This window comes from Trachurus japonicus, chromosome 10 (genome assembly GCF_045865225.1).
Source record: "Trachurus japonicus isolate A0001 chromosome 10, Traja_1.0".
Taxonomy (NCBI): Eukaryota; Metazoa; Chordata; class Actinopteri; order Carangiformes; family Carangidae; genus Trachurus; species Trachurus japonicus.
The window spans coordinates 9,894,234-10,038,412 of record NC_140916.1 but is presented as its reverse complement, the minus strand read 5'-3'; the positions used below and the strand labels follow the sequence as shown (position 1 = coordinate 10,038,412).

At 43.9% G+C, this 144,179-nt stretch overlaps 1 protein-coding gene across 1 annotated transcript; it reads right to left on the bottom strand.

Moving 5' to 3' along the window:
* Positions 1-29,605: 29,605 nt before the first annotated feature.
* Positions 29,606-141,829, bottom strand: fat4 (FAT atypical cadherin 4). Its single transcript, XM_085789225.1, has 17 exons — positions 136,260-141,829; positions 84,095-84,226; positions 76,942-77,203; positions 75,892-76,242; positions 72,016-72,938; positions 70,064-70,238; positions 56,838-57,018; positions 53,884-54,134; positions 48,545-52,894; positions 46,840-46,944; positions 46,172-46,479; positions 41,615-41,700; positions 39,386-39,565; positions 38,722-38,846; positions 36,996-37,213; positions 33,570-33,831; positions 29,606-31,814 (listed from the first exon to the last, which is right to left on the bottom strand). The coding sequence occupies exons 1-17, from the start codon at positions 141,360-141,362 to the stop codon at positions 29,905-29,907; spliced, it is 14,922 nt and encodes a 4,973-aa protein (XP_085645351.1). The 5' UTR covers positions 141,363-141,829; the 3' UTR covers positions 29,606-29,904.
* Between the last annotated feature and the right edge of the window lie 2,350 nt (positions 141,830-144,179).

Here is a 144,179-nt window from a genome sequence, read left to right as displayed (position 1 = left end):
ATGTAATGTGCTTTCCAGAAGTGATGAACTCTAAACTCTAAAACAGAGACACTGACGTGCGTTCGACGGCGCAGCAGCAAGGTAAATAGATTACAGTAAACCTTTGTTTTCACAGCGTTAAAGCATTAAAGTGACATCGTACCTGCACCGTGTTTGATCTTTAAAATGCTGCATATGAGATTTTCTTACTAATATTATATTCCTGACTCCTGCACATTCACCCTCATCCGTTCACTTGATGTTTACATGTTCAATGCGCCTGCGACTGAGGATCTTAAGAGTATTTTTTGCAGCTCCTGGAGCTCTGGTGCGCAGAAGAATTTGACTTCTGCAACAGCGATTTGTCCTTCAATCCACCAGCGCCCATATGGAAGAAATTGTTCAGCCGTCTGAGAGATTGAACACACAACGCTTTTTATTGTTAAGTCCCCTAATAGACCTCAGTGGAATCAAACCACGGCCGAGGCAGCATGTTTAGTATTATGCCATTCTCACACAACCGGCAGACCGGTCGCTGTTGTGTGGTTTATGTACACGCATGCGATTATATTTTATTTTAAAAAAGCAAGTCAGCTAAGTCGACTCAGATGGATTTCATTATTATGTGAATGTAGGATATGTACAAAGTTTGACATTTGACCTGCAGGTTCCCTGTTTGTGTCACAACGTTCAGCAGGAAGCGGGTCAGACGGTGGTCATGAAGGTGGATGTGGAGCTGACCACTGATGGATGAAGTGCACCAGCATGATCACACATGTATTTATGATATATTTGGTTCACCGGCTGTCTGTCCATAAGCATCTATTGGTTTAAAGGGATAGTTCAACATTTTGGCATATAGCCTATAGCCTTAGGAGTAGGTTCATTCCCTTTAATTGTCGGTGCAAGCTATTTTAAAATCATCAAATACACAATCCAACAACAACTTTGATGAGGGAAAACAAGAAATCCCATTAGCCTCTGAAGCGTAGCTCTGAGCAGCTTGTGGTTCTGCTCCGCCATTCTAAAAATAGCTTGCACCGACAATTAAAGGTAACAAACCTAGTCATAAAACTATAGGCAATGGGGCAATTTGCCAAAATGTTGAATTATCCCTTTAGGTTTGAACATCAACGTCAACAACGACTTCAGAAAAGATGGGTTTGCTCATTAGACTTTGATGATAAAAGGTCAGCTAAGACTTAACACAGCAATAATAAGCATTTTTTACACAAAGGGTCAAGGTTTTATATGATTCTTGATTAACAGAGATGTAACCTGGAACCAGTTTGAGTCCAGAGTTGTACAATTGTGAGATTCAAGCTGTTTCAGTAAATTAAGTGCATGACTGAACCACTGGCCACTGATAGAAACATTAAATTTCCTTTCCTGAAGGTTATAGTGTTCACTTTTAAAGTGTTTGGCATCACAGAGAATATCATGTTTCGGTCCTTTAACCAAACTTCATTGGTGTAAATTTTAATAAAAACACCTGTTGGTATAACACAGTACAACTCAACAGCTCCACAAACTACAATTGATCCTATATTTGAAGGAGCATCTTCATTAAAAGAGGATTTATTGGAGACTATTGTATTACATTCGAAGGTAGGTGTTCCTAATAAAGTGCCAACTGACTGTAGGGCTTCTGGTTTCCACTGCCAAAGTCTAAGTACAGGGCTCTTTAGTGGTTTCCTATAGGCAATAAATAGGAGCTCCGTCCTTTGTTTTTTGTTCTGGGCCGACTTGGTGAACTGGACGTTAATGCAACAGGATCACGGTAGCAACTGTACAAGAGCGTTGGTGGTGTGCGACATATTACTCAGGATTAGACTGGTGTGCCAACGCTGTCAAAAGTAGATGTCAGCAAATACAACCACCAATATTATGGGAGGTGCAGATGAGATTTTACTTTATGGGATTTTGCTTTATAGTTTTTTTTTTTTTGTTGTTGCCAGTTTATAAAGCCAAGAGTGAAGCTCTGCCTTGAGAAGCTGTTAGGCCAAATAAAAAAAATCATTAGTTTAGCTTTAATAACTTTTCCACCCTGCAAAGAATACAACTCTGGAGGAAAAACAATGGATCCCTACAACTTTTTTTTTTTGTGAAAGTTTATGGCAGAACATGGTCAGATTTATATAGGATTCTGGCACCAATTATCAGCTTCTGGCAGCTTCAATCTAAAACCATCACTGTCAGTATCAACTTTCAAAAAATAACCTACTGGTTGAATAATTACTGAGCCTGGCGTGAGTGTATAACTTTCCTGGTTGTCTTCTCTACTGAGTTCCATTATCAGAGTATTGGAAGTTGGAAAAAGAGCAGGGAGGCACTGCACATAAATCCCATTGGCTGGTGGCAGCAAGGCCTCGCTGACTGTGTTTTGCCACTATTTCAGCTTCCATTTATAGTGTGGCAGCACTTCCTGCTATTGTGTGCCAGGAAAACCCAGGTCCTCTTGGCTGCTCTCTCTAATGTCCTGCCTGCCTGCCTCTCTTATCCAGCCTGAAACTCCAACACAGACATAGAAAGAAGAAAAAAAAATCACACATGCACACATCGAGCTCTCTCTGGTGGAGTGCCTCTCAGCACCAGACAGATTTGTGAAGAGGGCTCTTGCATGGGCACAGCTAACAAAGTGCCTTCTCAAGTTGATAAAACCTGATGCTGAACTACTCAAAGTCAAACCAGCGGCCAAAGGTCCGTGACCAGGAAAAGTTCTGGATCCCCCAAAGTCACTTGAGACTATAATTGAGATTGGAAACTTTTTTTTTTTCCCCTGATTTGGCAATAACTCCGGGGTCTGGATATCACAAACAGGCAGCCCCTGTCAGACACAGTATAGAGGAAGCATTTCATTGCTGCACCTCATCAATGTGCTGCACGGAGCGCGGATTACAGATTTAGACTCCAGGCTTCGCTCCTTTTCAGCTTCGTTCATGTCTCATCCATCTGAGCGAATGGCAGCACAGGCTCCCATTGTCTCCGACGCCAAGGTCCCAGAGTAGGGAAAACCATCAGGACACTGTAAATCATCTCTGGGGCTGAGTGTCAGCCAAAGTATTCTCAATTACTGGACCGCATCTCTGTGGATCACAGTTGTGGTCGACTCCTAACTGTACATGTCTTTTAACATCTCTCTTGTCTTTAAGTGGAAGGTCTGGCCTCTCAGCTAGAAAATGTGTTTTTGGAGATGATCTAATTACCGACTGAGACAGCTGATACTGACTGCAGAGTGATGAGGTGCAGCGGGCGACATGAGGAGGAGAGTCTCGGCTTGTGTTGCTTCACAGTTAAAAGGTGGGGAAAGTACAGCTGAGATTCCAAATCACTGCTTATTTGTTTGCCATAAAAATAAAAACACAAGTGTACAAAGGGACAAATGTCTTTGTTCTGTCTGAATCGGTTATGTGTATTTAAAATAGCTTACTATAAGAAAGTACACAAACTGTCTGTGGAGGAAGTAAATATCCACACATTAACATTGACAAAATGATGAGTGTATATGCCACTTTTTCCAAAAGTAAAATCAAGTTTCACTGAAGCTGCTTGATCTGATTCCATGCACATCTCCATACGCAACGCAACTCAACACAACACAACAATATCTCAAACTGGGGTCCATCACAAGTTTCCAAAACAACACCCGTTTTATCAGTGATGGCATTTTTATGAGCTTCTTTCAAGGGGTCGGTGGTAAATAACAGGCAGTCGTCAAGTTGCACACTTGATGTGACTCATTTATGGCATCTGCAGAGCTTTACTTGGGTGACGGCTGCTTTGTATTTAAAACCAACAAAGACTTTGGCCATCTACAAAAATCAGACTCAAAACACTTCTAAGCTGCTGTTCAGATGTTTTGGATGTCTGAGCTCGCTAATGTCTCTTCTCCTGTCAGAGCAAACAACGTAATATTACCGAGTTATTGGGCATTTCACAGTTTTGAAAGCGCCACCTACTGGATCAGAGCCTATTGCACTTACTATAGACTGTAAAAATTGAGTTTGAGTCATTATGTAATTTATAACACACGTAGGCTGCATGCCACTATTAGGCAACAACAATTACAGAATGAAAGAAGGACAAAAATTACAATGTTGGAAACATAAAAATGAGCGACCATGATGAGTAAGACAAGGTCACAGGACAAAGGAATTGCAGCAAATCATATTTAAAGATTGATAAACAGGCTGCAGAGTGATATCTGCTGCATGATACAGACAACCTGCTGTAAAAAAGACAACAAACTTTTTTCCCACTGCTTTACAGAAAGTGAATGTTACATGCCGCCAAGTATAAGATAATGCTCTTCAGGGATTCTCTATGGTCTTATCTTTTTCTTTTCAGATACCATCAGGGACACCCTGCAAAAGCAGCAACATCTCCACTCTCACAAAGCCTATAGCCAGCATTTTTTTTTCCAATTCAAAACAATAAGCCACAAAATGTATAAAAGTCATGCCTCTGTCACTGACCATTTATGTTTTCTTTTCATTTCCCTAATGGACAGGAATGTCTCAGTACAGCTAAACTATGTTATACTTAAGGGGTTAAACATAGAAAAGCACAAGAGCCTTTGTAGCAGCATTGCAATTTTTCATATCAGTTATTCGAGCCAGCCAACTCAAATAAAATGTAATAATTGTGCAAATAAAAATGTACAAAAAGTTCATATTATGTGTCTTAGGCTCTGACATTGTCATTTCCCACAAGTATGTATCAAGCTGCAGCTCGGCGGAGAACGGAGAAAATAAATTTCTCACCCCAAAACCCCATCACATACCAAGCCAGGCACCAGCCATTATGTACAATATACTACTGTACATGTTGGCCGGCAGCGCTGACCACACCACAATATGACCATTCCCCTGGTAGCCATCCGAGACCACAACGCAGCACTATAATGTGAGCGGTTCCCATGTGAGAGTCAAGCCACCATGTGGTCATTTCCCCAGCAACTGCAAGATGTGCACTACAGTATGTTATCCACCTAACTGAGATGGACAGATAAATATCATTTTTGGGGCAAGAAAGAGAGAAGACAATCAAGGATATTGATGTAGCCTACAGTTAGCTTATTTGCTTAGAAGCAGCAATAAATACAGCTCAACAGCAATGGCTTGAAATGTACAACAGCAGTTTAGATGTGGTGATAACATCACAGTAACACAAAGTGACAATAAAAACAGCAAGCGTCTTCACAACCATGTTTTCAATTAGGCTACTCCAGTGATCTGTAACCAAGGCAATGGTCAACGTTGCTAACAGTTAGCTAGCACAGATGGTACCAGCACAACAGCTTAAAATGTAAAACAGCAGTTTAGATGTGAAGATAAAATGACATTAACACAGTGACAAATATAAAACAGGACATGTCTTTATAACCATGTTTTCAATGATCTGTATCCAAGGCCAACAGTCACTTCTAGAAACTTTGCTAACAGTTAACCAGCATAGATGCTACCACTACAACAGCTTAAAATGTACAACAGCAGTTTAAATGTGAGGATAACATGACAATAAAACTTGAAAAAAAGAAAAAGAGCTAGTTTTTTCATAACCATGTTTTCAATAACACCAGTTATGCGTTTCCGAGGCAACAGCCACTTCTAGAAACCTTCCTAGCAGTTAGCTAACACAGATACTAACAGTACAACAACAGCTTTAAATGTAGGCTACAACAGCAGTTTAAATGTGATGAAAACATCACAGTAACACAAACTTACAAATACTGTATATAAAACTTGAAAAAACAGCAAGTGTCTTCACAACCACGTTTTGCACAAAGCTATCCAAGGCAACAGTCACTTCTAGAAACCTTGCTAACACAGATGCCACCAGCACAACAGTTTCAAATGTACAACAGCAGTTTACATCACAGTAACACAAAGTTACAAATATATAAAAGTTTGGGGGGAAGTGTGTAACCATGTTTTCCTCAAAGCTTGTGATCTGTACCCAAGGAAACCTGGCTAACAGCTAGCAGCACAGATGCTACCATCAACAACAACAACAAAAACATATGCTCCACAACCGAGTTAGCCACAAAACACAGCAATACAACATGGCACACACAATAACATCACAGCAGCATGAAGTCATAAATCGGCAGCAGCTAGCTTACCTTGGTGGAGTAAAGCTGTAGCATCATCTCTGTAAATACTGGTAACTTCTTCAGGAAGACCAGCGACTCCAAACTTTTCCAACATGTCCGACAGGAGGATACGTCCCAATGTGTGGCAGCCAGGTGAATCTGAGGTCGACAGACAGGTGTTTATTCCTCCATGAAAAAGACATCCTGCAGCTTGTTTTTGACATGCAGGTTAATTAGCAATGGTGGCTAACGTTAGCAGGCAATGAGCAGCACAGGTGTAACTGAGGAGGCAGGCTAAAGAGCCCGCCCTGCCCCAAGGGTGCGTTTGATTTATTCAGCAGCAGCAAGTAGAGTCTGTCATGTGTGGCCCACCTGTCAGGTAGTCTTCAATTCATCACTTTGAAGGAAAATAGCAACTGCACGTCTCAGTTTTTGTTGACGTTTTAGTCAAATAAAAAAATATATATTCAAATTCACTTAATAACACCTTCATGGACCAAAGAAACAATGGTAGCAGAAGGCTCCTCTCTCTTTGTTGCATGACAGAGAGATACAGAAAGTCTTCTAGCCTACCCACACAGCCATCGGACCTTCTTTTTACAGTCTATGCATCGGACTTAATAATAATTCTTTGTTAAATAGATGAGCTTACGGACTTCTTTGAATTCCCCTTAAGATATTCTTATTCTTCTTAAATTAACCAACAGATTCAGATTACCTCACACCTACATAACCAAGCAAATCACATAAATAATGTAAATAAATATGCATACAATATATTAGACATGTCCAGCAGTATAAAAGAAGAACACTTTTTTCACTTTTTTCTTTTATTTATTTATTTTTTACTTTTTCTCTTAACACCCATGCTATTAATTTTGAAGACTGTACAGTGTGACAGTTGAACAAGTATTGACAGTCAATGATAATGATTTAGTAGCAATAATAATTCAGTGTGTCTTTTAACGAGCCATTTCCTTTGGCTGTGAAATATAGTTTGATGGCAGTGATGTGATTTTTGATTAACAGAGGTCAACAATAAACTTTCATGATTTTCAGCTCTTTATTTTTTATGTAATTTTGCATACTAATGTCATATCATGATGTATATTGGTTTTGGACATGTAGACACATGAATTATACGGAGAACAAACTGGGAAGAGCAGTTGATGATATCTGTAATAATTCAGACAGTGAAGTCTGGTTTATTGTTGAGTGGAGGATTCATGTTTGGAAGGCAATCACCGATAAAATGTAGACTGACAACAAACTGATCCGAGGAGACCTATACTGATTGTTCCCAGGTTTAATGGCTTTGTGTCTGATTGAGAATGTGCATGTTTGCCATTTTCCTGATGATCTTCTTTGATTTTTCCACTAAAATTATTCCTTATCCATCGTTGTTCCTGCCTCGTAAAGACAGTAAAATTTACCAAGGCCCTGTTTGATGGAAAGTGGAAGTGCATGAAGTCACATTTCTTGGTTAATAAAGGTTATTGCATGTTAAGCAAAACCCTTTTTTGGATCAATGTAGATTATGGCACAAAAACACTTCATTCAGCTTTTTTCTAAATGTTCTGTAAAACTCGAAGCGGTGATGCTGACATCAGCATCTACTGTCTCCAACTTTGATTACTTGAGTATCTGCTTGTCTCTGATGAATTATTTTGTTTTTGCCAGCAAAAGTAGCTTTCCATACTTATAGCCAGGGAGGACTTTGGAGGACCAGTAAACCTATCACAGCCCATTATATGTGCCCTTACTCAAGATAATGGCATGAAGCACAGGAATTTACTGCTATCTGTTAACCTCAGAGCCACCTCCATTTGCTATGTTGTAAAAACCTAAATGTAGACCATCCTGACTGTGGTACAGATGAACATTCAGGCCTGTGTGGGTTTCAGCATCTACACGGCGTCCATCTGATCAGATGATGTGTTTGCTGACACTGTTCAGCTAAAGACAGGATCCATGTGAAGAAAATTTGGTGCCACGAGTCCTTTGAACCATCTCATAAAAATACCTGAACTGAATCCAAGTTCGACTTGTTCAAGTGGTGGGTACAAAAAAAAGCATTAATAGATCCCATAATTGTTGCTATAGACTCTATGGCTTTCTGTCTCATTCAGAACTCCTTTGACAGTCCACACCCTGCTGCCAAATCTCAATAAATCTTTTTTCCAAATGGCTCGGAGCGCCCCGTTTCTCCACCTCGTCTCACCATCCCCAAAGACAGTTTTTAAGTATCAGCGTGTATTTTATATCTCAAAGAGCTGAAATCAAATAAGGAGGAAGATGCGGTATCCAAAGAAAGCAGATTGTGAGGATGGAATACGAACCAGGTGCAGAGTTTGGAGGGTCTTCACAAGACTCTCACCACTGGATTTAATTGCCTGGAAATATTCAGGCAAAGCCTCCTTAGCCGACCTGCTGAACCCTCAGATGCTGCCTCTATTCTCAGAGCACTTATGAGTCTATTTGACATACATTTTTGTACAGTAGGATATAATGATGCCATTACTACAGCTGCATACTTGCGCAGATAATTTAAAATCAATCACAGAGCCCATATGTTCAGCTGCTGTGAAGGAAACAATGTTCAGTGTCTTGTTTTGAGATGTTAATAACTGCCTATCATAGAAGCTGCAGCTGGAAAGTACTTTTAGCCATGCACACATGCACAGTGCATTTGCACTGTTACGCCAGTATGTAATTTTCTCTCCAAGAATTCCTCGTGTTTTGATTTATTACCATTGTTGCAGCACACCTGCCTCTGTTGGGATTGTCCGTCTTGTAAGCTAACTTAACCTTATTTCCAACTCGGAAGTTTCTGAATGGCTCACAAGGTCGGGTTAGCTTGCTACCATTTAGGAACATTTTTTTCTTTGGTGCTATACTTGCCAGCAAAGAAGCCAAAGTTCCACTAACAAAAGTGAGGAACTGTCAAATATTTATGTTACCAGGGAAAATACAAGCAGCATGAGAGCGACGTAGTTCTCAGAGGGTAGTCATCATGACATTGCGTTGACCCTATAGGACATTCTGGATATCTTCTGCGGAAAAACAAGATAAATCATACTTGCTTTATTAGATGGATGAAATCCAGTTTGATGTATTTATTGTCATTGCGCCATTCAAGTAAAACATGCAGACATAACAGTATTAAACTTGGTAGGAAAAGTGGGGTTGCATTAGTTGGGAGCATTTCACAGTCCGGTTTAATCGTGTGGAACTATATTAAAGGTCTCATATAGTATAAAAGGTAGATGTCCATTTGTAGTGTGATTATAAAGCAGGTCTGGGTTCTATATTAATACTGTGAAAGTATCAAAACCTCTAGCAAGTAACATGCACAGGCTGTACAGTATTGAGAAACTGAGCCAGTTGTCAGGACTTCCTGTTACTTTATGATGTCACAAAGAGGCAGTCACTAAGTGTGTTTTACCTAAAACCTGCTCGAATTTTTCATTAGGTTTCACAACCAATCTTAAAAAAAAGGGCCAGATCCTCCTCCCTTCTGATTGGCTGACACTGACCTGTTGATACTTGAGCTCCACAGAGAAGCTGAGAGAGGAGATGAAAACTGAGATGTTTTTTTCTTAAAACCATAAATATATCTCCTTATTGATGAAAACCACACAAAAAACTCAGGAGTAAAGTACAAGATATTTAATACTGCATATGTTTTTCTCTCAGATAAACAAAACAATTTAGATTTATAAGATAATGATGGTGGACTACCACATGTAACATCTAGAACAACAAAAGCACATGTATAATTCTGTATACAACACAGACAAAAAATAAAATAGATAAATATAAGAAGGAAGTCACCATTAAAAAGAATAAAACTACTCAATAAAAAGACAAAAAGCCCAAATTGGGTTTTAAAATCATAAAGCACAACCTTGACTAATAAAAATGTAATTTTATTCAGTCTAGCTAAAATAAAATAGTCTAAAACCATGACCCACAGTCCCCAAGTTACAACATTGTTTGAAAAGCATTTAAAGAGATTCCCTAACTTTTATGTCTGACAAATTAAATAAACGGCCTGACATAACATGCAGCATCTAATTCAATATAATAAGCGGTAAATGGACTTCATTTATAGTGCTTTTATCCAAGTACAAAGCAAGATAGAGTGAAGGCTGTGGGTTTCTCTTTTTATTCCTGCAGCACCTGTGTTCTTGCCACACATGCATCAAATTAAGTTTATTCTGTTGTGGATCAAACAAGATAATATGTTCAAATTACCAGACTGAACATAAACCTGTTTGTTTCCCACCTGCTCAGAGCTCCAGCCACAAGATGCTGACAATTTTCCAAGAATTCATCTCAGAGCCTGTCAAAAAATTTCATACATTAAACTCTGATTCACTCTCATTGTGCCGTATCACATATCCAGATTTTGTTTATGCCTCATATGAACGACTGTGATGATTCTCAAACTATGGACGTATCCTTTGATTACCTTGAAGTACAACTTTTGATTTACGGTTTGCTGAACTTCAGCGGATGAAAGCTATCCAGTTGCGGGGAATCTTTCAGGAGACTGATACCGCCATTCAAACTGTAAAACCCTGCATTATGGAACCACAGAGGGAGGGTGAGGGAGGGAGGTTTTTATTCTGGATGTCATTTTATAGATCTTTCCAAAAGCTTCCCCACTCTTGGATTTTTAGCGGAGTGAGCTTTCCCAGCTGGAGATATAAAAGGGCTCCCACCAGCACGACCTGCAGTAATTGAGCTAAAGCTGTTGTGGCAAACTGTGTGGGCTCTGAGTCGACGCTCAGCAGAGGTGAGTGTATCAGCAGAAAACCTGGGTGGTACACTGAGAGGGAAGAGGAGTGCTTGTTTAGCATGAATTCCATTAGTTATTGACTCTTCCCTCTCTTAAGTATCACATGCAGGATAGCATTATCATCCCATGCATAAATAAGAGACTAAAAGCGAACCCTGAAGAGGCATCTGCTTACATTGGCAGTGACTTCGAGACAGAGCGGAGAGGTTCAGTGGCGGGTCAGCCATGATAGGAGCTTTGAAAAAGCAGGCTGAACTTCAGCATCTGCAGAGAAGCAAGGGATTTTTTTGGGGTTCTTCTTTATGCATGATTTCATGGTGGCTGATGAGAAGGGGAGAACAATGTTTGGTTTGCTTTGATTGATCAACACGGAGAGGTGGTCTGGATTCAGTGTCCTAGACGAACACACAGTTGACCTCCACACAAACCCACTTGTGCTGGCCTCAGTCTCAGGAGGCAGACAAAGACAACTCACTGCCATCTATTTTCACCACACACTATAAAGAGGAAGGGCTCCCAAAAGGGTTCTCCAATAATGGGATGGGTTTTTTGGTTTTAATAGCTGCTAAAACACTTCAGAGTAAAGACTCAAGGCGTTCCCTGGAAATCTTATCTGACTGATGTTTTTCTAAAATTATAGTGATATATTTCTCCTGTTCTCATGCAATTGAAGTGCAACACACTGATTGCGGCAAGTAGCACTGTGTTAATGCACATAGCAGACACTGAACACACAAAATAGCCTTCAGTATACAGAGGAGGTAGCCATTACGTCATAAAAGCAGTCTGTCATTGTTGGCAAAATACACATAGCGATTGTATCTCAATAGTATAGACATGATGCAATGCGGTACGTTTGAACTTGATGGATTAACCCTCCTGTGTTTATGCTAAGCTAACTGCTAACAATAACAAACTAATTGTGACAGTTGACGGTCCTGTCACAGCCTCCAATTGATCATGTGCCCTGGCTACTTGGCCACAGGGATGTCCCTTTGGTCGAATGGCAAGCGTACATGAGCCTTACCTGGGAGACTGGGGTTCAAACCCCGGCGCCTGGGCCCTCCTTCATCCTGCCACATAATAAGCTAACATGAAACTAGACCAATTTCTACTCTATCTAAACCTCTATCTAAACTAACCTCTAGCTAGCTTCTAACTAAACTAACAACATCTTGCTCATATTTAATGGAAAAATATGGCCGTGGTATTGGGTAGATTTTCCCAAACTGTCCCACTATTCCTACAGTTTTCTGGCTGCACGCGTGCTGAACTCATTTTCTTGGCCTGTGCTGGTCCACAATAAGTTCACCACCTCCAGGCTAACTTTGCTTTTAGCTGCACCGGACATGCAGGTTAGCCTATTTATCAGAATCTTCGACTGGGGATAATGATGACATTTATCTAGAGCATACATTTCATGCCATAAAATCAAACTGAACATTTTTGGGCCATAAAAAACTGAAAAGCTAAAGGAAGCAGTAAGTTGCAAGCTACTAATTCTCTGTGGGTATTACTTGTGACACCTTTGACATTGTATATGGTCATTTTAAACCCAGTATTAACTTTTTATATCCACATCATTATAACAGTCTGATTTCTAATGTATTTTTTGGGTGATAGAGTTATTTTATTTTCGTTGAAACAATACCTCAAGTCCAACAGTGAAAGTTTTACAGCCAAACAAAACAGTAGAGCTAGAATCAAATGAAAGGACCTTTGCTTTTACTTTTGTGTAACCACACAACCTGCACCGCCCAAAACAACCCTGTGCACTAATCTATAAGGACACTTATTGGAAATCAGTGTGCTTTCCCCTCCACAACTTGGATGGAAATTACAATTAAGTCACTTCTTGGCATTTTAATGGCGGAATGACATCAACAGTGACCAAGGAAAATATTCAAACTGGAGAGGAGTTGTGGCTTATTATTGTAACCTTCCACGCCTGAGACTGGCAATTATAAATTGGAATTAGATGAATCGGAGCATGTAATAAAAGCTAAACTAGAAACCACAAGAGAACAAAAGATGTCTCAAAGTCAAATGGCAGGCCGAACCTCTGGCCAGACGTGTTGAAAGTGTGTGGGAAAAGACAGTGGAGAGTCACTGGATGTTGAGGTTTTAACCCTGAGGCGGCAAATAAGGAGAGCTAGTCCTCACGTAGCGTGGGAATGCCATCTTTAAACCTCATTATAATCATATTGTACTGGACAGGGAGATGAGACTGTAACCAACTGGTGCAGGTTTTGATCCTTGCCAGGTGACACACTGAAGCCTCAGATATGCAGTCTAAAATGTTCATTAAGGGTTAATAAAGGAGAGCAGCCGTGAGATATTGTTTCCATTTCTGGAGATTCCTGGTTTGTCTGATCAAAAACAATGTTTGAGAAGATGCTGGGAAAGAACCCTGATCCAACCTGATCCTCGCCTGCTTGTCTGTGTGTGACTTCATAACCCAAACCAGACAGAGTAGACTGTCTGCCCTTTATGAGCACCGCCACGCAGGACGGCTGGAAAACAAAACCTTTCAACCCGACGTGTGAAACTAACTCTGGCCACAGCGCTGCAGTACTTTCCCTCTCTGCCTCTGTTCCTAAATATAGACAAGTAGAGTAAAAAAAAAAAAATCAATCCAGCTTTAATTTAATTGGCAACAGCAAGTCTAAAGAAACATTTTGTGGTGAAATAACTGCTGACGTTGATGATCGTGACCGGAGAGGTAAACTGGAGTCATTAGTTTGACGTGTCGCAGACGGCGTGCTGACAGTTTTGTGATACGGATCAAAATGATGCTGTGATGATATCACGATCAACTGGTTTCTGAGAGAACAGAAAATGCTGGTTTGTGTTTCCAAAATAAAAACACATGCGGATCATGCGTGCAAAAGAAAAAAAGAAGCAAATATTTATGAACCAGTTTTAATTAGCAAAGCAATTTCACTATGAAATTAAGCATCTCCATCATAACTGGAGCTCATACGGCCTGTACAACACACCACACTGAAAAAAAAAATCCACAAAACGGGAACAAGAAATGATGTAGAAATAGCAACAATGTGGAAGCAATTTATGCTAATTAGACTTTTATTTATGGCCCAATAATTGGGTGCATTTGAATTGTTGATGATTCTTTTTCCTCCTTATTTTTCTCCCCGTGTTCCCCCATCGCTCTCCCTCTCGGAGAAGATCAAAGCCCGGTGCACTTGAATAGATGTTAATGGTGCATGGCTGTCGTCTTTTAGTCCTGAGTGGTTGCGATCTCTCCCAGTGAAAGAAAAACAGCCAATTCGGGGTCTACGAGGACACAATTAGCACAATTTATGTGCACCTTTTTTTCGTGATGGCACTCACCGTTTAACCCAGGAGAGCGAGGGAGATGTCGTAACTTTGGTTTTCATAACCTTCGCCTCCTTTTTTTTTGTTTTTGGCCTTTTTCACTGCGTCTGAGATCTATAGATCAAACTTTGCTGGCAGCAGCTGTGAGACACACTCGGACCCAGAGTGAAGTTAATTCAAAAATAACATGTACGATTCGGTAGCACCGCGGCGCGGCGTGACATGATGGACTGCGTGATGGATGTTGGCATGGAGAGAGTTGCAGCTGAGAAATGAACACAACAGCAATCACATGCAACTCATCCTTCAAAAACGTCCCACCGGTCAGCCCACCCACAGAAGTTTTCCTCCAAAAATAGGGAAGCAAATCTTCTTTTTTTTCTTCCTCCTCCTCTTCTTATTTTTTCTTTTTGATTGTAGCTTTGCTTTGCATGGCCTTGCCCAGAGGCATTGCTTTTACAGTCCCTCTCTCTCCTGAATTTGAATGAGCCAAAAAATGGTGCAGCCCAGACTGAGCTGAGGAAACAAGGTGCATTATGTAGGTGGGAGGTAACCGTGCCATTGAGAGACAATTAGCATGAAGCCCAGACCTTTGGAAATGGCGCAGAGGCTGCCGAGAGCCGGCCTGACAGAATGAAAAGATTAAGACTTGAGAAAAGATAGCAGGGCATGGGAAAATCCAAAGGGAATCGGGCGACTGAAGTGGCCAATGAACAAAAGAGGGACAATGAGGCAATGAACGTTTTTTTTTTTTTTTTCCCTTTCTTTCTTGGTGAAAATTAATGTGCTCCTATCAGCTGCCAAGTGTGTACGCATTCCTCCATACCTAAAAAGTGCCATTTGTTTGTACGTGACTTTTGTTTCCCGCTGCGTATACATGCGAGGCTGTCAGGAGGGTGAATGACGGTGAAGTGGAGGCTATTGCAAACTATTCAACTACGAAATTCCTCCAGGTGTTTAGCAGAACCCGGGGGAATCCGTCATTGGATCCTGGTTTAAATGGCTGTCATGTGTCAATGAGAAGCCCATAGTGTGTTAATGGTTTTAATGAGCCGTCCTTTCACGTGTTGCTGCGTTTTCTTGCCCTGGATTTACCCAGTTTTGGTGGAGGTGGTGGAGGTGGTGGTGGTGGTGGTGGGGCAGATAAATTCAATCTGTATAGCTGTGTAGCATAATAACGGGCGCAGCTCCATCGAAACTCTGCCAACTCCCAAGCCACCCGGCGCAGCCAATTTGAAATTTAGGAAACAGATTATCCACGCTCGTGTTGTGGATTGTGACATTTAGACTTTGCCATTTCCTACAGGCATCACAACTAATAACCATCCACAGGGTTTCAGGCTGGAAACGAGCACCCGAGAAGCAACTGAGAGGTCAGGAGGAGAAGAGCAGCTACAGCTGTTTTTTTTGTGTGTGTGTGTGTATACAGTGTGCAAGCTGCTCACTGTGCTCATGCACCTCGATGTGTGAAGAGTTTACGTCCGGGCTTCACACCCTCAAAGCAGCAGATGAGGCACGAAACACTCGGGCTCCATAAACATCACAACAGCAGGCTGCAGGGAAATATGCAGTAATTACACATAGTGTACAGCAGCTGTTCCTGTGTTTCCTCATACACTGAGAGGAGACTGAAAAAGTAACAATGAGTAAAAATCTCTCTGTGTGTTTGGACTGTTTAGTAGTTTCAACTAGAAAATCAATCATAACAGTTGACCCTAACCCTAACCCTTACTTGGACCTCTCAGGTCTTCTCTAAAGTTCACAAGTTAAATTTTGTCCATTATCTGTCAGGTTTGGGAAGAACTGGACTCAAAATGCAGGATAAATACATGGAGAACATGCAGGGAACAACACAGGAATCACATGAAGAATGCAGCGCATAGACAACAAACAAACTTTACAAAGGAAAAATACTGCGGTCTACAAAAGCTTAAGCGAGTTTAAGGTTTTGTTCTACGACATAAAACATGACAGTAAATACCCTACCTGTGAATTTTTAAGCTTTTATGTGTCGTAAAAAAGGCGGTTGCTAACAAGTTGCAATACAACTACAAACCCTGTCTCCGCGATAGCAACAGGTCACCATTGAATTCACCATTCAGTGAGTAAGGAGTAGGGATTGAGTGAGTGATTTCAGACACACCATCACTGTGGTAGGCTATTTAAATGTGTTTGCATGTGACATTTTGGTATTTAAATAAAATCTTCATGTTACCTTATAAAAGATAACAGACAGAAAGCTGTCAATGTGCATTTCTGGGCTTCTACTGTTTTATCCGTCTTTGTTTTCTGCTTTTTGAACTTTATGACTTCCTGCTCTTGAAAAGGTTGCTTTATAAATAAAGTTTTTCAATCATTTGTTTGAGGTCACTTCCTGATTTCACGTGTTTATCGTCTAAGTAAACAGATTTCAAAAGACTTCTCAGGTTTGAGCTAAATGATAATTTCAGTATGCTAATTATACTGATGACATCAAAGGTGAAGGTAAACTTTAGCAGGTGTAAAGTTTAGATCACATTCACCATGTTAATGTAAGAATGGATATAACAACCATAACAATATTGTTGAGTGCAGCCAGTCCAAGTGACCTAAACATCTCAGAGCTCATCACCATGGTAACCAACAACATGGACGTGTGTCTATCTCAGTTTGAGTGTTGTCCCTTTATCACGGCAGCGTTAACGTCAAGCAATTTTTTGATAAAAATCAGAGCAGGGATGCTCGTCTATCGAACAGCAGCGGTGGTGGTGATATGTTGTCAGGAGATTGTTGTCATGGAAATAAAACCCAACTTCATGAAGCTCTGAGATGAAACTGTGTCCTACCAGCTGTTTTCTCTCAGAGAAACACCATACAACCACTGGTACTTCAGCATGTTAGCATACTACAGTAACTAACCCTTGTCAGTTAAAGCAGCCCCAGTAAGTTTATTGATCAGCAGTTTGACCATTGATAGGTTTGGATCTGATTATCTGAAGTTAAAGGGGACATATGATGGAAACGCCACTTTTTGAAGGCTCTTTAAGATATATTTGGGTGTTTGCCTTGCCTTCCGGCCCCCAAAATGTGAGAATTGACAAAACAAAAAAAAACAAAAAAATCTGTAATGTGCAGGCTCCCTAGGTTGAAATCCATGTGGTTTTACGAGCTGTTCCCTCAGTTGTCTTCCAATGATGTAACTAGGTTTTAAATTTGCATAATACCACTCCTACCTGGGACCAGTTAGGGGTGGGGCGGGGCAAGCAGTGGTTAATTTGCATTTAAAGGGACAGGCACTGAATCCAGCCGTTCTGAACAGGGCTGTCTTGAGAGTAGAACTGTGATGTTTGATCCTTGGGGTATTTTGACCAAAGCATGTCACCTGGAAACTGTTTTAATTTGTGGAGAAGGGGAATAATATGTCTCCTTTAAGCTTGCAGTATTTGTTACCATGACACTAGCTCTTTTGTCTCATATTAAAAACTTCCAGCTTTGCATACTGTGTAGCTAAATGACTGATTAATAACAGATGAACAACAATTTCCAATGTTGTTTCAATGTTATTTCAATTGTATACAGCATTTGTTACCATGGCGATATACCCCGCTAAGAGGGGAACCACCGTCGTATAACCATAAAAAAAAAATAAAAAAAACAGGCCGAGTTAAACCTCATGTTCCTGCAGGTAGGAAACACATCCAACATGTTTGCTGAACCTGACAGATGCTCACACAGCGTTTTGGTGGGAAACTCTCAAAGTGGTTTGTTTACAGTAAAAACTCCACTGGGCGCCTTTTTAACAAACAGCCTGAACCCCTGTTCACCATTCACTGATCACTGATCCTTTGTCTTTATCATCATCAACATCATCATCATCCCCGCAGGCAAAAGGCTCTCCTTGTATCCAGATGCAAACACACACACACACACACACACACACACACACACACACACACACACACACACACACACACACACACACACACACACACACACACAAGCTGCAACAGAAAGACTCATAAACTGTCTTCATCATCCGTCGTAAAGCTGCATCACAATAGGAAAGTATAAACACTGAAAACAAACTCCCTGTTTACAGAGTGAGTAACATGTCAGTGCTGGGCTGTTTGAGGTGAACTATCCCTGTGCTGCAGTGCTACACAAAAAAAATAAACTCTCTTCACCCCTCCTGCACCCCCCCCCCCCCCTCCATCTTTTTTTTCTGCTGATGGGATCTGATTGTGGTTTGGACTGAACGACAACAACAGCCCTCCCTCGGCTCGTCGTGGATGTTTGTTTTGCTGAAGTAAGATTTTGGCAGCAGGAGCAGTATTGTTTTCAGTCTTCGGTATAATCTTCTCCCCAACTCAGCACAATAAAAGAAACGCTACTGTCCTGACCAAACCTGTGGCACACACACACACATACACCCACACACAAACACACACCCACACATCGCTACAGTATAAGCCTCCAAAATCCACAGGAAATGTGCCAAAATACAAGACTGAACACACTTCCCCTTCAAGGTAGAGGAGGACAGGTAAAAGCCGAGGATCTTACGGCACTTATTTATTTGTCAATAAAAAACAAGTTACGAAATCGCAATATTGAAGCGTTCAGTTTCATTTCCTGTCGAAAATAACATAAGCAATGAGGATTCAGGCTGCACAAGAGCAATTAAATAATCCACTTCCTCAAGTTTAAGACAAATCCAGGCCAATAGTGATTAAGATTTGTGGTGCTGGGATCAGACGTAAAGCTTTTTTTATTTTTTATGCTTTCCATTAAATTGCAGCCGAGGCCTTCAAAAGTGGGTGTGAGGACGACGCAGTGGCTGGAGGAACTGTAAACATTTAGATAGCCGGTCCACCCACACCAGGCATATTTGGCCACACGGAGAGACTTATGTGTGTGTGTGTGTGTGTGTTATATTCTGGTCTTGAGGTTTGGACTCTGCTCTTGTTGACCATCATCGAGGCCGTGTATTTTTTATCTGCAAGCCACACACATCATGAGTGATTCTTAGCAGACTCCTCACATGCTGTGGTCCGCCCGAACCTCGGCCGTGATTAAAGAGCATGAATTCAAAACCCCCCTGATGAAGGCACAAAGTTTGAAAAATGTCCACCCTCACCCTCATGGACGAGGCCATAACAATATGTAACGTGTGGAAACAGTGACGCATCGGTCGTATCCAAGGATGTAAAAAATAATGCAGATCTTTATTTTTCAAAATAAAATGACGCCACATGCTAAAGCGATTAAATGACAGAAACGACTGGTTCGATTTGACAAATGCTAAAATCTCGATCCTCTAATGTATCTCAGAATATTTTTATGAACAGTGAAAGTAATACGGCACAAATGTTTCTAACGTAAGCAGCCGGGGTCCTGCAGGGAGTTCATTGCGGACAGGATGCATTGTGGGATTTGGACGAACCCCAGAGCTCACGGGTGCAGGGGACACGAGGACGAAGGCGGAGGTTCAGCTGAGTGTCACAGATTCATGTGGTCAAATGTGCAGGAGAACAAAGAGCACAAAGAGACATTGAGGACACGCTGGTGTCTAGGTGAGAGAAAGCTGTGATGTGTTTGTGTCACTAGTGTGTGATGGATGTAAAAAGATGTGATGACATAATGACAGGGGAGATCGTTTCAAAATACGATTAGAGTCGATTACTTGCTACAGCTGGTGGAGTTTAATATGATGAAACCAGATATAAATTTAATCTCATTTCATTTCATAATAAAAAATTGAGTTAGATTAAGTAAATATTGGCTGAATATTAGAAAAACCAACAGATGAATGAGTTCAGTGCAGGTCTGAATGACTGAGGTCCAGACTGATCCTGGATCTGCTCAGTCTCATGATCAGATGTGGTGTTGCTCCAGTTTATTGTCATGTTGCAAACTGACATGTTTGCGTTAATGTGATTATTAAAGAGCTGCAGCACTTTAAAGGGGACATATTATGGAAATATCACTCTTTGAAGGCTCTTTAACATATATTTGACAGTTTATTTTGCCTTTCAGCCCCCAAAACGTGAGAAAAATCTGTAATTTTCAGGCTCCTGAGGTTGAAATTCATGTGGTTCCCTCAGTTGTCATACAATGATGTCATTAGTTTTCAAATTTGCATAATACCACTCCTAATTGTGAGTACCTGTACTGGTAGAAGGGACGGGGCGGGGCAAGCAGTGGCTCAAAGTTTACATTTAAAGGGACAGGCACTGAAACCAGCCGGTCTGAACAGGGCTGTTTTGAGCAGATGAAAACGGCTGTGATGTTTGATTGTTGGGGTATTTTGATAAAAGCATGCCACAGACATCTCTCTAACTATCTAAATTTGTGGAAAAGGGGCATAATATGTCTCCTTTAAGGTTAATGTAAGTGTGTGAGGTTGTTGGTCTCCACATGTTGCCCCTGTGATGGACTGGACTCTGAACCAGACCTCGCCCTCCCCCTGTGCCCCCACAACCCTGCCTGAGATAAGCGGTCCAGACAATGGTTGGATGAAGTTTCCTCACTTTCTGCAACATCTACATGTTCTCATCAACTGAACAAACCTAACATCCTGATGAAGACCTTCTTGATGAGGTCAAAGACTCCTGAACATACCGATGAGAGGACTCTGAGTTCAGATGTTTCCACGGCTAAGTATTGAACTGAAAATATGAACTGATTTAATTTCTTTATACATTTCATTTCCTTATTTTTTCCTGAAATAACAACATAATTAATTAGAGATGTGCCTAAAACCTCTGTCACACAGTAGGTGGCATCGCCTGGTATCCATGGAGACGCCCAGAGCCTCAAATCTGGTCATCTATGTAGTGAACAAGACATCAAGCTCATTAAAGCTGTGATGAAGCCTCCCTAACCTCTGCTTAGATGATGACGAGCACTTTAAAGTCAATAGATATAAAACTGTTGCTAAAGTGAATGATGTTTCCTTTAATGAACAGACTTGGACGTCGTCTTCTTATGTAAAGTTAATTACATCGTTATCTCAAGTCCAGATCTCATGATCAAATGTATGAATCTACTGTTTGTCCACTCAGGGCTTCCGTACTTCTGCACACGCCGGTGCGTCAAGATGAAACATGACTTCATCCAGAGTCAATGTGAATCCTGCCTGGTTCAGTCTTCTGCAGGGTGGACTCGTGCAAACAGTGACTATGTGTGTGTGTGTTAGTCACTGACCCCCTCCGCACCCCGACTCTGACCCCCCCTGCTGTGTTCACTTTAACCACCGTCAGTGTAAACAATATCAACATCTGCTTTGTCAAAGCAGCAGAAAGCTGACGGGACCAGCTGGGACACTCTGCTCCTTCTTTTTCTCTTTCCTCCAGAAGGAGTGACAGCTCCGGCTGCTGCCAAACACACAGTGAGTGAGTTAACCGGCACTTAAGTCAGCAGCATCTCCCCGAATTAGAAAACAAAACAAAAACCCCCCGAAATCGCTGAGGCAGCAGAATGTCACCGGGGGGATCAGAACCAGATGTGCTGCCTCTCTCTCTCTCTCTCTCTCTCTCTCTCGGTGGAGGCTCTGCCTGCCTGACAGTCAGCACAGTGACACCCGAGCCAGCAGGGCCCCGTCGCTGATGACGATGCTCTCTGTTTAGCATCCATCACACACTTCTATAAATGTTCTCAAGCTGGTGGCAACCAGAGCCGCGGTTAATCCAAGGCCCTCGACGCTGGAGCGAAACCACAGAGTTTTACAGCGATAGAGGAAGAAGGCACTTTTCCAAAGATGGGACAGTCATCGTCTTCCTCTCACACACACACATATAAAAACACATACAAACACCCTCTCTCTCTCTCTCTCACACACACACATATACACACATCTTTCCCTTTCATTTCCCAACAGCTCCGGCTCCTCATTGAAGCTTTCATGTGTGTTGAAAGGCACCGGCTGGCTGCAGTACACACAGCATTAAAGAACACTTATCGGAGACGAGCCTCGCAGCTTTGATGCAGATGTGGGACGGAGGAGAGCCCCCAAGGACCGGACGATAATGAAGTGGAGCGTTGATGTTGTTTCAAGCATTTGCAGAGGATGAGTCGGGCCATTTGTCCGTCAAGCCGCTCGCACGTTTAAAGACTCTGCTAATGAAGAGGAGGGGGAGCAACTGTAAAAAACCCTCGCATCTGTAAGGAGTGACAAAGGCTGTGTGATGGTCACATCTGGCTCTTAATGAAGGGCGTGTTCATGTTTTTATGTCTGGTGGTAAAGTTCATGTAGTGTCTTTGACCTCGGTGATTAAAGCTTTGTTGAAAAGCTGAAGCTCATGATGACAGCGTTAAAGTGTGACATCACCAACTTTACACATCGATTTCTGTCAGATTCAGGTGTAACACAACACCAACATGTGGACATGCAGATGGGAACAGGTAGGGTGAAAACAAAAGATTTACTTTAAACTCACGGATTTAACCACAGGAACACGGAGAGGGACAAACAGGAACATGACATGGACACATTACTGATGAACTGACTCAGGTGGTGCAATCAGACACAGGTGAGACACAGCATAGATATATATAAGAACTAGATGACTCACCCACAGCTGTTTCCCAATGACAAAGCGTAGCCAGTACGGCGGCCATCTTGGGACGGGCAACTCTCTCCCTCAGAGCATTAAGCCTCTGCTGCATGTTCTGCTATAATGACCATAACTTGCTCAGTTTTTGTCCGATTTCAAAACGGTTTGATTTTTATGAACGTTTATGCAGTTATGATGCAGCATATTTAGAATCACGGATAATTTTAATAATGTATTTTTTTTTTGTAAAAGTAACATTATAGTGACATTATGCAAATAGTTAAAGTAATAGCTACATACTGATTTATTTTTCACAGAGTTATAAATCGTTTTTTTAGTGCAGATGAGTGGATCACCATCTACTGCACTGTAACTGCAGCCAGAGTCAGAGTAAGTTGCCCGTCCTCATATGGCCGACTGTGAGCTACGCCTGCGTGTAGTCCGATCCACCCCCTTGAGACACAGCAGGTAATCACAAGAGGAAGACAAGACATGGAACTTCAAAATAAAACAGGAAGATCAGAGACGAACCATGACAGATTTCAGTTAATTGAAGGTTTCTTAAGTCTGAGGAATAAACTCTGGTGTTATTTTATGGTGCATTCACAGAAGTAGGATTTTAAAACTTCCTACGTGGATGAGTCATGAGAAACACAACCAACTCAGAAACTGAATGAGCTCATGATCCAAGATGGCTGCTCTGTGAATCACCAGTGAATAAAACCTGAACATCTAATGTGTCATACTGACGTCATTGTGCAACTTTTAACTCTTGACAAGTGCAAACTATCAGAACCATGGTCATTTTAAACTCAGAATTATAACATCTGAGGTAAATTAAACACAGCATGGATAAAACCTGATCAATAAACTAGGTGAATGGAGGTTGGAGGAGTTTGTCACCCATTGGCATTGTGGGAAATAGAGGACCCAACCCGAAACACTTACAGCTAACGCTATAGCATTAACAGAAAACAAGTGAACAATTGACTGTAATTTGAATATTTTGAATATGAATTCATTTATTTTTGTTGTCATGTGTGTTAGGCATATATAATTTGTAATATGTGGATCTCAGGAGTTGCCACTAATAGAGATCTGAATAAAAGAAGAAAAAAAAGTAACATGGTAAAATCAATCCACACATTCTTGTTGATTGTAGGATGCAGCTTCCACATCTGGACCAATTCAAGCACACACACACACACACATAGAAAAGTCAATATGGGAGGATAACAGCTGGAACTTGCCCAGATGTGGGAGTGTGTGGGGCCAACTCAGGCCGAGGACCCAGTGCTCATGTTGAGCCAAAAGTTTAATGTTGTTATCTGAGAGTAGGGAGTGGATGTCAGAACCAATCTTTATCAAATCTGCTTCTTATAAAACCATTTAACTTCTAATACTAATACGACTAATGGATGAAGTTGAAGATGTATCAGGTGAAATCAAACTGCAGGGAGGTAAACTGTGATGTTTGGTTTTAGCTCGAGCTGAACACAACAATGACAGAGACTGAGCCACGTCAACCAAAGCTCTGCACCTCTTTGTGTATTTATTATGTGTGTAAGTCACCAACATGGGTGGGAAGATGTGCCAGATGTGCTCTGAATCATGGGAAATTTAAACATCTCCAGTCCTGTGACAACACGGCAACAGCTACACTCAATCTGCTCTAATAAAACCCATGTAATGCAGTCAAAAGCTCCAGAACAAGTGGACAAGTGGACCTACAGTTGAGACTTGTTTTGTCAGCTGCTTCCAGAAGATTTAAGAAAAATGAACCGTTAAGCTCAATCAATAAATAATTTAAGTCATTTATCAAGCAAAAGAAAGAAAAAAGCCAAACATTTCACTGGCTCCAGCTTCTGTAATGTAGGAGATTTGCTGCTTTTTATCCGTTCTATGTGAGTTTACTTTGGGTTTTTTTGTTTTTTTTGTGCCATTAAAACAGTTTGAGGGAGTTTATCTCAAATATTAAAGATTAACAACAATAGAGATGATTGATAATGAATGAATGAATGAACGGCCTGCAGTGAGCACATGAGCTGTGGTCCTTAAAGTGGATGCATGTGGTTCTTGAGGAGGTTTCTTTGGGGTCCCCAGAATGAGAAGGAGAAAAAAAAGAGTGTGTGTGTGTGTGTGTGTTGGGGGGGGGGGGTCATTTATTATTTATGAGAAACATAACGACAGGATGTGGCCGAGTGGGGTTTCAGACATGATCTGGAATAAAACATCTCAGAGCACAAATCTTATCGGAACAAAAAAAGAAAAGAAAAGGAGGGGTCTGTGGTCTAATTTGTGTCAGTTTCAGGGTCCTTGATGTTGTGAAGACATTTGAAAGAACGACGGGTTCTGGAGGAGTCAGCTCCTCCACTGGTTTTTCATTGATGAACATCTCTGCTGCGGTTAGCGAGCTGCCATGAAGATTTTCTGGAGCTCTTCTGTCTTGATTTTGATGGAAACAGTGGGAAATGAGAGGAGAGGAGGAGGATGACGAGGAGGATGGATGAGGGATGTTGTGATTATATACGACTCAGGATTTACTACCGCTTTTTTTTCTTTGTCACATATCTGACTGCTGGAATCATTTTTGAACTTCTCTTTTGTCTCGTCCACATTCGGATCCAACATCTATCAATACCAGCCAACGAGAGGAGGAGGAGTGAAGCGAAGTGAAATGAAATGTGTCTTCTGTTCCAGCGACAAATGTGCTTTTAATCACGAGCTGTGTGATTACGGCGAGGCTCGGGATAATCAATCTCTATAAACACGCTTTTCAAGGGGGAGGAGGAGGAGGATTTTTCTTTTTGGGGAGAAGAACTTTTCTGTTGCAAGGAAGTCGAACTCAGCTCGCTGCCACATCCTTTCATAAATACTGAGGAAACTCTTGAGTCAACATGGAAATCATCTTAATGGGAATTATGTTTTGATGACATTTGTGGATTCGGTTGGTGGGGAAAAAAAAAAAAAAAGAAGCTCATGACTCTTGTTGTGTGTCTGTGGTGGTGGGAGCTCCTTGGGAAATCGTCCGGCGCCTCTTTTGCACCTTCGTTCAAGATTAATATGTGCAGATCTGCAGAACACATTATGGCTGAAACCAGTTTGTTCCAAATTTGAGCTGATTTTTACAACTCACACACACACATAGCCTACTATCACTCTTCTGCAGAATGAGTGTGTGTTCCTATTATGTCCTTTTTTAACTCAACCCAGAGACAACAGCCATCTCGACTCGACTGGGAGTTTTACATATGTTGTTTTTGTTTCCCTATAATGTAGCATGCAATGTTCACACTTTGGATAAATATCGCAATTAATCCTTAAACACATCATAAGCTCCTCTGTCTGTTCTGTGAAGTCCAGCAGCAGCAGCAGCATCTGGATATCGTCCAAAAACAGCAGTACCCCCCCCCCCCCCTCCACCACCACCACCTCCAAAACCATCTACCACACACCATACGCCCCCCTGCTGCCCCTAAGAAAATCAGGAAGACAGATTCATGTCAGTCCTCATGAGTGTTTTACATCCTATAGTGCTGTGGAACAATGTGCCCTTTGTGTATACAAGCTTGTCCTGCTCACCTATAGGGAGGAGGAGGAGGAGGAGGAGGAGGAGGCTGCTCCTGAAGTCGCCTGAAATCCTGTCATGTGACACCAGAAGAGACGCTGTGATGGTTTATTTGAATTTACCTCCTATTTACTTGGTCCACCACCACCCGCCTACACACACACACACACACACACACACACACACACACACACACACACACACACACACACACACACACACACACACACACACACACACTCATTACCATTGTGAATGTTGTTTCTACCCCAGCATCACTGCTCTCTCTCTCTCTCGTACCCAGATTCAAGCTGTCACTCTTCGCCCGGTTCACGGCTCCCTGCGTTTTCTCTCGTGGCCTCTCTCCCCACGATGACGGAGGAGATAAGCATGTTACACACCAAGTCACTGAGCTATGACAAAAAAAAAAAGGTTCTGCTCAATAAACCAGATGTAAATAATTGCTAAAAGCAATATAGGCCTCAGCATCGAGGACTCTGCTTGATGTTTGGCTTGGCTCGGAGAGAGGTGGCTCGGTTTCGTTTCAGGTCCTAAAATGCCCTTTCGAAATGTTTTGTTTTGACTCGGTTTGGTTCAAAGGCGGCGCAGAGTGAGTCCTGAATATAGAACAACACCTTACCACGCAAATGATGAGTGGAGAGGAGGTCATCTGTCTATTTTTAAAAGAAACACCCAACGCTTACATGCAGAGATTTGGGTGAGCTGCTTTACTCCTGCAGGACAGAAACAAGACTGGATCAAAACCCACTTTAAGTCTGGGCCGCGCTGATGGGTTCATCAAACACATTTAAAGACAATGTCAACTTCAGAAAGTGAGAGTAACCAGCAGGTGTTTAATTCTAACTCCCTCTGTTTGATAAGTAGAGTTGGTCCCAGTGGTAGGCTATTTCAGTTTTCAGTCACTTCTATTTGGCACTTCCTGTAGTCGTTTCAAAGTAAAAGCCCTCTAAAAAGCATCTCAGTGGGCAGGAACAATTTTTTTTTTCTGGAAGTTCCAGGTGGGATTCGAACCCAAGGCCACTGCAGTTTTAGAACAAAGCCTACATGGTGCATGTTCCACCAGGTCCCCACCAACCATTTTGATCTAAGTTACTGCTGTGCTACAGTTGGCGTATTGTGTCATTTCCTGTTGCTTGTGTTTTAGCCTCATACAATTCAGATCTGTTAGCTTCTTTAGCTTAGCAATTAGCTATAACTTATCTATCTGCAAGCAATGTCTTATTTTTAGTTTTTCCTCTACCTTCTTTAGTTATAATGATACATGTAACTAAAGTAGCCTAGTTAATTTGAGGCTCAGTGTACTGGAAGTGCTCCTCTGCTTCCCTGCATTTCACAAGCAGCGAGGAAACTTCAGCAGCTCAGTAAACCAGTGTTGATCTGCTAGCTTATTTAGCTTAGCAGTTTGCTTTGACTTCTCTGCTGTCTGTCTTAGTTTGAGGTTTTCCTTTGCTTTTTTATTTAGTTATGATTCACTATACTGTAAAGGTTTGTTATGCGGAATACTTTGTTTTAGACAAAAAAAGGTTGACTAGTTTTGGTGTTAGTCGCCTTCCTCCTGATAGCAGGTGACAGTTCTGAGGAAGGTGGAAAACTAAAGCCGAATCTATAAGGTAAAGAAACACTTTTGTCTAAAAAAATAACCTAAAACAAAATATGATTCACTTCCTAAAGTAGTTTTTTAAGGCTCAGTGTACTGGAAGTGCTCCTCTGCTTCCCTGCATTTTGCAAGCAGTTGGGAAACCTGTGGGGCTGAGTAGACCAGAGCGTTGAACTGCTAGCTTCTTTAGACTTCTCTTATTTGCTCTCTGTCTTATTTTTTTTTTTAGTTTTTCCTCTACCTTATTTAGTAATTGCTATCTCAGTGTACTGGAAGTGCTTCTCTGCTTCCCTGCATTTCACAAGCAGCCGAGAAACATGAGTGATTCAACAGACTCGCCCTGAGACCAGTTTTGTTTGGAAAAAAGTCTCTAAATCTAGTGACAATGCACTAAGTTGGCAACAGTGTAGCTCTGAACACCAACTAATAAAAGCTGAACGTACCAAGAAGCGAAGTCAAACATTCAGGTTACCAGTGTTTGAAACATGATCACTCAGTCATTCAGATTTCAGATCGTAGATCTGGCCCCGCTAAAAAAAAAAAAAAAGGTTCCTAAGCAGCTTTTAAATAAATACTTTTTTTATTCTGTTATTGGCTTTTTACAGGTACAAAGCATACAGCATGTTATAGTTTTATCAAAAGTGGAAAATACTGATGTTACATATGTAACAAATGTAAAAAATAAGTCTTCAATCTTACTTTCCCCGAAAGTAAGAAACATACATTTCAGCATATGAAAATATCCATAAAAACACAGCTTAAGTAATTTAAGTTAATAAACAGTACAAAAATGTAGAAACCATACATGTCAAAATAATGGACAAGGACACCAACGACAAATGACTCCATGATTTCTCATGAATTAAAAAAATGTACACAAGTTCATAGTGTTTTTAGTTGGGGTCATGTTTTTATAGGATCATCATCATCATCATCATACATCATCAACATTTATCATCATCATTGTTGCCTGAAACACACTTGGCTGGTCAGAAAATGCAAATCTGTGACAGACAACACTACCCCGCCCCCCTCCCGCCCTCCCTCCCCCAAAAAAACCCTCCTACTGAACTTAGGCCAGAAAAACAGGAGGAGGAAAAGTTCTTCCTCCCCCCCACACCTTGTACTGAAATCCTCAAATGTCTGTAAGGCAGGAGACTCGATTAATCCTCACTCTTGGAGCATTTAGCCAGTCTTCTGTGAGAAAACACACCGGGCGGGCCCAGAGACAGAGTGAAAAAAGGGGGGTGGTGGGGTGGTGGATTACAGCGTTTGGTGGGGCCTGCGATACGAGCGTGCAAGCTCTACGGTGTACTTAACTTTCACACCGACGGCTGCATCCTGTCGCTACAGGTGCAGTCGGATCAAACACACATGCTTCCTTTCAAGCAAATTAAAAAAATTGAAAAGAGACGAAGACTGGGAGTTTTTCATTTGCTTTTTTACGACCCGTTGGAATTCACTTCCTATGAGCGTTAATATTATCGAGCGACTTATCTCTCAGCTGTGAATGTGACAGAAGTTTCTGGAAAAGGAGAGAGGCAATATCGGTAATATAAAACAGAAATGTTTGATCAAGATAATGCGAGTGGAGCTTTGCAGTCACTAAATTGAATTCAGACGTGGATTTCTCTTTTTTTTCTGTCCTTTTTTTTGTTTTTGAAACCATTCGGTGTGAATGGATTCGTTGTGATGAGGCCTCGGAGAAAGATGAATGCACAATTGTACAGTTTGAGTTTGGACCTAGAAAAAAAAAAGACTGGTCAACTGTTCCAAGGTGATGAAGTCTGTCATGTTGCAGGTGCCATTTTTCTGCCTTACTGCATTAAAAGTCGTCTTATTATTTTTGAATAATGTAAAAAAAACAAACAAACATGGAGTCCAATGCTTTCTCCAAATATACAGTCTTTCTTTTTTTTTTTTAAATGGAGAACATCACCATATTCTACAACATCATAATAAATAGTCTCATACATATTGCTCAGCTTCTCCTTCGTTAAGAATGGTCACCGAACCATCTCCACTGTTCATTTCAATGTCTTTTGCCGCCGCGTTCTCGGGAAGCAAGGCTAAGTCCTTGAACACGTCTACATAATGTCCGAAGCCGGGGCCCCAGTTCAACAGATTGTCCCAGTTGAAGCCCCCGGCTTGTTGGCCCAGCTTGTGGGGCAGGGTGTAGTGCTGGTCGGTGGGGGGCATCTGGGCGACGCCAGGCCCTCCCTCTGCTCTCCGACTGGAGTAACGCCTCTGCTTGAGCCGCCCGCCGTACTCCTCGTCGTCAGCGTCTGACTCGTTGACTTGCGAGAGCTTGGGGACGCGGGAGCTGTAAGAGACCGGTTTGTCCCGGTCGTACTCCATCTCCGAGCAGGTGAAGGAGTCGTGAGAGTCACTTTCTGAGGAGGACTCCGGGGCCGGGATGCCGTCGGCCGGGTTGCGGACCCTCGACAGCGGCCTGCGGCAGTCCTCCTCCGAGCTGGAGCGCCCGTGGTCGGCGCTGCAGATGCTGGGGTTGCGAGGGCGAGGGGTGTTCAGCCGCTCCACCTCCTCGATGGACAGCCCCACCGGAGGCCCCGTCTCCAGGGGGATCTGCTCGATGGGCTGCTTCAGCCGGCTGCTGGGCCGCGAGGCGTGGCCGTGGCTCGCCATGGTCTGCGGACTCTTGCTGCGCCTCCCCAGCCGGGTGGCGTAGTTGAACATGGGCGGCGGCTGGCACATGTCGTTGTGCAGGTCCAGCGGGCTGCCGTCCCTCCGGGCCAGGTTGAGCTCCCTGGTGGGGGTGTTCCTGTAGAAGGAGGAGGGCTTGGTGAACGGGGCGGGGGAGTGTCTGGACAGCGGGTTGGGGGTGGGGCAGGCGGAGTGGGAGTGGCTCAGCGGCGTGGACCTCAGCGCCTGCGTGTACTGAGGCTGGTAGGTGTAGCTGGTCGCCCCCAGGGGCAGCGGCGACTGTCTGGCGAAGCCCAGCGGGCTGTGTCTCTGGATGGAGAACTTGGGCGTGTGGCTGCGGAACTGTTTGTAGTGCTGGATGATGTCGGCGTCCGACGGGGCGATGCTGCTGGCGTTGTCGATGTCGTAGTGTTCGATGTCGGCCTCGGGGCCGGTGCAGGGGGCGCAGGGAGCGCTGGGGACGGTCTCGTTGTTGTGGGGGATGTCGGTCTCGTCGTAGATCAGGTAGGGGTTCTCCCTCTCGATGATGTCCGGCTTGGGGTTTCCCTCCGGCTGCTTCCGTACCGTCATGTCGTCTCCGTACGGCGGGATGTTGTCCGGGTCGTCGAACGCTACGTTCTCGCTGCCCTTCTTCTTTTTCTTCTTCTTCTTCTCCTTGGGTTTCTTCTCCTTCGGTTCCTTTGGCACTTTGGTCTTGTTGCGGTCCTTGCAGTGGTTGCACAGGATCAGGCTGAGGACCACCAAGGCCAGGACGGTGGCACAGCTGCCGACGATGGCGGGCACGGCCCAGATGGGGAGGACCATGGTCTCTGCCGTGGGACTGGGGCTGCAGACGAAGCCGCCGTTGTTGGCCGTTTTGCAGACGGTACCCTGAGGACACTGGACTCCCAGACAGGCCACCAAGGTCTCGCACGTCTTTCCCGTGTACGACTCGGAGCAGACGCAGGTGAAGCCCGAGTGGGGGTCCGGCACACAGCTGCCCTGGTTCTGACAGGGGTTGGAGGTGCAGTCGCCGGGCGGGACGCACTGGTACGTGTACCACTGGTTGACGCACATGAGGCCGTCCCAGCACGGACTGCTCTCGCACAGGTTGGGACCTCTGCAGCCGATCTTGACGGACGAGCTGGTCTTGGTCAAGGTGACAAGGCTGTGGTCTCCGGAGAACGGCAGGTTCTCCCCGTTGTACTTCACGTAGGCCAGACAGCCGTCGAAACCTGCAGATGAGTTAGAGAGAGAGAGAGAGAGAAACAACTGGATCAGATGAAGGAGAAACAGCCAACAGCAGCTAACAAGGACATAACAGCGGCCTGGAGGGAGATCGTTTCCGATGGACGGGTTTCCAAAGATGTCTGCCGACTCTGGATCGACTGCTTGTAAATAACAGAAACTGGGAGCTGTAATCAGAGCTCAAGGAATTTTGAGATGGATAATTGGTTCAAGCTTAAGACCAAAAAAAACAAACAAAAAAAAAAAAAACAAGAGAAATTTCCTCGTGGAAAGCACCTCCTTAAAATATCCATATTTTAAAAAACGGGCCAAATCAATCATCAGCCAATTTGAGAGGAGAAATATGATTTTTTTTTTTCTAAAGCAGAGAATCCATCGTCGGAGCCATTATAGCTTCAAGACATACATCTGGGTTGGATGAATGTCTCTGTGCCTAATTCAATCTTTTGCATTGTGTATTGCCTAACAGCACGGCCTCGCTAATGTAAATAGATTTTTATTGAATTTATCCCAGTGCAGATTAAATCCATTTGTGTAGTTTCATTAGCTCTTGAAAAGTGAGCACACGGGAGAGCTCGACTGCTCCGACACACACACACACACACACACACTGAGGTATGAGCCGGTTTAACAGGCAGCCTGCCACAGATCTGCGTGCTCAGCATATGTTTGTTTTGAAATATGCCCCGGTCCTTGTGTAAAAGAGGTCGACAAATCATCCAAATTGCTCATTTTTACCATATTAGTCCATAGTATTGGGTTGGTTTTTCCCTCCCCTGAAATTCTTAAATTAACTGTGTTGCATTACCTCCCCGTGGAAACCCTCTCCTTCACCTTTTCCAAAATCTGCTCTCAACTCATGTTTCAGGACGTCTCATCGGTGATTTAAGCCCCAAACTCTGATGAGAGTCCATGGAAATAAGAACAAAAAACACTAAACGTTCCTTAAAAACTCAAGTCAAATTGAATTAATATTTGTTATTTTGCCCATATACGATGCTGTGATGCTATGAAGAAACGGTTATTCAACTACTGTAAATTTCATAGCAGGTAAATCTCTGTAGTGTCAAATAGAAACAGATTTCAGGCCAGTTCCATAGAGTCCTGTTGGACGGCCACCAAATATGGTCAGCAGTTTGAGCAGCGCACTATTAATTCATTTGGGGGAGAAAAGATGAAGTTTGTGCAGGATTTATGACAGCCCACGAGCTCATGAGTGCTGGGTCACACATGCTGCATGTGCGCACACACACACACACGCACACAATGGAGGAGGTTTCCATAACACGTGAAAACGCTGCTGCATCAGTGATAATTTACAGTGGGTAAAGAGTGGGTGAGTTTCTTGGTGTTTGAGAGCTTCAGCATGTGTGTATTTCACAACATGCACAGTCAGTCAACTATAGTGCAAATAAAACAAGAGTTTGACCTAAACTACTTTTTTTTACCCTTTAAATACGAAGATTTTTTATCAAAAAAGTACAAAAATCCATTAAAATGTTGTCTTGAAAATGCAAAAAAGAGCATCTGGATGATTATTAGACACTAAAACTGTATAAAACTCACAATAATGATAATAATATGACATTCTTCTGCTTCTTTGGACAATGCAAAAACCTCTCATGTCAAATCTTTGTGTCTGTATCAAACCAGCGACCTTCCAATCAGAAGATAAATAAAAACTACTAATAAATATAGATAATATTAAACCCTCTTTAGACAGAAGCAGCGTCCGGTCTCACCTGCTGCTGTTTTCTGCTGAGCGGGTCCAGGTGGGATTCCTCCCAGAGAGAAGGTTAAAACGCCCAGACCTCCGAAGTCCTGCGTGGCATGCTGGATCACCCGGTGGTGGCCGCCGTCCACCTGCATCACGGTGGCCGAGCCGTTCTTGACCAGCTGCAGCGTGTGCCACTGACCGTCCGACAGCACGGCCTCCCCCACGGTGCGCTCCACCTTCCCCCCGAGGCCTGCGTCCGAGATGTAGTGGATGTTGCCGTTCCTCAGCTGAGAGAAGAGGAGAAAGGAAGAGGAGGAGATATGATGAAGATGAAGAGTAGATGAGTCAGTTTTTTGGTGCTTTGATTTTCTTGGCTGCAGTAAAAACGCGTTTTGCTGGGTGGAAGACAAACAGGAGCAGCTTTGAATCAGAACTGAAGTGCATGACAAATGATTTAATCCTATTTATTGGTCTTTTTTAATGAGATATATCACATTATGAAACTATTTAAATCACATGGTAAAAAGTTAAACTGGTGCGTTTTACTGCGGCAAAGTTTATTTTACAACGGTTTAAGATCACACACTGTGATGGACTTTGGTAAAACATCAGGAAATCTTCATGATAGTTGTTCAAACAAGAATGAACAACCATGCTAACGGATATATGGAGCTGTATTTAGGCTGATGTCATCATGCCTTTATGCTCATTATGATCAATCAATCAATCAAGTTTATTTATAGAGCACATTTAAAAACAACCCAAGTTGACCCGAGTGCTGTACAGTTAAAATAAAGGCATAATACGAATAATTTAAGTGATAGACGGAACAAAAGCAGCAACCAACAAAAAGATCAACAGTAAAACAAAGATTGAGAGGACTTAAAAGCTAAGGTGACAAGGTGAGTTTTTAGCCTGGATTTAAAAGATTCGGTGGAGGAGGGCAAGTCGGATGCTGTTCCAGAGTCTGAGGGCAAAGGCGGAGGCGGTCGCTACGAACTGTAAAGCTAACAAGTAGAGTGTTTATAATCTGCAGAGTTGTTGCCAATCTGCACCGAAGAAGAAGTTCTGCCATCATTTTTTTAATGTAAAAAAAACAAACCAATTACATTTTGAACTTGAATGTCTGAATGTTAAACTTTGAAGGTAATCAATCAGTTAGCTTGACAGGATGGTAATACGCTGATACATGGATTCAAATGTGTAATCTACTCATTTACTCTCAGTTAAGTAACAGTGGTAATAAGTTCCTGTGTTAACAGACATGTATCACAGATCATAAATTGATAAAAACATAAACTAATAAATCACGCGCTGTATTAAATCTTTGCTCTGATACGACTCTTAGTTTCATGCAATCGATAAATAACGTTCTCTGAGGAGACTTTACATAAACCAGAGTTGATCATACTGGTTTCAAAAAGTTTTTTTTCCCCCTGATCATTATAATGACGGCTCATGTCGGCGTCAATCAAACTGAAGCGATAAGAGGAAGTGCCTTGATTCAGCCTCCACCACCACGCTGCCTCTCCAATCTGCTGCTGCCGCTGAGGTCAGAGATTGAAAACAAAAATGCAGCTTGACGCTCGTAAATCTTTTCCCCCAGCGGGACACACCACAGTTAATCATGTTCTCACGACTTGTGCGTGTGTGTCTATGTGTGTGTGTGTGTGTGTGAAGCTCAGTTATTCAGCCAGATGACGAACAACAAATTCAGGCTCATTCAGGAGGAGGAGGCCCTCGTCAGGACAGAGTGTGTCTTTTAAAGGAAACTAATCAAGCTCACTCTGGCATGGGCAGCAAATTTGCGGCTTACAACGCGTATGATAATCTCATATGTGCACTCCCCCCACTTCGATGGGAAAGTAATCCCACTCTCCTCCCTTTTCAAAAGACCCCAGAAATCAGCAATGATAAGTAGCTTCCGGAAGAATTGATTTAAAATGGGAAAAGCAGAAATTCCCCCAAGCCAAAGAATACTGAGTGCTCCAAACCTGGAAAACTAATCACCAAGTTTATCTATTAAACATCTTGTTTTTATATATCTCAGTATATATAGTTCTCCCTCTAAACATATGTACATATAGTGGATGTATTCCCCCGATGCCTCTGCCCTTTTTTGTCTCAGCACTTATAATACTTTTCTTCACCGTTTCAGAGGCTGTGATGGTGATTCGATGAGCACCGGGAGCCGGAAAACAAAATCATAAGAGAGAAAGTCTGATACTTAAAGGTGGGGAGGAGGGGTTTGGTGGTGGTGGTGGTGGTGGTGAGGTCTAAACAGGAAAACTCTCTGGGCAGCTGCCCAGGATCAGTCAGTCGGAGGAGGAGGAGGAGGTGTGGGAGGGGGAGGGGGGTGCTGAACAGGATGAGAGGAGTAGAAAGAGGAATGGGACTAAAGGGAGGCGGCTGAGATGGACTCGTGTAGTTTTAGCTTATAGTTTGGACTGGGAGAGTGTGTGTGTGGTGATGATTTGTGGCGGAAGAGTTAAAACATAGTGAGCAGACGGACGGTGTGTGTGCGTGTGTGCGGATGTGTCGACACGTTTGTACTCTCATCTTACACACTGTACACACACACATGATATCAAACGTTATTATGTCGGGATCCTGGGGTCCAGATATTCAAGGGGACCACTCTCTCTCTCTCTCTTTCTCTGCAAACACAGACACACACATACACACACACATGCTCCGTGAAGTGCAGATGCTTTTTGGTGACGCAACTTATCATCTGGCAGCCACATTGTTTCGACTTCAGTTCTGTCATCTCTAATAAATGGATGAGTCAAAGTTTGATTTGTGTCCTGGCACCGGCCGGGAACTGATCGTGATCACGAACGCCCTTTCAAAGTCCCCGCTGCGCGTCTGGCAGCTGCTGATGATGCTAACGCTCTAACGCTGGCTGGTTTACTAAACAACTATAAGCACGTCACGTAGGTGCGAGAGGTTATTTAAAAAGCAGCATCAGTGAAAAACAGAGTCGACTGTGAACCGACTCCAAAACCACAAAAGTTTATTCAGAAAAACAATCTGATCCAAGTTGGATCCTCATCAGGGCTTCGTCAGTGCTGATCCTGATGGATCTGATGTGGATCGATGGCTTTGGCATCAGCGTGCACGGAGCTAGTTCACCGAGCTTTAATGGTGCATGTGGCTTAAAGGAGATTTGTAATGCAAATGCAAAAAGCTGCACATAAGAGAGACTGTGCTTTGGTTTAATTTCAGTTCTTTATAAAAATCAGAGCCAAGATGTTTGTGAGAGGTCGAGCTGCAACCAGTTCAAAGGTATTAAGATGAGGCTTTTATTGTGAAAGTGCAGATTCATTATTCATGTTGCTGTGCTGCTGGATGAAATACAATGAAATGTACGTTATGTTGAATAAATTGTGGGCACAGAAACTTCATTTGACCTTGGTTTTTTAAGAAATACAGATCTCTCGTACTGTACCTTCACAGTTGTGTAGTTGCTGCTCTCCTGCACGTGCAGCAGGGTGCCGGTCTTGCTGCGCGTCCTGAACTTGACCTCCAGGCTGCTGGGCCCGGCGGGGCTGGAGGGTCCGCCCTGGAGCGACTGCCTGAGCAGGACGTCGCGTTTAGGGCCCGGCTTCAGGGAGTAATCCAGACGGCCGGTGCCATCCAGAGACAGGGCAGTGTCAGCCGTCATGTCTGTGGGAACAACGTTTAAAAAAAAAAATCCTCAATCCTCTCTGACTTCACTCAAGCTTCAGAGGGAACTCTGAAATATTAAAATATCAAATATATTTCCACTCTGCTGCTGCTGGCGAATGGACGGGTCCAAATGATTTTCCTAATCCCACTGCCATAACCACAAATTGGTCTTCACATTCTCACCGGAGGTTACAAATATCTTCCTATGTCTGCAAGATGGAGGCTAATGCCCGGCGCAGACAACGTGCCATTGAGCAAGACACTAGATGTAAACCTATACTGTCCAGAGGTGGGAGATTTAATAGCATTTAAATCCCTGGGATGCAAATAAAATGCTTTAAGGATTTAACTTTAAGGTGTGGATTTCAGCTGTGTAAAGCCCTTAGCTTAAAATTACATATAATATCTTTCTCTACACATGCCATTCAGTAATTTGGTACAAACCAAACTTTATTGAGAAGCAAAGTGACTTCTCTTTCTAAACTGATGTCACTGTTATTATATATATTTAAAAAAAAACATGTTTACGAAAGGCTGAGAGTCCAAAATAGACAAAGCTATTGTTGCTAATTAGCTGCTGGCTACTGCTACACTAAAATAAAAGTGTTTGTAAACAGTTATCTGGCAGGTGTTGATGTATAAATATGACTTTTGAATAATTATAGAGGTTTTATTAGCAAACAGACTTGCTAAGCGTGTTCATGGCTTGTTAGCATTGCAGTGGTTATCTCGCTGGCTAGCCCTTTAATTATTCACTTAGCTTCAAACACCACTTATGTTGAGACCAACAGGATATTTTTAAAACTTGGGTCTCTTATAACAAAACTAGGATAACAAATAACGGTGACGCTTCGTTAAATGTACTCCAGCTAACCAAGAAGATAACGGACAGCCTGTTCTTGTTCTTATCGCAGTTGTTGTAATAATAGCACAGACTTTTTTTGGGACCTGGACTTTTCTGAACTCTGTATATTTTTTAGTATTTTTGCAGCTACAGCACACGACGCTCCATTTGTGTCAGAGGAACATGGTGCTCAGTCTGATCCTGTGTTTTTCTGTGCTGCAAATCAAACCAGCAGATCTCCCACAAAATCAAACCTGATGGTGGACAGAGTAAAAATCCAGAGTGGATTTGTTGTGGAAATTCCCATTTTACTCAGTAATGATCTTGTTTGTTTCCAGTAATAATATGAATAACATTGCTCATACTTTTTTTTTGCAACTTCCACAGAAGCTAGGGTACAACTTCACTGGCAGGTTTTATGAGCCTTGAAGGTTTCTCCGGTCTGTTTTAGTCCTCTGGTGTCGAGTCGTTATATATTTAAATACACAATTGCTTTGAAATAAAGCTCTGAATGCAGCAGTGTGGCCTATATTAAGCTACATGGTGCAGTTTGATGACTCATGAGGGGAGGATCATAAATAATCATGATAGAAATATATACTCCTTAGTAAGTGCAACCTCAGCAATTAAAAAGACACTTCAAAGGCACATATATACTTACATTTCTCACAGTATTTGCCAGTGAAGCCGTCCACGCACTGGCACTGCTGCCAAGACCAGTGGTCCAAACAGGTGCCCCCGTGTCTGCAGGGGCTGGTGGTGCAGGCTCCTTCCAGTCTTGGACATCTACAGACACAAAACATACACAATCAAGACAGTCAGCTTGACAAGTCAGCAGCCGAAGGGAGGGGAGGGGGGTCCGCCACAGAAAAAAAGAAAAAAGAAACCCCCATAAAAAAAAGAGGGGCAGATGAGCTGTGATTTCTCTCAATACAAAAAAAAACCTCATAATGGACCCAAGGGAATTAGCATATTAAAAGATCCATCCTCGCCTCACTATTCACGGGTAAGACAGAAAAGTAAAAAAAAAAAAAAAAATCTCTGGAATTCTGCTGTTGGTTTCGCTCTCGTCAAAAATCTGTCGTTTGTATGAAAAAAAAAGAAAAAACATCTTTTTAAAAACCGTTTGAGAGTGTGAACAGATGTCCCACAGCGAGAGTCGGGGAGGTTAGAGGAGACGGACAGATGATGAGGACGAGGAGGGAGAAAGCAGGAATAGACGGGGTGGGGTTGGAGAGAGGAGGAGGAGAGGTGGGGGTGTTGGTGGTTATATATGTGTGTGTGTGTGTGTGTGTGTGTGTGAGAGAGGGGGGGTGGGTACGGACCTGTCAAGGATGCCACGCGATGCCAGCGCCTGACTGGGCTCCAGTGGGCGGCCATTGACGGCAAACTCCATGATGCAGCCGACAAAGTCGTGGGTGGCGACCTGACCGCGCCGATGAAGGACAGGTTCTATTGACCTGACGCCTCCCACAGAGAGTCTGTTGGGCTGCACGTCCAGGATCCTGCACACACACATACACACACACACAGACACACACACAGAGACACACACATGCACACAAAGACTTTAATGCACAGAAATCCAAAAGCTCACAAATGCATTCAAGTTGTCAGAGGTATGCACGCACACACATACACACTCACACGCACACACTTACGACAGAAAGACACTGTGGGTCAGTGAGTTTCACAACAACATGCTCCCAAGACCCTTACAAAATAAACCTTGTGCAGACCTTTCTGGCCACTTCCTTGTCTGGCAAATCGATCTCTCTCTCTTTCACTCTCAAATTCACACAAACACACACATTAACACACACACACACACGGTCCAATACACACAAAAACACATGCACAGTGTCAAGTTTTCCCCCCACAGGGCCTGGCTCGGAGCGGTCCGTGTGTTCAGGCTGTGATCATCCAGTAATTTAATGAAGGTTTACATCATATATTGTATATTTACAACAGATGACTTCATTTTTTTTTAACTTTGAGTCTCTGCCTCTTTTTTTTTTTGTAATGTCATTGTAAAAATATGTCGGGCAGCTCCATATAATATTTTAAGAAATTTGCTTTCATCCCGATCCTCCCACAATGAGGCAGTAATTAAAAAAAAAACAAAAGGAGAAATGCTTTGATTTTTTATTTTTTAAACATCTGCACCGGATTCTCAGAAACTCTCATTCATAATCACAAATTAACACAAACTTATGACTGAACCACCAGAGGAGGTTCAGGGATGATCAGAGCAAATCTAAATCTCATTGGAGAAGCCATACGCACCGAATCCCACCCTGGATCTTAAGATGAATGGGTGCATGTGAATTAATAAGCTCTTTTAATAATTAAGTAAATTCATTCAGACGTTTGCTTTTCTCCTTTAAATTACATGTTTGTTTGTGGCTTGTTTTTACCTCTTAAAGAGATGAACCCTAGATTTTTCTGAAGTTAAAGGGGTAGTTCAACATTTTGGCAAATTGGCCCATTGCCATAATCCTTGTAGTCATAGCAGTAGGTTTGTTACCTTCAAATGTCGGTGCAAGATATTTTTAGAATGGCAGAGCAGAGCCGTGAGCTGCTCAGAGCTATGCTATGGAGGCTAATGGGATTTCTTGGTTTCCCCTCATCAAACTCATCAAATACACAATCCAACAACTCCAAAACGCTCTGGTGGACAAGTTGTGACCTGCACATTCACCACGCTATGAGATAATAACAGAACGTTACGAAACAAGAGTTTTTTTTAGAGGCAAATGCAGAGACTGCTTGCTGAAAAACTGCCCCCGACGGGAACGTGCATCAGCGGTTTTGCATGAATTTACCTAGAAAACAACTCTGTCTGGTAATGTTCTGTTATTATCTCATAGCGTGGTGAATGTGCAGGTCACAACTTGTCCACCAGAGCGTTTTGGAGTTGTTGGATTGTGTATTTGATGAGTTTGATGAGGGAAACCAAGAAATCCCATTAGCCTCTGTAGCGTAGCTCTGAGCAGCTCACGGCTCTGCTCCGCCGTTCTAAAAATAGCTTGCACCGACAATTAAAGGTAACGAACCTACTGCTAAGACTATAGGGATTATGGCAATGGGCCAATTTGCCAAAATGTTGAACTACCCCTTTAACTTCAGAAAAATCTAAATTAAACTGTCAAAATATGTAGATATGAAACCAGCGATGACAGCTCAGAAGTAGAGCTGCTTTATTTTGCATTTTTTTTAAGTTAAAATGTCCATCAGCTGATGAGAAACACTGTTGGTCTGTGTTGAATAAAACCTCCACACAGCCGACTGCAGACTGAGGGAGAGATTGTTGTCAGTTCAGACTGTGCCGAGGCAACAGCTGCAAGAAATTAGGCAAATATGTCCAGACCAGGTACATAAAAACTCATCAGTCCTGTTATTATTATTATTTTCCATTATTTTTTGTGCAAGACATGGAAAATGTCATTATTCATTGTAGTTTTTCCAGACGCTGGAGTGAAGTGAAACATCAACAGTGTTTTAACATGTACGGCCGGCCGGTCGGTCGGTTGCATGATGGATGATTATCTTACCAGTCGGTGTGCACTGCCACGTTGCTCACAGCACAGTAGCCTGGTTCCTGGTCCTCGCCACACAGGTCCACAGTCAGGGAGGCCGCCTGCATGACGACACACAGAAACACACATTAATACTTCAGCTGCAGAATCACAACGCTTCAAATTATTATGAAATTGACAAGTTTTTGGACAACACTTCTGTCAGAGTGCGGTCGACACGGCTGCTTGCAGATGATGAGCGCTAACAGTCTGTGTCGGTCACTGCTGCTCTGTGGCATCTGGTGACCCATCAAACACTCAGTCAATATCAGTCACTCTGTTGCTGCCTCTTTATAATCAGGCTCATATGGGAGTGTGTTTTCAACTTGTGGTGGTTCAGTGTTAAAAAAAAAACAAAACACACAGCCGCTTAGCAAACTTCACAAAACATTTTTTGTTAAGAAATATTTATAACAATGACGATATCACATTGGTTTGTGTGGATCTGCATTCATTCAGCCCCCAAAAGGCAGACTAATGTTAGATGTTACGATTTACTGATGTTCCATGAATGCAACATCAGTTGCAGCGGCAGTGGAGGTTTAGTCACTGCAAAAAGGTGCCAATATGAGGGCCCCTATTCTCCTCTGAGGCCTCCTAACGGGGCCCCTCTGAGTCAGTCTGTGGTCTTTATGATAATAATTAAAACAAATCACAGTAATTTTATTTCGGGTGTGTTTAGATAGTTGAGTTGTGGTGGAGAAAACTCTTTAAAACACTTAAACATGGCGGCTGCAGAACAACTCTTTTATTTCATCTGAATAAATATAATGTGTGTTTTTTCTTTCTTTTCTTTGTTCGTTTATTGGATTTTTGCTCATATCAGAGCTGTAAATACGTCTGAACATACATCCAAGCTGGTAATTGACTAACTTGAGTCATGCACTGGGGGAAAAAAAGTTAAACTCTTTTCCTTTAAAACCTCGTTATAGATCTAATAATACGTGCATGTGACCAGATTCAAACGCGCTTAAAGACGCCTCTTGTTCAGACGACGACGCCAACGCCGTGTCTCGACTTGACTTTTATTGCGTGCACATCCTCAAAAACCCACGAGAGCCTCCTCGGCCTCAGACCGAGAGTCTTCTCAGGGATCGACTGTGGGCACGGACGTTCGCTCCGGGGTTCTGGTTCCACCCATTCATTTCTCACCAAGTATTTGTGTAACTAAGTCATGTTCGACGGTTAGCGCGAAGCCTTTTGTCCACCGCAAGGCACGCAGGCCAATTATTTTTCATCATTCCATTACAGTGGCTGATGGGAGAGTGGCACAGAAAAATGCCATACATTACAGCAAACATTTCCTATTTCCCGTTAATGGCACTAAATCTTTTGCCCAGATGTTGCTTATTCTCTCTCTCTCTCTCTCTCTCTCTCTCTCTCTCTGTGCCCTGTGAGTCGGACGACCTTATGAGGAAGAAAAGAAATGGGGCTGGTGAGGAAACTGTCCGGAAAAGTGTGTGAAAGTGTTGAAAAACCGGGGCAATCACGCTCCACCTCTCCTGGATCTTAAGTAAACACGGACCACACCGGCCCCGGATCTCTGACACAAATCATGTGGGAGTGCACGACCCCACCAAGAGCACACACACACACACACACATACAGTATACACACACTTTCCCTGCAGCAAACTTGACACATATGCAGAACAAAACAAGAATAAAACACACACACACACACACAGTGACAGCAGTGAGGAACAATGGGAGGTTCGTGACTCTCTGATGCTCCATAAAGAGCCACATGAACATTTTATTAATGTCTTTCGCTGTGATCAAAGACAGCACAGAGAGGCCGTACACACACTGTACTTACTGTCAAGTGTCTTACACTGTGGTGGAGGAAATATTTAAAAACATTTTTCTCAAGGAGTCCAACCCCCCCCCCCACCCCCCCGTCCCGGCATCCTGCCCCCTCCCCATCCCCCTCCTCCTCCTCCTCCTCCTCCTCCCTCTCTTGTTTGGAAATTAATGCCGAATGTAACACGAGAGTAACAAAGGGTGAGCCGTGTTTTTGTGTTTGGCTGACACTGAGGAAAGTGAAGAAAACACCAGTGGAGATGTTGTTTTAACTGTGACTAATACAACAGAGGGACCTCAGCATCGCTGTCTGTTATGGTGCAGGCGCTGAGTAACCGATGTTATGCTTTTTTTTTTCTCTTTTCTTTAAATATAGTTTTGTGCTTGTTTCTAAGGACAAATAATTCCAGCTAATCAAACGCTCGTTGACTCGCTCGCTGGTGCTCATCAGGTACGGCCAGTCCTGATCTGTCAAACCAGATTTGCGAACAGACGACTCGGTTGTTTGATCTGACTTGAAGCTCTTGATTTAAAACAAACTACCCCGAGCTCCGGCTCACATGTTCTCAGCTGGGACCTTTTATCCAAACAGTCGAGGCTGCTGTCACACGGTCACGCCAACGTGTCATTTCTGCAATGTTTTTATTTCTCCTTAACAGTTATCAGGACATGCAGGCCTGCTTTTATTTTCTATTATCCAGGTTTTAAGACTCCTGCCTTTGTCCTGTGACACAGTGGAGGTGCATGTGATTTACATTTGTGGAGCTGACAGCGTTGACAAATAGCATTTGAAAAACGTCATTTCTGAAAAATTGGGTCTGAAACCACTCAGATTTGTTCTTTTAGTAGAACAAACAAGTGAGATAAGAGAATTTTATAACTGAGTGTTTTTGCCATCTAACGTCAAGTCAAATCCTCGTCTGTTCATATTTGACAACAGGATTTCAAGCTCAGTTGTGTGAAGACGTCTCTTTATTCTTCTGTGACACTTAGCGGAGACTGTAGCAGAAGGCCGGCGTCAGATCTGCTCATGGCTCATCTATGCAATTGGAACAAGGCATTTAGGACAAGTTGGTATAGATGGGCCTCAGTGCACAATAAAGCCTTAAATCCTTGGTCCTCACTGGGGCAGGTTCGAGTCTGACCCGTGGCCATGTCTCTCCCTGACTTTAGTGTCTCTCTTTCACTGTGACTTTCAAAGTAAAGGCAAAAAAAACCTTTTAAAACTCAAACCTAACACGGAAAAGCAGGAGGCTGGGACCCAGTGACTCTGATTAAAGCACCAAATGTGGAAAACAGTGAGAAAAAAAACACTTAAATTGACTCTTTTAAAGAGAAAATATCAATATACTTTTCTTCAGAGATTAGATTTCCTCATCATTTCACTTGTATTTGAAAACTCCTCAAAAAACCAAAGGGACACTGGTCACATGTTGAGTTTTGGAAGTTAAGATTTTGACTGATATTTTGTATGATTTGAAGCTGCCAGCAGTTTCATGCCAACATCCTGCATATTTAAAAAAGAAGAAGCAGAAAAAAACATCTCTAAAACTTTCCGTTGAAACATTTTCCTTGTGCGCAATCAAGTCAAAGCTGCAACTCCACTTCTCTCCCGTCTGTATTTAAGACGTTTCTTCCTTATGTATTGGCAAACAGGGGAACTGGTGTGACTCAAACTCCGACACGAGGTCCTGTTGTTGGACAGTTTGTGTTACATTTATTGTAGCGGACAATTAAAGTGCCTCAGACTGTGATTGTTACAGTGTCTGTGAACTCTCCGTTCCCTCTGATTACCCGGTTGGATGTCTCACGGCGAAGCGGTGCACGACCCGTGTCTGTGGTTTCTCTCTTGTTTTTGACGCCGGCTCAGCATTAAGGCTCAGGAGGAGCCGAGCGCAGACCTCAGCTCCGACCACCGCAATGACCCGCGGCACCTTTAACTGCAAACAACACGACGATCCGGTTTTTTGCTTTTAACGCCGCCTGTGGGAGTTGGCACTTTGGACCCAAACACAACCCACCACTCTGCACGCCGTTCGCAGGGCACCGACAGAATCACGGCTCGCCCTCTACGTGTGCTGTATTCCTTTTCCATCCCGTCACTCTGCACCATCTCAAAACTGACAATTTAACGATTTTACCAGCTTCCTATGAAACTCCCAGCGCACGGTGAGAAATGACAGATTTGAAGTCCAGCAGGAGAACTACATTATAGAGGGTCTGACAGGGGCCGGGTCGGGTTTTCCCCCCCTCCTCCTTCTCCTCCTCCTCCCTCCCTGTCTCTCTCTTTCCTTGCCACTGCGCTGCTGGCAGGGAGAAGCTGCTCCTTCAGAGCAGAGGAGACAGAAATCCAACTTTCAGGGCCATTTTGGATCCATGTATTATAAATCACAACGGGCAATAAAATATAATTACAAACCATGAAAACCATCAAGCTGAGCTACCTGTGGTTTTGGGGGGAGTTTAATTATCATCCAATGGTGCAAAAAAGTAAATTTGGATGCAGCTTTCTGGTGTAAAAGGCCCCAAACATAAACGCTATTGAATATGCAGTGAGCGCACAGTTAAACTCAATAACATGTGGCGTTTCTCAGATTTTCCTCAATGTTTCTGCTACTAGACCCATAAGAGTTACAAAGTCACTCAATGAAAAGTTTTATGAGAATGCATGATGAGAAACCACTTAGCATGTGAGCTAATTCCTGTCGTATAAATAAAAGGCGTTTCTTACCATTCCGGCTCTCCTGGCGATGACGGTGTGGAACTGCCCGTCCGCCACTTTTATCATGGTCATCAGTTTGTACGTCCCGCTCCCCAGGTTGAAGGAGAAACGCATCCGCCCCTCGAAGATCTCCAGCGCCAGGAACTCGGCCTTGTCTCCGGTCTGGTTGTCGTGGTTGTACATGAGCAGCGCGTTGCTCTGCAGGGTTGCAAACTTAATGTATATGTAGTTGTTGTTGGGATCCAGAGACGGAAACTCCATGTAGGAAAGCTCCTCAAAGCCGTAGCTGTTGAGTTCGCAGTGTTTGCCGAAAACCCCTGAGGACAAAAAACAGAGAGGAGGAATCAGGGAGGAGGAAGCCAATGAATGATTCACGGTGATAAAAATATCTGCAGATAAAATGCAATCTTCAGTGTGTTGCAGATATCCCTGCTTTGTTAATGCTGCCAGATCATAATCTTCAAAAAAGTTTAAGCAGGCTAATTAAAGACAGCAGCAAACACAAAGCATGAAGAATGGAGACACAAAACGAAATGACAGCGTCCACATTTGCTTAAGAAATCAAGGGATAACTTTTTTCTCTTCTTGTCCATCTTGCTTTTCAATTTAGCAGAGCTCACTCACTAACGCCCTGAAAAAAAAAAAGAAAAAAAAAAAAGTTTCCTACTATTACTTACCGAACGGACAATGACAGTAATATCCATCCACCCGATTCTGACAGGACCCGCCATTAAAACATGGGTTACACTCACAGTGATTGATGATGGAATCACACGTTTTGCCTGGGTTCACAGAACAACACAAATTAAAATGGATGGAGTGGCAGACAACACAGGAAAAACCCCCGAGGGGAACACAGTTCACTCCCCCCACAGGCCAAGTCATGCAGGCCTTTCATCACCTCGCAGCTGAGGAACTGCACTGCAGGAAAAAAAACCCAAAACAAATCTTTTAACCTTGTATGGAGTCTTAAAGTCTTACTTTTTCAATCAAAGAACCATAAAACATATAATTTGAAGGTGTAATTTCACCTGTTTTACTCATTCAAGAAAATTCCTTTAAACAAGTGATGCTATTTAGGAAGATTTTGGATCGCTTTATCAAAAGATGACATAATTTGATCCAAAACAGCATCTTGAAACTTTCAGAGGGGAAAAAAAAGAAAAAAGAAATGATCTCACTCAATTGGCAGATTCTTCTCACTAACAATAATCAGATTTTCAAACCCATTTCAAAATCAAATTAGGTTTGGATGGGTTGTTGTTTTTTTTTCTCACAGTGCAGAAAGACAAGAAAACAGGTGCATGAATGTACATGAGTCGTTGCCACATGTGCAGGTGAACGGTTTAACATCATGATAAAGAAGGTGACATTCACAATAAAATAATAAGACTTAAGGGAAAAAAAGAAAAGAAACAATAAATGACTGGGCCATGGTACAACACAGAAAGAGACACTGACAATGAACCAATATATTTTAGGCTGTAAATCCCGAGACACGTTGCCTAATGGAGATAAATTCCACCGCCAAAAAACCAGGCGGAGCAAACAGGAAGTTGAGAGTTCACGGCGAGGGCATGCAAACTACTGTAAGTCAATAGGTGCATTTCTTCAGCAGAGACATCCATCATGATGAAACCTACAGATCTGGGGTCATTTTTTATCGTCATAATAAAAAGGGACAGTAATGACTTGACTTGAGGCAAATCGCCTGCTTTGAAAATGTCTTTCAGATGCTGCAGTCGGCAGCTGGACAACATGCAGCCTTTAAATGACTGCTCTAAGTAATTCCACTTAAAATCCACTCCCCTTTTATCAAGGGTAATAATGCAGCATATTAATTACATTTCCAAACTAAAAGGCCTGACTGGAGCTTTTATAAAGCTGCTCATTTGTCATACAACTCAAAACAAGAGCCAAATGAGAAATCCTTGATTAAGAAATCCTTCTGTATACAGTTGGATTAGAAAAGTATCTGTGTGTGGTCACGAAAAGCTGCATGCACACGAAGGCACACTGAGAAATGTGATACCGGTGAACTGTGTGTGGAGTCTGCGCTCACAAGTCTTGACTGGGGTCAGCTTCGCATCATCTTTTTTATTAAAGCAAACATGGCAGGCTGATACGCATCACAGCTGATACCCCCCAACTAGTAATCCGAAAACCAAACTGTTTCTGGCATCGCTGCTTGTATGCTATGGCTACAACACCTCCTGGAAAGAGTCAGAGGCAAATATTTTCCTTGGACCTAAAGCTGTGTCTGTGACTACATTACAGTGTGTGTGTGTGTGTGTGTGTGTGTCCCCATGTGCTTTTTTTCCAGGCCCAACTCGAGCGACTGTGCGGTCAGATATAAAACGCATATGTGTGTGTGTGTCGTACCTGCAAAACCGGACTTGCAGAGGCAGTTGAAGCCGCCGGGGAAGTTCTGGCACAGCGCCCCGTTCTTGCAGGGATTGGAAAGGCATTCGTTGATGTCTCTCTCGCAGGCCATCCCGGTGAAACCTTCGGGACAGGTGCAGGAGAAACCTCCCACCAGATTGTGGCAGGTGCCGCCGTTGTGGCACGGCGACGGCTGGCACTCGTCGATGTCGGTCTCGCACAGAGCTCCTGTGTATCCCGGCCTGCAGCTGCAGGCGTAGGGCTGCAGGGGGTGGTTGGAAACAAGGATCACTGGGACACTTTCTTCTGTCTTCATATCGGGCCCGACACTGAGACGCCTCTTGCAGCTGCCTCCGTTCTGGCATGGGTTATGCGTGCACGGATCATGGTCCACCGCATCTATTTGCACCCCGCTCTGTCTATATAAAATGTCTTTGATACTCTGGAAGAATGTGGCCACGCCGCTGGGGTTGACATATTGTCCGTGGCCCCGTTTCACAGCTGCCATCAGGAAGGTCTGATTGTTGAGCTCAAACGCTCCATACAGCAGCACCCCCGTGCCCAGTCCCGCCAGCTGAGAGTTGGCAATGCGTAAGAAGCTGAGGTAGTGGTTTGTAAGGAAGTCTTTCACTCCTTGAGAGTTCAGTCTTATGAGTATGCTGTTGTCCACCGTGGCGTTGGTGAAGCCCATGAACAGGACTCTGGCTGTGTTGCTGACTGAACCGTGGACGCCGTCGCTGCTCCGGACCGTCAGTTCAAACGTCCCGTCCGTCGATCGGCCTTTGGAGTTGAGGTTGCACGTTCCGGTCGGGATACTGAACAGACCGGAGGACGGAGGGATGAGGGAGCAGTGGAACCGGTCCTGAATATCGGGGTCTTGAGGTTTGACGTCGCCCAAGGAGCCACCGGGGAACATGTTCCCGTAGTAGTGGACGTAGATCTCCATGGACCTGGGTTCGGAGGGGTTGTCGTTCTGATCGTTTATTTTGACGTGGACGGTTCCTGTGGAGGACATCTGAGGAACGCCGGAGTCCTTGATCACCACCGAGAGGTAAAAGTCGCTGATCTGCTCCCTGTCGATCTCCCGGCTCGTCGTCAGCACTCCGGCCGGACTGAGGCTGAAGTAGCTGTTGGCAGAGCCGGAGCTGAGGAGGCTGAACAGGAAAGGCCCTCGGTTGGGTGGTAAATCTGGGTCAGAGGCTGTCAGCGTTGTCACCGCGGTGCCAGCTCTCTGGTTCTCCATTACTTCAGCGTAGGCGGTTGTCAGGGTCGGGCCGTTGTCGTTGATATCTTCCAGGTTCACTATCACGATGGCGCTTCCTGTTGCGGGAGGCGTGCCAGTATCCACAGCCAGAACAGTCAGGTTATACACAGGAGTCGTCTCTCTGTCCAGCTCCGCGGAAACAGACACTTGGCCGGTTTTGGGGTTGATAGTGAAAACATTCTTATCGAAGTCAGGAGCGATGGAGTAAGAAAACCTGCTCCAGCTCGGGACGGAGTCTGAGTCCTCGGCGCTCACGAAGGTGACCAGACCTCCTGGCGAGAGGCCTTCGCTGACCTGCACGTCGTACAGCTCTTGGCTGAAAACAGGGGGGTCGTTGGCGTCGAGGATCGTGATGTTCACAAACACCTCGTCGATGTCCGCCCCTCGGATGCTTCCTGCGTTCTTGGCCAGCACCTTCAGCGAGATCTTTTCCTCTTTTTCACGGTCTAGAGTTCCTGTGACATAAATCTGGCCCGTCTTCCTGTTGATCCCGAAGCCTTTCTTTCTGCTCTTCCCGAAAATGAGGTAGTGAACCACTCCGTCGTCTCCCTGGTCCCGGTCGCTGGCGAACACTTCCCCGACCACTGTGCCTTTTGGAGCGGCTTCAGAGATTTCAAAGTAGTACTGTTTGGAGACGAAGCGTGGTACGTATTCGTTGGCTCCCTTCAGCTGGATGTTGACGTTGGCGAAGCTGCAGCGCTCCTCGTCTGGGACGTTGAAGGCCTTCACTGTTAAATGGTAGACCTGCTTCGCCTCGTAGTCCAAGAAGCCCTGGGTGGTGATGGTGCCCGTGTTCGGGTCAATAACAAAGAGGTCGCTGTCTGATGACTGGATTACATACGCCATGACGGCATTGGCTCCCGAATCGCGGTCTATGGCGTTCATTTTGACCACGGTGGTGCCGCTGGGAACGTTCTCCTGCACGATGGGGAAATACTCGTCGGGCTCGAACACCGGCGGGTTGTCGTTCACGTCGGTCACGTGTACTGTGACGGAGACGTAGCTGGTTTTCGCGATCCAGCCGCCGTCTGTGGCCGAAACCCGAAGGTCGTGCTGCTGCTTCTCTTCGAAGTCCAGAGGCTGAGCCAGCGACAACACGCCAGTTCTACTGTTGAGCACAAACAGACCGTTGTCGTTGCCTGAGGTGATGTTATACGTGATGAGGCCGTTCATGTCTTTGTCTTTGTCTCTGGCCGACAGAGTCCGGATCGCCGTTCCCACAGCGAGGCTTTCAGGTACGGTGGCAGAGATTTGGCTTTGTGAGAACTCGGGCGTGTGGTGGTTTTCCTCCGTGACTGCGATCCGCACCGACGTTCGCGCCGACAGAGGGGGATTTCCTTTGTCGCTCGCCGTGATGCCGATGAGGAATATCTTCCTCATGTCGGACGTGAGAGAGGAGGCGACGGTGATCCATCCGCTCGTTTTATCTAGTTTGAATTTACTCGAGCTGTTTCCTCCCGTTATCAAATACTCAACTTCTGAATTAAGTCCAAAGTCTTTTTTGTCTTGAGCTACGACTCTGATCAGTCTGGTGCCGACCTTCACGCTTTTGGTGACGGGCGTGAAGTAATCAGGGGAATCGAACTCGGGAGGGTTATCGTTACTGTCTACGATGTTTACGATCACCGTCGTCTCGCTCATCAGAGGCTTGACCGCCCGGTCCGAAGCCGTCACGATGAAGCTGTGGCGGTTTATGTTTATACTACTGGCGCCTGTTGAGTTCTGATACTTCAACTGCTGCTTCACAAATATCTCCCCGGTGCTGGCGTTGATTCTGAAATACTCCGACTGAGAGCGAATGAAATAGAAGATCTTGCCGTTGAACCCCTCGTCGGGGTCGGTGGCGGACACCCGCGTCACTAGAGAGCCCACCTCTGTGAGCTCGGGGTAGTCCAGGTAGTAGGAGGGGCGACTGAACCTGGGGGCGTTGTCGTTAATGTCCGTTATGAATATGGTGACGTCGGTGCTGACGGTCCAACCGGAGTCGTGGGCGGAGACTTTGACGATGTAATGATCCGTGTCTTCTCTGTTGAGAGGCCGGCTGATGGTTATGTCGCCCGTGTTGGCGTTGATATTGAACGGGAGGCTCGTGTCCGTGATCGAGTATCGGCTGATGGCGTTGGAACCGGCGTCCTCGTCCGTGGTGGTGACCCTGGTGACGGTGTAGCCCACCGGGGCGTTTTCAGCCACCGTGGCGCTGAAGATTTTAGAAAACCTCGGGGCGTTGTCGTTCACATCCAGGACGCTGATCAGCACTTTGACCACTGAGTTTTTGGGCGGCAACCCCCGGTCCGTGGCTTTGACCTTCAGCACGTACTGAGCCGCCTTCTCCCGGTCCAGCGGCCGCGTGGTTCGTATTTCACCGGTCGCACGGTTGATGCTGAAGCTGTTGTCCTTGTTGCCGTCGATGATGGCGTAATCCAGCTGTCCGTTGGGCCCGTTGTCCAGGTCGACAGCGGAGACCATCAACACGCGCTGTGGCGAGAGGTTTTCCAGTATCTCGGCGTGGAAAGGATCCTTATCGAACACCGGGTGGTTGTCGTTGACGTCCAGAACCGTTATCTCCACTTTCTCGTAGGAGGAATACGGCGGGAAGCCCTGATCTCGAGCCTCGACCCAGAGGACGTACTTCTGGATGTGTTCATAGTCCAGCGGGTGTCTGATCGACAGCTCGCCAGACAGCTGGTCGATGTGAAAAGCGTAATCCAGGTTCCCGCTGGCGATGTAGTACGACAGCGGCCCGCCCCTCATAGAAGATCCGGTCACCGTGGTAACGACGTGGTTCGTCGGCTGGCTCTCGGGGAAGGTGAACATGCGCTCCTTCACCTTGATGACGGGGAAGTTTCCCCCGGTGACGAAGCGGACGGTCACGGTGGTCGTGTCCGTTTTGGGATTGGCGCCGCCGTCCTTCACTCTGACGGTGAGGGTGACCTCGGAGCTTCCCGTCAGCTTCTCGTTGGCCGTGATGGCGCCTCGGACGGGGTCGATCTTGAACTTGTCGGAGTTGCGCCCCGTCAGGGAGTAGTGCAGCTGGGCGTTGGAGCCCGAGTCCTCGTCGGTGACGGTGACAGCAAAGACCAGAGACCCTGAGGAAACAGATGAGAATAAATTGGTTTTATTACATTTACTGCAAAAGTTTAGTTTAGTTTATTTTGGTCTTGACATGGCACCTCATTGTACAATAGAAATTACAGCTCAACATAAATACAGCAAAATAAAGTGTACAATAGCCATTTAGAGTGAAAAGGTGTAGGCTGAAACTGAATCGCCTTGTTGTTTACAACTACTTCCGGGTAGAAAACCAGCACCAGAGAGTTTAGCTATAGCCTCTATATATCATGTTTTTCACGCCCTATCACTGTTTAGACAAATCTGAAATGATTGAAGAAACATTACTATTTCTGTGTATGTGTTGCTGTGTGGTATTTATTCAGTTTTGGAGAATCATGGTGTCTAGAAAGCATCAGTGGCTCAGCTGACAGGGACAGCTAATGGCAGTAGCTAAGCTAACATCAGCACGTCAACTGTTAAAACCCTCCTGTTGTCGGACACAACATGAAACTACTCCGGTTAGCTCAGTCATGTTGTAACTAAGATATCCGCTGAAAAAAAAAATGTTTTCATGGACCGTTTATTGAGTCACTGAGTTATTAAAGTTAAACAGGCAACGGTTAGCTCAGCTAATCTATGATAACCATGACTAATTACAAAAACGTGCACACAGATATTAATGTTTGTCCAATCATTGGTTTTATAGACTTTACAAACATCAGATTAGTCTAAACGGTGATATAGTGATAGCGATTCGTTCTATTACAAATCAGGTTGTATTAAAAACTATGCTATAAACCGTTTCATTTTCAAGTCAAAAGTGCCTGAATTATTGCAGCTATAGTTTAATTTATAAAGAAAGAAAAACTTCTATTTGTTCAAAAGTGCAGTAAAAGTCACTGTAGGTGTCCTATTATTCCAAACAAAGCACCCACATGGTCAAGCGATGACTCACAGCCCGATGCTGACATAAGAGCACAGTGGCATTTCGCAGGTGCCTTTACAGTATAGGGCGCGCACTCACCTGCAGCAGTAGAGGCCGGAATGTGGGTGACGTAGGGATGGTGGTGGAAGCGTGGAGGGTTGTCGTTGATGTCTGCCACCGTCACGGACACGGTGGCGGAGCTGGACAGGCCCTCGGGCTGCCCTCCGTCGGTCGCCACCACCAGCAGCTGGTAATTAGCCCTGTCTTCACGGTCCAGCAGAGAGCTGGTGATAATCTGTCCTGTGGCGGGGTTGATGGAGAACTGGCCGTGTCCTCCGCTCAGACTGTAGCTGTGGGACGGATGAGAAAAGGACAAATTAGGGTGAGAACTTTTTCTCCCGTGAAGCCCATTTTCTAATTAATATCCTGAACAGTAATTTGACACCGTCATTTTCACTTCCTAACTACAACTAACCAGATCTGACAACACACAAAGACTCTTGTCTCCACATCTTCTGCTGCAAATCAGTGACTCTCTCCTCTTGTGAATGTAAATTTCAATTTGTGTGAGTGTCACTCCTCTATAATGAAATCTAACAAGAATAGAAAGTAAATCCAGAAAAGATGATAAGAGGGCTCTAACAGGTTTTTAAATTGATTTTAGTGCAGCCGCATAATTAAGATCTGTATAGGTTCCATATTTTTGTTAAAATGTGTCTTTGAGTCCATTAAATTATCCTTGTTACCTTCATTTAGAGGCTTTGAACTACTTTGGTTCCTGCTTTATGAGCACATGTCTTATTAAAGCTGTTTCTAATGTAAATACAGGCTGACAGGTGATGCATGAGTCACTCCCCTGAAACAAGTCTCTCTACACCTTGTTTTCTGCTCTGTCACTGGCTGAAGCACCGTCACAGTCTGCTCTATAGAGGGCACTGTTTCAAGCTCCACATGAAAACCAGAGAGTTAACACAGAAACATGCAGCAATATGCTTATTAATGGTCACCATATTGTAGTGGCGTGACGTCAAATCACTGAGTTAACTGAGCGAGGCATCCAGCCTCATGTTGTATTAAATGCAGCAACTGTTTTCTGCTTCACTGCTCTCAGGGAGAGTCTGTGTGGTTCAGACTGCCACTGTCCTTTATTTGATTTATCCCATTCGGTTTAATTCACATTATAAAGGAACAGGCTACTTGTAAAGGAAAAAACAAGAAAAGAAAGATCAATAGCTATGAAACTATACATCACATACAACCCAAATAAAGTGAACATAAAGCACATACATACATAACATCACACAACATAAAACTCGTCAGGACTGAGGGGCCGCAGTCTCTGGCTTTCAAACAAATATCATGTTTCACTCAGTATCTCACAAGTCTCCAGCAGGACCAGACGTAAATGTAAACTGACACATACATGTACACACCAGTGCATATTTTGAAAAGGCTTCTTGAAAAAGCATCCCCCTCCAGAGATGAGACGACAAATTACAGAACAACGTGTGAACGCAGTTTGGACGCAGGGAACGGAGTGTTTGGACCTCGTCGTAAACATAAACCGTCCGCAGATGCTTGTGGTCTGAACGCGGTCCAGGGACAAAGTCCAGGATTAAGGACCCGCATTTAATGGGCTGTGAGAATCAAAACTAATAACTGGAGGGGTTAACCTGGTTCTGGTCTCCATTAAAGGGCCCAGAACCCCCTGATGGGCACAACTCGCACTGTCATAGACAATTAACATCCTCATTATCGTGTTTTGGGAAACTGGAGCGCAGTACGGTACCCCCCAATGTGTAACCCAGTGGGGTTTACCCAGGAGAGAGGCGGGGTCGCGCTCCAGTCAGCGTCCGGCTTGAGAAGAGACCGACCAGAAGCTCTTACAAGCTCCCCCATGGAGGAGAGGGGTTGGTGGGGTAAGAAGAGAGAGAGAGAGAGAGAGGGGTGGGTGTGAAAAAGCCGTGTCGTCCAGCTTGAGAACAGAACAGCAACCCAAACAATGACTTTGGGTGTTGACTACAGCGCCACACTCTCTCTCCTGACGCCTAAACTCCTGTCATCGGTTGCAACATCAGCCTGGAATTTCACAGAGCTGGTGATGATGAAGCTTCACCGAAGCCGCGGGACAAAAAAAAAACCTGGGACATTTTCTCACCGGGTAATCAAAGCAAACTAGAACTGACCTGATTCTTCTCTGTGGTAACTGGAGGCGGACAAACTGTGACACAGACTGTAAAACTCAAAAGGCTATTCTGATGTGTGCACAGGGGATTTATTATTATTCCTTTATTTATCAAAAGTCAAATTTGTGATAACTCTTCAGGTGAATTGTGTTTTGTTCCCTGAAATACATTTATTCAAACCAAGTAATAGTTTTAATCTAAAAATCTTAAAGCCGCTGTGGCTCAAATAGTAAAGTACATATCATTAAGGCTCTGATGGCCTGATTTAAGTCCAACCTGTTGCTCTTTGCTTGCATTTTCCTGCCTTATATCCAAATAAAAGCCAAAAATGTTGAATTCTGATAATTATAAGACACTTTCATGTGTATAAACATTGAAGTTGCTCATAATTTCATTGCAATGCTGTAAATGTCCCCATTGTGGGACAAAAAAAAAGGATGATCTCATCTTATCTTATTATTAAGCCCTGTTACTTTGTACAAATAGTTCCTTAGACGGTCAGAGAGATCATATGTGTTTCATCCTTGATATAGACGTCAGGGCTCCACCGATACATAAACAGTGACATTTGTTGTGTGTTGCCACATCTCAATCCCAAACTCTGTAATTAAAGCATAAAAAAAGCAGCGCCACAAGAAAATATATGTATATATACAAAAGAAAAACCCACAAGCTACAACAAACAGAGATTTGAAGAGATGAATCATGTCTTTTATGAGGATCAAAAGTGGAAAACCCTGTGAAGTGAGGACATGTTGACGAAGAATTGGTTCTCATGAGTAGAAAAAGGCGTTCCCGATAAATAAATAAATGAATGAATAAACGAATGATCTAGAGAAGTGACAAGGCCTCTTCTTTCATCGCTACCTTATGACGCCATTGACGCCCACGTCAGCGTCCGAGCTGTTGACCAGCAGCACGTCCGTCCCCGTCGGGGCGTCCTCCATGATGGTGGTGTGGAAGGTGGAGGAGGTGAAGACGGGGACGTTGTCGTTCACGTCGTCCACCAGAACCGTCACCGTGCCCGTCCCGCTCAGAGACGGAGAACCTGAGAGGTGGAGGAAAGGAGGGGAGGGAGAGGAAAAGAAAAAGAAAGAGAGAAAATTAACTGTGACTGACAATGGCAGTTTAGTTTTTCCTCGAGGAAAACGAAAAAGCTAAAAAGAAGTGAAGGAGAAATCGCCTGAGTCGCCAGGACAGAAGCGATTCATTACAATTTCCATTCACATGACAAGACCTGAACATGGCAGAGTTTTCAGCTGACAGGATTAGAGACTCATTTCTGTGCCACAATGGGCTGGTGGTGGAGGTGGGGGAATTGGGGGGAGACAGTGACACGTCATTTCAACACTGAACCAATTCATCCAAAAAAAAAAGGTTCAGTCGCAATATTCCTGCTGCAATTTAACTGGAGCGCTGAAATGTCTCTACTGGCCACCGGTTTGGGTTTCCATCACGGGCCGCCATGCACTGCCACATCGACACGCATCAGCACAGCACAGGACAGGACAGGACAGGCAGGACAGGACGCCGCGTCAAAAAAAAAAAAAAAAAAGGGGGCTCAATGTCTCTGAAACTGAATCTTTCAGGCGTCCTTCATCCTTCCTGGGCTCATGGACGTACAGATTTAATCTCCGTCCGTAGAGAGGAGAAGGTTTATCTATTTTGAGGTGCAGCTAGAAAGAGATGATCTATTTTCAGCCAAAATCTAAAAGTCTTTTTTTTTTTTTTGTTCCTTCCAGAGCGGGTGACGAAACGGGACTCGCCAAGCCCTCCCCTCCCCATCACCAACCCCCGAGGGTATGGAGTTAAATCAATAGCAGATGAAAACATGCCGCAATGCAGAAAAACCTGAAGAGAAAAAAAGTGATTCAGACATCTGCCTTCCTTCATCTGCCTTTTTCTTCTTTCATAATCCTTCCTTAAACGGCACGTTCGACTCCTGGATCGACATTTCCAAACGTAAACACACAGTTCAGCCTCATTACTGAAAGTCACAACACGACATGTTGGGGACATCACTGAAGGTATTTCTAAACTCTCCTTGACTTTGCGCGTCCAGAGAGCACCTGAGGATCGAGGCTCTTCTTCTCCTACCTCCAACATGATGTTACCCCCCCATCCCCCACCCCCCCTGCAGCTCTGCTCCCCAGGAATCCATGAGAACGATATCAGCTTCAATATAACACCAAAATAAAAACATACACAATCCCGAGTTTGTGTCTCCTGCGCCTGTGTATACTCAGCTGTTGAAAACATTAGATGTTTGAACTCGTGTACCGTGTGGGGGGTGGGGGGTGGGGGTGGGTTGGATTAATAAAAGATAATAAAAAACATTTGGACGGTGGCCACTAGATTTCTCTCTTAATGTGGAGCAGCGCTAAATCAAAACATAAAGAATCTGAGAGAAGAGGGTGTTGAGGGGTGGAGGGGTCGGAGAGGAAGAGCTTCAGGGACGCTGCAGCTCTGTTGCTCAGCCAGCGAGGATTATCTTATAAGTGAGGGAGAATCAGAACAATATGCTCATTATGTTCGGTGCCAATTATTCTCATTTGAAAGTCAGATGAATGATCTTTCCCCCTCAGTGTGGGCTCCTGAGACGACACACGAGCAGAGCTGATAATAGTCTGACTCCTCTCCATCACAGTACATGTCAATACACAGAGGTACAGAGAGGAAACAATGGAGGATGCACTAAGATTCAGGTGCATTTACATTCAAAGGTCCCCATAGTGTATAAAGGTAGATGTTTGTGTTAAAGCTCCATACAGTATCTGTTTTGATTATAATGTAGCTCTAGGTTCTATATTAATACTGTCCAAAAAGATATGCACACAGAAACTGAGCCTTAAAACCAGGACTTCCTGTGACTTTGTGATGTCACAACAAAGCTGTCACCCAAAGCCCCGCCCACCACCTGAACCAACCATCCAACACTTTGCAGGATTTAGTTTCTCTGAGAGTTTTAACTGAAATCTGCTCTACTTTTATTGGATCAGTCAGAAAACAGTCAGCCAATCAGAAGAGAGGCAGTTCGGAGTTTCCTCTCTTCTGATTGGCTGACACCGATCTGCTGCAGTTCCAGAGAAAAATCTAAAAGAGGAGATGTAAAACTACTAAGATCTCAAAAGAGAGTCTTATAAAACCACAAATGTGTCTGCTGGTTATGGATCGACACTTTAAAATAAAAGACAGGAAAAGTGTGAAATGTGGGGCCTTTAACTTCCCAGATGTGAAATATTTTCTTAGCAGCTGCAGTCTGAGTGAGAAAACAGTCGAAAATGTGCAGAATTAAAAATATAAACCAGGAAATATCGCTCAGTTTAGTTTAATTTCATGTGGTTTGTTTGTGAAGGACAAGCACAGGGAAACAATGACAGCTGCAGAAACAGGATCTCATGTACTGTGCATGTGCGTATACAGCCAAATCTTTTCAATCAGTGTCCCCTATATGGACATAGATGGGTCAAAATCAGTGCAAATAATCATGAGCAGCAAGAACAGAAGACTCAATCTGACAATTGATTTAATCATTTTGAAACTGGTTTAAGTTTTCAACACTTCTACTGAGGTGTAGAGATTCATAGAAACAAGATTTAAACCTCCTTAAACTCTGCCTCCGCCTACTGAAGTGTCCTTGAGCAAGAAATGAAACCCCATACGAGCTCTGCAGCTGCTGTTCAAAAACCGCCAACGCTAAACTGTGGGGAAGAGACAGACACAGAGAGAGAGGGAGAGAGACTTTCCTCACAAAGATCAACAAATTTGAACATTATTGTGGGGTTTGGAGACCACCGCAGCCTCTTTCAGGAGGGCAGGGGGGGGGATTCCTCCCAAAATGAGATTTGAGATCATTTACTGCAACATCACTTCGCTGCCCCGGCTTTACGATAATAAACAGCAGACATCCAACGTTGAGCTTGTCATGTGTCCAGGTTTTTCTGGTCAGAACAGAAGTGGCTAACATGCGCGTTCGGGGTAAACACAGCTGAATTCCAGAAGCAAAATAAATGACACAAACAGAGGTAACAGTAAACAGCGTTTTATCCCCCGAAAGAGGTCGAGAAGGTATAAGGCACAGGCAGATCTTTTAGTGACTCATGACCAAAATGAGTCATGTCCTCTGCAGTTTGAGTGAAAAAGTTTGCTTTATAACCAAATATGGGAAATGTTTGAAGTGATTATGCATTTCCACCTTTACAAATATTTGCGATTAAGAGAAAATTTCTTATAAACTAAATATTCCAAGAAAGCATCTGCGCTTCATCCGCAAATAATAAAAAAAAAAAGCTGCAGTAACACAACGCAAGGCGAGGCGGGAAATATAAATTGTGGTACGCGATTTGCAATTTAGGTAGCAAATGCAGCCTTTACTGTGACATCATCATCATCATCATCATCATCACGGGGCCTATGATGTAATCACAGGACCACAACATGTGGCTCGGAGCCCAAACAAGTGCAGTCAGCAGGATTTCTTAATCAAAATCATACATACTTGATTGCGGCTTTTTTAATCCGCACACACACACACAAATTGGGTTGCCATAGCAACAGATTAGGGAAGCTCCTCCTCTCCTCTTGTTGGTGATCCTGTCTTTTAATTGGTGGAGGTCCAAACAAGGTGTCTGTATCAGTTTAAGTTGGCAGGGCGTGGAGCAAAGTGTGTTTGACAAGCAGCAGCTCGCTAAGACTGTTGTTGATCAAAGATGTTCTGTTGCCGAGCCGATAAGTGGCTCTGGGAGCTAAGTGGCTTTTGTCTACATACAACAACACACATGAGCTTCCCAAACAGCAGAGAGAGAGAGAGAGCAAGAGAGAGAGTGAGTGAATGAAGAAATGAAACATTTGGTTTTGAATATGAAGCCAGCTGCTTTATTTTCGCCTGGAGTCAAAAAGCGGCCGTCTGTTGCACAGCGAGAGCGGCTGCTGCTTTTCAATGGCATTGTTTCGCCCTCACTAAGAGCGGAAGTCGGCCGAGCTACGAGCCCTCGTACAGTGTGTGTGTGTGTTTGGAGCACACACACACACACACACACACACACACACACACACACACACACACACACACACACTTCTCCTCCCTCCAGGCGTTTCACTCTTGGACAGGATGTGATGTCACAACCTGTTTACAGCCTCGGGAGAAGGAATGACCTCCTCCTCCTCCTCCTCCTCCTCCTCCTCCTCCTCCTCCTTCGCTGCCACAACCATTTGTGTGACCTTTGACCCGCACTGCCCTCTGTCACCGGACGCATCACCGTGGCTGAGACGCCGTCGGCCGGACTAATCCTGAGTAAGACATCCCACCTGCCCCACCACCACCTCCTCCTCCTCCTCCTCCTTTCTCTGATGCCGCTCTGTGTGAACCTGCGCTGACCCCGGCGGTGGTGTTGTCGACGACGACCTGGCGTGCGCTCAGTCGGGAGGATTTCTCACATCTTTTTTTTTTTTTTTTTTTCTCTCGCTGTATCCCTCCCTTCTCCCTCTCCGCCTCTGTGCCGCCCCCGGGACGTGCCGCCGTGCCTTCTTCTTCTTCTCAGCCTCCTGGGGTTCACCGATATCACATAACCCCCTGGCAGCTGTCCGTCCGCCCCCCCCCCCTCCTCAAAAAAAAAAAAACCAACCTCCTGTCCGATGTGTAAATAGTCCAGATCTATCTTGTTACATCGCGTGGGCTGACAGATTTAGTCATCAAGGAACACTATATCTTCAGAGCTATGCAAATGTATGTAAATGACAGTTGTTTCAAATAGCACCGGTCGGCGGTGAGACATTCCTGAGATGGCTCGGTGGCGGCCGCTAAATAACAGGGTCAACATCGCAGCTGGGGCACGCCGTCTGTTTCCGATTCTTAAATGTCTCCTGAATGCCGTACCTGTAATAGAAAGAAAAACAAACCTAGAGCACTTTCTATGTACAAAATAACCTCCATCTCCTCCTTTTTCTGTCTTTTTTTTTTGGGAGGGAGTGACTCAACAGGAGAGGAATGCTCTCCAAGAGTGCTGAGAAATGCCAGCATCTCCTCCAAACAGTCTTTACTGGAATCTGGCAAAGCCGAGGGAAGAGTGTCAGGGTCAATGATTTAGACGGCTGCAGCCTGAGGGGGGGGCGGGTGTCACCCCCACGTGCACCGTGGCTCAAGCCGAGGGGGTAGATACAGTACGCCTATATCTGGCGCAAAAAAAAAAAAATGAGATCATTTCGCCATGGAAAGAGAGCTGGTGGAAAGTTGCAGCAGCAGGAAGTCAGCTGCCTACCGGCGGCTGCCATGCGCTGTGGTTAGCAAAGTATTTTTTCCATTGGCAAATCCTGCCCCCAGACCCTTTGTTCTTCTTTTTTTCTTTTCTTTCTACACTCGTTCTGTAAATTTTACACTTTTTTTCTTTTTTTTTTTACGAGGTTGCATACGACCGCAGTCTGTAGACACAGCCATAATGTCATCAGCCCCAATGAAACGCAGCCACGCCACAGGTAAAAAAAAAAAAAAAAAAAGGTCCATCGCCGCTGCTGCTTTCGTGCGTGGCTCCTCAAAGAAAAAGAAAAGAAAAGAAAGTGAGGAGCTATAAATGTTTGCATTCTTATGAGCATTCAGCCTAAAGAGCTGTAATTTGTAGATGAGATGTTGGCCAAAACAGATAAGGCAATCAAGGCACTACCTCACCTCTTGTCTGAAGTTTGTGCCATGAGCATAATCTTATTTCAGGGGTTAATCTGGGGTCAGTTAGGAAAGCAAACCGCCATGACCTGACACTAACTCTCCTGGTGATTACAGCCTCACATCGTCGGTATTTACCTCATGCCGAGAAGTTATCAACAAACTCCAGATAAACGAAAAACTGAACATGTTTTGGAAGCGAATGCCACTCATCGCTTACACTTAGAGTGTGTGTATTCAAATTCATCTCATAATGGCACCACACACAAGGAAATGGGGGTTTGGGTCCAGAGGAGCATGCTCCTTCAATCAGTAAAGAAAATAGTGGCCGTTGTGGTCCCGTGTTTCCATGAGGTGGTTTCTTCCCCCAGAGAGCTGCGCCGAGCCGCTGAGCTCTCAAGTGGTATGGATACCATAAAGAGTAAGTCCGAGCTAAGTCCCGGTGATAACCCCGTCTCCGATGGGAAGACATCAGACTGATGGTATTCAGATAACCGTTTCTTTTCTTTTTTTTCTTCTTTAACCTCATGAGCAGTTGTTACACTGTGGGATAAAGTAAAAAGATGTTGCATGGCGTCAGCCGCTCATCGTTTCACGCCGGCGGAGCTCAAAGCGCTCGGGGCCCGCACGAGGATTCCTCCCTGCTTTAATTGAATCTGGAAACACCATTACCATTTAATTAAACACAGCACAGTCTCCTTAGATCTGGGTGGTGGTGGTGGTGGTGGTGCACAAAAAAACAACCCAACCAGAGCCCTGCGTGTTTGAAATTTCACAATAAATAATCCCAGAGGAAGAAGGAGAAGAGGAAGAAACGAAGGCGGTTGGTTGTCAGTGACATTCGGTTTTTGTCTTTCATCGCTCAGATCTCGGTGGTTTGTTCCGCCGCGGATCACGTTTTGGGGAGAAAATGGGAAGGACCCAGGATAACCCCTCCAGAAGAAGAAGAATCTGCATCCAAAATAACAAGCTTTCCTCGCTAAACTAGACCAGCTGACCATCTGCTGCCTCCTCGTCCCTCCTAAAGACCCACAGACAGTTTTCTCTCTAAGCCTCTCAGCCCCAGAAAGCATTGTCTAGCAGCGTAAACATATGGCCGGGGTCTAAGCACCTTATTAGTGTACATTACCAGCGGACAAATCACATTAACCTCCAAGAAGGTGCTGCGGCCATACCTCCCGAACCGGAGGGGGGCTCAAATACATGTGTTAATGACGATTAAGCTATCTGTTTTCTGACCTGCTGCAGCTGCTACGAGGGCGCTCGCTTGCTGTGAGAGCCTCGCAGGGCGAGAGAGGGGGGGGGGGGGTCAGTTTGAAGGCGACAGCAGCAGCATCACCCCACCTCCTCCTGGGAAAAGGCTGCGAGCTGCTGAGTCTAAGCTGAGCTAAGAAGCAGGTTTGAGTGTGAGATAATCTCTCCCTTCAATATACGATGATTGAACGACTGATGTTTTATCAAACACAAGAGGAGTCATGGCTGCACACACACACACACACACACACAGGGAGGGAGGGAGGATAAAGCCCGGGTGGTGTCCAAACAACTGGGTTCATTAAACCAGGAAGTCCAGGACAGGTTGACTCAGGGGGGGTAAAAGGGGGGAAGGAAGGGGAGACGGATGATTGTGTAAATTTATGAGACAGCCCATCTGTAGCCCGAAGCTTAGGGCTAAACGGTTAATTACGGTTTATGGACTGCAGCTAGATTGTGCTCTTAAGAGACAGCGTAAATAAAACATCATTACTCAGGGGAGGGGTGGTGGTGGAATTGGCCCAACATGGAGGCTGAAAATTGACATTTTTCTGCCTCTGAGAACCTGTTGCTTTGCGACAAAGCTCCTTTTAATGCGACCCCGTCCGAGCACCCATGAAAGGCCCACGGTGGAGCCGAGGGCGTAAGGGTGCGAGCTGAGCTGTCTCCCACCGCACCGTCTGCCAAACACGACAGAGTAAACAGAGGTTTTCTCACAGTTAACAAGCAGCAGAGTGAAAGGGATATCTGAGCACCCAGCGCTCCTACACCCGGCAGCAGCAGCAGCAGCAGCAGCAGCAGCAGTGTACGTATATAAAAAGGGAAGTGGGGGCAGAATATGTCTAATAATACAGCAATCTCAGAGGCATTCGTCAAATTAAACCTAAAATGTTATACAGCTTGCAAAGTTATTTATGGAGTGCTACATCTGAATGCTTTTGCATAATTTCTTCCCCATATGTTACGAGTAGGGGTTTGGCGGTTTGCAAGGCAAGCGAGGGAAAGCATATTGACAGACAAAAAAAAGAAGAAAAAAAAGAAAATGCAGCGTGTTTTTTCTTCTACTTCTCCTTTTTCTCATATTTTAAAGCCTGTGGTGAAATTTAATGAAGTGACTTTTTCTTTTTGTGTTGTTTTATTACAATGGCCGCTTTTATTTTATTTGCCTTATTGTTGAATATTTGGAAATCTCCATTAGGCCGTGCATCTGTCGACCATTCAGCGACTGTTTTCTATTTTACGGTGACAGAGCAGCAGCAGCAGCAGCAGCAGCAGCAGCAGCAACATCGACGGATCATAACCAGCATGAGAGGTGGGGAGGAAAGAAAAAAAAAGCACACACACACGCTGGAAGCATCACTCGCTCATAACACAACTCTATAATGTTCATACATGGGTCATATAAATCTAAATATGACTTTGGAGAAGTGTTTAAGAGTGAGCACATGCACACTTGCACACTTGAGGAGCGAGTTAGGAACTGCTACGACTAGTTCTGATAAAATTAGCTTTGTGGGAACATGCTGTGCTAACCAGGGTCCTAAGAGAAACAGAGCAAATAAACATCATTAAAACCTGGATCTTGCCAGTGCTGAAGCTCTAATCATCCAACCCACACCACACCACCTTTTACTTTTTCTTTCTTTTCTCTTTTTTTTAAAACCCCCACATTACTTACCAAAGCTATTTACACAAACATTCAGATCCAGCAATTGTTAAAGGGTGTATGTACCAGGGAGTGGAAAAGAGAAAACAGGCGATAGGAAAAAACTCTGCAAGACCACATTGTTACTGCAGCGTTTTTTAAGAGCTGATCCAGAATGTTACTGCTCTGTTAAAGTTCATTTGAGGAACCTGATATTTTATTTGGCTTCGTCCTGTGTTGCCACTAGACTGCAGACTGGCTCAAAAAAAAAAAAAAAAAAACCTTCAGAAATGGACCCCGTTAAAGATTTATAGTGGCAATGGCAGCGGACAGCGATGTAGCAACACTTCAACACGGTGTTATCAGTGTTCATACAGGACCGAGGCTCCGAGGTGGGCAGATATATACGTGTGATATGTGTGTGTATGTGTGTGTTCAGGTTAAAGACCGGAGATTGACAGATCATTCATTCAGCCAAGGGGGTTTACACACCGGGATTCATGGGAGCCTTTTAAGAGAATAAAAGATTCTGCTTTTAATTAGGGGAAGGTCATTAAAATTCTTTATCTACTAAGCGGTCGTTTACTTCCCCTCATCCACCCGACCCCCCCCTTCCTCTCCGACTCCACCAGCCAAAGAGGCCGTATACAAACAGCCGCGCCGCGATGGAAGCTATGTGCTGGAGGGATGTGAAAGACATGGGGGTGGGGGGGGGGGGATTTCTATGCGACCGTATCCGCTGCAATAGACAAGGGCCAAGGGATTTACTGTGCCTCCCTCTTTAATAAATGTGACCAAACGCGGTGCATGTCGATGCGGCCCCGAGGACGCTCTCACCACCACACGCAGACTCTCGCACAAACTTGGGAGGCAGCACACGTGACTGCATGAAGAAGAAAATGCAAACACGCACACAAACACATAAAAGAGAAAAAAAGAAAAAGAAAAAAGAAAATGAGCATTAATGCAGTTATGCACAGACAGAGGCCTGCGCACACAACCTCACACGCATCACACGAGCTCGTTTATCGCTTCAGTTTAATCTAAACTTTTCATCAGTTCTGGTCAATTTGGACTAAATTCTCCCACACGAGTTATCCCAGTTTAGCTTGAATACTTTCATTGTAATTTGAGTTATTTAAAGATTTTAAAGAGGGAGGTTAATGTGTTGGTGTTTATTTCCAACGTGATCTAGAACGTCAAAAACTGAGATAAACAGAACGTTTAGCATAAAATTAAAGGTCTTATATTGTGTTAAATGTGATGTCCATGTGTAGTTCGATTATAAAGCAGCATTAGCTTCTATATTAATAGTGTGAAAGTATCAAAGCCTCAGTCCACAGAGAAATGCACACAGCCTGTATTCAGAAACTGAGCCTTAAAACCAGCCGTCAGGACTTCCTGTCACCTTGTGATGTCACAAAAAAAAGCAGTGACAACACGCCGGCCGTGCACCAAGCCCCGCCCACCTACACCCGCCTTCCAACCTTGCAGGATTTGGTCTTTCACCTGAAATCTGCCTTTATTATCATTCGATCAATCAGCCAATCAGTGGAGAGGCTTGGAGCCTCCTCTCTTCTGATTGGTTGACACTGACCTGTTGTTACTAGAGCTCCAGAGAGAAGAGATGTGAAACTATACTGAGATAGTCTTTGGTTATTAAAACCACAAATATATCTTCTTATCGATCAGCACTTTAAATATAACGCAGAAAAAAGCCTAAAATATGAATAAAAATCATAAAAACCCAAATTACACAAGTGCAAACATCCATATTGATCATTAATTATAAGTAAATATCTGACTGTTGACTCCAGAAGCCTGACTCATAGCTCACATCTGGACTTCTCTGCATGAGGAGGACACCAGTAACAAACAAGACTTCTGGCTACATTTGTTCTAAACAGAAAAAGGTGGAACCAGTGTCCTCATATGTAAAGTTGTTACGGCTATCAGCGCTGATGAGAGCAGACGTGTTTAGAGAAGAGAAAGAATGCAAACAAACTTTTAGGTCCCTTTCCTTATAAAAAAGTGAATCAGCTGCAAGAACCCACAAGTGAGCAGCTGCAACGTGTATAAAAATATGTTTTCTACAACCACGGATGCCGATTTAAAACCGTTCCAGCAACATGGCTTGGCAAAAGTATTTTACTGTGCGACTCTGTTGGAGATCTCATTGTTTTACATTCTTGCAGGCAGGCATAACTTGTATGTTGCTAAGCAGTGGCTTAAAAATCTGATTTGCCTGCAGCTGATCCAGATGTTGGCTGAACAGTAAGATCAGCCAGGGACCCTGCAGAACTCCCTGAATATCTGCCTCTATCTGCTCGACTGGTTGACTCAGAAATGCTGCAAACAACTTTCCATAAACAAGGACGAGAGAGTGAAAGAAAGAGGGGGAGGAAAGCTGAAATATTCCAGGTCTGATCTTCAAGTTTCCTCTCAACAAGACGCCTTGTAAAACACCTTAATGCAGCTTGTATGGATTTCAGGGAAAGGCTTGTGCTTAAAAGTCTTTTAAATAACGGCAGAACTTCGCCACATTCACCCAAGCCAGAGCCCATTAGGAGAAACCAGCACCCGGTAAACTCTTTTGTTTCCATGCAGTTCAGGACAGATTTCAGTCTGAGCCACAGAGAGAGAGCTCCCGAAGCTCCACTCAGGCCTCGATTAATGAGTTTACCTTCACTGAAACTACTGCAAAATGTCCCAGGAGGGAGGACGGGCCACATGCAGCACAGGCGAGGCGACACGAGGCCTGCAACCCCCGAAATGTGCGAAACAGTCAATGATCCATTTGTGGAACGAGTTAAAAGAGAAAAGAAAAAGGGAAAGCTGTGATCTATGTGATCAAAAGACGTGTTGCACTTGTGTTAAAACACAAAATTATCTCCTGTGGTCATGATGAAGTGTTTGCAGCAGCAGGACTCCGTCTGGGTTTTCCCATAAACACTAAAGACATGACAATACGATTCGATATATATTTATATATAAACACTTTGGTGCAGGTTTAAATCAACGGCCGGGCAGAATAACACTTTACCAGACCCACAGACTCTTTTTTTTTCTCTGTTACACAATGTTTCAGACACAAACGGTAGCACGGGTAGATAAAGGCAGACTTCGACATGTTAAGATGAATGTCTGCGGTTGAAAATGGGTCATGGTAGACAGCAGAGTCGGAGACATGTCTGCACCAATCCACCTTCAACTGTTTCCTGCCAGATAGCGCCTGGGAGAACCATTTCCCCCCACTGTCTCAGCCGAGGCCTCAAAAATGTGAGAAAATGCTGCTGGGTAATGTGGCCTGTACTATGATTATGGGTTTTTTCTTTTTTCTTTCTTTCTCTTTCTCCCTCTCTTTTTTTTTTTTTTTTTTTTTGATATTTTGATATTCTACCCCCAAATCCTTCTTTCTGCCTCTCACCAACATTGTACTGAAACGTCCTGTCAAAATATTTTGGAATTGTTGTCAGGCCTCTAAATATGGAGTCCCTCTGAAGCGCACAAAAAGGGATCGAATCCTAATTAGTATGTTCGCTTGTTGGGCAACTTTGTCCATGTGGCACAGGCCTCTAAACAGCATGTGAAGCAAGAACAAGCTTGAGCAAGGGGGGGGGAATATACTTTTATTCTGAAAATCTGATGCTGTTTGACTTTTATCAATATCCTCTTTCGGAAAAAAAAAAGCTCCTCGCACTGAAACCATCATCCTCCTCCTCTTCCACAAGAATGAGAATTATTCAAACACTTATGTCAGAGATTTATGTCGTGTAACTAACGTCTTTCCATGCAACATCCGTCCACATTCTCACCGAGACGCTTGTGCACAGTCAAAAATACACGAGCGTGATGAACGGTCACATGGTCAAAGTCCAGGAATGACACAGAACCGCCCTCAGACCATGACGGCTGTGCCAGAGCAGCTCGAGGAAACATATACTTAACTGGGATACCATGTGATTTGGCTACAACGGGGATACGCATGTACTCCTTTAACTGCACATTAACTGGCCTCTATGCAATAACAAGTTAACCTTTTATCTGGCTATAACAAGCTCTACCGCCGTATCCAAATAAACAGAGGATGCTATTCAATCGGGACCCGCTGAAAGCACTGCTGCTGGGGAATAGGTCAAAAAAACCGCCCACTGTTTCGCAGGCTAAAAACTCCTGAATGTTTAGGTTGTCGTTGCCACACAAGAAAGAGCGCTGTGCACACTGTGAAATCAAAATGCTTGTTTGTTGACATTGCTGTTAGTTTATGAAAATATTCTTTTTCAGCTGGGTTTTTGAAGCATGATTACAAAATATCTGTCTCGCTTCGCTGAGATTTCAACAAAAGCTCCATGTAAGGACTCGTGACACAGCGCTGAGTCCTCACCAGATCCGTCAGATCGGGCGATGATAAGTCGAATGTGGTACGAGTTCAGACATAAACAACTGAAACATGATGCTGCAGAGTCAGAATAAAAAACAAAAAAAAACACATCTTTTACTTAAAAACCAATCAGGCGTCTTCCCTTGGCGCCGTCGTACCTGAGTCGGTGGCTGTGATCAGCAGGATGTATTTCCCCTGAGCCTCGCGATCCAGAGTCTGGGTGAGACTGAGCTGACCGCTGGACGACAGGCTGAACGCGCCCTCGTCGTTCCCACCGCTCAGCATGTAGCTCAGCTGACTGTTGGCACCTTGGTCGTCGTCTCTGGCAACAACCTGCAGAAAAAAAACCCCAAGAAACATTTGCGGTTCATATCTTTCGTTACTTTGAAGATTAAGATTTTTTTTACTAACTGACAGAAGACAAATTAATCTAAAAGAATGAAATCTAACACTGACAGAGCCCAGTGGATGTGCACTTTAAAGATAATAACAGCTCCATTATTTTAATTAATTAACATATTTTAATCAATATTAATTAAACATTGTATTCTGAACTTTTGCCTGTGACAAAGCATTTTCTAAAATAAGTTTTTCCTTATGTAAAATTAAAGTCTAATCATCAGGAATATCTTGTACTGTACAATATCAAAAGTGAAGATGCTACTGTTGAATATTCACTTTAAGAGCATTACCATCACGTGTTCTGTGTTGGATTATTAATGGATTAAACCATAATCAGCTTTTAAATGTAGTAAAGGTTCAAGATTTGCTGTAATTCTGCTGTTAATGACATTAAATCTATAACAATGCATCATGTTCTGGCTGTTGTGTTGATGCGTAAAATCTTAATGTATAAGTATCATACAGTATAACTCCAGTAGAAGCAGTAAAACACAAACAGAACAATAATTCACTTTGTCTAGTCTATGAAAGTGTTGAAAAAGAAACAATTAAGTTGAATGTTGAATGTTGTATGAGAAGTAGCTTGTAGCTTGTTTTCAGGCTGTATTAAAATCGCCCTGAGATATTATCTGACATGAGCCACTGTGTCGCTGTTATTTATTTAATTTTTATTTTAGCCGTTTTTCTTTTGCAGAAGACCGAACGTTGGTTTGAATTCACACGACACGACCACATACACACGACTCAGACCTGGCTGGGAGAGAAACTTGGTGTGTAACCACCACCTCCACCTCCACCTCCCTCACTTAAGTCTTTTCCACTGGAGCAGCAGAGGGTTAATTACCATCACGGTGCTCAGCGGCACCATGAAGGTAATTGTGGAGGGGAGGAAGATCATTACTTATTCACTTTGTCTAATCAGACTTTCCCAGGGAACCCACAAAAAAAAAAAAAAAAACAGAAACGCATCCTCCGGCCTTTAAGCTGCTCTGGGGCTCAGGACACACACACACACACACTCACTCAGCATTCAGAGTATGAAACTATTTAAGAAACTTTACTCTTTTTTAAACTAAACTGCACCTAAACCACAAACCGGTGAGCCCAAATGCATTGTGGGTTCTTCCCCTGCCGTGCGTGCAGCCAGGTCGGTGCACAGACCTGCTCTTGTGTGGCGAAAACCCACCACGTCTGGACCTTTTCCCGCCACATAACTGTGCTCTCATTTCCTCAGAAGGTACACATGCAAAAAAATGGAATCGCTCCGTCACTGGGAATCAGTCCTCGCCTTACTATTTTTTTTTTCTTTTTTTTAAACAGTTGTATGGCTCATTTAGTCATCAGGGGCGGTTTGAATGCTAATTGCCTCGTCACGCAATTTAGTCGAGTTTCATATTTCGGTGAAACCTTATAAAGCCCTAATTGTGCAGAGCAAATTGCAGCCATATATCATGTCTTTATCATTGCAGTCAGGTATTTGTCATGGCATTTAGCAAAATAAGACCACCATGGTGCAGCACGCCGATGCCGCTCACATACCTGCGCTTATTAAGTTAGTATTACAACAAATTCGGTTAAGGTATTAGTCTGTTTAAGGTCTCAGGACTGTCATTCAAAAGAGGCTCCTGTCTGTGAATGTTAATGACGCTCTAACCGGCTTAAACGTAACCGAAATGTTTTGGCCGCAGAAAAAACAAAAACAACCGACCTGCAGGATGTTTTTGGGAAGGTTCTCCTGGTTCTCCTGGACGTTGACGGTGTACGGCGAGAGCTCGAACAGCGGCGAGCAGTCGTTGACGTCCAGCAGCACGATGTTGACGGTGGCGCGGTCCACCCTGGGGCTGCTGCCTCGATCGGCGGCCTGGACCACCAGCGAGTAGGAGGAGCGAGCTTCGCGGTCCAGCTGCTTGGCCACCGAGATCACCCCGGTGACCGAGTCGATCCTGAAGTCGGAGTTGGCGTTGCCTCCCGAGATGGAAAACCGGATCTGGCCGTTGGTGCCCTCGTCGGCGTCGCTGGCGAACACCTGGATGACGTCGGTGCCGGTCAGGGTGTTCTCCTCGATCTCGATGTCGTAGATGTTTTGCGAGAAGCTCGGCGTGTTGTCGTTGACGTCCAGAACCATCATGGTCACGTCCATGGTCGAAGACAGAGGAGGTTCTCCTTTATCCGTGGCCACCACCGTGAGGGAGTAGTTGGAAAACTCCTCGCGGTCCAGTTCCCCGACCAGCCGCACGTCTCCGTCCACCGTGCCGATGCTGAACTTGTTGCCGTAGGGACCTCTGAGCGAGTACTCCACGTAGCTGTTGGGCCCGCTGTCGGCGTCCGTGGCGTGGGCCTTGAACACCACCGTGTCCACGGGCGTGTTCTCCTGGATGTAGGTCATCTTCTGGGACGTGAAGGTCGGAGGGCAGTCGTTGACGTCCAGCAGGATGATGGACACCTGGGCGGTGCTGGTGAAGCGGGCCATGGGAGGCGGAGCCAGGTCGTTGACGGTGATCACCAGGTTGTAGAAGGACTGAGTCTCTCGGTCCAAGGCCTTCTTGGTCTGGAGGACGCCCTCCTTGGTGACGATGAAGTGGCCCTGAGGATCTCCAGAGGCGATCTTGTAGAGGAGCTGGGCATTTGGACCTGGAAGACGAACAGAGAGGGAATCAGAAAACATAATGTTTCATTGATGGTGACCTTCTAAAGCGACACTCAGTATCTGATCAGCTCCACATGCTATTGATCTGCACCTACCGTTATATTTGTCTTCATCTACTAATAGTTCTTTCTATAAAATATCAGCAGAGAGAACAAATATCTGTTTTGATTTGTCAAACCATTACACTTCATATTTCCTCTTATTATGATAAAGAAAAGCAAGAAGTTTCATCTGTCACATGTTGGTTTTTTCTGTTTTAAAGGGATAGTTCAACATTTTGGCCCATTGCCATAATCCCTATAGTCATAGCAGTAGGTTTGTTACCTTTAATTGTCGGTGCAAGCTATTTTTAGAATGGCGGAGCAGAGCCGCGAGCTGCTCAGAGCTACGCTACGGAGGCTCATGGGATTTCTTGGTTTCCCTCATCAAACTCATCAAATGCACAATCCTACAACTCCAAAACGCTCTGGTGGACAAGTTGTGACCTGCACATTCACCACACTATGAGATAATAACAGAACGTTACGAGACAGAGTTGTTTTAGAGGCAAATTCAGAGACTGCTTGCCAAAAAACTGCCCCTGAAGGGAACGCGCATCAGCCATTTTGCCGTAATTAATGATTAATGTTGAACTATCCCTTTAACAGTGACTAAAATGAGAATTTGACTTGCCGAGTCATTTTATGTCCAACAGCTTATGGCTGCAGCTCCCTGAAGGAGGTGATTTACACCTTAAGCTACTGAACATCAACGAACCAGACTGACAAATGAGGATTTGCATTTTGCTTCCAGGCATTAAAATGTGTGTGTTGCTTTTCCCCACGGTGAACTAGATGAAACTGTGTTGGAGCAGACGTTGAAGTTTACTTGGATGCTCTCTCTGGTGGTGCATCCCCCTACTTTGTCCAGCTCGTCTGACAGGTTGTATTTTTAAAATAAAGAATAGTGTCATGGTGCCAAAAAGGCAAGAAACTCTTCAGTATGACCTCGTATTAAAAAAAGAAAAAATAACACAGATAACAGACAGAGTGATGGAGGTCAAATGCTGATATTCCTGCCTGGAAACCATTGTTCCACGTGTAATTGTTAAATATGCTGTATATTTGTCTGAATTAGGCACCTATATGCGTTATCAACATCCATTTCCACATATTGTACATGTGCGGCAGCTGCTCTCGCGCGTCCTCCAAGTGAACGACGCATTCATGTAGAAATGACAGATTGCTATCAGAGGAGAAACCACCACCACCACAAAAAAACCACTTCCTAAAACTGATAGTGGTGTTTTGGAAAAAAAAATTAAAAATCCCCCTCACAACTCAAACGTTTTGTTTAAAATGACATAACCACGGTGTGACCGAGGGGAATGGACGCAAGGGAAGTATCTAACCTTGAAATCTGGCCTAATCCGCAGCTCTCCACTCTGAACTTGGTTGAAGAGGAGAGGGGGGCCGTTAAAATGAGCTTAAATTGAGCGTCTGTAATTCAACTCAACGGGGTATTCATGTGGAAAGCGGCCGGCACCTTCCCACACTCCGGCGTGTATTTACAGTACACAAGTAATCCCTTATCAAAAGCCTGAGTGCTACTTCCACTCCAGTTTAGGCTACGCCGTCTAGAGACAAAGTCTGAGGAGGTTGAGGGTCAGGGCTTAGGAAGTGCTAACAATGGCGGTGTTTTATTTTGACAGTGGAAAAGCGGCAGCTATATATCTGAGAGGATGACGCGGTCAGATTATGTGGACGGTAGGAGGAAGAAGCCAGACTCTGGTTGAGAACTAGGCAGCATATTTCCCAGGAATGTAGGTCACTATAACCACATTAGGCCTGGGTGAAGCGGTAATTACAGCGGAGGAGAAGCAGCGGTGACTGTTCAAATACCGCACGGCACTTCACAAACACGAATCCCCCTACCACCTGAAACGCAGAAATAACTCCGGCCACTTAATCATACGCCGAAGACGTTGTGTTTCATCAACTCGGCCATGCGTGACAGAAAATAAAAATGAAAAATAAAATGTAGGTTCGAGAGCTCGCTGCGTAACCGGCTGTCATAACAAAATGACAGGCCTACATTAAATTAATCTTCTATGGCCAACTCACACTTGATTTATACACTTTGAAAAGTACATTAGTGCTCTAAACTTTCTTCCAGATATGTTTTCTCTAAATATACCCACATCTCAGGGATACTTCACCAGGATCTATCTTGATTTAACTGGGATTTATACTACAATTTAAAATATGACGTGTATTTTTCTTGCCCTAATGCAACTTATCTTGATTTGGCAGCTCGGCAAAGTGCGTCTAAATTTAGTATTGTAAAAAACACTTCTCTTTGAATCAAAGTATGGAGTCAAATCAGTAACAAAAGTTCCTACATGTGGTTTTATTTCTGAAGAATAAAGTCCAGTGACTGTCGAAATGTCAACCAACCTTACACTTTTAAAATATGATGTCAATAATAATCAAAAAGAACTATTGAAATATAAACAAAAATAAAACTGGCTGGTGAATATTAAAAACATATTTTATATAGATTTCAGATAAAATCTAGATGTTACACAAGCTTACCAATAACATAGTAGTCCTGTATGTGTCAGAGTCTGATCAATATATTAGTTGATGTTGGTGTATTATATATACTGTATATTACTGATTTATAGGCTGAATTGTTCCCTATATTTGAAACTCTTTATGAAATTAAAACTTGTTGTATACATTAATGGTTATTGTTTCATTTCCAGTCAAAATTAAGGTTCATATTTTGACGTTATCATGTATTTACAGTTAGTTTCAGCTCTGCGATGACATGTTACTCAACTATTAGATAATAAAAATGTCATATTTGTCAATATAAATGTCTAATTCTCGAATATTACGAATGAAATTGACCTAAAATCCTATCATTGTTTGTGTTCTTGTGTTTTCCACGTACCATCATCAGCATCTTTGGCCCCCACAGTGATGATACTGGACCCGGGCGGCAGACTCTCAGAGACGGAGGCGCTGTACGTGGTGGTGTTGAAGACGGGCGCGTTGTCGTTCACGTCCAGGACGTTGAAATACACTCTGACCGTGCTGGCCTGGCCGCCGCCGTCCTGCGCCCTCGCCGTCAGGATGTAGTACTGCTGAGTCTCGTAGTCCAGGGAGCGCGTCACGTTGAAAACCCCCGTCACCGGGTTGAGGAGGAACGTCTCATCCTCGTCGTCCTCCTCCAGCGAGTAGGTGACCTCTCCGTTCACCCCTGAGTCAGAGTCGCTGGCCAGGATCGCCGCCACGATGGAGCCTGCGAGTCAGACAGGCGAGTTGTAACACAGAGGCGAGAAGTTACTTTTTTACTGCCCTGTAGAACAAAACGCCTTTCATATATCTGCAGGGGGGATTTATTAGGGTTCGTTATTAATACCAGTGACTCACTAATCACTGCCAGTTTTTACAACAACATTATTTAAACTCACTCTGGAGGTGTTTAAAAGATGAAGATGTTATAATAAAGGGCTTTTTTTACAAGCAGTTTGCATGATTTTTTAATAATTATATCTTATTTGAGTCCCTGTGTTGTGATCAGAGCAGTGACAGGGATAAGGAAGCTGTGCCAGGCCAGTTGTCAGTGTTGCTGTAAATCCTGCAGCCCGCTGATAGATTTCCATATAAATCAAATATCAGTTACTGTGTCTTTGACCTATTAAACTCATAATTTCCCCCTTAAGGAAGATACAGAGGATTTGGGAGAGATACAACAGACATATAAAAGTAGCTGAAAGAATGCAAGAAGAAAAAGTTCTCGTAGAAACGACTACAAAGAAGCCGCTACTAATAATTTAGGCTCCTGATGACCTTAACAGAGCCGGGGAGAGTGCAGTCTGAGGGCGGAGGGGACAAAAACATTGCATCTGACTCTACAGTCTTTTACCGTGTGTCTACACATCTCAATGCTTCAGCTGCAACTGGACACTCTCCCCTCGGTGATACCACAACACCTTACCTGGCGCCATGTCTTCGGCGATGTCGAACGAATACGTGGAGCGGGAGAACTTGGGCGTGTGGTCGTTGACGTCCTTGACGGTGATGTTCAGCCTCATGTCCGACGACTGCTTTCCATCGTCCGCACGCACCAGGAGGGAATATTTCGAGCGGCGTTCCCGGTCCAGCTTCTTGGTGGCGATCAGATCCCCGGACTCTGGGTCGATACGGAAGCTGTCGTCGGCCCCGCTGACGATGGTGTAGGTCACCAGAGCGTTGGGGCCCTGAGGCGGAGACAGAAAAATAAAAATGTTATAGGTTATGGACTTAATCAAGGATAAAGAAGTTAAAGGGATAGTTCAACATTTTGGCAAATTGGCCCATTCCCATAATCCCCATAATCATAGCAGTACTGTAGGTTTGTTACCTTTATTTGTCGGTGCAAGCTATTTTTAGAACGGCGGAGCAGAGCCGTGAGCTGCTCAGAGCTATGTTACGGAGGCTAATGGGATTTCTTGGTTTCCCTCATCAAACTCATCACATACACAATCCAACTACTCCAAAACGCTCTGGTGGACAAGTTGTGACCTGCACATTCACCACGCTATGAGATAATAAGGGAACATTACGAGACAGAGTTGTTTTAGAGGTAAATTCAGAGACTGCTTGCTGAAAAACTGCCCCTTCAGCAGTTTTGCATGAATTTAGCTCGAAAATGTTCTGTTATTATCTCATAGCGTGGTGAATGTGCAGGTCACAACTTGTCCACCAGAGCATTTTGGAGTTGTTGGATTGTGTATTTGATGAGTTTACACCAACAAATAAAGGTAACAAACCTACTCCTAAAACTATAGGGATTATGGCAATAGGCCAATTTGCCAAAATGTTCAAAAAAATGTCCAAAACAAGTGTTTTGTGTTTCTGAGCTGAACTGAGCTCTCCACCATTTTCTCTCTAGTTTCCCACAATGTTGCCCCGACTCTGCTTCTTCTAAAAAACAGGGCCAGTAGCCGAAGCTGTTACCTCGCTGAACTTTTGCTTCAGATCCACGTTCTCAGGCCAGGGGGAGAAAGGAAAAGCGCCGTGATTACAAGCATCAAAGCAGCTCTATCTGGTAGGAAATCAGATTGTTTACCACACATGTTAGCGTGTCAGCGAGGTCTCCAGATCAAACCACCTACTTGTCTTGCATGAATGAAGCCCTTCACTGTAACTTCTTCACAGAGGGACACTGCATGAAGGAACGGCTTGTGGGTTTTTGAGAAAGACCGTGCGATAGATTACAAATCACGATGGAGATACCAGCGGAAGAAGGAGAGAGCAGATGTACAGGGATAAATACCGGCTGACCTGCACAAACACGAGATGAACTTCAAAACTAACTTGGATTGAAAGAAACTGGACAAACATGCTGACAAGTCAATGTTGGAAATCAATACTGAAGATCTGAAAACTCAAAAAAACTCTGTTTATATCAAATAGTAAATTGAAAGAATCGGAAAAATGATATTTTAATTCCACAAGACTTGGAAATAGTTCAAGATTATGTCACTAAATTGGTCTTTTGTTTTGCTTCTAAAGAGAAAATATGACTTTTAGGATTTAATGAGACAGAATTTGGTTGATTTGATGCAGAGCTCAGCAGGACAGTAACAATACGTGATGCATCATTTATAAAACTTATCTAAAAGTGCACAGGTCATACATAGAGACAGAAGAATACAAAAGGCTGAATAGCGACGTTCTGGTGAGACTTTGAACTCTTGGCGTTCCTCTATAAATGCAACTAACAGATCCCCTGTTACCTCGGACAAGTACGAGCGCCATGACACATGTGATAGCTATAGCGCCGAGGCTTTGGAAGAAGAGAGGTGCACTGAATGCGATATGACAACTGAATGAGTCCGACGACAGAGCTTGACATTTATATTTGTGCCGGGGACAATAAGAGATCAGACAACTGTCTCACTCGGTGTCTTCTGCCAAAAAAGAAAGAGCAACATCAAAAAGCTGCTGCTATTCACTGAGATTGAAGCGAGAGCTCCGGTTACAGCTGGTTAAGAGCGAAGCTAAAAGAGACTCTTTCAGCTATGCCTGATGTTTGTGTGATGCTTTTTGATCCCGCCAGGACAATGACAGGGCTTACAAAGAGAGGAGCTGCACTAAGCTGCTGCTGCTCCATCTGCATATTGACACGTTTACTGCCAAGGTGGACAATGGCGCTCACATGACAATCAGTATCTTAAATAACCTGCAGGCATGCAATAACGCTGAAGGTGATGATAGCAGCTGTGCATTGTGATACAAAGAGACACAGTGTCTCTCAACTCCCTTTTAATTTGCAGCTTGCACAGCTACAATAACACAACTCTTTCTTTTGGCAACACAAGCACTTCATTTCAACCCATTAGCATAAAGATAGAAGTTTCCAAACTCCCTATTGTCACACAGCTTGTTGCTACTTAGCATCTTTGCCTCTCTCTTGACACTTTAAAATAAAAATGGCTGACACCCCTGTGCTTCTTGTGTCTCTCCTGCTGCCCCTCAACTCTGTGGAGCATTTTTAACATCTTTGTTTTTGTTTGTTTCAGTCAAAAAGCACACAACCTGCTGACAGAGTTAGCCACTAGCTGGTGAATGTAGAGTTGCGCTAAAGGCAGGAGGCTGGTGGAGACCCAAATAGAGTGAATACTGGACTTCCATTTGCCAAAATGTTGGCTAATGTTGTGTTGGTTGGTTGTTTAACAAGAAATGTCAAATGAATTAGCTCTGTGGGGAGTTACTATATGATATTTGTATTCATTAGCCCAAGTGTTTACACTGCCTCAAACTACTAAAAATATATATCAATGAATGTTTGGTCGCCATACAATGTTTTAAAGCTGTTATTCCTTGAGATGACAACAGTGACTAAAAAGACAGGAGCTTAATAAATCGATTTATATACAGTGTGAATACAAAGTATCAGCAGGCTGTGAAAGTTATAAACACTGTGTTAGCATCCTAGGACTGAACGAAACCAAAGTAGACAGTTCTGTATTTTGCTTCTTCCCAGTTGGAAACAGTTTGATCAGATTCTGTCAGTCGTCAAAACACAATAGATATTCTCTGACTCTTGTATCTTTAACAGACTTTTTTTTTTGCAGAAGTGCTAATGCACCAAGCAGTCTGAACATGGCGGACATTGCCAAACGCTTTAGACGGAGTCAATATTGTAAGGCCAAGTTCATGACTTGCTCTTATCTCTTTCCCGTGGCCTGTTTTTACAAACGGATAAAACCTCAGTCTCCTTGACCTCGGCTCTCATTGCATTACCAGAGACCCGCTCTGAGATCCAGGGCCCATTAAAACAAAACAAAAAAAAAAAAAAGAGGGGGGGAGTCAAGGAGGACGGAGTGAGTGAGGCTCTGCTCATCGAAGGACCCTGCTGTCATCAATCAGAGGCTCCAGATCTGGCAATCCCATCAGCCACCTGGGCTGCTGCCCGGAACCCAACACCCATGGTTTGCCAATTAATTTTCTGATAGGGTTCAAAGGCAGAGCAAGGCAGGTGGGACAGGCCGAGCAGGGAGAGGGGGTGAGGTGGAGGTGGAGGTGGTGGGGGGGCATTAACACTCATTTTAATGCACTAATTTCTCAGACTGGTTCCTTCTGTCTATGTTAAACTAACACATGTAATTAAGATGTTACACACACACCACCACTGGTTGCCCTTTTGACCTCTCCACTCAAGAGTCCTGACTCCTTTACAGCTCTCTAAAGACAAGGCTGGTTGTTGGGAGAGAGAGAGAGGGGGGGGGGGGGGGGGGGGGGGGAGCAGGCTGACCAATTAAACAGCAGCGGTCCAGAGAGGAGAGTGTACCAGACTGGAGCAGAAGGAAACTCATTTAGCAGATGAGTGGTTTTCGGGAGCAAGGCTGTTGTTCCTATGAGAGGCAAGAGGTGCGAAGCAGACAGCGTCGGCAGCTTCCTGTATACAGCACCACCACACAGCGAGTTAAGCCAATCATAACACAGACCGCTGAAAAACAAAGCGTTGTCACCGAGAGGCTTTCATATAAAGCCTTTTGAACGTTAAGGGATGACCTGACCGGCTGCAGAGCTCTGTGCGAGTGTGTGAGTGTGTGTGTAAATCTGTTTCACAACAGCAAAAAAAAAAAAAAGTGGCTTGAAATCTACTTGCAGAGGATTTGTAGGCCTCTGGAACACATTACTTCTCATTTTGAGGCTGCGCTTGCTTTCAAAGACTCTCTCCTAAAACACCCATTGTTGCACTTTTCTTCATTAAAATAAAAAAAAGAAAAGAGTTTTCTTTTCTGTTTTTTTTTTTTTTTTACCTGTGACATATTTTCCACATAAGGTCAGAGCTCTACTCTCTAATAAAACCTTCAGTCTTTCCAAAAGCACAAAAGGCAGCATATTTCTCTCAAATGAGGTGAGAAACATTTTCAGAGAGGCCTGTACGAGACAAAAAAAAGACCAAAGTTTTATATTGATTTTCTTTCATTCCTCATGTACAGCCCCTTTCATTCTTAGTTCGGGGGTGGAAATGGGCACAGCAATGAACGGATGCGTAGAAACAGCATTTTAATACTCTCACACATGAATCCCACATGTAGCACTGTTAAATTGGATAGGATCATTATGATGTCTGAATTCAGCCCCGTCAGCTGGCCAACAGCTTGCACTCTTGGCTACTCCGCACTGGCTCACACATGTGGCTTTTTTCTCAACCCGGGGCTCCAATGCGTTCCGTACGCTTAGTGTCAGCGCAACTTAAGTTTCCTGCGCAAGGATGTGGGCAAAGACTTGGCTGCACCCGTTAGCTGGCTTTGAGTCGGAGCTGGAATGAGGTGCAGGCTTCTATTTAGCAACCTATTCATGGCAGTGCTAAAGTTTGGAGTAAACATTTCTAGGATCTGTAATTCCTGCAGAGACTCGTCTACAGTCTCTTTAAGTGTCCCTGTATTTTCTTTTGCATCCGACTGAAGGATGAATGTGGCTTCTTTTGCAAGACGCGTCTCTAGTCTGGCCATTTTTTGGGGAAAGAAAAAAAAACAAAAAACGACATGCATATACTGTATGTGCATGAAGAGATGAATGCTGAAGTTTCAACCCAGCGACCGCAGCACAGGCTGACGCTCCTTTTCACTTCAGATGTGAGGAAAAAGTGAACAACTGCACAGTTTGATTTCAATACCATATGCTAAACCTTTCAAGATCAAAGCTGTGAATTCTTTGGTGCTGAAAAAAGAAACTAATCAAATAATGTCCTTAAAATCCCCCTACTGAAAAGACTGACCTGTTTCCAGGTCTAAGATTTACAGTCAATATACTGTTTCGATAAAAGAAAAATGGCCAGGAGTGGGACTTTATGTATGACTTTTTCTCACATCGGGAGCGAAGAGAAGGGGGTTAGGCAACAGCTGTGCAATAAAAAACGTGTGGCCTCATAAGTTAACGTTAAATTTGAGTCCATATTCCTGCTTTCTAATCTCTCTCCCCTCCATGGCCTGACTTTTTCCGTTCATTTCCACTGTGTCCTTTGGCATCGGTGAGAGGGGACCGCAGCCCTCGGAGATGCCGACAGGGTCTGCGTTTTCCTCGCTGCTGGATTTAATGTCCATATCCTGCCTCGAGCAGCTCGAGATGAAGGTTTTAACTAATTGAAGGTGATGCTGTGTGATGTAACGTGAACTACGGCGGCCGTGGAGGGACTATCAGAGCGGCAGGCTGAAAAAAAATCAATCGCGGGCCGCCGCCACCCTCCTCCAGGCTCAACGACACCGGTGGCCTCGACACATCTCAGATAACGTCAACACGTGAGAAAGACTCTATCACATGTGTAGTGAATGCAAATATCTCAATGTTAATATTCAAAAATTACTGTAAAATTATCAACAGCATGTGACGTAATGACAACATACCCCCTAACCTTCACACGCCAACTAGCTAGCCTTCATAAAACATCTTTGACAATTCTCTGATGTATTATAAAACTTCTTTTCATTAACTAATGACTCCCACTTCCTAAGATGTCAGAAATGTCCTTCGCTACCTCCTGTGTTTTATCAATGTTCACCCTGATTAACAGTGAAAAACTAAAAGCGAAGCAGCTTCAAGGATTAATCACTAATTATCAAAATAGTTGCTGATTAGTTTCTGTCATCTGGTGACAAATTAAAAACATTACTTAACACTTCTAGTGCTTTCTATTTGACACAAGTGTTTTATATCTGATGTAAAAAAAAACAAAAAAAAACATAACCATAAAAACTCTTCCTGTGGCTCCACCCTGCACTTTGCTAACCCCTATTACACATAACTCCCAATCCACATATTGGTCTGAGAGTGATTGAGGCTGAAATTGGTGATATTTAATACATCTGCGTTTCAACGCCAGTGAGATTTATAAAATTGTATCAAATCAGTGGCACTTAATAAAAAGATACTGGAACAGAGTGGTCATGTTTTACTGCTCAAAGGCTTTAACAGGTCTGAGGTCATTGATCCAGTATCTGTATCTGTACAGAGTCTGGATTATAATGAAGAGAGACATTTGCTGTCTTTGGCCCCAAATCTTTGGAAAAGTTTACCTCTTCAATAAAAACAATCTTCTCAAGACTCCCATTTATCTCCTCGTTATTCTTAACTGATGTTTTTACTCTTTTGTTTTATGTTATTTTGGATTTTATCACATTTTGTTTTTCGTGTGCCTGTTACAATCCCATCACTTTAATAATGTGATTTTGCAGCTTTGTTATAACAACATATATTCACTTAGTTACCTACTTTATCAAAATAATAATGTATGTGGTATCACCCTCTCCTTCATTATAAATATTACAGGCCTACCAGCTTCCCCAGGGACAGGAGCATTTTCCTACCATGCCTTTGAATAAGTGGTTGTTTTTTTTTTTTTTGGCATGAAAATGTTCCAACAAAAAGACGCTAAACGTCGACTTAGCTCTGTTTCAACACTGACAGCTACATTACCCTCAGAAACCTATTTAAATCTATAGTGATTTCTACGCCGTAGGAAGAAAAAATTTAGAGCATATTTTTTAATTCAAATCACTCCCAGGATATCAATTCAGAAAGCAGCGGAGCGGAAAACGGCCGCAGAAAAGTACAAAAACACTGTCAGAGCGAATAGAAACTTGGGGAGCTATTACCTCGTCTGCATCCGTGGCTGTTAGCTGCATTATCTTGAAGCCATCTCCGACGTTCTCCTCAATGGTCACATCAAGGATATCATTAGGGAAAACAGGCGGGTTGTCATTGACGTCCTGCAGCGTGATCTCCACCTGCAGAGGAAGAATAAACACCACAGTTTCCGTTAAAGCTCTGCCAGACTCGGCCTGCTACAGTTGTTAAGGATGGCTGCAAACAAAAAAAAAAGAAAAAGGCACCCATTACAGTTGACGGAGCCCCTGCACAATAAGTGGAAAGTTATAACTCTCTGACTCCACAGAGGCTGCAAGGGAAAAAGTGTGAAATGTCCTATATTGATTTTTAACGATCAGAAAGACTGAAGAGGAGGAGTTATAGTTCTATTGTGCAAGTTTTGGGTAAAACAGTTTGTAAAATTTGCAAGAAGTACAAAACACAGCAAAACTTCAGGAGAACTACAGTGATTTTGCAGCTGCGAGCTTAGAGCTAGCTAGTTGCAATTATGCATTCAACATATTAATATCAACATAAAGAGACATATAAATAAAGCAGTAGCTAAATAAAGTGACTAGAGGAAAAAGTTAGCTTAGCCCGAGTTGCAATAACGCCAAATGTCTAAGTGATTGGCTAAAATTTAGCATGGAAAAGCTACCTTTGATTCACGTATTTAACCACATTTAATTACAGATTTATTCATTAACACTGCTCATTAGTTCAAATAGGGCTGAAGAAGAAACAAAGGCATCTGTTTGTACTTCCCTACAAGGAAAAAATGCTATATAGGGTCGGAATTGAGCGATGAGTTAACTGCGTAATTTGAAGGGGAAAAAAGCATGTAAAGTTTTTTAAAACTGGAAAACAGCTGTAAAAACCCAAATTAGGAGGTGAATGCACTCCAGCTTGTTAAAGCCAAGTGTTGAAAAAAAGTCTTACCTAAGACTAATTTACCCACTTTTTCCTACCTGTTTGTAGAAAAAAGATAGTTTTGCTAAAAGCTAACTAGCCGAGCTTTGCTGAGTAGCAGACACTATTAACTATGCCTTTGACGGACGTTTGAGGTGGCTAAGCTAACTTTATATCGCATATTTAATTATAGATTGATCCATTAGTGATTAATAATTAGTTTAAATAGTGTTGCTCCATAAACTAACACAGAAGGAACTGATGTGTGGGTCTCTGGTAGGCCTAATATGGCCCACTGTCACTGGAGCTTATGGAAAACTGTACAATTCACAAATTGACTTGAGGCTCTTTTCCATAGAGACATACAGTGAGTGTAACAGTAGAGCAAACTGAACTGCAGCTCAGGGATTTTCACTTTCATGTCTTAGAAACCAAAATAAACGCACATTATTACTTGAGACCACAGACCCCCCATGTGGATGAACGTGGTTCCATGTTGCACTCTGTGATAGGTTGGATTTAATGCAAGATGCAGAGTGGAAATATGTAGATTTATCATTATTATGCAATTTCAGAGTGTCATTTACCTTTTTCTTATATAGGCCTATAAAAAAACAACCTTTAAAGATCCCAACAACTCTCTGTCACCAGCTAGTGGCTAATACACTATATGACCAAAATAATATGGACACTATTCTTGCATGTTGTCTTGTTCCTTTTTGCTCTTGATGGCTCTCTTGATGGCTCTGGCAAGACAATAAAATATTTTTGACGATGCTATTCTTCTAATTCTAATTCTTCTAAAACACTTAAGTGGTGGCTGTTTCCTGTTTGAGTGTAACAATGACCCACCGAACAAAGCAAAGACTATGAAAAGACTGTTTTAAAAAGTTTACCCTGACCTCAACCCCATCCAGCAGCTCTTGGCTGAAGAGGAAAACCAACTTTACACATGTTTGGCATTGAAAACACACATTTGAAAAGCACAATAATTAAAAATATCTGATTAATACCAGAGCAATGGTTTTGTGTGATATGTTTCCACAGGGCTTTCAAGAAACCACCTAACCTATAGCAGCACAATGAGACGACGCAGTTACACAAGCTCAGTTATGCAAATGTCTGAGGGAAAGTGGAAACCTTGGAGACAGTGAGAGTGAGACATTTATGGTTTCAGATGTTCTGCGTCTAGTGTGGCGATATTACATTTCCACTCATATCCCACAACTTAAACTGCGATCCCCTCCGCCTCATCCACTAACCCAAATATGCATTTCAAAGCCAGTAAACACGACTCGCTTTTGAATCATAACAGACATTTTGCTGCGCATTCTCTGTTTATTGCTTCTATAAATATGGAAAAGCCGTGTTTAAATTCTCCAGTGATAGGATCTCCATTAATGTTGACAGTGATTATGGTAATTCTTGTGCCAGGCATAAGATGCCCCCACCTCTCTTTCACAATCCCTTGAAACACATACACAGATGAAACTAGGCATTATAGCGAGGAGAAATAGGAAATGGAAAAAGAGCAGTTGTCAGAAGTCGACAATGGCTGCAGCTTTTTTGTATTTTGAGGCAACATGAGTTTCCCAGCAGGCATCTAGAAGCAGACAATGGGCCTCAAGGCCGAACGACCACCAACGTATTCATGCCCAGCTATTGACAGGAAAAACAGACTTCACGTGTCCCACAAATCTGCTTTTGCGAACCAACAGAAGGAGGAAACTCTTCACAACAGCTGCTGCCGACTCCTTTGAGAAAAAAAGTTTAGATCATTAAGGATGACCCAGAATAAAAGGGGCTTGAGGGGGGGACGTGGCTGAAATTGTGTCACACTGTCAAACTGAATAAAATATGCTTCTTACTGTTTACCACTGTGACACCGCCGCCGCCGCCGCTATACTGCTGCAGCAGGGGCAAGGTCACAATTACGACAAATCTCATCACTGAACACTTATTCATTTGCGCCGGGACAAGGATGTTGTCCTCTTATTAAACCGACTCTGAGCTGGTGTCTGTGTGTCTGCATGAGTGGAGATAATTACGGAAGAACAAGACAGATTATGTCCGGAGCAGCCAGCGATGCAGAAGCCGTACAAACACAGCCACAATGACAGCGGCTCTCGACTCAACTTGCGCCTGAGCCGAGGGACCGGGGCAAAGTCAACAAACAATGAATATTTATCTCCCACCCTGTGTGTGTGTGTGTGTGTCCCCTTGATGTGTAAATAATGCAAGGCCCACTTCTGAGGAGTGAACTAATTAGGGTAGAAGTGCAGTTTTGAGAAATAATTACGCCTCATGCTTCCAGTTTGCATTACCCAGGCTCCCACGGGACGGGAATATATCAAAGAGCGTTGGTGAAAAATTCATTGGAGGAAGAGGAAGCAAGGTCAGGAGGGGAGGGGGGTTGGGGAGGGGGGGTTGCAGGCCAGGCAGAGAGAGGCAGTAAGAGCGGTTTTTGTTCCCTCTACCTGTCTGTGGAGGACCCAGACTGCCCCGGCTGAGGCAGGTGAAACACATTAGTTTACAAGGTAAAAGATTGTGTTTCACGAACTACTGTTTCAAGTTGCAGGTGCTGCTAACTGGCTGCCAGGGTTTTATTATTTATGGAGAGGTATGAATGATTCACGCGTCAAGTGGTTCCTGAGCGCTGTCGATTATGAGACCTTAAGTGATGGAAGGTATTTGTCCAAGAGGTTGAAGCTGGAGTCTCGGTACTCAGCAGTGATAAATTAATCCTGTCGCAAAAGATTCCCAGAGCTTGCATGAAATACGAAGGAATGACAGGTGGGATAATTTAGACGTCTGAGCTCATGTTATGTAATCTAGTCTCCTTTCACACTCATAAAAGTTAAATTTAAAGGGCTAGTTCATCCATATTAGAACGAGACATATTTCTCCATGCAGCTCTATGCAGATAGTTTTTCTTTTCTTTTTTTCTCTCTCTTTTGTGCAGAGGGTTCAAGATATCCACGTCTGGGATTTCTGCAGTGACCCCAATATAATGGTGGTGAATGGAATCTCATTTCATTTGTGGGGCGAGAATCATGGGAAAGTGCATTAAAAAAAAAGAAAATCAAAAACAACTCGTCTTCCAGAAATAATGTCCCATTTATTTTGGATACTTTACAGACCTCACTGGAGCTACTTTTCTCCACAGATATAAAATCCTCTATGAAATCCGTTGATACTGAGGTCCGAGGATTTAAAAAGCACCACACATGAAACTCGGTTCACTTCTACTGACACTTGTCCAGCGTCTTTTTATCCATAAGAAGATATATCTGTGGTTTTAAGAAGTTAAGACCATGTTAGTGTAGTTTTACATGACCTCTCTCAGCTTCTCTCTGGAGCTTTAACCACAGGTCGGTGTCAGCCAATCAGGAGCGAGGAGGCTCTGAGTCTTTAATCTGATCGCTGGCTGCCTGTTTTCTGATTTATTGATTGAATATAAATAAAGGTTATTTCAGAGCTGAGTGGTGGATTCAGGTGGGCGGGGCTTAGGGCATTGTTGAATGTGTTGAATGTAAACTTTATGTGCTGCCATTCTTGGCCAGGTCTCTCTTGCAAAAGAGATCTTGGATCTCAATGGGACAAACCTGGTTAAATAAAGGTTATAATAATAATAATAATAGTATACTGTATTATTGTGACATCACAAAGTTGCATAAGTCCTGACAACTCGTTTTAAGCCTCTGAATAACAGCCATGTGCATTTCTCTGTGAACTGGAGCTTTGATACTTCCTCAGAATTAATATTGAAGCTAGACCTGTTTTATAATCAAAGAGGACATGGAAGTTTCACTTTATACAATATGGGAATATTCCCCTGAAGAACCATCAAAGCGTTGCTGCTCCTTTCATTCACATTTTGTAATTCTGACACTCCACATTTATCCATCTTTTAAAAAAAAAGACTTGCTACTGGAAGCAAAACCACAGACATCAAAGTACAGACTTTTACCTCAAAAGTATCAGGATGTACTGAAATAAATTTTCCGACGTGTGAGGAGAAACCAGAGTTGTGGTTACAGCTGACGGTAAAAACATCACCTGCATCACGGGGAGAAAACAACCTCTTTTGCCGTCCCCCCCCAAACATCTAAAAAGTGGAAGTAACCCCGGTTTTCATATGTTTCCCACTTGAAAAAAAACACTTCTCATACTTGCAGTCCTGCCAAATCCTCTGCAGACAGAAGGACCAGGGGGAGAGTCACTGCAGGAGCGAGAGATGTATTATTTGAGCGCAATCCCGTGTAGACTGTGCACATATTTTGTCAGTTACCGACTCAGTTGTTTTTAATAACCGGTAGAGGGGTCTGATTAATTAAGTGAGCGATGGTTTGCATTACAGATGAGTAATACAGTGCATACTTTGCTCCATTGAACACCATGAATCTCTGAGTGAAAAGGTTGAAATTCACATCATTAGCACAAACATCTCTTCCAAAGCAGAGCTCGCTGGAAGACAAAAAAAAAACTCACACTCACACACGATGTGACCTCCGAGTGCAACTGATGCAACACTTGGCCTGTAAACGTTCAACTCATCTGATCGTAAAAAACCGGAGCAGGGTGCGCCGCCTCCTGCAGGAAACAGTCATTTCACTATGATTAAATGTCTCATTAGTCGCCGTTGACGAGTCGAGGTCAAGGGTTGGGGAGGGAGAAGGGCGGAGGGGGGGCACTATGGACTTCCAGCTCTCGTTAGACTCCGCGGCCTCTGAGATTGAACGATTCCACTTTGCATCATCCGCTTTCGCCCGATGTGCACACGAGCGCACGAGGTCGTGTTGAAAAATTTGGAAATCGCAGATCGATTCCAAATATAACACTTCATCATAGAATCAAAGCCTGGATCATACGCTGTTAAAAGAAATGACTCAGGCTTTTGGCGCAGTATAAACAGTGAAATGGCACAAAGGAATTTTTGCAATGCTATAAAACAGAGTCAGCACCGAAAGGCCTTTTTCGAAAACGTGCTGATTCAACTGATGTCTGATAAATAAATAAGCAAAACCAATTCAATCGGAGGTATAATTTGATGTTTGTTTACAACGACATGATGGTTATCTAAGGTTACACTGGCTCCGGTGCCTTGTGTAACGTGAGGACAGTGAGACTTTGAGGCTGAGGAGGGTTGAAGGAAGGCTGGTGCAGCTTGGGCTGGTTAGCGGCGGCGGGCAGAGAGGCAGGAAAACATAACCCAAGTGCCCGATTGCTGCCTCCCCCCAACAGGAGCAGGGGAGTCATCACCGAGCACTTCTCATATTCAGACGGAGAGGTTGCATCCCGTCCAAACTGCTGACTGACTGACTGCGAAACCTTCCGAGGAGCCGCACCCATGCAGGTCAGTAAGGACGAACGAGAACAAACTCCTGCTGCAACTGCTTCCGCAAAAGGAGAAAACTTCTTTTTTTCCCCCCCACAATCATCCTTTTACCCCAAAGTCCCTGCACTATTTAGGAGCCAGAGTACATTGTATGAAAGAAACTGTCATCCCCTCAACTTTGGGAATGGATTAGTGACCAGTGTCTAGAGAGAAAGGCCAGACCCCAGGTCTGTGTTTGCACTGCTGCTTGATCTGAAAACTGTACGGTTGGTGTCATCTGCGCACATCTGATGAATGCCCTGCTGTGTTGGAGAATTTGTAAAAGTGGGACTGGGAGTGATAGAGTGCCACATTGGACATAATTCATCCCCTGCAACTCTGGGAGACAAAGACCATTGTTACTTCACTTCATCTTCACTTCCCTTCCTACATCTCCTTGTGGTCGTTCCGACTGTTTAGATGTAACGTCGTCGACTCTCGGCTTTAGATTTATGGCGTTTAAGAAATCCACGACTTCTCCCGGGTTCAAGGACGCTGGTAGAAATACTATTTTGGCTCCGACTTTTCTTTACAACAAAGGGAAACACAACTAAATAATTAAGACAAGGTCAAACTGATCTCTTCCGTACGGCTTCTTTAACACGTGTGCGAGTCGCAATGGCTCGATCTGTCAAACAAACGCCTGCAGAGTAATTCATCTCCCGACCGCAGCCCGTGAGGCTCGGCAAAGTGCAACGCGCGCTCTGGAGACAGGAATTTGAGCACGCCGGAGATGGGAATGCGCCCGGGAAAAGCAGACAAAGCTGGACGATAGCCAAACCTCAGCACACACTGCGCGAGAGAGAGAGAAGGAAAGAGAGAAAGAAGTCAGGATACGATCATACCCCTCTGCATCAAGCCCCCCCTCACCAAAAAAAAATAAAAATCTTCTGCAGTCCCATGGAAAGGAAAAAAAAAAGAGCAAGAGAAAGAGACAGACAAAACAAAACAGGAGAGCCTGCAAACGATCACAAAGCACCTTGGCCTTATGTAACCAACAAGGGGAGAGAGAGGAGAGACAATGTTGGACAAGTGGTTTTTATAAAGGGGATCACTGTCCTCTCAGTGGACCACTTCACCGACCGTTAAAAGATTGTTTGTCTACAGCAGGCCCCTTCAAGCCCTCTGCAAATCCCTGCCAAGCGAGGTTCCCTCTGAGCATTTCTGGTGGGATATATAATCCAAGAGAACAAAATAACCCCACCAGGTCATCTGGACCAGCGCATTGTTTCACTGAAGGCTCGCGGGCGCGCAGACATCTCTGCACACAGGAGAGTGGAAACAAATCATGATGGATTGCCGTTTTTAATGGTCCCATATCCGGCCGTGTGCAGAGAACAACTGGGGTTCTTCTTCTTCTTCTTCTTCTTCACCACCGTAACTCTTTCCCAATTACTCCTACCTGGGAGAGTTCGACGGAAAGTTTAATTAGACCTTGTGCAAGATCAGAGTAGAGATAATGGAGGCGAGACAAGATTTAGCTCTCCTTGAAGCCGGAGCACAATTCAAAGCCATCATCGGAAAATTACCATAGCCTATTAAACGCAGCACGTTTCTGCATCCGCGGATTATAAGGTTAGAAGAACATCAAAACAAGCATTTTCTCCTTCGTGCCAGATGAAAGGTAAAAAACAAAATAATTAGCCTATTTGTGAAAACTATGCTTTGAAGATGTAAGGACAGAAATGTATTTTGTTTTTTTATCAGTTGTCTGTCTTTCTTTTTTCTTTATAAGACTGTTTTTTAAATAAATGGAAGGAGACCAGAACTGGAGTCAGCCGTCTACCGGGCTGCATGTTGGTGCCACTGGCTCTGCGTCAGTCTACGGCCTTATCACTCCGCTCTCTCCACAATTACCTCCAATTACGGCATTCAAACCACGCAGACCATGGAAAGGAGCGAAACTGAGAAACACAGCACTTTGTAATTGCTCATAAAAAAACCCTCAAAATAGATCAAAAACTATTTGATTCTTTGGGTTTTTTAATCATTTCTGGGACTAAAAACCTTCAAAATTGAGATGGAATACACTTATTTTTCTTTTTTTTCCCCAACACTGACGGCTGCCAGTACCTTGTTGCCAAAAAACATTTTACATTTAGCATGAGATAAGCTCATTTGTAGTTTTCAGATAACAATGACAACTTTTCGGGGGCCTGCCTAATGCTAATCTAGATGGAAATATACGTTTGACATCGTTTTACATACGGATAAGGGGCGCGGGAATGTTTTTCCAGACTGTAGATGAGCGTGTAATCCTTCAACTGATATGAAAGAGAAGGAAAATCCCCAACATCGGAGATACGAGCTTCAGCTTTCACCCGACAGCTGCAACATAGCACGTCGCTCGGAGTTTAAACGAAGCAGTCGGAGCGGTCTTGACCTGGATCACTTACAGCATAAAAAAAACTGAGCTTACAGGTTAATGCATCAATAACTTCACACTCTGAAAGGGGCCGTTTCTCACTTTAAGTACATGCACTTTTCTTATACCTTTGTGTACTTCACTCCTGGATCACACTCGTGCTTAAATAAGAGATCTGAGCGCTTCTCCGATCGATGGGCCAAGAGAGTCGTATTATTTTGATGCAAACTTAATTAGATTTGTCGGGAGCCGTCATAAATACGGTGAAAGCTGGGGGAATATTGTTCCAAATGGCCCCGGTTTGTAACGTTTAGGCTTCACCCATCAGGAGGATTTGAACAGATAAACGCTAAATCTAAGTGAGATACAGTAGATATCAAGCATCTTCTTCTAAAGCCGCTGTTGGTTTCCAAGACTTCTAGGGGAGGCTTTAAAGACTATTATGGCATCCATTTCATAGTTGCTGTCAACCGGTGATAAATGCCTGAGATTTACAGGAGCTGGGGGGGACAGAAAAACGCATTAGTGGAAGATCTCTGTCTGGATTTGACCTAATTATTAAGAAGTCACATCTGTGATGACATCCCAACCCCACTACCCCCCAACAACCCCCAACCCTCCATGCAACGAGCTAATTCTGCAGCCTGGATATCTAGGCTAAACAATTAGCCTACTGTAATGATGTTTGGAGCTGATTTGATTATCAATTCATTAGATGCAATTTCCATTCTGGTTATCAGACAGCATCAAAGATATGTTCTAATGTTGTTCCCAGACTTTGACCCAGCTGCTATAGTTATAGTTTTGAAATCTTGTCTGCTGTCAGTTTTGGGGCCAAGAAAAAGACAAATTGTTTCCACTGTCTATTTGTATATCAGCAGATTAGTGAGACTGATATGTAAGCCGGTTTCTATACAGACCATAAAGTCAGACTAAAGGTGATGTGAACTCATCAGGTCACAAAGCTAAGACTGTTTACTTCATTCAAACAAACATGAGGAGAGGATGAATCAGGAATTTGTGTGTGCGTGTTTGTGTGTATGTGAAGGTTGGTGTGTAAACCAGCTTTAATCCAAAACAGGACCCGGGTTGTTGTGTGAAAAGCCCCAGGCACCCCCCGCAGCAGCAGAGTATGTGAAAAACACCCGAAAACATTAACAAAGGGAGGAGTAACAGGGTGGGTGGTGTGTGTGTGTGTGTGTGTGTGTGTGTGTGTGTGTGTGTGAACAGGCGGGGGAGAGACGGTAGTCGTACTCGTGTCTGACCTCTGCTCCAGGAGGAAACCTGACAGCCACCCACAGCTCCTGCAGACCAAACTCCACGCACACAGGAGCCGAGGTGACGATGGAGGACGAAGGACAGACGTTTAGATTTCATTAAAACTGCAGCCTGTTGTTGTTGTTGTTTTTCTTTTTTCATGGATGCCATGATGATACGTTTTTCTCGGTATGAACATTTGATTTCTTTGTGCTGCAACAGTTCTGCACCATTTCATTTTATCATTACGCTACAAGAAATTCTCTTATAAGAATTCAACAATCTGCGGTGACGCTGCCTCGCCAAGTCTCAGTTGAGACGATCAAAACCCACAGATCTCATATTATGTTTTCAATCAGGAGCTGGAGCTGGGAAATGATGAGCTCAGTCACTGCTGGTACATTTACAGTCAACAAATCCAGCCACCTCACACTTCTGCTATTTGTCTCACTGAGACATCAGCGCATCCAGCTGCTGTGTGACAAGTTGTAGCGTATAACCAGAAACTTATTTTACATTTTATGCAGATTAAACAATTGAGAGAGTGTGTTAATTAGTTAGAGGTGTTCATAGGTAGCTACAGTAGCTGTTCCCATTTAGACCTCCCAGTCACAATTTGGGAAAGCAGCACTTTTACCATGTTCAAAGGAAAACTAAAAGCATGGTTACAAGCAAACCAGACATGTGACCACCTGTAACCTGTATGTAACAACTGCCAGAGCACCATTTGAGTTTTTATTTTTCAGTTAATTGTACACAATGTTTTTTGTGCACATCATTTTGGTTCTAGAAGTGCTTACAATTACATTTTGTGCAGGATCTACACACTTCTGCTTGTGCAACTGCAATGGGCATCGTGCAATACAACCTGGTACCTATGCACTCCTATACTTTAGCACTTATGCACTTCATTTCCCCAAAACTCTCATGGCCCCCCTACCCATGGAACGTGTTTGTCAATATGTTTTTCATTGTCATAGTCTTCTTGTTGTCTTTTTGTTGTCTACATTATTATGTGTAGGTACTGTCATTGAACTGTTTTTATGTTTATGGGACTCCGGATGGAAATTAGCACTTTTGCTACAATCTGGCACATTTACATGTTTTTATGTCCGTTAATGTGAACTGTCCCATCCAAATAATAAAGTAAGTAAGTAAAAACCAAGTCTTCATGCTAAGCTTAGCTAAATGTCCCCTGTTTCCAGTTCTACATTGACCTGATCATCTAATCTAGCAAAACTCGTCCCTTAAAGTCACATGATATACTTTATTCCATCATCTATGAAACCATTTAGCCTAGTCTAGCTCTTTAATGTTTGTTTTATATAAGATTGACTGTGGTTCAGCCTCAGATGAACCAGTAAACCCACTGTTCGATACCTGCAAAGCTCCAAGCTGGCAGATACCTGTTGATGATAATAATACAACATCTCATAAAATCAGAGGTTCACACCATCTAATTTTACCCCCCATCCAAGCAACAACCCTTTCTTTCTTTTTTAGCCCCATCGTCATGAAGGCTACTGCTCTTTTTGGTGCGCCATACATCTGCGGCGGTCATTTAGGCCTCAGCAGGAAACAGCTTGGCAAGAAAACCTGATCTGAAGACATTCTGAGGGGCAAAAAGAAAGAAGTAAAAAAAAAAAAAAAAAAAAAAATGACGGAGAAATGTTGATGAATTTAACATGAGGTGGCGTAAAAAGGACTTCTGCCAAATAACTTGACAATGAGGGACAGTTTCCCCCCGCTGGGGCCATTCATGGAAACAGACTGGAGGGCCTCGAGATGGCTCTGCTCCTCTTTTCTCTTTCACACTCACACAGACGTACAAATGGGTGAAAATGTGAACCAATCACACGGTAGGATATGACAAGCGCATTCATACATGTGGCCGTAAAAGGCACCAAACTTCCCTTCAGTGCCGCCGCAGCAGCACACATACCTCCACACGCACTTCTTCCACGCTACACGGAGGTCTAACAAGGCTCCACATGTTTAACTCTCTCTTATTATCATGAAGATGGGCTTTTTAGAAGTACCATCCATCTTAATTAACAAGCCATTTGTATGCACTTCAGCCCCCCCGAGACAAAATAGCATGGGAAGAAATCCTGTGGCCAAAAAAGACGAATTCTAGGGCTCTAAGACATCATTAGCGGATTAAAAAAAAAACTTCAATAGCCTTCCCATGTTGCCTGCACATTTCATTATCTCCCACTGATTCCCAGCTTCATCCTTTTGCAGAACTTTCTCCGGCCTCGCTCGTCATTTGGAGTTCCACATAATTTGAGGCGCTCTCTTCTCAAAGTTAAAGCACGTCGGCCATGACATCAATGCATCACTGTGTGGAAAGCAAAAAAATATTTAAAAATAAAAGAGCGAGTGACGTATAGCATGTCGCTCTGCGGCTACTGAAATGAGCGAATATAATTTCTGCCTTCAGACGTCAAGCACGAACAAACAAATGTCACACTCAATACGTTCTGTTTTCTCTCACCGGTCCCGCAGCAAAAAAAAGAAGAAAAAAAGCGCCGCAATAAGAGGAGTTGTTGAAAGATCACTATTTTATAGTGGCTCTGTTTTGGCAGATGTCTGGCGTTTTCAAAATGGTCACTAAAGAGTGTAAGTGTATGTGTGTATGTGAGTCTGTGAGTATGGGGGTCTTCCCATAGGGCATATGTCTGCAAAACAAAAAGGAAATGTTTCAAAAACAGCCTTACGGGTGATTCGCCCTCGCAGCCATCGCTTTTTTCTTTTCTTCTTTCTTTCTTTTTTTTTTTGTTTGGCGGCACGCTTGAACGCAGCTGAATAGCCAAGAGACAATTCGTCTCAATTCCCCATTCAGGAAACCTACAGAGACTATTAATTGTCAACTCATAAAGGGCCCATAGACGCCCCCATGAGAGAGGAAACAGCTCATACTCTTAAGACTTTTTTTTCTCACTCTCCTCTTCCTTTCTCTTGGTCTCTCACTATCATCCATAACACCTTTAGGTTTTCTCCAGGGTTTAAAGGGTCAGCGCGCGAGGTCAGGAGGTGATGATTAATTCCGCAGAGCAGTTGCATTGTGGGAGCTAAGGTCAAAACCCCAGTTTAGCACAAGGGTGTGATTTGTTAGTTGACCTCTCCAGCAGCCCTGACATGTACTTTGTGCCATCGGGGGGAAAGAAGAAGAAGAAGAAGAGGATGAAGCAGATGACTTCTGTTCTTCATTTCTATCACTTCTTCCTTTAAATAAATCCGCCAGACTTTTACCCCCCTCCAAAAAAAATAAGAGACAGACCGCCCGCCCAGACAACAGGACTTGTGGGTATTTGGGAATTTGACAGAAAGAAATACTCAGACAACAAAAGACCAATGCTGTCCTTCTCCTGCTTGGGAAGTGAAACCAGCAATCAGCAATCACTCAAACAAAGGCCCCTCTTAAAAAACACCGAACAACCAAAAAGTCCGACAAAAGTTGGTGTTTTCTAGCAGGGGAGTTGTTTAGTCTGGGCGCTACAGCAACAACAAAATTCAAAACTCATTATCAATATCTGCGGCAAACAACGTGGGGATGAAACCTAAGATACACAAAAGTATCCGCAAAGTCACTCCACGCCCAGGCGAACACACAAACACAGCCCTGACAAGTGACATATTAATTCAACATTTACACAACATTTTAAACAGTGCGTCCAACGGAGAAGAGTGGCGGATCGTGTTCGGCACCAAAAATCTTCATGAGATATGTTTAGACAGGACAGCGCCGGATAACACAAATACACAAGTTTCTTCTTTGGGAAACACGCAAGAGAGGCTTATCTTTAGCTTTCGTATCCCAAGGCACATACGGTGTTATAGAATAAGACCTGTTTTTTTCTATGTGAGTGCACTGGACAGTTTCAAAAGGACGTCCTCCTCATAATTAAAAAAATATTTACCCACAAACTGTCTGCACCACTTTCGTGCCTTGTTATGGACTCCGGGAAAAAAACATCGGTACGACCACAAGCTGTGCCAGTATCACTACCATACGAGCGGTTGTGGACTCCACGTCAGGAAATCAAAACATTGGTCTGACGGTTGCACGTCATCCAGGGCAGTAGGGGGAAGAGAAAAAAGAAAAAAAAAGAAAGCGACTAAGGTCTAAGCCTGTGGACGTCTGGTCGGTGTCAGTCAGTGCAGAGGGGAGGATTTAAGAAGGGCTGCGCCAGGGTAAAAGGGCTTACAGTGTCACATATGATCTAGTCACCGACAGGAGCAGTCACCACCTCCACCTCCACCGGCATGCATGGACGTAACCAACCACTTGGCTCCACAAAAGGGCGAGAGAGGGAGAAGAGAGTTGGGGGAGGAGGTGAGAGAGTGGAAAAGGGGAATGAGGGCAGCAATTGAGAGACCAGAAAAAGACAAGTGAGGCCCTAAAGTCAATCGGGCCTCTTGTCTCTGCTTCTTTTCTCCCTCTTTATTCTCCCCTCCTCTTAACCTCCCTTTCTTTCCTCCTGAACCCCCCTCCACACTTTTTTTTTTGCAGCTCACTCTCTCAGCTGTACTGCCGCCTTTGTTCTACGGTGTTAGACCAAACATGTTGTGCCAATACCGGCCCTTTCACTAAATATCACATATCATGGGTTGGATGCTTCATTCCCCAACCACAGCTACAATAATGACTCATCAACATCATTTAAAGAAAAGTCAAGCTAATAAAATCTGTAAGTCTTTTTGAACAGTCCCACCCTCCTGCCGAACTAAGTGGTTTATATTTACATGGATCCCTCATTGTATTACGTCCCGCCTACATCCTGTTTCTACAGGAAATAAATCACATTAAGGAAGCAATACTTTTTCTTGTGACCTTAAAGGGGCACTCGTAAAAAAAAAAACTATCCACCTATGCACAAGGTCAACTTAGTCTTTTACTACCCACTGCATGTGTGAAATCTGTGGAGAAAGAAACCCCGGATGATTTCCGGTTTAATCTTAAGTTCGGTTTGAAAAAGCTAATATTTGATAGAGAGTCTGCAACTGGGAACATGGAGCTTAGGAAGGATGAGGGCATTTAAAAGCACATAACGAGGAAGAAGAGTCAAGAATTCCCCATGATGAGCGGCTAAAACAAGCAAATCCAACCAGAATCCCTAAATATAACATGATAATGAAGACATGCAGCAGGAAAAAATGTCAGCTCTTGGCAAAACAAACATGTTAGAAACCTTCAATATCCACTGTCAGTCTCACTAATGTCATGTCTCTCTGGTTTTTACTTCGTCCAATCTCTTCCCTACCCTCGTGCACAGCCCTGCAGACTCCTCTCCCCTCTCTTGGTCTTAATTCCTGTTTCTATTTTTCCACTGCACACGAGAGCTCCTCTTTCATTTGAGATTCCTTTGACATGTAGCTCAGGTTTCTAGTAAATCCAGCAGCGGGCCACCACCGTTAATACCCGTTTAAACAATAGCCAGGTCATTAAGAGAAATAATAAAACAATCTACACCAAAATAAATGCTACTGTGCGTCCCAAACCCCCTCTGTGTAATTTAGCAGGCCAGACGGTCCCACAGTGAGGGGTTTATTTTCCATTACACTGATATAATTTCCATCTGACGCGAGGCTCGGTTCGTCGGTGAACCATTGAATCCTCGTCCTTTTCCCAGGCAGAGAAAGGTTTTTGCTGAGCACACACTCACTCACCTGCCTCACATTCACACAGCTACACACATTCACACCTGGGAGCTGCTGGGCTGGTGCAGGCACAGCCATCTACTGTTGGCAACTGAGAGGCTTTATTCAAGCACTTGTGGCTTGAATAAGCAGTTAAGTGCTTTTCTCAAGGGCAGCTAAATGTTATTTATTGTAGAGGTGTTTCTCATTCAAGTTAGTCTCTTCACGTTTTCCCAGTCAGCGCACAGATTCAAACTGTGACTGTGTGGTTCAAGTTGCTGTAGCGTTTTTTTTTAACTCAGCACAATCATTTCATTGATTTTTTTTCTTACATATTCAAACGTTTAAGCATAGAGCTAGGGAAATGTGAAAATTAGAGACAAAGATTGAGCCCTTCTTATTTCCAGTCTATTTTTTGTTACAATAAAAAACAAACAAACATAGGCTACAAGCGGCACTGGAAACTTAAATTGCATATAAGCTAACAACACTAAAAATATAACGGAAAATGTCAATGTGTAAGTTATAACCAATAACTGATGGTACTGGAGGTAAAGCACGCCAACACTTGACTTTCCTTGACAGCGGTGGGCTAAAGTGGCTAATTTCCCTAACGTAGCAAGCTGCCCAAGCACAATAAAAGGCTAGCTGGCAAGACTTGGCACTCTTTCTAGCTAGCTTTTTAGCTTGTAAGTCATTTATAACCAGATATTGATCATTTTGGAACTGCTTATCTTTACATTCAAGGTCTAAAATGGCTAATTTGAGGTTAGCATGTTACCTAGACAGCCCTCTTTCATCAGGAATTGATAATACTGGAGTTAATACACAAAGAAGCTAACCTAGCACTTTCTTTTGTATATGTATTTTAGCTTCTAAGTCATTCATAATCATTACCAATTATCACCGACTACATTGGTTTGGGGTTAAAACAAATTAAATATGAACCTTCCCTTTACCACAGTGTCCTATAATGGCTGCGGGCTAAAAAAAAAAGAAGGAAGCTAGAGAGAGCGCTGTGCCTTTCACAGTCAATCTAACCTCACTATATAATACAGTTCTTTGTCACTGTGCATAAAGCAACTCATGCAAAAAAAAAAGTATACTTCTGAGGAATGTTTTCATAGTTAAGGCCCGACACTGCCTTTCAGAGAGAGTCTTTCTAACCCTTTAGCTACCGCCGCTCTGTATGTCTCCACATTGTCTAGGAATGCCTTTGCATTGCACGGTAGCCCTAAGACTTGGTAGGCCAAAAGAATCTCTCCAGGCCAGATGGTTTGGCCGGACAGCCAGAGGCCTGGATTCCCACGGAGGAAACACTGAAGCTGGAGCTTTTTTCAGTTACGCTTCGAGCCTCCCTGCCGCACTCTAATGCCATGATTCAAACTCATTGGGCTGCGTGATGTTTAATTGAACCACAAGCTGTTAATCCAAGGAAAGAAAATCAACTAATCCAGATTAAGGTCAGACAGACGGGGGGAAGGAATTGTCAAAAGCACTCCCTGGCCTGCTTGTTACCTTTACAGATCGGGCTCATTACTCGAAAGCCAAACATGCTCACGTGAAACAAACACCAAACGGACCGGAGGAGGGAAGTTTGTTGCGCCGTGAGAAGATTTTGACATAATCTCACACCAATGACTGCTTGTTTGTTTGTTTTCTGCTGAACCAAGGATCTGAATCAGGGGGGAAAAGACTACTCTGACCCATGAATGGTGTTTTAACAAGAGGAGAGAGTTGTTAGGTGTGAGAGTTGAGCAGACAGAGGGTGATACGATAGCGTTAGCAGATGCAGTTGGCAGACATATCAGCTCCACTGCTAAAACCTCCTTATCTAAGACGTAACGCAAACACACACACTTTCTCACTCAGTACTTTTTCCCCGAAAAACACACGTCTACAGTTTATCTCCGTTTCTCTTTCACCGTCTTTCTTATCGTCTCTCTCTCAAAAAAGAGGACGACCGGGCCAACGGCGTATCTTCATAAACGCGGCGTTGACAGGCAAAATTCGAAAATAGTTGCTCCGTTGCTCTGGTGACAATCCTGTTCTCAAGAGAAAATTGCAAGATTATGTCATGTCTGTTCATTAGATCAATGCAACAGCGGGGTATTTTGGCCCGGCGGTGTGTGTGAAAGCATAAAAAAGCGAATGCATCAATACAGCTGGACCTTTCTTTTACACTTAAAGTGGAGGAATCGACTTTGAATAATAAAAAACATTCCAGAAGTTTGGATCAGAGTTTAGATCAACAACTCGACCCTATTTGACTATTTATAAGCAACACACTGATTTAATAGTCACAATGGTGCAATTGTAAGCAGACATAAAGACATTTAAAAGTGTATTAATGTGCAGGTTCTAGTCAGCAACTTTATACAATCATAACTGTAATTCACCATATTTTCATTAAATATTGTCTTCTTATACTGTAGTTTAAAGGCCAGACATGGCTCAATAATCCTCATACTGTGATAACTTTGCTCAAAAAGTTTCTTCCCTACATAATAAAACTTTCTACATTTTGGAACAAAAACTTTCCATTCGCTAAAAATTCAAAATGAGTCTGAGTCTGAGTCTCCAACCTCAGATCAGCGGTCTCAGACAGTCCAATTGAGACACAGCCAGTGGGACTTTTTTTTTTTTTTTTTTAACTTTGAATGGATAAAACATTTTCTCACACAATCACAAATCAGTATCATTAGTTTATATTTCAGTTTTTTGGTTTTCCTTTGTTTGTAGGAGTTGATATGGGTCTATCAAGCCATCAAGACATTGTATTTGATATATTGTATATATATATTTGATGAAAGCATGAACAGCAATTCTTATAATTCCAACTCCAGGTCCAAGAACTAGCTTTTTCAGGGACTTTCAACCGCTTCACATGGTCTTCATTTGCAGATGGAGGTGGCTTATTTGTATTGGACTTTGCAGTGATAGTATGTTGTATCTTTTCTACATTTTCCTACTGATTCTGTACCTCAATTAACAAGTTTACTTGATCCCTCTGTGGTCAAACACTGACTCATGGTGTATTTCTGTGTTTGGAGCTCTGAAGGAAGAAATCTATTCTATTTGTCATGTTGTATACTCTACTAATGCCAACGATTAGTTCATGTTATTAATGAACAAACTTGGTTTACTGCGTCACTCTGAGTAACTGCGGACCATTTTAGCTCTGTGATTAGAGTGTATCATGCACAAGGCCAGATCTGAAAAGGTCTCGTGGCGCTGTGAGGTGCTTTGGATTAATCTGTCAAACAATGACAAATGGCATCAAGTGCTGTACTTTGCATTCTCTGGCTATTACTGCATACCAGAGGGGACTAACTAGTAAAAGAACACAAGTATGTGGGGGCAAGACCATGGTAATGTAGCATACAGGCAGCCAATACTGAATGTAGACCCTTAAATGTAACTTTATGGTTCGTTCAAGCCAGTTACCATGGACAACACTGGTTCGCATTACGTATAATGTACTGTAAAGCTACATTGCAATAAATTAAAGCAATAAACCTTGAAAACGAGCTTTGCAAAATTCCTTATTTAGCTGACTCAACTGTACATGTTCAGAAAACAATGTTAAGGCTTTAAGGTATGTCAACAGATGGTACGACTGCTCGATAATTTACAGTTCAGGACGGTCAAGCGGTGCTCCAGAGGCAGACATGGATAATGCATCCCACACTGTATCCCGTACGGCACTTCTCCACACACCACTGAGTGATTTCAGGTGGGCTGGACACTAACATTTATCCACAATGTCTACGTTTTTTCTTGGGGCAGCGGGGTAGAGAGAGAAAAAAATGAAGAGGGATCTAAATCTGACTAGGCAGCTGTGTTTGGGAAAGGAAACTATTTATCAAAATCGGGGATGATGTATGCCATCCTCTCCGTGCTGAGCCGAACCTTAGGGTGCGTCGTCTCTTCTACGACCGGTCTCATCTGCAACTGTTCTCAGAGATCCATCACGACCCTCACAAGACAGATCCGGGCGCTCCGAGGCCTCCGCAATTAGTGCGTCAACAGCTGGGGAGACCATTAGACACTCCTGGGTGTTTGCTTCATCTCCTTTGTTTAGAAAAGGCTGAACGGCATGGACAAATACGGGACCACTAATGAATGGTGTCTGTCACTGCGAGTGGGAACGCCTGGGCCTGGGGAGTCGGAAAAGGGGGAGAACGTTTTCTAAGGGGGACAATGTGAGATTTCGGGGTAGAAATGGCGAAGGAAAGGGTTCGGAGGGGTGGTGGTGGTGGTGGTGGACATAGGGGCTCGATGATGTCAAACAAAACTATGGAGGGCCTTTTGGAAAATGTTATTAAGATGTGTAATTTTTGCAGATGTTCATTATTCTTTGGCCAGAGGTTAAGAAAATAAGTGGTATTACAGTTTTGCCGTTTTGTCTTTGGAGAATAGATCACTGGCTGAAGTCTTGACTATGAGCCATTCGAGGCCACTGCACTGTGGTGCGCGTGAGCCAATTAAACCCAAATGTGAACATATAGCACCGCACCGGCGAGATGAATACTCTATGTGTACGCTGAATGTCTATTCAGAGCACTTAAAGTAACCCAACGGGTCGTGTTACCGGTGTTTGGCTGGTTACGACGCTTCTGAGCTCAATCATCTGCATCGACGCCAAGTTCCCATCGCTGACATCAACGTACACGCACGCAGACTCTACAGGTAGGATCCAAGGAAGGCAGCACGGTGAAAGAGCCAGAGTGTGGGAGTCTGAGAACTGTCCACCTTATCTTAAAGAATTAAGATAACCCAGAAGTGAATCACTCAACATGGTCTAAACCTAATCTAAGCCCTGGGCTGACGTATTCTGCGTTATCTCACCTACACTCACACACACGTCGTGCACACGCTCACACACACACACGTATAAAAACAAACAATGATTACACATGCCATTTATCCTCAATAAGTCAAACTGAGGGCACGGTACAGTGTATGCACACATGATAAAACCTTTACCCCAAATACCCTAAATGTGGTTTAGTCTGCCTTTGTGGAGATAGTAAGAGCGATGAGATAAAGGCAGAGTGTTGTGTGCACGTCGCTGCCAAGAGAACGACAGTCATCAGCTTTTTTTGTTTTGTTTTGTTTTGTTTTATTGGGCAGATTTCAGGTTCAGGTTGTAAATGTAATCCATCCAAAGAAGAGTGCACTCCTCTCTGCAACAGACTCCCCCTCGATGTTGTTATTGGCAAACACCGTGGAGCTGGCAATCGAAAAGAGTGATGCTATTTTCTGTTAAACAGTCGTTTTTCTCTTCTTTTTTTGTTTCTCTCTTCTCATCTATTCCTGAAATGTTATACAGTAAATATGTTGGTTCTCCGGTCGAATGTGGGCTAGAAATCGAAGGCCTGTAATCAGTTTTCCAAACCTCTCCGCCTTCGCTTGGCCCGGCTGTTTATTTCTATCTTGATGACATTGTCCAAAGTTGGTTCATGTGTAAGTATGAAACGTAAAGACTTCCAAATCCACACTGCTGTATTATGATTAAAATGTATGTATGTCAGAATGAGCCTGCTCTGTGTTACCATCAAATATAAAACAGCAGAAATACAGAGTATAAAGATTAACCTTCTCTCCCTGTGTGATCAAGATCTATTCGCTGAGTATGGGGATGTCAAATTTTAGGGTACTACATCTTGGTCATTTTCCACGCATTCCACAAGTGTAACACAAGTGTATTTATACAGCGCTGCACGCTGGCCATAATCTATGACATGAAAACGAATGGGATAATTAAACCACTATTGACACTAATTAAACGTTCTCCAGCATCCAGATTTAGAAGATAAACAGAGCTTAGCCAGATTTAGTTCAAACTGTAACTGACTGTGGCCATCATGTCTGTAAATCAGCTTTACAACCAGCATTTGGGATTTACAACCTAAACCAATGCTACTCACCACTGGAGGCTATATGCTCATATAATACATGCTATATGTGTGGAGATTAACAGCAGAGAATAAAAAGTTTGAATGCTGCAACGCCCCACTTCATTTTTTAAGAAAATATTTGAGATCCATGGTGGGCTCGTGGGGAGGGGAGACAACAGCTGGCTCAATTATCCATCACAACAGTGTTTATAAAAGGCAAAAAATAACCCAACAAAATAACTCATCCGTTTACCGTGATGTCGAGAGTCATTTATTCAGAGAGAAATGTGACAAGAGTTTTCAAATAGCGCCTTTTCCCCCATTTCAGAACAAGAGGTTTCAAAGGAGGAAAAGCTTTTAGCAGAGACCACTTTCACAAATTACTTGGAGGATTGTTGCATGGAAAAAAAAAAAAAGATGCTTCGGACTCAAGTGAGGAAGATCTGAGATGGCACCAAGAGTTTCCAAGGCAAACTCCACTTCTGCTTTTGCAATAAACTAACGCACAGCACAAGAAAAAAAAAAGAAAAGAAGGACACAGAGAAAGTGCAGCTGAGGCTGAAACCTTGCAACGATCCAGAATACAGACATGTTTTCTGTCTGTTTTTATTGTCTTTTGTACAAAGAACTCACTTCACTACTTTCCCTTCTTTGGTCTTTACAGTACTTCTAAATCAGGAAAAAAAAAAAAAGAAAAAAACTGAAGAAACAAACAATTCCCTGAGTCACAATGTGTCTGAGACAATACCCAGTGCCACTGCTCAGTGTCAAACCGCTCGGGGCCACATCTGACCGAGGCGACACGAGGCTGAAGCAGGTCGTAAAGTTAAGTCAGCAGAAGGAGGGAAGGGAACGAAACACAAGGGTGGGGATTGTTGGAATCCACTGAGCGCAGCCAGCGCAGCTTCCTGTTATTTGTTTTGTAGTAAATGCTGAGTCTCAGGGGGATATGACTGACCGTTTACTGCTGGACACAAGTCGCCGTCTGTCCTCCGACCGGCCTCTGTTGTCTGGTGCGACAGTGTGTTTGAAAGCACAGGTATGAATGTAGGACAAACTGTGTACGTGTCTCTGAGTATTTCATGTTTCTGATCTAGGTTTTTTCATGTGTGTGTCTGTGTTTGTGTTGTTTGAAAAAGTGAACAAAGACTGAGGTTATATCTGAATGGTAAACACGTTCCATGTGTGCCACTGTATACGCTGCAGTTCTACCTCCAGACTGAAGAGGAGGTTAATGAATGATGCTGCTGCTAATTGCGCTATAAACACATGCACATACGGAGAGAAGATGTAATCATGGCACAGCGGGCGAGATGTGCCAATCTGAGGAGCGAATGCAATAAAATCTGTGTTTTTCTGGATAGTTAACAGCCTTAAACTCACAATTACACATCAAGATGCTGCGGTGTTGCCCTTCACACTAATTAAAGTCTCAGTCCCAAATCTACACAGTGGAACTTGGGCTGTCTGCTTCCTATTGGACCTAAATTGGTCACCAAACTAACGGTGGAAAGCTGAGCTACAGAGCCGTTGGACATTATTCTCCAGCTGCGGTAACACACCAAACAGCCTCTGAAGTTTTAATGGTTAAAATGAATGCTGGTTATTAGATTCCAATCATCTAAAATCACACTTCCCTTCCTTTTCTTCCTTGTTGGCGACATAAGAGCAGGTTTCCTTCTGTTCAGACGGAGCAATTTACCGGCATTTAGTCTTCTATTGAAACCAAAACAACTTCCGCCCACACAGCAAATGATCAGATCTGAGTAAACATGGTTTAACAACACTTTCAGAAAACCAATAGTGTGCATTAAACAACACGTAGGCTTACACTGCTGCTGCTGCTGCTGATCCGTGCTGCAGAGCTGCTACTGCTCATGTGCATGTGACCCAGAGACTCATCGTATCAATATGTTTACCAGTGATTTGACTCAGCTGACACCATAAAAACATAAAGAGTCATACAGATCCGCGGATTTACTCCATCGAAAAGCTAATGGGCCGGGAACCTTTCCTCGGCTCATTATCTGGTTCTGCTCCTTCTTAGCAAAATAAGAGAGAGACGGGAAAAGGAATTAAAAATAGAGAAGGAGAAGACAGATTGCATAGGAAAGTTAAACTTATAAGTGGTAGGGAGGGATGTTGAAAACTATAGTATATGACACAGTGAGAAGAAACAAAAATAAAGAAATAGCAAGAGACAAAGTGAGAAATGAGCCGAAATGAGCGGAAAATGGGGGAAAAATGGAAGAGAAAGAAAACTGGAAGGGGCTGATAAAGCAAAGAAAACAAAACAGAAGAGTACGAAATAACGTAATGAGGTGAACGACTTTTTTAAAAAATGAGGGAAAGAAAACAAAATAAGGACAAAGCGGTGCAGTGAGAGCAGGCCCAGAAGGACTGAGCAGACTCCACGGCGTGAGTTTTATTGTCTAACTATTTAATTGTAAATAACAGGCCAACGCGATGTGAACGACCATTCATTCGGCCAGACAGAGTGATTAATCCATGCTGGGCTTTGGGAAGAGTGGGCAATGACTGTGTGTGTGTGTGTGTGTGAGTGAGTGTTTGAGTGTGTGAAAGAGGGAGAGAGAGAAAGAGAAGGGTCTTTCTTTTCCTTTCTTGTCTCTATCTCACTACCCTGCAGGTCCTAATTGGTTAATTTCATAAACTTCTCAAAGGGGTGCTCACTGAAGCCCTCCCTCCCTCCCTTTCCCCGACTTATTGGGAAAAAAGAAAAAAAAAAAACAGGAGCCGGTTTAGCATCAGCGCTACCTGCAGCTCCTCTGGTCTTTGTTGCAGAGGGGGGATGAGAGTCAGACGGCGTCCACAGGGGTTCCTTCACAGGGAAATACAGCAGGGGGAGGGAGCCGCGGCGCCGGGAAGCTGAAGCTGGTCACTTTGCAGTGTTTTATCCACGAGAAGAGTCGACTATGACCTGCTCATTATTTCACTCTGGGCTGCTGCCGTGATATCATAGTTAACAAGCTGGTCGGGGGAAAGTGAGTAAATCACACGTAGTGAAAAGGTGCTATCCAACAAAACACTGCCTGTTTGTTTTTTTTTCTTACTGTGCCACTGCTCTGAGCTCCTCTCGTGGTTTAAACTTAGTCTGGTCGTGATCTCTCGAGATTTAAGCCATTATGAAACTGCAGTTTAATAGGTTGCACAGAAATTAGAGATTAGACGTAGAGATTAGTCGTTGCAGTGACTGTTGTGCAGCTCTAGCTTAACTAGCATGTGTGACAAAACAAACGTCAGCTTGCTAATGAACTGTTTAGTTTGCAGTCTGGATACAGTTTTATAATGATGTGAACTGGAACTGGAATAAAAATCCAACAATAAACAAACAAATTACACAAATATCATGCTAATAAAAGTCTGTAATGATCTGAAAGGTTAGCATAGATGGACATGTCCAATTCAAGCCAAAGTAGCTAAATATATTTTTCCATATATCAATTTAAAAAGTGTTAAGAGGTAAGTTATATACTGTACAACTGATTAGTTTTCTAAAGGGCTGCTAGTTGTTGAGATAAAGCTACTATGATGATGTCTTGGCTAACTGTGGCCATTATTTTTGGTTTGACAGTGTTTTCCATAAAAAGTTTTCAATTGTTCAGCTATTTCTGAGGTTTAATCGTAGATCACAAGTTTGATTCTTGCTACTAAACTTTACAAGCTGATGGAACCCCTTATATATCACCACAATAAATTTCTATTGTGTGGTTTTCTCTTGATAACAGAAAACTGAAACTCAAATACAGATTTTTGTTCCAGCCGCATTGTTTTCATGCAAGGGAGTCATTTGGCTTCATGCACAAAAAGTGTTAATGTTTGTTTTCCAACCGACGAGGGAAGTTGTTTCTTCTACATGAGGCTGAAAATAGATTTGATATGCTTGAAATAACATTCAATGAATGAACCATAATTGTGCATTACCAAAACAGCCCACAATAATCACCCAATAATAACTGCAATAAATGGCCGCCATCAAAATTGGTGCGGCCAGACATTGAAACGTCTACATCAGTTACTTTGCCCGCAGGAGTCGCCATGTAAATGCTGCTCTCTTGGAAGAAAGGCATTATGGAAACCTCCCTATCACGGCTCGGGATCACAGTCTTTAAAGTGTTTTTGCTCCTAAAATGAGCAACTGAGCCGAAGCTCTGAGGTCCGTGTTTACTCTCCCCCTTCAAGGAAAGTGGACCCTGCATGTATGTCTGGTCCAGAGTCAGGAGGAGATACCATCGAAGCCCCCTTTTTCTGTTGCATGCGACGGGCGCACCGCTGCCTTTCCACCCACCTTGACCGATTATTCCGTTCATTTATTTATTTACGTGATTTTTGCACCGCGGCATCAAGCTTTTTACGAGAGGAATTCCAGCCTTTGTATGGCGGAGGGCCCTTCGCAACAGATAAAAACTCTAAAAGTATAAACAAGCTCCCATTAGGGAACTGGCGGCCAACCAGCCCTTACCTCAAAGGGGATCTGTGTTATCTGCAAAGCTGCCTCGGCCCGAGTCTGAGTGATTCACTGCATGGGTTCGCTGCAGAGGACTTTTGAGATGAGCCAGGTCTAGGTGCAACCGCGGTCTAAAGGCCAATCTGTCTCCATAAACTTGACTCGTACACCCCTCCCTCCCCTCCTCCGAATGAAAGGACAAAGGGTGTCAGCATGTTTGGATCCATGCGCGTCATCTCTTAAAAGCAATCCTACACTCTGGGTATGTGTGAACTTTGCGTTTTAGGGGTGCATTAAATCAACAAGTATGAGCCTCATGGACCATTAAGAGTGCAGCATTCTCATGAAACAGCAAGACACAGACCTGAAACGAATGAATTTCCCTCAGGTGGCATTTGGCTTTGGGCTGTTTCACTTAAGGGTTGATAAATATTGTCTCGGGTTTGGTATTGAAGGGGATTTTAAATCGACCCCCCCCTGCTGCCATGTGCAACACTAGAGGTACTGTACCGCTGCTGCCATCCATCAGCATCACCAGAGCAGTTTACAGTTCTATAAAAGTGTTTCTGTGTCTTTGCCTATCTGTAAATCAGGTGTGCAGAAGACTGACATCATAAGAAACATAAGACTAATAAACCAGTGACTAAATCTGAAGGAGTTTCATAAATAATGTATATTCAGAAAGGTAAGGCAATAAAAATGGAGACTAGTGCACCATGGGAATGCTGTCCTGCTGCTGAGTCTTGAGTCTTGCGAAAGGATATTTAAAGATTTCAGCGAGATTCAGAGGCGAAGTTGGTTCGAGAAGAGATGGAGTTGGACCGTGAGCTGTGAAATGAGCTAGCAAAAAAAAAAAAAGGTTTGCAGGAGGATGTGTTTCAGTGAGGGAGCAGAAACACAAACATTCACATCTGCAACTTTCTTTCATCTCAACTTTTCCGTGCCGTTAGCCATGACCACTGTTCAACATTTGCATTTACATATGCGACTCTGCAAAAGCCATCTTTTTTTTTTTTTTTTTTTTTGCTTATTGGGGGCCGCTTATCAGTTGCTGTTCCCAACTCGGCATAAATCCTGAGGATTAAAGGACTTCAAAAAAAAAAAAAAAAAAAGGAGAAGAAGTTTTTGAGGGTGGAGGAGGAGGAGGAGGAGGGAGGAGGGTGGTGGTGGTGGTGGAGGGTTTCGGGAGGGGTGTAGGGAGGCTGACAGGATGAAAAGAAGTTGGGGGCCCATAGAAATGCTAAGGAAGTGGCCCTCTTTTTTTTTTCTCCCCCAAAGTTGCTCAGGGGTAGGAAGTTCCCAGCTCCGCCACTTCATTAATTCATGCTATTTAACAAGTGGGATTGTGGTGGGGCTTCTTCGGCCCCCTTCACACTGGAACCAACAACAGTGCCATCAGTAACTGACAACCCCCCGGGCGGAGGGGCTATGGCCTCCGGGGTCCACGCTGCAAACAGAGCCACGGGAAGCAGAACCTTGCCATTCAAGAGTTCAGCCTTTATTTGTCATCCCTGGTTTCTCCCCACCATACACATCCCCAATCATGGGCCTCCGGGGGTGGACGGCGGATTGGAGGATGAATCTGTCCTGTTTCCTATTAGGACAGAATAGAATAAGGAGGAGGGGGAGGATGGAGGAAGGGGGGGTTGCTCATCTGAGGAATCAGTATGCTCATCCATAACTTCTTAACGTTCGCTGACCACAGGGTTTGTGAGATGCTGAGAGAAGAGGAGGAGGAGGAGGAGGAGGAGGAGAGTCGAGGTGGCAAGTGCCAGAAAAAGAAAGAAAAAGAAACAAAAACGAGCGATGTGCTTACAGACCAGATCATCCAAACTTTTGTGACAGATTTTTTTTTTTTTTTGCTATGTTTTTTTTGTGGCTAAATGACTCACGGGGTGTTTTCTCTTCCAGGAGCAATGAAACAACAATAATCAAAGTCCCACTAACAAAAAAAAAAAAAAAAAAATTAACAGTCTGTGAAAAACGCAACAGCTCCGGCTCCATTTAGACAATTCTTCACAGATAGAGTCGATTATGTGCCACAGTAGAAACACAGAACATCAACAACTGCACTTTTGTCTGGCTTGTCGTCGTTGTAGTTGTTGTTGTTGGCAACTGAACCAGAGTCATGGTATTAATTTAAAACTAAACAAGACAGGAGAGATACAAGAAACTGAATACTAGAAAATGAGATAAACAATCAACTCAATTACTGTATGAGAGCAGACACTGAGCTGAAGCTGTGGCCGTGATCTAACTCAATGTTTCCCAGGCTGGTGGAGGGTCAGGATCCCTGGATGGGTTATAAAATGTGACCTGAACCAGCAAAATGAGTCACAGTGATGCAAATTTCAAAATTGAGATTTTGGTATCAATGTAAAGAGGAGAAAATACGCTTTAAAATGATACCCTTGCCTAGTCAAATCATACATTGGATAGTTTTCAAGATATGGCCATTTGAATTATGGTCTTCCACTCTCTTTTTCCGATTGAAAACCTGAGAAAACTGCATTTAAACAATATAGAACGTCTCTGGTTTAAAGGCCAGTGGACTCTGGGGTCTGTTTCTGTACCACGTGATTACACGCTGTCACAGAGGCACCATTCAATGACCCTCGGAAAGCAGAGAATCTAACAATTCACATGCTGTCTCTATCATAAACGGTTCAGAAGTTATAATGTTTTGTTGATGTTTTGTAAAAAGAGCGGGTCACAAATGATGAAAATAAAGAAAAAACGTCACTCTTATGCAAAATGATATGATATATTTGTGACTTTTTGCTTCATGCCATATCTTTTATTCAAATTCTTAGGTATTAGACTGAATCTGGGTCATCCACTCAGCGAATTTGTCAAAAATCAAATTGCGTTGATGCCTGTCAGAGGGAACATTACCCAGAATCCCTCTGGAGATGCTGCCTGCATGGGCCCCACATCACAAGGTGTTGAAATCAGGAGGAGGGGAGGGGGGTTATGGGAAGAAATTCCCATATCTGTAACCACCACAGCCTGTACGCTTCGGTCGACCTCGGCCGTCCCACGATCTGCTCATTTATTATATTGCGCAACCTCCGAAGGGGAAAGCGACCGAAAATAAACACGGCGCATAGTGTTATATAGGCAAAGTGACATTATCTGGAGTCTGCTATCTATTATGGTGAGACCATAATGAATGAGGGTTAAAGAGTACACGGATGATGTCTTCTCAGAGCCGCAGTCGGCCCAGATCAGGGGGGAAAGAAGAGGGGGTACGGAGTTGTAAGGAGGCGGCCGCAGGCTCCGATCGCAGCTCGGCCTCATCTCTTAATTACTGATATAGTTATTAGGGGGGTGGGGGGGGAGACCACCAGAGAAGGATTGTCCCTGAATTATCACAGTCGCCTTTCAGGGCCGTGGAAATCCTCTAAAGGCCGGTGATTCAGCGTCACACAAGGCTTTTATCGTCGTCACACTGGGGCCCGCGAGGATCCCCACTAAGACCTACAAAGCAGCGCACCAGTACACACACAGTGATCACACATACACTCAAAACACTGGTGTGACAATATACATGTATATACACAGATCGATGATTGTGCGTTTAGCTGCGTTATAATTCCTCACAGTTTTGTCCGTGTTGTGAAATATTAATTGATTAAGTGATCAGCAGATTAATGGAAATAAAAGCGGAAACTACTTTGATGATCAATTCTTCATCACAGTCACTTTTTCCTGTGTGACCGGAGCTTTCTTTTGTGTGTTTTCCCACCATTTACCAGATCAAACAGTTTGCTGATTAACGGAGAGAAGAATCAGCCGATTAATCAAACTAATGCTGCTTCATCTCTGATCGTGCTGTTGATTAACACCAATCTCCCACAATGCAATGCACAAAGGGGGAACAAAGTTAGAAAAAGCTGCGGGAGCATCAAATAAACTTATCTTATCATTTATCCTTCTGATGTTAAATTGTCCAGAGTCAGAGTTTGAGTCATGTGTGCATTTATTTCTTGTATGCAAACTTCAAAAGCTGCAGAGATAGAAATAATAATATCAGGAGGTAGTTCAGAGTCGGACTCTGAAATGGGGATGGGGACGTTTAGTTATGAGCGTGTTTTCCACAGACAGAACTTTCTAAGAAGTTGAAGCATCAAAGCTTCACACAGACACGACTCTGCTGCGTCTCTTGGAGGAGACGGCTGAAATTAATGGCACGGTTTCATTTTAAAGAGAGGTCATCTTTTAGCTGCAACAGATCTGAGAAGAATCAAAAGTGCTGTTTATCCTTCAGATGTACACAAAGCCGAATGGAAACGCTGCCAATTATAACACACCAACACACACACGCACACACACATCTCTCGCCCCCTTTAGTAAACTTTATTCCTGTTGCACGGTGACAGATGTAGAAAAGAGTACGGACCATTTAAGACAACAGCTTCTTCTCTTCCATTTTCCTCACGTCTCTGTTTTAAAACATTTCCCAGGATGGGACACATCTTTTCTGAATGAAGTAATGAGCATTACGGACGCCGCTGCCCTCAGCAACCCCCCTTTTTTTTTTTTTTCCTCCAACTGGCTGATGACTTTAACATACATGGATGGGTAGAATGGGTAGACGCTACTCCCCCCCCCTCCTCCTCCTCCTTAGCCAAACAAGGGGAAATGCCTGGGAATTACCTGTTGGACCCAAGAGATCTTGGCAAGGCCCCCATGCCAGGGCGAAAGGGCCGCAGTGAAAACACTCACTTTAACAAACAAAGACAGAGGCGTCTCAGGTCTCGGGGGCAAAATTCGCTCATTAATTCCACTTAGCTCGATTTTGCACGGTTTTCACTGAGCAATGACTGACAGAGCTTCCTACAAAGACAGCATTGAGACATCTTCACCAAAAAAAAAAAAAACGCCTGATAAGGCTACTGTCACGCTGCAGCAGCAGCAGAGGAACTGCGACTTTGACCACCAATTTGGCCGGGAAAAAGTTTCCGATCTGCCCCTCGCCCCCCCCTTACGAAAACTTAAAGCTAAAGAGCACGGACTCCTTAACACACTTTTTCCAAATTAAACGCAATATGCCGTTACATCTGATTGCTGGAGCAAGCCTTTGCTCAGCTGGGTTAAGTTAACCATCAAGACGGGTCAGTGCTTTTTAATGTAACTTTGTTGCCAGGAAGGACAGCGGCCCGCAATTAATTGTCAAAGGGAGAAGCGGAAATCCTGCAATAAGAGTTTCTAGGACAGTCCAGACTTGTCAATAGGCTGTAAAATGGGATGGAAAGAAAGAAAGAAGGAAAAATTTGGCTGAGCAGATGTGTCGCAGTTCATGACTCTTTTAGTCTTTTCCCCCTCCCGTCTTCTCTGCCCCTTCATTCACTCATTGTTTCATCTGAGTCATTTTGAAAAAAGTAATGGAGGAAAAGGGCTGATCAGGCGTCTCTTTGAAGGTAACAAAAGCCCCCGCGGGCTTGTGACATCTCGGCCTGGTAACACGTAATCTCGGCGGTCCCAGGCTGTGCCACTATTAGCGTGGCAGCAGCAGCAGCGGCAGCAGCAGCGGTGTGTGTGTGTGTGCGCAGCGCAGAGAGAGAGAGCCGGCCGACCCCTGTGCTCGCTCAAACCTCGGCTAAATCTGTCTGATTCTCATCAAACGCCGAGGAGGGGGAGAGAGGAGGCTGAAAATGGATGGAGGAGGAGGAGGAGGAGGGTGAAAAAACTCAAGCCTAGACTCAATACAGACACTGCACCACACAACTCGCCTGGCAGGCAAAGCTGTCACCATTCAGTTTACTCCAGTCCTCCAAAGAGACAAGCCAGCTACGAAAACAGTCTGCTGCTGCTGCTGGTGCCGTGAATCATGAGAGGGGAGAGAGGGAGAGACAGGGGGGTGAGGTAATCTCAACTTAATGGAGTATGATAAGGAAAAAGTGTCTTTACCAAAACAAGGCAGGGTGACAATTGAGAGGTTAATTCTAATGAGGTTATCTCAACTTTTTTCTCTGTCCTCTGTTTTTATGCTTGTGATGAACGCTTGACCTCAAGTTTCTGCAAAGTTTCACTTCTCCTCAAGTGGGACAAGATATTTCTTTTGCCCCTTTCGTGTGACCTATATATATATATATTTTTTTTTTACCACCGTGATCCGTCCACTACGTTCGCTCACTCGCTCCGACCGCTTTTGTATTTTTACCCCCCTCCCCTCCTCTTCAAGGGGTTTAACCCCGGGTCACCACCAACTTCTTAATCAGTTCAGCACATGACCGTTCTTTTCAATCCCTGCATACCAGGAGAGAAGCACTCCCTGATACAGTATATTACAATAAAGAGCTCAGGACCCAAAAATCGAGGGACCATATCCCCCCCATATGAAAGCCGGGGCCCTGATACATCAATAGGCAGATTTGGGTGTGGGGCGGTGGGGAAGGGCTGCCGAAGCACTTCTCCAGAAAATCCACACTTCAAAAGAAGCCAGTATTAGATTGAGGAGGGGTGTGTGTGTGTGTGTGTGTGTGTGTGTGTGTGTGTGTGTGTGTTCGGAGGATAGAGTCCCTCTACAAAGTCTGCCATGCCAATCCACTGTGGTCACCGAGAGAAAAGAAAGAAAAGGGGAAAGAAAAAAATCTGAAGGGAACCGAGATGTTAATGTGTGTGTTCTCGAAATTCTTTGAAGGATACGACGGGGCCGAGTTTCAAACAGCATAATGGTTACCAGTTGGCTTATCATCATTTCTGATGTCTTTAAAAAAAAAAAAAAAGCAGAATTCATGGGCTGCGATCTCCCACTGTCAACACGGTATGATTTCACAGCGTCCGACTCTCCCATTGTGATCTCATTACCGCGCCTTTCACCAAATGTCGGAAAGATGGTACTGAGGAGCGGGCGTTGACTGCGCTGTCAGAAAGAGAAGAGGAGCCCGGGACCGTTTCCTGGGTCAGTCAAACAGCTCAAAGGGTTAGAGGTCGGAAAGCGCCCTGAAAGGTTGGAAGCCAAGTCAGAAGGGGGGGTTAGAGTTCAGCCCTTGCAGTTGTATTTCTTTTTTCCTGCTCATAAAATCCCACAGAGAGCCCCCCACCCCACCCCCCAACCCCCATCACTCCAAACTACAAGCACAACTAGCAGTCGTGCCTTTCATCCACCCATTATCTCTAATCATATAATTCCTCCTGTTTAGTATGCTCTCTTAATCTGTCTGCAAGATTACAGATTGAGCTGTGAAAAGCCATGAGATAAATTGCACTAACATACAATGACAAACAACGGGATTAAGTCACAGCGATAAAAAATGTGTTTTTTTTTAACTTAATTTATTTTTTCTATATTATTCACTGATTCTGTAGGAATCTGTAGGTGAAACGATGACACGATGAGGTCAGGAACTCGCTTTGAGTTTGCACCTAAAAACTTCAGTGCCGCATTCTTCGGCATCAAATCATAGTCGAAGAATTATTTTTGGCAAGCCGTGGCAATATATTAGTTAGTGTTTTGGAACACACTGAAACACGCACAAGCAGAAATTATTCCATCCTTCACACGACCTGGACGTCTGCCCGGACTGAGCCCACATACAGTATTTATCAGCAGGGAAACAGAGCCAGTGCTCACTTCAAAGGAGAGCCTTCGATAAGACTGACCTGATAACCTTAAACTTAGACCAGTGTACTACACACTCTGATGAGTGGCCAGGGCTCTTTTGGCTGACACAGACTTGTAAAAAACAACAGCAAGTGCCTGAGAGCAGGACTTGCCCGGCGTTGAACTCAACAAATGTTGGGTTTTTTTGGACAGCTGCTACCTTTTGTTATTATTTAGAAAAGAAAGTTTATGAGTTAGGATAAGTACTAGAAATTTTATGTTTTGCAGATTCTCGGTGCTTTGATCTAGAGTTTTTATTCCTGACAGAGTGAAGCCTTTAAATCAGCAGTTAGCCATGCTAATGAAAAGTAAAAGGCAAGACGTCATAATACATCTGAGGAACACAAACATTCAACATTTTGTGATACAGAATTAAAAATCTGATTCGTCAAAATGAGTCAAGTCACTGAAATTCAGGAGTTTAGTCCAGTTTTGATAGAGTAGCTGGAAAAACTTAAAGGTGACATGTTGTATAGAATGAGACTCGTGTGTTTTTTGATTATAAAGCAGGTTAGGTATCAAAACACATGGTCCACTGAGAAATTTTATGTATTAAAAAAAAACAGCCTTAAAACAAGCTGTCAAGACTTCTGTAACGTTGTGATGTCATAATGAAGTCATGTAAAGAAAAGAAACCATGCAGCAAAGCTCCACCCACCGCGATCCACCATGCAGCCTCTTGAGCGTTTTACCTGAAGTCTGCTTTATTTATATTTGACCACACAAAAAAAACACAAAACAGCCAATGAGAAGAAAGGCTGAGGGCTTCCTCTTTTCTGATTGGCTGACTGATGTGTTGATATTGGAGTTTGAGAACCTGAACCTGAGAGAGGCAGGTTTCATCACATCTTCCTAGAGACATTAATTAAAAGTGTTTTAGGGAAATTATACAGTATCCACATCACATCTCCATGATTAGCTGTGAGTAGTGATGCAACTATTTGATGCACTGGAACGGCATCAGGAGCAATATTGACTCTATTCAGTGAATCAGTCATCAACCAGATGTGACTGAAACAGATTAAATGGTGTTTCTTAGTCGCTGTAGCAACACAGTGTCATAAACTCTCAAGACCAGCACAGTTAAAATTACAGACTCTTAATGCACAGAACGTCTGGACTCCTACATTTTCCATATTAGAACCAACAGAGCAAAGCTTTGTCAGAAACTTTCTACCCTGTAAATGCCAACGTCTTTCAACTTTGTCCCTCTGGGAATTAAAAGATTTGTAGTTTATATTTGATGGAGTAAGAAGTGATGTATATTAGTATTGGTATTGGATCAGTCCTCAGAAGTGACGACTACAAAATCATTATGTACCTGAGTCAATATTGGAAAAGGCAGTGGCCCTACAGGCGAGGAAAGACACAGTAAAGTACTGGTCTACACCCACTTGAGAACATCAGTGAGGCTCCCTGTTTGTGAAGATACAAGTGAAGAGGGCGCTCTCCTCCTCCTGCAAATGAAGATGACAAACAACCTCTGCACTCGGAGGCGATGGGACTCGGGAGGGAGAGTGTCAGGGGTCAGGGAATGAAACGGCAACACCTCTGCTGCCACTTGACAGGATGAAGAAAGAGCGGGAGACCGGGGGGGCGGCGGGGTGTTTGAGAGAGAGGGGTGGGAGTATAGCACTTGAGGCCAGAATGGAAGACACAAGCCTCCCAGCAGCAGCAGTCAGAGGCAAGGGGACACAGGGGCTACTGTTCCCATTGAGGTCTTTGTCTCCCAAGCGATCTCTTGTTTTTCCTCAGCAAACCGTGGGCACAATGAAGGCGGCATGCTCCCCTCCCCTCGCGCAAAAGGGGCTGTCAATACTGGACCTATCAGACCCTGAATGGCCAAATCAGCCTTCCCATGAAAATCAAGTCAATGACCTGCTTCCCCCTGGCTCTCCTCCTTGTGAAGTGGGTGACAGCTATAATTTCAATAAGTAAAACAAGAAGGAGAAAGAGAGGGAGCAAGAGAGAGGGAGAGAGAGAGCAAGGAGAGGGTAATAAGGAGAGAGGGTAGGGAGTTTTCTCACATGTTGCTGAGGGGACTTTGCCCCAGACTCGGCATCCTCATATAAAATGCATTAATTCCTTCGCTGTGAGCTCACCGTAAATGATTTGATTGTGGCCGATTCGACATACTTTTCCAAGCTTCCCTGAGTGCCATTTAAAAAAAAAAAAAGAGGAAGGAAAAGAAAACACACACACACATAAAGAAAAAAAAAAACATGATGCTGGGAATGCTAAGACAATTTTGAACCAAACATTTAACTTCAGCCTTCTGACCCAATCAAGTGGAAGAGAAGACAGGCTTTGTCCACCTTGGCCCATCCAAGAAAAGTTAAGGGAAAGGAGGGGGAAGAGAGGAGGAAAAGAAATGTAAAGATTTTGCCAAGCTTTTGTCACGCCTTAAGGACTGGCTTAGTCAATTGCTGTCAGATCAAGAAGACAGAAAGAAAAACAGCCGTGGTTGCCTTATATAAAAAAACACTTTCTCTCGCGGCCAAGTCGGGAGAGTCCCCATAGACAGAATTACACAGTTACTTTTAAAGGATTTGCATTTAAAAGATTGCGTACAGGCCTGAATGCGGGTCGTTTCCCCGTGACCATAGAAACACTAGAAAAGGTGGAAAATTCAGTCCGCTGAACTTTAAACGACTTTATTAAAGTGTCACTGATCAGACGTGAAAGACACAAGGTTTTAGTGTTTGGGCAAACTTACAGAAAACTTAAAAAAAAAAAAAAAAGCTTAATGACCTGTTAAGAGCATTACTTTGAAAAGCCGTGTTGATGTCCCATTCCATAATAAAAAGAAAAGCCCCCGTCGCTCACGTCGTCGTTGTCGGAGGAGGAGGAGGAGAAAGAAAGGAAAAGAAAAAATTAATACCTAAGATATTCCAAGAATTTGACTTAAGTGTTGCGAGGGGGAATTCTGACATCAGGCCAGAGGTGTTGTAAAAACAATCCTTTAATACCTGCCTCTCATCTCATTTCCAACTATTGTGATCGCAGCTATTTAAATGCACGCTGGCGTTTTTTTTTGCCCACTTGAAGCTGAACCTGCTTTTACATTTAAATACAAGATATCACCGTCTCCGTGGAAAACAAATATTGTTCATCCAAACAGCCACCAGCCGTGGAAATGTAATCTAACAGTTTTGAGAAAAAAAAAAATACAAATTACCGATGATAAATGCTTGATTCAGAAACATTCTGGCGTGTACCCCCCGCCCCGCCGCCAACCACCGCCACCCACCCTCCGTCTTCTCCACACCCCCAAGAAAATGCCAAATTCCTAAGCAGAAAATTGCTACCATTACAGTGTAATGGGATAACAACCCGAAGAATAATCCCTCGCTAACAATGCTGAGGTTTGAAAAGACTCCTGTGAGTCCTGTTTGGTGTCTGCCAGTGGAGCGCTGCATTTTACAGCCACCAACCGGCGATGTAATCTCCGCTCAATGGAGGACCTGGAGAGAGAGCCTCCACACTGTGGGTCTCTATCCGACCATCCATTGATCTATCCATCCAACCCCTAAAGAAATGATAGACCTCATTTCCATTCAACACCAAACCGCGTGAAGAGGTTGAGGGAGTTAGGGAAGAGGAGGAGGGAGGGAGGGAAGGAGGGAGGGGGGTCTTATGATTGGAAAGAATAAAAGTCTCAACAAGACAGGAAGGGATGGGGGGGGGGGGTGGCAGGGATTTGGGGGTTGGTAGATGAATTAGCATCGGTGCTACAGAATAAAAAGAGCCTCTGATCTTCCCGGCTGGTCCTAATCATATACACACTAAATGAACCATCCCGGGACTTCTCCCAAGTTAATTTCGGTGCAAGAATTAATTAAAGCGAGAGCTGAGCTGATGTATGCAGAGCAGCAGAAAAACAACAATGTAAACAACCGACAATGGGGTAATGATTGCAGGGGGCTAATTTGTGTCATAATGATATGAATTTGATTTTGTGAGGAGAAGAATAAGATTAATGAGCGAAACAAAAACGCTTTTTTTCCCCTCTTCTAAGGAGATGAGAGGTCTCCGTATGATGAGGTAGAGGGATACTCATTTCACCTCATTAGCATAATTCCTGAATAATGCGCTCTGCATTGTGATGCACTGGAACAATGTGCAGGAATTTCATGGTTTTGCTGCTGAGAGATCCTGATTTGACACCAATGTCATCCTGTTCTATTGCTCTGACGTCTAAATGTTATCCAATATAACAAAAAAAAAAAAAAACCTGAACAACCTTGCCTCTGACAAACTCACAACTAATGATTTGAATAATGTCTCAAATAACCAATTTCCCTTCTCGAGGTCAGGAATGAATGCTGAGGCCAAAGTGGACAAAAAGTCCTTACAATGTTCAGAAAACTTTAAACTAGTTTGTCTATGTACAACTTTATGGTAAGTGGGCCAACTTCATCTGCTGATGAAGACCAGGGGTAATAAGGCTGAAAGCTCCAGGACAGCTACAGAGCAGATCTTGTGCTGAGACAGTTTTGTTTTCCAAGATCAAGAACGAACACTGGCAAATAACTTGTCATGGCAACAACAGTTTTATCTGCACTTAAGGAAACTTCAATGACATCAATGGTTAATCATTTTGTTGATGAAATGGTTGTTAAACTGCTCATCTCTCAAGATCTTTGACCTGTCTTACACAATTATCCTTAACAAAGCCATACTACACACAAGAAACAGCCAATATAACTTTTATGAACTGTCTTTATGTCAATCTGCTTTTAATTCATGACAGCAAAAAACAGGATTAGGAGAGAGTAGTATGACAATGACAGCACCAGCGGACACCTTCTGTAAATTTAAGACAATAAAAGTAAGAATTTACTTGGCGTCAATGTCAAATCCACTTCATCCCCCAACATCTGCCCCCTCAGTCATCTAACTCCCATGTGGGAAAAGAGGAGGTGGATACACAATCCTGGCTCTTGTGAGAGACCCGAGTCGTTGTTGTGTTAATACCGAACAGCACCATGTCCACATATGGAGTCGTACACTCGGGGCAGACAGGGCACTTTTGACAGTCAGGGGATCAAACTGGTTCCATATGACCACAGCTGGCATTACTCAAGGCCCGGGGGCAACTACGGCTTCCACGCAGTCCGAATAAAGGGACTCGTGCAAACACGACAGCGGGAGTCGTATATAAAGCCTGCGAATAAATCTTGAGTTTCAAAGGCGATCCGAAACCCGATGCCCATGCCCTATTACGATTGATTTCCATGCGGGGCGTTTAAGTCCTGAGGAGGATACTCACAGTGGACTTGATCTCCTTCGATTAAAGCTGCTCTGGCTGGAATTTTATGTGTTAAAAGAAACAATCATTATAACAACTGGTGATGTATAAATTATATGTTTATGCTAGTTTTCCATTCCCAGTGTCCTAGCATGTCAGTATGCAACAGTGGATTATCTGACACAACCACTAGGGGGCAGCAAAGGTAAGAATCTTGAAAAGCGACACATTCTGGCTTTAAACGTGTATCTATACATGTATTTTAGGTCAATTAGAACAATTAATGGAAATATTAACTGGGATAACTAATATAATATTACAAACTAGTCCAATTTAATTTGTTTTTGTGTAACCAGAACAAGCTGTAAACACAATAGTGTTGTGTCAGATAGAGCAACATTAGCATTAAAATTAAATCAAATTTAAATAATTGGTCACATTTGAGCTCTGTTTTGATCCGCTGAGGAAAATCTGGCTCTTCACAGTAGCAAGTGTTAAGCTGTGTTAAAAACCAAAACAATGAATTTAAAGGGATAGTTCAATTGGCCCATTGGATTAATCCCAATGGTTTTAGGAGTAGGTTCGTTACCTTTATTTGTCGGTACAAGCTATAGAGCCTCGTGCTGCTCAGAGCTACACTACGGAGGCTAATGGGATTTCTTGGTTTCCCTCATCAAACTCATCAAATACACAATCCAACAACTCCAAAACTCTCTCGTGGACAAGTTGTGACATGCTTGCTGAAAAACTGCCCCTGAAGGGAACGCGCATCAGCAGTCTGTCTCATAACGTTCTGTTATTATCTCATAGCGTGGTGAATGTGCAGATCACAATTTGTCCATCAGAGTGTTTTGGAGTTGTTGGATTGTGTATTTGATGAGTCTGATGAGGGAAACCAAGAAATCCCATGAGCCTCCATAGCGTAGCTCTGAGCAGCTCGCGGCTCTGCTCCGCCGTTCCAAAAATAGCTTGCACCGACAAATAAAGGTAACGAACCTACTCCTAAAACTATAGGGATTAATCCAATGGGCCAATTTGCCAAAATATTGAACTATCTCTTTAAAGAAGCTCAAACGCAACAACGACACTCACTCAGTTCATTAGCAGGCGCCATGGATGAGGATATTATGGTGATGACATTTGTGTGTTTCCTCTCAGAACTTGTAATTAATCATTACTAAAATACAAATAACTTGTCATCTCTGTAACTCTAAAACAATATCACATTCCTTCATGACAGGACGGAAATAGAGCGGTTCCTATATCAATCTCTGACAGGATAATATGATGAAATCACACTTCAAACATGAGGAGAGGGAAGCGAATGACGTCCCACGAGTGCGTCACTTAAGCGTCTCAACAGAGTACAGACGTTTTCATCAAAGAGCAGCAAAGTACCGGCCTCCATAGGCAGCTCACGAGGGACAAAGAGAATATACTGCACTCTTTTACTGCCCGGCCTGCAGTGAGGCATGATGGGAAGTAATAACCACATCATTACCAACAGCGCCTCAGCCTTGTCAGACGTCAGAGGAATAAAGGAAGCATGCAGAGTTCACGCATCGGGCTGCCAGTCTACCGCACCGTAGGGCTCTGTCGCACATGTGGACGCTGCTCACACACACACACACACACACACATACACATACACAAACATCCTTTGGCCTGATGAAACAACAATCACAGTTTCTAAGAGTTTATCCACACACTTACTGACTGACACACATAGCCGGTTGTTGAGCTGCCAAGACGAAGAGGCAGCTCTGCTTCCGCTCTGAGTTCTGCCAAGGCGGGGTCAAAGGTCGCATGATTCACTGGGAAGAGTCCTGAGAGTGTTGCTTTTCCATTGGATCACTCACTCATTATCAAATAACTGCATCAAATGGCAAGAAGCCTCAGCTGGACCATGTGTAAATCTGCAAGTGGAGGGATTAGCACCGGGGCAGCTGGCGTGACTGAGGACTGCAGCCGGTTTAGGGAAAGATCATGATGCGAAACACACACACACACACACACACACGGAGACACACACTACACACAGCGTGCAGAGACACATGTCTAGCCAACTTTCTCCCTCACACACCCCAGACTTTTCTGCTACTGCCTCAAAGTCTTGTGCATGTGTAATAATTCACATTTAGTTCAGGACAAATAACCAGAGAACTAAAAAAAAAGTCTATTCCAGAAAACACTAGTGCCTACATCGCCCATAATGCATCTCTACAGTCTTAATTGGTCAAAAAAAAGTCTAGTTAATGAATATTGGAACAAAAGATGAAGTGGTTTAAAGTGTTTTTTCTTTGTGCGTGTGCAGCTACTGTTCTTCCCTAAATCTTATTTCATGGACACTGACATTTATTTCTACTTCATTTGTATTGGAAACAGCTTTAAACACTGCTACTGCACTGGGTTTCTATAGGGAGCAATGACTTCATAATTTATAGATTTTTGCACAGTGGAAAGCATTTGAAGAAGATATTTAAGAGGTAAGAAGTTTCATGTGGTGCCTTGTTGTTGTACAGCTCTCTCTCTCTCTCCCGCTCTCTCTCTCTCTCATCTACCCACAGTCCTTTGCAGCACTCAGTATAAGTGAAACCCCACTAGCAGCGGCAGACCCCTGGAGCAGATAGAGACATAATGTAATATCTGATCACCCTCCATGTAATACCGTAAGAACACAATGTCCTGGGAGAGAGACTTCATTACGATCTGTCTGTCAACAGCAGGGCAGCCAAGTTTAGACAAACTTTTGGATGATTCATTTTTTTCAGTGGGCTGTTTTTTTTTTCTTTCTTTCTTCCTTCTTCTTCTTCTTCATCTTCATCTCGGTGAGCTACGTGTCAGTGCCAGAGACACCAAGCGGGATAACTACAGAAAAATGAGGAGAGGGGGCGCCAAGATTTGGCAGATTGTGTAAAAAGTATGCGAGAGCTGCGCTGTTTGGGGCTCAAGGCATGTAACTGTTATAAGAAGGTATGCATGTGAGTGTTTGCACGCGCGCACACACACAAACACACACACACATAAACAATGCAAAGAAAGTCAAAATAGCTCAGTGTTTGAAAGGAAAGACCATAAAGTCAACTTCAAGGACGCCACTTTGTGAAATTACACCTCGACGTCCCCACACGATTGAGCCTGATGAAATTAGGCCACTTCACCCATTTGCATAGGAAAATCACAGGGTGGGCGAAAAAGAGAGAGAAACAGAGAGAGAGGGAGAAAGGGAGAGGACTTAAAAAGAGTAAAAATAGCACATTGTCAACGAATGTAATCGAAACCAGAGCCGCAGCTTTCTCTTTCACGCTTTAAGAGCTCAAATCAGTCAGACTTTGCTCTCGGTTTGCAGCTCAAGACTTCACCAGCTTTGATAGAAACATAACTTCAGTCTGACAGCAGAGCCGGCGGAGGGAGGGCAGCTCAGGTATACCTCCACTTGAGAGTCTACAGAGCCTCAGTCACGTTGACTGGACCCGCACTTTTGCTACCCAGAACCCTGCCTGAGCAGCTGGTTTCAATTAAACAGCCCCAAGTGGAGAGGGGAGGAGGAGGGGGGGAGAGGAAGGCCACACTCACCAAAATGGTTGGCTATTTCCAGCCAGGAGTTCTCTCTGCTCTCTGTTTCTGACAGCAGATCAGTTGTTCGAAAATTTGTGTAAACACGGTGTTTTGTTTGCTGCGCAGGGGCCAGGCCCTTCACCCGCTGCCATGCACGGCCATACAATACGGCATGCAAAGATGGGAATGCTTGAAGGGCGAAGCTTGCATCCAGTGTGCTTTATGATATTTCACTTTAAAGAAGACGAAAAAAAAAAGATGCTTTAGGATTATTGCCCTGGAAATAGAGAGCAGCAGCGCCAACACAGAGTCCGACTCTGATCCAAGAATCTCTTCGAATGAGATAATAATCCTCCAAAGTGAGGCTCATGCTCCGCAGTTATTGTCTTGGTGACCACAAGCTATTTTTCCCCGAGACGTTCCACTCGGCTACATTCTCAAACAACCACAGCCTTTCTGTAAAACGACCCATGGGAGGATGATGTGTACGGGCAATTTAACGAGGGAGGAAACTCGTGTGCTCTGGACGACGTCTGCAAGGTGCTTCAGAGTCAACAATGCTGCGCAGAGACACCTGATGAGAAGAAGCACCTGCCACTCCAGAGAAAAGCTTAAAAAGGGTCAGTTCATGTAAAACTCCAAGAAATATATTTACCCTGTGATGCATATCTGGTGTAATTTGGCCTTCTTTGTCATGGAGTAATGGAAGAAACGTCCAGCAGTGTGAACTCAGGCTTTAATACGTTCACAGTATTAATAAAGACCTGGTTTATAATCAAAACAGACATGGAAATCTCACTTCATACAGAATGGGCTGTTTTAATGTGAAGTGAAGTTCTGTGGGTTTGAACAATGTCTGGCTGGGGAGGCTTGACTTTTAAATGACTTGCCCCTCGCTGGGTCAATAAACTCTCTGCAGAAGACGGGTACAAAAAAACTGAAAACAAACATTTAAATCAGCTATAACAAGGGGGGGAAAACCCATTAGATCACACTGGATGGCTCAGGATATTTTCAAGGTCCAGGACAAGGCCAACAAGCTGTCGAACGAAGAGCACGAGTAGAGTTACGACTAACACTCTCTCTGCATGATTTGAACAAAAAAAAACTTAACAACTTGCATAGACATCGAGTGCAGGAAAAGTCATGCAGGGACATTTTGAGAGCTGAAATATTTCAATTTCCAAAATTGAAACCAGCTGCTAATCGACTGTGGCTTGGCTTATTCATCGGAGTTAAGACCTGCACAGCAGAGAGCGCAGGAGAAGGCGCACGATTTTTCCGAGCTTGAAAAGCAATAATCACAACAAACACGGCGTGAAAACATAAAAAAAAAAAAAAAAAAGAATGCATTCGATGCAAAATGCTAAATCACAGTCTGGTTAACCTCTGCGTAAAGCGAGCGGAGGGCAGGAGCTGCAGCAGCAGCAGATCTCCTGATGGAAAACTCATAAAATAAGAGGGGAGATAACAATAACACGGGCTCTCGCTCTCTGGTGCCAGTCTATCTTTGCTTGTCTCTCGTCTCTGACACTAAAGCTCTACTCCGGCTCTCCTCCTTCCCCGCCTCCCAGCTCCAACATCCCTGCCTCACCCCCGCCCCTTTTCCTCCCTCCCTCCCTCCTTCCTCCTTCCTCCATCCAGCTCCTAAATTATCTGTCCGAGGCTGAGAGAGATACCCCCCCCCCCCCCCCGCCTTCCTGCCTGGGGGTCAGTTGCTTACCACAGGCTGCCGGGGTGAGGGTGAGGGTGAGGTGTGTGTGCGAGCGTGCGCCTGAGAACAGTGCAGACGAAGCAGAAAACGCACTATTCCACCTCTCGTTTGATGTCCCAGGAGGTGGGAGGATCCGCGAAGGAGGCAACCGCACTAAATGTCACTTTGGAGGTGCCGTTGATGGACGGCCGGCGGGGAAGTGAGATGTGCAAAAGAGCAGGAGAGAGAGGAAGAAAAAGAGGGAGAGAGAGAGAGAGAGACAGAGACAGGTCAACCAGGCAGCACAGTGAAGTCTGAGCTCTGAAAACAATGGAAATTTGCAGTGTGTGTTTCTGCATGTGGATGTGCTCGAGTGTTTGTTGACGCTAGAGAGCTCGGTAAGTCACGTGTAAGAACAAATCATTCTGTAGCTGGGATCCATTATTACCGCAGAGGAAACGTGCCAAAATCAACCCTCCGCTCTCCCTCGCTCTCTCTCCATCCCTCTCCCTAACTCCCTGCATTTTACAAGTGAAAGTAGTGGAACATTATTTTTTTTATTTATTTATTTTTCAAACTTTCAAAGCTGGGCAGACTCGGTCATATTTTACGGTCCCTTCACAGTCGGAGCAAGAGAGAGGAGTGATGAAGAAGTCTGTGCTCAGGCAGAGATCCGTCTGCAGGACCTGGTCAGGGAAAATGTACAATCACACTGTAGCTCTACCTGATCATTCCTACTCCCAGCTACTTCCCAATCAACCTTGCTGTGGTTGAGTGACTGTAAAGCTTGGAAACTTTAGATCACAGCTTCTGATGGACCTTTCTGATTGCGGCTGAAGAAACCCCTCCCCTCCCGGTGCAAAACGGTAAACGGCTCCCCTTTTGATCACGCCTGATTCTGCAGACCAAAGGAGAAAGGCATTTCTCGGAGGCCGAGATTAATACTATTTCTGTCGCACATTTGGTCTGAACATGTGCGCTTAAAGATGGAGGAATGACCCCCCCCCCCTCTCCCCCCCTCTCCCAAATGAGGCATGACAATCAAAGTCACAGAACAAGAGAAATGTATCTCTGATGTGAAAATAAACCTGATGATGCAAAACTCTGCCGAGCATGCACAGCTATGGCCACATCCATTTATTATTCTAACCCAAGGCCCTGTATTGACTTTGCATGAGGCAGAAAAGGGGCAAAAAATGAAATGAACAAAAAGAAAAAGCTTTTTGCGGACAGTCGACCGCAGAGCTGAGAGAGTTTTCTTTTAATATTCGCATACATTCCCCTTTATAAACACAATTCAGCGGCAAACCAGGTTTAAAAATAGTGTGTGTAAATAATTTTTTCTGTCTTAACCTGTTTAGAGAAGCAGTGGGGTGGGGTTACCACACCAGGACAATTCAGTTTGCCACAAAACACAAGACCATGATTTCTACAAAGTTAAAACAATACCAGAGAAATCTCAAGGTTGTTTATAGTTTTTTTTTTCTCTCTTCAGTTTACTTCGACTAAATCTGATGCTGCAAAACTCACGCAAGGTCCAAGGCCTGGGACTGAACCTCAATACACAGCAGGATTAAAACACACCAAAAACTGCGAATAACAACTATAGATACACAAACCTGATTTAAGACAATGCTATGCCATCCATCCATCCATCCATCCATCCATCCATCCATCCATCCATCCATCCATCCATCCATCCATCCATCGTCTATACTGCTGATCCATGCAGGGTCATGGGACGGAACCAAACCCAGGTGACATAAGGCGACAGGCTGCCAGTCTATTGCAGGGTCATTCACTATATCAAGCAAAATCATAATAATTGCTTGTTTAGAGACATCAAATGGGCCAAATTGGGTCTGTATTTCTTTAAAATGTCGACATCAGTGATAAAATGCTTTGCTTCTAAAACCAAAAACCACCTCAGTCCAGCTGTTGGCTGCTTTGCTGTGACATCACAAAGTCACAAAAGTCTTGACGTCTCATTTCAAAGCTCAGTTTCTGAATACAGGCTGTGTGCATTTCTCTGTGGACTGAGGCTTTGATACTTTCACAGTATTATTTGCGACCACAGACCTGCTTTATAATCCAGCCAACAACCAGGCAGTGTTAAAAGAAAAGCCAACCATGATAAACATGGATGATAAATTCAACTCAGCCATGTATAAACATCTGAATCTCCTCTACAATTAAGAAAAAAAAAAGAATTTTATCTGCTTGGTTGGTTAGATATTGAAAATGAGTGGTGAATTATGGGATTTAACAGACTTTGTGGCTTGTTGCCAATAAAAAAAAGTTTTGTTCCTCCATTACTAATGTGATGCTTGGCTTAACTTTATAGAACATGGCACAGCAGAACAATATGACCCCGTCTCTGACCTTTCAGCCAACAGCTTGACAAACTGCTTGTGCCATTCGCTGCTGCTTTCTGGTGTGAGAAAGTACGAGACAGCTGGTTGGACACCTATGGTTTTAAACTTCAATCAGTGAGAGAGCTCTATAGAAAAAAAAAAGCACAAAGCACAGTAACTTTAATATTCATCTAATGTGGTCAAGCGAGCTGGAGAGCAGCCAGAGGTGCTTAACACTTCTCCAAACAAAGTCCCACTGTGCCACAAAATAAATGGAACAAGACAAACACTAACAAACAGTCTCATGTAATAAAGAGGACGTAAACCGCTAACGTCATTAAAAAGCCTCCAGTCTGAATCTGCAGAATGTACATCACAAAGTATCCCAGTGATCTTATTTGACAGGAACATAATCATAATAATCTCAATGAAGCTGAATTATTTTGACTGTGGCTACCATTTTAAGTTTTCCTGCACTTGAGAAGGAGTTTGAACTTGTGGTCAGTGTGCATGCATGGGTGTGTGTGTGTGTGGGAGTGCACTCCTGGCAGCGTTTGCTTGCATGCATCTATGCATGACCGAACGTTTATCTAACTTTTATGGCGATTGTCTCGTAAAAATGGACAGACGCTCTGGGACAACCGGCGCTGCGCAGCACCGGCCTCGCTCTCACACACACACACACACACACACACACACACCCCGCAGGTTCACCCGGAGCGACCACCTACCAGGACGGCGCCCCGGCGGCAGATGCAGATGCGTCAGCTCCAGCGTGTCCGGCCAGATTACCGGGGTGAATTACAACCCCTTGTCTCGACTGGGGCGCGATAGCACCGGCGTTTCTTCGACACATGTGCACGAGGAAAGACGAGCGAGCTCAAAAACACGGCAATTAGACCATGAATTACAATACACAAGGATGCCGTTTGTTCTGCATGGTTCCTCGTCCAGTTCTTGTAAAATGGGCCTTCTGAGGAACATGAAATTTTTAATACTGAGCTTGTGGATAATTCAAATGTAATCAAGGCCTTTTTTTTTCTATTCAATTTGATTCGATAAGGAACATTGAAAGCAGCTCTTATGGGGGCTATCTGTAACACTGTTCGACCTTTCTCTGGAAACAGCACTCATCAATATTTCAGCTTTTATTAATACTCACACACAGACACTAATACACAAACAAAAACCAGCATCCGTATCGTATTGTCCGGCTGTACATGACCTTCTCCTCCCGGCCTGCTCGACCTGGCTGCCTGTGCAGGTTTTATATTTCAGAGCCTTTTTTTTTTTTTGCCCCCTCCATTTCCTCTGATGCCCTAATCACATTACCCTCCAAGTTCATGTTGGAGGAGGTTCAGCATCACCCAAACACAGGGAAAGCAAAAGAGGGAATGAAAAGAGAGAGTCAGACAGCGAAAGCAAAGAGACTTTGAAGTCGGCTGCCAATGAGATTTATGAATCAGACTGATCCACAACACAGAGACGGAGACCCAAACAGCTTCCCAGAGACACAAAACAGGGCAGGCAGACACAAAGGAGATGCAGAAGACACGGAGATACACGGCTTAACCGGGAGGAGGATGAACATAATGGAGCTCAGGCTATCCATAGCAACAAAAAGATCAACTCTAATTTCTATATCTGACTCAGCCATCTGCATTCCCCGACTGTGATGTACAAAAGCCTCCGGGGCAGGGAGATGGAGCCCCTCTTGCCCCCACCTTCTTAGGACATGATCCCGAGCCCTGTCCTCGCCTCCTTTCCTTTGCTAATATGCCTGTGTCTGCAGCTTCCCCTCCACCAGCAGCACCACTCCTCTTCCTTCATTCCCACAACTCCCAATAACACAGTCTGACATGTGCAGAACCCTCCCAACATAAAATCCTTCTTCCCTTCAGTCCACACAGTTTCTAACGTAACGTACATCCCTTAGCGGTGAGGGGAGAGTGGGGGGGGGGGTGGGAGGAAAGGTGGCTGACAGGGGGCATCCACACACACTCCTAAATCTGCCACGGCAAAGACGCTGGCACAGACTGAAAAATAACAAGAACGCCTCCCGAATCGCAGGCCGGGGCTGCGCAACACTTTATCTGCGGAGGAAAAACAAAGGAAGGCCCGCTGAGCTGCTCCGGCTTTGTTTACTTTCAAGGGGGGGGAACAATGCCTTTAAGAGGAGGGGGCAAGGACTGATGTTGCACTTGAGGGCCTCTCTGAGAAAAAAAAAAAACACTTAATTCACAGTGAGTTTAAGAAAACAGTGTGTAGCAGTCTGGTCTATAGGAGCTGAGGTGTCAGGGAGATTCCTATAATGTCTTCATCCTTCTGTGAAAGTATTTCACTTCTACGCTCCATGAAAAACCTTTCTGTGTGACTGAAAAACGGACTTGTGTGCTGCTCATGAGTGACAAATGTAAACAGCTGACTACAGCAACAAACACACCACAGTTGATGTGTGTCCAGGAGTCTTTCAAAATAAGGTTCAGATCCTAAGATATCAAATGAGAAAATCACAAAGAGGAGTATTTAACAACATTCTTGCATATTTTGGCAGAAGGATACGAACCTACTGAAGCAGAGTGGAGAGGAGAGTTACACTGCAGGAACATTTTGATACTGCTCATTGCTATGAGAAGCTCCTAATATATCTGTTGTGGAACTAAGCTGATTACAGCTGCAGGCTTATGATGTTTTTGGTGGAGTATCCCTTTAAGACCTGCCTCTCATACAACTATTTAAGTAATTGATTCTTCCTATATCTCCTTTTCAAAGTTAAATACAGCTACAGTGAACTGAAAACTGACCTGTAGAGTACTCTGTGACGGAAAGAAAGGCTCCCAGGATCGACCTCTGCACTTGTTTTCATCTGACATCTCCAATTAAAAACTAACTCCGCATGTTGGAAATGGACCAAATGTGTCAAAACAATGAGCCTTGCATGATAAAACTTCCTTTAACTAACAACAGGGGGAAAGAATCATTTCAAGGGTAAGTTCATGCTCAGTCACATGAGCAGATATTATCTTCCTCATTTCCCTCTAACAGCTGAAACCTTCAAACATGCTCTGCGCATCGCTGCCCCCGGTGCAGGTGCTTTGTCTCTGCCCGCTGATGTGAAACACCTGCTGTCACATCACTGATTAAGACCGCTGCCAACAGTGCAACCAACACCTGAAAGTTTCAACTCACAGTCTGCCACAGGTGATACAGTGTGACTTTACCCGCTGTGAGTTATGGGAGGGGGAGATCGGGAGGGGGGGGGGTCGTCACTGCAGGATGTGATGAATCAAAACCTCGAGTGAGATAGAAAACATCCTCCTGAAAACTATGAATGGAATCTGCATTCACGCACAATGGATGAACCTGTTGCCAAAACTTTTTTTTTGTTTTTTTTTTATCAGCGTCTCATCATCTCCCGACCAGTTAGTGAGAGGAAAAAACAGGGATTTCTGGGAATGACGTCATTGAATAGAGGTCCAAAACTGCCAGACAGAAGCTACTGAAGTACAACAACCGTATTTTACCGTCTTAAAGTCTCTGCACAACCACATGTTGGCTTAAAGAAACATCCACCACACCTTAGGACATGACCCAGATACAGTATGAGACACAAGGGCACATACAGTACAGTCCTGCATGCAACAAGTGATCTGATCAGTAATCGCTGAGGTGCCAAACAGGTCAGGAAACAACCCAGAATCCTCTGTTGCAGGGCCAGCGAGGTCCTGTGTTGTTTAAGATCATGGCCATCGATAAAGCATGTCCAGCTAAACTCCCTTTGTTTGAGTGTTTCCAAAACATCACACATGGTGCATAGCTGAGGGAAGAGAAAGAAAAAAATGCCACTTTTTCCCCTCATGCATCCAATCAATGGGGAGAATGGGAAATGGAGAATGTGAAAGGGTCACAACCCCAGGGATGGAAATAATCCCCCGGTTGCTACCGGGTATATGGTGTATAAACACTGCACTGGAAAAACATTAGTCTAAGTGAAGGTTTACACTATTGTACCACAGAGCGCTTTGAGGTTTCATTGACAGAGGAGATTGAAATAGTCTGAGTGTACGAGTCCGACCTGTTCATTTGTGCTGTTAAAAATATAGCTATAAACGCCTGCCCACTCAGAAATATAAAAAAGAGAAAAAAAAATACAGCCCATATTTCCAAATGTGGAAGGTCATTTGAATTCCTCTGAGTTATTAGATCTCACGCTTCTCATAGTGGAGTGATTGACTATTCAGCCAGGTGGTATGGTAAAGCCATCTCTCTAAGGGGTGAGAAAGTTCAAGCAAAGCATGAAAGCAATCTAGAGTTTAAAGTTTGGGAATGGAGCACCGCAGCGCTATATTCTCTCATTAGCCCGACAGTAGAGTCTGCAGGAAAGCAGATTGCCATCTTCGCTGCAGGCAAAGCGAGAGAACATTTGATATTCCCATTTGGCCCGGGTGAAACCCTTTAAGTTAACTTAGCTAACACGATTTTGCCAAGTAATCCTTGATTTCAATAATATGCGCGTTTGTCTCCAAATAACTGATTGCTGTATTGGATTTCAGATTCAATATCTGCAGTGGTTGAAAAGGCATCAATAACAACTGTCAGAGGCACCCCGCAAATCTAAAAGTCTTTTATCATTTCACATCAGGCTTTTTTTTTTTTTTTTTTTTGAAAAGCAGTAACACAAAGCACATTTATGAAGAAAAAGAGAAGGTGGCACCTTTATTGGGCTCTGATGAAGTATGTGTGTCATCGAGCCTGTAATAACGTGGCATTTTAAGCCCCTGGTTGAAATTTCCAAAGCATATATAGAATCACATTTGTTTTTCATTTAGGCCTCGGCCACACAAAACTATGTTTAGACTTCCTGCACAACACTTTAGAGTATTTAACACCATTTTTTTAAGGGAGGTGCACAGCATAATGCAAACTCAGAGGACAGCTTAGGTTTCACTCTCTCTGCCCTCAGCGTCTTTTCACTGAGTCTTAAGAGGTCACCCAATTTTAATGGTCACTTATTGCCTGTGGAGCAGTTCCTGGTGGTATAAAGGCACCCCACAAGACCACCCCAGTGCCAAAATAGCCTAAGGCTCAAAGGCTCAAAGTAATACTGGTACTGATGATGCATACCTGGAAGACCATATGAATTACTCTCTTTTTCATTTCTACTTGAGACACTGAGGAAACCATCACAGGCTTTGAACCTGAAACAGGAGCCTTGAATGATTTATGCCTACAGTGGGGAAATTAAAATTGCTCTTTTTTTTTCTTTTTTTGATTTGTGCAGTTCATATCCGCTGATAAGAACATTTCTGTTCATGAGAGCACCAGAGGAGGCTGTGGAGAAGACATGCAACACTCATTTCCCCTTCCCAGACTGCTTCGATATTAGAGGAGGCACATTCAAGATGAATTGTTATGGCTAGTATTTTTTTTGGAAAAGGGGAACAATAAAGTTATCATGCCAAAGAACAAGACCTTCTTACTGCCTGTCCAAGAAAATTATGATTTAATATAACGCAGAACTGTGCGTGAAAAAAGGAATTTAATTAATGAGCAGACAAATGCAAGAGGTGGCTCTGTTCTTTGTGTGACTTGGACAGTCTCACCGCCCGTTTTTTTTCCAGTTCAAACCTTGATCTCATTACACTTATTCCATCCAAATGTCTCTTGCAAATGCCAGTGGGTGAGTTCATGCCCTCTCCTTGCCAAACAGATCAAATAGACCAATAACACAAAATATAAGGTGGCTTTCCAGTACCTGTAGAGAATAGAAAAGTCAGCAGTACACTAACCTCAGCACGCTGTGTTCTGGGCTGGCTGGCGTCTGTCTCGATGGCGTACACATCCACCAGGTAGAGGTCGGAGCCTTGTTCTCGGTCCAGCTCTGCAGCCGTCTGTATCACTCCTGTGCTGCGGCCGATGGTGAAAAGGCGCCCCACGGCTTTCCCACCGCTGCGCACTGCCACGATGAAATACTCCACTTTGGTGGCGGAGCCGCGTGGGCTCGACGCGTCCAGGGAGATGACGTTGGTGCCCGGCGGCTGGCCTTCTTTCAGGATGGTGATGTATTTGGGCTGGGAGAAAACGGGCCCGTCCAGTCCTTGGAGGATGACGGTCAGCTCGGTTCTGGAGGTCTTGCGGTCGTTGCCGTGGTCGGTGGCCGACACCGTGAGGGTGTACATGAGTCGGGACGGTACCAGCTGGGAGGCCAGGCGGATATCGCCGCTGTACCTGTCCATGATGAAGGTGTCTGAGTCTCCTTCCACCAGCTCGTACTCCACTTCCCCATTGGCGCCCTCATCAGGGTCAGTAGCGCTGACCGTTGTCAGGATGGAGCCGATGACTATGTTGGGCTCAGCCACATAAGCATTCGGGGATATGAAAGTGGGAATGTTATCATTCAGATCCGTGACCCATATTGTGACGTTTTTCAGGGCAAAGCGGCGGAATTCAACAGGAACCGCCTGGTCGGTGGCTTTGACGGTCAGCTCAAACAGGTTGGAGAACTCCCTGTCGATTTCCCTGGCGGTATAAATGAGCCCAGAGCTCGAGTCGATGCTGAAGTGGCTCCCCCGTGGGATCTGCTGCACTATGGAGTACTCCAGCTGCCCGTTGATGTCTGCATCCGTGTCATGAGCTGTGATTGTCATGACTGAGGCTGAGACAGGAAGGTTTTCAGGGATGGATTTGAAAATGTCACCGGGGGTAAATATAGGGGGGTTATCGTTGAAATCCCTGACCTGAATGACCACGGGGATGGAGGAGGAGCGGGGTGGTCTGCCATTGTCCTTAGCAGTGATGTTGAGTTTGTAAAAAGATTGAGTTTCATAGTCCAGCCTTTTAACTAAGAAGATGCTGCCGGTGTTGGGGCTGATGCTGAAGGTGCCGTGGTTGTTTGTGGCTGTGATGCTGTATGTTATGTCTGCATTTTGGCCTGAATCTGCGTCAGTGGCGGTCACAGAGGCCACCAGCTCTCCTATCCTCATGTTCTCCAAAACATCCACAGACAGCGAGGATTTGGGGAAGGAGGGGGAGTTGTCATTCTCATCCAGGATGCTGATGCTAAGCATGCAAGAGGAGGACAAAGGCACAGCCCCAGCGTCGACAGCAATGATTTTCAAAGAATAGGAGGATGTTGATTCATAGTCCAGCTTTCCTACTAATGTGACCTGTCCAGAGCCGCCATCAATAGTGAACTGCCCCTCCTCGTTGCCCTCGGTGATGTGATAACGCACCAGTCCGTTTTTGTTCTCATCCACGTCAGAGGCCGAGACTCTCAGCAACTGTGTCATGTTCTGCGCCGACTCTGAGATGGAGGCCTGGTAAATGTCTTTGGTGAATTTAGGCGGGTTGTCGTTGATGTCTTGTATGTAAACTTGCACTTTGGCCTGGTCTCTGAGGGGCTTGGGGAGACCCTGGTCTGACGAGACGACCACGAAGCTGAACACGGCGGCGCCTCTTTGTCTCATGAGGGACTCGCGGTCCAGCTGCAGAGTGCTGGTCAACTCCCCCGTGATGGCGTTCAGCTCAAAGTTGGACTGCGGAGTCTCAAACGTGTATCTGATCTCACTGTTTGGGCCAAAGTCCTTATCCTCGGCGAAAACCCGTCCGACCAGGGACCCCCTCTTCTGCTCTTCCTCAAAGCGAAACACGTAATTGGTGCTGTTAAAGAGAGGCCGGTTGTCGTTTACGTCGTCTAGAATCACAGTGACATTGACAGTGGCGCTTAGCGGCTCCACAGCTCTGTCTTTGGCCACGACCACCAAGTTGTATCTGTCCTGTATCTCTCTGTCCAGCTCTGCTTTGATGTACAACTGCCCGTCTGGAAAAATGCCAAACACATCACCTGTGTTGCCACCAGCGATGTCGTACATAATCTCCCCATTTAGACCGGAGTCCTTGTCGGTGGCCTCCACTTTGAAAAAGCGGCTGTTGACGGGCTCAGACTCCAGGATGATGACCTCATACGAGAGCTGGTCAAACACCGGCGAGTTGTCGTTCACGTCGTAGACGCTGACGATGAGGACGAGGCTGGAGGTGTGCTGGGGGACCCCCATGTCTGATGCGATGACCTCGACCTCGTAAGAGCTGGTGGTGACCTCCAGCGGCCCGGTCAGCGTGATGAGGCCGTGTTTCTCATGAATATGAAAGAGGCCCTTGGGGTTTTGTTTGAGGCTGTAGACCACCATGCCGTTGGTGCCTTCGTCAGGGTCTGAAGCTTTGGCCTGGAATATGACGTGACCTGTGATCCAGTTCTCCACTGCGCTCACATGCTCCACAGCGTGAATAAAATGAGGAGCATTATCATTCAAGTCCTTCACAGTGATGTTGACAAAAGCCTCTCCTGTGATCTCCCCAGCTCTGGCTACAACTTTCAGCTGATAAAACCCCTGCTCCTCTCTGTCTATCTGACTGGACGCTGTGATCTGACCTGCACTGTTTACAGCAAAAAGCCCCCTCTGGTCCCCTGAGGTGATTAGATATGAAATATTAGTGTTCAAATCTACAGTGGTGGCTGACACCGTCCCTATTACTGTTCCTATGCCAACATTTTCAAACATGACAAAGCTGTAGACTTTCTGGCTGAACACCGGTGGGTTGTCCTGTGTGTCTATGACAGTTACAGTCACGATGGCTTGGGTGTGAGAGCGCAGGCCGCTGCCATCTGCAGCTGTCACCTGCAGCTGGTAAGCAGTCTTCTCCTCTCTATCCAGGGGAACTAGTGTGGTTATTTTCCCCGTGTTGCTATTAATGCGGAATTTGGAAGCATCTCCTGCTGTAATTATATACTTCACTGTGCCATTTCGACCCAAATCGGGGTCTGTGGCTGAAACCGTGGTTACATAAGAGCCCGAGGGCTCGTTCTCTTTCACATTGGCAAAATACTGCACAGGGTAGAAAACGGGCCTATTGTCATTGATATCTTTCAGGGTGATGTTGACTTTTCCTACAGAGTGCAGAGGGGGGCTGCCTGCGTCTGCTGCCTGGATGTGGAGTAAGTAAGAGGCCTGATCCTCCCTGTCTAGCTCCACGGCTGTGCTTAATCGCCCTGACACGGCATCCAGGCGAAACAGCTCCTGGACGCTGGCTGGAGTCTCTGCATCAAATGAGAACCGGATAGTTCCGTTGGCCCCGAGGTCGTCATCTGAAGCAGAGAGCAGCACCAGCTCAGTGCCAGCAGGAGCGTGCTCCACCAGAGAAACATGATATGTGCTCTGCGTAAATGTGGGCACTTGGTCGTTCACATCAGTGATGTTGACTATCAGCTTAGTGTAAGAAATCTTGGGCTGCAGCCCCTGGTCTTTGGCACTAATGTTGAGCACAATTTCAGATGCTTTTTCCCTATCCAGCAAAGCGGCGCTGGTAACCAGACCACTGTTTTCACTGATGGAGAACCAGCCCAAAGCGTTTCCAGACACCAGGGAGTAGCGCAGGTTGGCATTCTGCCCAGAGTCGCCATCTGTTGCAGAAACCCCTTTAATGTAGCTGCCTTTTGGTATGTCTTCACTGATATCTACTCTGTACAGTGTTTCCTGAAATATGGGTGGGTGATCATTGATATCATTCACAAAAATAACTAGACTGGCAAAGGAGGAGCGAGCCATGGGCTTGCCATTGTCTGACACAGACACAGTCAGGTTGTATGAGGAGATTCTCTCTCTGTCTAACACACTGGCCACTTTGATCAGACTCAAATTGGGCACAGAGGACGTGTGCACTTCAAAGTGTCTCTGCTCGTTGCCTCCTAAGATTGAAACAGATATGTTTCCATTAGCAGTCGGGGAGTCTGAATCTGAGACAGTGAGTAAAGCCACGACCGTGCCAATCTGTGCATTTTCATCTACGGAGGCAAATTTAGAAGTTGTGGGAAAATACCTGAACTTCACCACGGGGTCATTGTCATTCACATCTAAAAGTTTTATTGTGGCTTCTGTTCTGCCAGACAGAGCAGGCACCCCGTTATCTATTGCATGAATAGTCAGAGAATATTCTTTTTTACTCTCATAATCCAAACCCTCTTTTATAATAATAGTACCTGCTTTAGGGTCAATTTGAAAAGGCGTCCCCTCATCTAAAAAGTACCTGATTTCAGCATTGGCTCCCTCATCCTGATCTGATGCTGTGATCTGCAGAATACTGGAACCCACTGCTGCATCCTCAAAAACACTGGTTTGATACTGGTCTTGCTCAAACATAGGGGGGTTGTCATTGATGTCTTGAATGGTGACGTTTACTTGCAAGTAGCCAAACTTTTTGGGCTCTCCTTTGTCCTCCACTTCAATCAGCAGCTGGTAGAAGGGAGTAACTTCCCTGTCTAAGCCTCCGGTTGAAACAAGGTGCAAGAATGCCCCCTCTCCACTAGGATTGACTGTAATATCCAAGCGGAATTTCCTCTGCTCGTTGCCTTTCACTATTCTGTACGTGGTGTGATCGACTCCGTTACTTCCAATGTCTGAATCAGTGGCGGTGTCCAGGATGACTTGTCTGCCGCTGCTGGCGTCCTCCTTGAACGACACCACAATCGACGCGTCTGGAAACACCGGGGAGTTGTCGTTAATATCCAAAACTACTATCCTCACCTCCGTGGGGTACGTGGGTTGGCTGGACAGCACCACGACGTTGATCACATCACTTTGCAAAAGCTCCCTGTCAATCACCGACGAGGTGTAAATGACTCCCGTGGTGCCGTTAATTGCAAAAAGTTTGTGGTTCTCGCTGAAGCGGTACGTGAAGCTCGGCTTGGTCTCTATCGTGCCCACGTAGGTCCCGATGGGCTGCTCCTCCGGGACCCGAAACTCTTGACGGACTTGGCTGGATGCTGAGTACTGCGACAGAGTCCATAACATCAGTAAAATCAAATGAAACCGGCCTAAACTCATACCTGCGAGCGCCATGGTCAGTGAGCCAGTCCACCTTTCTCAGACAGAGTCCATGCCTATGATGCATCAACTTTACCGAGGCTGGACGAGACACTAAAGCATTGTATTCCAACAAAAAAGTGCAGAGAAAAGTCAATGGTGAAAACCCAGCAGCAGCTCTCCACACTTCTTCAGTGTCCCAGAGTTACTCCAGGGGTGCTCCTGCTTGGTCCTGCGCTGCGCACTGTCTCAGCGCAACAATGTCATCTGAATGGAGAGAATGATTCCTGCAGATCAGGGAAGTTTCATTTCAACTCCAGCTCAAATTTTGCATTTTCGAGACAAAATCAAACAATTCCTTAAAAAAGGCGAAACAAAACTGAAGCTCCGTGCTCCGTGGAAGAAAGAAAAAAAAAAGTTTATCCAAAGTTAGGGCGCAAGGAGTGTGTGCAGGCGGCTGAGCCTATACGCACCGTCCCGTGGAATAACGGTGCAGGCGCTTCAGTCATATTGTGCTCAGGAGTCCCACTAAGTTAGGACAAAGCTGGAGTTCGGCAAACTCCCTCCCATCACTGATCCCATTGGATAGCAGTTCTCCTGCCCGCCCTCACACCGCCTTTCTCTCTCTCCATTGTGCAGCGCAGCCCCGTTGTCCCCCCGGCTTGTGGAAGAGGACGTCAATCAAAAGAGACAGGTAACGATGCCCGGAGTGCTTTTAATTACCACCATCACAGATGATAATAGACTAAAATGTTAACACAGTGACACAGGAGCTGAAAACAGAAAAGGAAAGACACACAGTGATGTGATCATGTGAGATAAAGACTTCACACATCTTTACAATGAAGCGATATTACAAATACTGGTGATAATATGTGGTTAAACTCGGCATTAATGTGAAAATGTCACTTTAAAATCACTTTTGAATAGCGACATGTCCTATCTGAGATATTACAACGTTGCTTTAAATTACATAAAAGAGTTAAAATATCACAATGATGTACCATAATAAAGATGATAAAGTCTACATGAATATATTAGAGACAGTGATGCCAGTTAAAGAGCAGAGGCAGTGTAAGTTTATTGGTGAATTATTAAATGCAAATATATTTGTACTGCAGATTTAAAGAAAAACAATGATTTTCTTTAACATTAAGTTAAAAATGAACAATCAGTTACTTATTTTTCAAAGTACATGACACATCAGTTCATTCATAGTTTCCATTTCTGTGTAAAACTACTGTATACCTGAAGCCTATTGTCTCCTCTAAAGGAAACTGTAACTATATGAGCTATATTCACTTATTTTGGCCAACTCCTGTTAGTATGAATATCTTCCAGTGGCGATTATGTGGCTAATTGAGCCTCATGTTGATGTTTTCCCCCCAGTGGTCCTCCCATCAAGTTCTTAACTGTGAGTAAATAGCTCCATCTAGCGGCCAAATCGTGGTAGTGCTGTGTTGCACCGAGGTCCTGTAAAGAGCAGGGGGCAAATGTTTAAACATGTGTGTGACCAACATTTAAATTAAATAAAAGGCTGGTAGTTTTTAGACTTTGAGGTACTTTTTTAAAAATATAAATAATCATACACACATGTACAAATGATGTAAGCACACGGCTGTCAGGAAACAAAAATCAGACGGCAGAGTTAGAGCCGAACTTCTCTGATTAAGGTTAGTTATTTATAATTCTACTTATGTAAGAGTAGTGGTTGACCCTGTCTGTGATGTAACATGACATCATCCATATTGACTATTGATTTCTCTGACCATATCTTTCAACAGAAGAACAAGATTCACCAGAGGATAGATAACTTCTATCGCCGCAAACTGCAACCTGGACGACGGAGCACATCTTTTGCAGATTCACATTTAATGGCAGCTGGTTTTGATTTTCAGAGATGAGGCTGAGATCTCGGTGTCCTCCGTGACATTTTCCAGATGTACTTTCTGTGAAAACCAGTTATTAAATGTTCAAAAAGCCACGGATATGAAAGCTAATTTTTCCAGCTTCATTGGCTTCACGTTGAGTGAAATATAAATACGCAAAAACACAGAAGAGACATTTAGAGCTGGAGCGATGCAAAATTATATGTTGGTTACAACAGCATTTGGATGAGGTAAGAATTACAACAAATAGATTATAGACAATCTGGACTGCAGATATTTACAAAATATTAAACAATACTATCATCCAAGCAAATGATGTGGTTTCATAGTCAGCCTTTAGATCATTCTCACCACTATCCACAGAGCTGTTTCAATTCTACAAAGAAATAAAATGTCAGACAGAAAGAAATGCAGATTATGTTTCAACTTTCAAGATAAAACATCTTTAACCACAATGTATAAATCTAAGGCCTTGCATATTTGACTCTTAATTGCACGAATACATGATTGCATACCGGCCGATCACTTCTACAGGCCAGTGTTTACAGGCTCGGTGAAGAGGTTGGGCTCAGGTCAGACAAGTTCATTGAAAAGTATAATTGCAGCAGGAAGAGCTGTTTGAATTTTTCTGTGCAGATGATCCAGGAAATAAACCCCGGTGCTGAACTCCTGCGCTGCACTTCATCTGTCCTATGAAATAACATTACAGAGGATAATTATAACCCTCCTGGTTTTGAGAGACATAAATGTTTATTCAGGTTCGGTATTTGACAATTTGTGGCTTCCGTAATCAGGCCGTTGGCTGCCTGGATGTTAAGTAGGACATGAGTCAACTAATGTAATTGAATTAGAGACTGGGTTGGACTGGTGGTAGCTGCTCAGCCGGCGCAGCCTGACACAGATTCAATGTTTTGGTAGCAAGACGGAGCATCAAAGTAGATTACTTCCTCACAGGAGACATTTA

Bases quoted from the DNA above. Each gene is read 5' to 3' on its own strand.
- fat4 (XM_085789225.1), bottom strand. From the start codon at position 141,362: ATGGCGCTCGCAGGTATGAGTTTAGGCCGGTTTCATTTGATTTTACTG. The intron at 72,939-75,891 runs GTACGTGGAAAA...TTCGTCTTCCAG, and splicing joins GGCCAAAGATGCTGATGATG to GTCCAAATGCCCAGCTCCTC. The intron at 41,701-46,171 runs GTAAGAAACGCC...GTCGTCATGCAG, and splicing joins TCGCCAGGAGAGCCGGAATG to GCGGCCTCCCTGACTGTGGA.